Source organism: Protopterus annectens, chromosome 13.part0 (genome assembly GCF_019279795.1).
Source record: "Protopterus annectens isolate FY-2018-M chromosome 13.part0, PAN1.0, whole genome shotgun sequence".
Lineage (NCBI taxonomy): Eukaryota > Metazoa > Chordata > Ceratodontiformes > Protopteridae > Protopterus > Protopterus annectens.
In genome coordinates, this window is record NC_056747.1 from 1,313,111,724 (window position 1) to 1,313,255,902 (window position 144,179).

Sequence of the window (144,179 nt, forward strand, 5' to 3'; positions counted from 1 at the left end):
GTGCGTGTGTGATCCGCTCACAGTATAGTAAATGAATGCTGTTTCCCCCATGTTATATATACATGGCTCAAACCTGTTAACCCCGTAAAGTATGAAACCGGACAAAGCCATGCAAACTACTGGTACAAATAGGGACAATCCCCAGATATGTGCCAGAACAAACACAGAAAGTGAATAGAATAACGGGTGTGTCAGTAGCATGGATTCTCTGAAGGGTATGCAGTCGTAACCTGAACTGCTTGCCAGTATTTCCCAACGTAAGTCTTTAATGAAATGCCACTAAATTGCCAGATAGACACAAGGTTATGAAAAACACACCAAAGATAAAGAGGCAACCAGCTGTACATTCTGCGACAATCTGTACAGTGGAAAGGTATGGTATGGATATAGATATATGTGTATACATATAATCCACAGACGTAAACCAAAGCAAATTATGAAATGAGGACTGTACATGTATATATGTATAGACAACAAAAATATGTCCCGTAGATTTGACATATGTACATAAATAGGCCACGGCATAGCTATTATGGGTGGACAAACAGACATGCACGAAAGGTGAATAAACCGCTGCTTTCCAAACCATTGGCCAGAAAGTGACAGTCCGGCAAGTTCTACACTTTAAACATGAATATAGGTGTCCATTGCAGGACCCCAAAAATTGATCCGTACGTAGTGTCAACCATCATTGACTCAAAAGAAGTGACCTCAGCAAATACGATATAGCTGTACATGCAACAGTAGCAGGTGCAAGGGTAATAACACGTGTCAATAGAATGTATGACGTACGAACTGATATCCAGAGAGTGGGGAGTGCTTATAAGTGTCTCCACACTTTAGTACCGCTCACATTAAACATGTGTGATGGGTACTGTGGAGGGGTGTCAGGTATGGGAATCATGGGTATGCAGAAATGGGCCTAGGTGTTGTTTGGCACAGATTTATTAGGTCCGCCCCGTGGGAGTGATGTGGGTATAGCACACGCCTATATTCTCAATAATGGGGCAAACCATCCACCAGATATTGCGTAAACCATTGTGGGAATATGCAGGGACCTATATCAGTGTCATGTAGGTGATTATCATGGATGGACATGCGTACGACCAAGATGGTAACTATACCTGGCAAACTGTCAGAATAAGACAGCTGCACTAAGGCATAGTACATGAAATACAAATAGGGACTATATTAGATATACCCCAGACAAAGTCAGAACGTTGATAGAATACTAGCATAGTCAGGAATACGAATGTTATGAGTGTTACTAATCATGACATAGAAATGTCAGTCACTATTATCAAACCGCACAGTTCGTAATGCCTTGCCAGTAATTTACCAGAAAGGCACATTATTATGACAAATGTAACAAGAGCAAAGGTCAAACATCAGGACGTTTACCCATAATGTGTACAGGTGTGAGGTATGAAGGTAACCTGTCCAAAATACATGTACAGAACTAGTGATACTAGGTGGACAGGTGAGAAGAAAGACGCCAGGACAAATGACAAAACATGTACAAGTCACAAGCATGTACTTTGACAAATGTGAATGACAACGTATGCCCTGTGAAAGTCAATGTGGAAGGTTAATAGACTCAAAAGAAATGTGTCCCTGAGGGTGTCATGCAGTGTCACCGTTACAATGTCCAGTCCCCCATACTTGTATGTGAGCTCTGCCACTGACGGAAAGCGCAAATACCGGCGTACACATAAGGTACATGATAGAATAATTAGTGTGGATAAGCACCTGTTGGCCTTTGTGAGGAATACAACCCTCTGGGTGGGTGTGTCCTGCAATATAAATGTAATGGCATCTGGCCTGTGATGCCGCCATACAGTGTGTGTATTGGTGTCAGAAAATTGATATCTTGTATCAGACACATACTCCGCAACTGTACATATTTACGCAGAATGTGCAGAGTTTTTCCTCATATGTTTGGTGTGTTCCTCTTAAAATCAGTACCATTCTGGCAAATTCCTGAGAACTGAAGTCATTAAATAATGACAAACATGTGAGTTTAAGACAGCAAATCCGTCAGAAAAGTCATACTAATGCAAAACCTATTATTGTGTCAACTATCTACGTTTGTAAGAGCAATATTTAAATTCTGCCCCTATGTGTCCCACTATCAGTTAAGGCTTTGTCCAGATGTTTGCTCTAGGAGGTTGAGTGGTATGAACAGAAACAGATACATGTGTGCGGAAACAGCATTATCGACTGCAAGATAACTCAGAAGGTATGAAAAGCGCTGCAGTAGGACGTTCAGTACTGTCCGCAGGTATGTGCCAACATGTCAAATGACACAGCAGTCTACATGAAGTACCTATAGGGCTGTCACCTTTACAAATGATGATAGTGGGACATACCCACAGCCATGCACACAGCACAAATAGACATACACACAGCAAAACTAGGTCATGATACATGAAGCCTCCGGCGTGTACGAGTAGAGTGAGAGTACAGCAAGGATAGATGTCTGCCAAGCTATACAGCAAAAGCCTGTAAGGGTGTGTAACACCGCCCGTAACACGAATGTTGCACGGACAATGTTGGGATTTGCAACATACCCCATTGGTATGTGAAAGCTATGCAAATATGCGATACATGAAGCAGTCAGCTGTCCATGCAAGAACAGAGTTATGTGCAGAAATTATATATATATATATATATATATATATATATATATATATATATATATATAGATACAGACATACACACACAGACACACACACACACAGACACACACACACACACACACACACACACACACACACACACACACACACACGTGGCAGGGTTATGAGCAGAACACGGATGTAACCACTGTACCACACAACAGCATTACGCAGTGACAGAACGTGCAACCGTGATTAGTAGATCACAGCAATCACACAGACATACGTCTAGCCTGTAGACAGCGGCATCAAAGGCAAAGACGCTGCACAGATGTTATGGTGCGTGAATACTTTTGTCATGCAGCGGGAAACACACACACACACACTTGGCAGAGCTGGGAGTCGAACATACACCTAACTACCCTATCACACTACAGCATGACGTATTAACAGAATGCGCTACCGAGATTACTAAACACAGCAGTCCCACAGGCATTCTTCTAGGTGCGTGTCGACATCCGCAAAGGCAAAGACGTCAGCAGGATATATCTGTGGTGTGAAGCGTCTAAAAGCATAACCTGGGTCCCCAGGCAGACGGGAGCATGCGCACACACACACACACACACACACACACACACACACACACACACACACACACACACACACACACACACACTTGGCAGGGCTGGGAGTCGAACTTACACCTAACTATCCTATCAAACTACAGCATGACGCATTTACAGAACACGCTACCGAGATTACTAAACACAGCAGTCCCACAGGCATTCTTCTAGGCACGTGTTGACATCCGCAAAGGCAAAGACGTCAGCAGGATATATCTGTGGTGTGAAGCATCTAAAAGCATAACCTGAGTCCCCAGGTGGACGGGAGCATGCGCACACACACACACACACACACACACACACACACACACACACACACACACACACACACACACTTGGCAGGGCTGGGAGTCGAACATACACCTAACTACTCTATCACACTACAGCATGACGCATTTACAGAACACGCTACCGAGATTACTAAACACAGCAGTCCCACAGGCATTCTTCTAGGTGCGTGTCGACATCTGCAAAGGCAAAGACGTCAGCAGGATATATCTGTGGTGTGAAGCATCTAAAAGCATAACCTGAGTCCCCAGGCAGATGGGAGCATGCGCACACACACACACACACACACACACACACACACACACACACACACACACACACACACACACACACACACACACACACTTGGCAGGGCTGGGAGTCGAACATATACCTAACTACCCTATCACACTACAGCATGATGCATTTACAGAATGCGCTACCGAGATTACTAAACACAGCAGTCCTACAGGCATTCTTCTAGGCACGTGTTGACATCCGCAAAGGCAAAGATGTCAGCAGGCTATATCTGTGGTGTGAAGTGTTTAAAAGCATAACCTGAGTTCCCAGGTGGACGGGAGCATGCACACACACACACACACACACACACACACACACACACACACATACACACACACACACACACACACACACACACACACACACACACACTTGGCAGGGCTGGGAGTTGAACATACACCTAACTACCCTATCACACTACAGCATGACGCATTTACAGAACGCGCTACCGAGATTACTAAACACAGCAGTCCCACAGGCATTCTTCTAGGCGCGTGTCATCATCTGCAAATGCCAGGACGCCGGCAGGGATTGTATAAAGAGTGTACGATCAGGCATAGTACTGTCCCACGGTAGACATACACAAACACATGGCAGTGGTATACTCGGGGCAACTATACATGTATGGAGCACTACAACAACAATACATAGACACAGTATGCACCACAGACAGTACACCCTTCAAGATAGTCACCCAGTGTGTACTCAGTAGGCATCCATCCTGACGTTGAATATGGAAATATGTTGCCTGGATGACCACCATGGCAATACAGGATGTCAACGGCCATGCCCATGCACAGAGGGACATCACCGACACAAGGTGTCACTGGCCATGGGCGCACACCTGGTAATATACCTCAGTTCGGACTGTACTGTGTGTCGATCTACACAACGGCGTACTGGGCATGCTCACACACTTAGCTGTTGCAAAGGGCCGTCTTGCATGCAGATGGAGTGTAAACACGGAAGGTCTCAGTTTGGACTGTACCGTGTGTCCATCTACACAACTGCGTACATGGACTGTACTGTGTGTCCATCTACACAACAGCATACTGGGCATGCTCACACACTTAGCTGTTGCAAAGGGCTGTTGTGCATGCAGATGGAGTGTACACACAGAAGGGCACAGTACAGAAGGGCACAGTAAGGTATAACTGTCCTCACTCACAGGGCGGTCACACACATGCAGTAACCTGTACACACTCAGCTGCCATCACAGCTGTCACAGGTGCAAGTCACACACGTACACACTGCAGTGTACACTGTAGCTGTCAAGTCATCACCATGTCATCGGTGCAGCAATACACAGCCTTACAGTACCACAACACCATGTGACACATGACCACTGGGCTGTACAGAGGTGTACACCAGCTGTGCAGAGTACACATGTACCGACAGGGATCCAACAGGTGTTATGCATTGCAACGATACCAGTATACATGAACAGGTCAGCTCAAGACATACCACGGCCCTTATACAGCTGTGACACATGACTGTTGCTGTACACCAATGAACACACGTCTGGATATGTCATACATGTGATTGTGTGGATGTGTGCATGGACTGCACACACAACACATACATACATAGCATAGCCTTTGATGTACCCCGTGCATAACAGTGGCCTAAGCAATGCTACGCACGCAAATGGAAGGTGGGTCCATGTCTGTTGAATGCTCATACTACAGGGGGTAGCAATGTTGACCGGGACACATACCCTTGTACTGGTCGCCTGTGACACCCATATCATACCACAGTCCATGTGTTATGTATGTCAACACACATGTCCAACAATAGTAATGCATACAAACATGGCAACAGGAGACACATGTGACATCTGTACTGTGCATGCAGCAACCATGCATGTGCAGTGGCCAATGTCCGTAACATAGTTGCACCTAACTATGACATGCAGTCGCAATGCAGCCTCATCATTGTCACCTGTGTACGGTGACATACAAACAGCACGTATGGAGGGATGTGTGTACATAAAGTGGTGAATCACCTGTGTAGATGTATGTGTGCAGGGGGTGGCTCACAGTTGTGTCACACACCATCCAATCATGCCATGTGCAAACAGTACGTTATGTCACTGTTACGTGACAGTGCTGACATAATGCATACACAGCGGTCAGGTGTTACCAACTATATGTCACATGGCACCTGTAACACCTACAACCTCCTGTGTGCATATAGCAGCACAATTGCCAGACATAGCATTGGTACAAATAATGCAATCAATACCGCTGCATGTCTATCAAACGTGTCATCATATGGCAGGTGTATCATTCCCAGCACTGCCATGTGTGTCCGAATATGTGACCAGAGATGCCACATATCGTGGGGATTATGTCCCAGTTGTTACACATCCCTGTACACCATTGTAGAGATCTGTACATACGTCAGTGAGGGAAGCATGACGTCAGCCGGTGTCGTGCATCACACACGTCGGCTGTCCATATACACATGTGTGGTCACCACAGTGTGTGTGTGTATGTATGTATGTCTGGTGCTTGGTGTGAGGGTGTATGCTAATATACAGTGAGAAATGATCACTAACCCCACGTGGTGACTAACCCGTAATGGTGATGCAGTGCACTACCCTGTTGATGCCATAGGTCCCAGCCATACTGGCTACCTGTGCATGTTCCTTCTCTGTGACATGTCGTGTGGGTGCATAGTACTGTGAGGGTGATGACCACATAGGCAAGGGTCCCCACCTCAACACTATGGGGTGTGCATTATAGTGGTGTGCACCCCGTGAATGTGGCCATGTTCCCGTACTGTTACAGGGTCCTACTGCTACACAGTGTTGGCTCCAGCTAACAAGTGACACCTCACATCATCATCATTGGCCAGACCGCTGTGTACAACCCCTGCACCATGTCACCATACCTGTAATGTGTCCTGCTAAGTATGTCATGTCTCTGTCCACTGTAGACTGTGCCACTGACCACATGCGTCAGGTGCAGTATATGTGCAGACATCTGTGTCATGTTGGTGTTTCCAACAGTCAGGTTGAGGGTACATGTAGCATGCTGATATTGCCAGACGTGCCTGTGAGTAATCCACAGTTACACATGGGGGACTGCAAACACTGCTACCTGTAGGCACATGCAAGTGCACCATAGGAGGGAACCAGGGTATCACAACCAACATGGTGCTACAGATGTAACTGAGACACATACCATGAACACATCACAATGCATGCTGCACCTGAACTACATGGTATGACCGGTGCATGTCGACAGTACACAACCTATGTCACATACACGTCTCTCAGTATTCACACACAACCACTGCAACATACACATCCCTCACTATGCATACACAGGTAATATTACATACACCTCTCACTATTCTGTTCACCCTGTGCATCAGAATATTTGATCATATCCCTGCACCGATGGTGTGGATGACAGGGATGTGGCACAGGCTTCATCATATGCACAGGGTGATATGTTTGCCAGGGGCATAGGCTGCACCAATGGATGACATCATGTGTGTGTGTAAGGGCTGGTGATTTGATTGGACATGTCTGTTCAGAATGCATGTGGATGTTGTGGAGCCCTACAGTTGTGTTTGCTGTGTGCGTGTATGTGTGTACACAGTTCTGCCATTTGTGAGGCCTACATGGGGTATAATTGACAGCTCCAGATTGTACAGACCAGGTTGTACAGCTCACTGTGTCCGTCCATGGCCACGTGACCTGTGCCTGTCTGGGGTTGCACGGGCACTACCAGGTGGAGGTACAGATTGGCTACTGTCCGATGACACATGTCCGCTGGAACCGTGTCCCCGCTGAGAACATCCAGGGCCACATCCACATGGCCTGCTGTGTCCTGGTGTGGACAGCGCAGCACCAGTTGCACTGCTACTGCTACCGGCACTATGGGAGCGGGCATGTGAGGTGTCACGCTCATGTCGACCTACACTAGGTGGTGTTGCTGGCCTATGTCCACGTGGCCTACACCTCACTCCTACCAGATGTTCCAGCACAGACAGCTCACGCTCACGGATTGCCATGCCACGGTCAAGGATTCCGACCATGTCACCCAATCGCCTATCCAGAACATCAGCAATCTGCTGTTGAGCATTTGCCAATGCCTGGATGTTGTCATTTAGGGTACAGATAGCAGCCCTCTGCAGCCTCTGCCCTTCTCTGTTCTGCCATTCAGCACACGCCTGTGCTGACATTACAGTCTGGAACATGCGTCTGGTGATACCAGCTGCTGCGCTCTGTCCTGCAGGTGCATGTCTGCCAGAGGTCCTCCTACGAGCAGCACCGGCAACATGCGTGTGTGGCACATCTGCAGTCATTACACTGACACCATGGTGTGTAGACACACCTTCTGTAGCCACCACACGTTCCTGTTCCACGCTAACAGACACTGACTGTCCTTCCTCTATGGCCACTGGTGATGCGGTATGTGTTGGCAGCAGAACTGTGTGTGGGGAAGAGGGGGACATAGCTGGGATGGTAACCATTGGCACAGATTCAGCCCCTGACAACCCTGCCTGTACCTCATGCATATGTTCATCACCACTAGTATCTATGGGGACACTAACATCAGATGGACCGCAGGAGGGTAACTCACCTACATCACCTGTGAATGCAAAGAAATACTGTAAAGTACAATAGACACAGACACAGATACACACAGACACAGACACACACAGACGCAGACACACACACACACAGACACAGACACACACAGACACACACAGACACACAGACACACACACAGACATACACACACACACACACACACACACACACACACACACACACACACACACACACACACACACACACACACACACACACACACACACACACACACACAGACACACACACACACACAGACACACACACACACACACACACACACACACACACACACACACACACACACACACACACACACACACACACACACACACACACACACACACACACACACACACACACACACAGACACACCATGCATGTGATTTGACAGATGGCATGCAGCATGCCTGTGATACAGCAGAGGGCATGCAGCTCAGACATTAATAGTGTTAGTAAGCATACCTCCCTGGGGTGCACACTACAGCAAGCAGGTGTCATATCAGTAGCCATGCAGTTCACACAATCATGGTAGTATGCATGCATCCCCGTGATACACCATGTGGCCCAGAACAGGATAACAGTACACATGGCTGACATGACCTTGACATGTAATCTGCTGACATGTGTATTAACATGCATACATGTCTGACACAATGGTGTCCTGACACATGTACAGCATCATATTGGGCTTCACATTGCAGTGTTGTCTGTATGCCCTACAGATAGAATGCATGTTTAGCAAATGTGCATGAGCATGGGAGGATAGTGTGAGCCGTCTACATTGCTATACAGTGTGAGGTACAGACACTGTGCCATTGCATGGCATCATGAGGCATCTATATTGCTGTAGAATGCATAATATGTACACATTGCATAGCCATAACTGCATGCTATGACACAGTCGTGATGTTCAACAGATCGTATATGGTAGACTTCAGTGACACCTCCAGTAGCTGTACACAGGCTTTTAGGATGTCCAGTGTACCACATCAACTGTATAATCGGTCAACTAAGGCTATAATTGGACCATGTGTGGACAATGTGCAACAGGGTGTATACACATCCCATCTACTGTGTGGCTACATGTCTCTGGCCATCCCCTATGGCCATGCGTGCACATGTGTTGGCCAAATGTGTGTGATGGCCATCTATCTCACATGTCTGTGTTGTTCCATATGACATACACCCATAGATGTCAGATATGTCACAATCCACAGGGCTATGCAGACAATGGGTTGTATGTTTGGTATGTGGGGTATAGGTCATGCGATAGTGTGACAATATTGCAGACAGAACACTACGTGTCTGGGACATGTCAGGTGGCACATCACAATGTGTGCACCCAATGCAGGGGCATATGACACAATGGTGACACCTGTGGGCTGCCCATATCACAGATCACTGTGTGGTACTGTGTGTGTACCACACATGTTGTTCCAATGCATACTACATATGCCTCCATTGTAGAACACCTCCACTGTTGTATGCACAGCTGACCGCACATGTTGCAATGACAAGTACTGTGGTTTCAAGTCGGTGTATCATTTTGTTTGTATATATTGCACATGGGTGGCCTGTGTGAATGATGGGTGATGCAAGCTGTATATCATGACTGGAACAAACATCAAGTGTGCAAGTGTTAACTGGCCACATGGCAAATAGATCTACTATGTAACATGCCTGATACTGTTGACAGTCTCACCTGCAACGGACTCATGTCTGTGCAGCACACCAGAGGTACCTGTATAGGGATGACACAGCAGTATGAACATTATCCATGACTGTATGACAGCCACAGGGTGCACTGTGCATGTTAACACATTCACCTGTGTAATAGCATATAGTATGCGCATGTGCGCATACACAGAGTAGCATACTGTAGTATGCAGCATGTGTGTCCACATACCTTGCATATGTTGTTACTTTACATAATGTACAGTGACACATGCAACTAAATGGGATATAATAGCCATATGTGCAGTACTGACTTACCAGGCAACTCCAGGCTCATTGGTTGGGAGACACCCACCTCCACGATGGCAGCTAGTGTTTGTGGATGCTGTTCCCTGGGTGTCCCCAGACTGGCCAGTAGCTCCTCAGTGTGTGTGAGTGGGGGCTGGGTTGGTGGCCCACCACCTGTTCCACCTTGTTCCCTGGCGATTGCAGTGGCATGCTGTTTTGCATGTTGTATCAAGTCCGTGCAGTGTCTGCGCACCTGCTGGTAGGTGCGGTTATGGCCACCCACATCGTTCACCTGCATGCGTAGATCCTGCCACAGGTCATCCCACTGCTGGGCATGCTGTGGCACATGGCTGAACAACAAGTCATAGTTCTCATGGAACTGTGGGATGAGGACATCATCCTCCTGGCGGCTGTATGCTGGAAGGCGTGTACGGGGCATTATCTGTAAGACATAATGATGGTGACAGGTCACAGTTTCAGAGATGTACAGAGATACTGCTGCACATACATTTCTATGACATCTACTACATCTGCACAGTTATCTTTGCAAAGCATCATGACACTGACACGACTCACACACATGTCACACCCATTATGCATTGGATATCATCACCATATATGTGTGTCACCTCATTACAGTGTTCGTACTCCATGTGAATGCTATCTTGCTGTGGGCATGTCTATTTGCCTGCACTTGTGTTCTTACCTATCTGCACATGCCTGGATGTGTCCACGGTAATGCTGTTGACCTTGATGCTGTGTATATGTCACATATCAACACAGACACAGCCGTAATAGACTTGAGCAGTGACAATGCACACATACGCATGGACACCTGTACATGCATGTGTTTTGCCATATACATCTACACAGCACTGTACAACTGTTCAACATCCTGTCATGGATCACCTGTGTTGCACATGTGATAGACATGGGACAATGGCTAGTCAGACGTCATTCGCAGTGATGGTTATCAACCATAGCATGTGCGGGCAAGGTTTCCAAGCTGTAACAGACAGCCATTATGCCACTGCAAGGTGCATCAGTGCCACATTACTGATCCAGTCAGTTGATAGTACATTTACCATGCGGCCATCACACTATGTATGACTGGGATGACATGTGCAGCTTTGATGGACAGGGTTGCATGGTATGGTGGGAGTATGTCACATATATGGCACAGGGATCTGTCCAGCCTGTGGCGATCCTAGTATTAGGACGGTGGCTGTCCATGACATATGTCTTACAGATCAGGATATGGACATGTAGCATGTCCATCATCATGGTGTAGCAAATGTCTTTCTGCAAGGTCGACAGCATGCTGCATATTGTGAAGGCTGGTATCGCCCATCCACGCATGGCCATTACCCCTTAAAGGTGGTATGTGATCCAATATTGGTCACCACAGTGCTGTATATGCCTGTCCAGTGATCTCCGTGCTCATGGATGGCACCCTGACATGACATGGGTACCTCATATGACTACCTAAGGGGCCTGGAGACGTCACCAAGTCGGGGGGTGCACTGCACAGCACCATCCCTTACACAGTGTCCATAATGTTGACCACAGCCTAGGTAGTAGTTAATGGGTACAGGGATGTTCACCTAGCAGTGACAATGCTGGTATCATCCATCAGACTGTGCACATATGTCACACACCTCACCCACACAGCCCATTCTGTATGTTGTTCACAACACTGACACAGCTATACTCATAGGTCATGGTCATTCACAGCCTTACATACACAGATGCCTAACATTTGTCTGTGTGGTATGGGCTACAATGAGGGTGGAGTACAACACATTAACCCTGTTCTACTGTAGCTGGCACTGGTGTGATATGCACATGTCACTCTTGCACCTTTTGTAGTTGTGAGTCTGTCAACAGGCCACTGGTGGAACACTCCTGTGACATACAAAGGTATTTGTAATCAAACATCCGTGCTGTCTTGTACATCTGTACTGCTAACATCTACAGTGATAATGGTTCATGGACATGCACACCATATTCAGCAGGGTTATAGTGCGGTGCCACCCGTAATGATTGTCATCACCACTTGTGGGTTGATATTATCCAACACCCTATCTGTATTGTATGGTCATGCTAGGCACTTGTTCAGAACTTGTGAGCATGTCATGAGCTACTGATTAATATAGCACCCATTCCACACCATTTCCCACAGGTACACTGGCTGTCCTACACTTCCCAGCTTGCTTATTGTACAACAGCTGTTGTACACACGTAATGCACATATCCTGTGGGACATGGTTGTATATACAGGCATGTCCAACTGTCATGTACCAGTGCTACTGCCTGTCTATATGATGGATATGTCGTACATGTGGCAATAGAGCAATTGTCTCATGTACACATTCAATGCTCACCTCCCAACATACGACACTACAGCCTGTGGGGGATGCACTTCTGCAGCCGTGCTGGGGGCATAGCTCTCAAGTGTACATCATTACGAGGAACGTACCTCATTTGGGGTCTTAAAAAGTGCATGTTCCTCAAGGTTCCACATTGAAAGGGTCTGTCACACATTCATTGTTGGAAATTGTTTAACTGCTAGCCATGGCTAAATAGATGGGAATCATATTAATTCATTAGAATATCTTTTTTATACGTAAAACCAGCCTATTTTAGCCATCATATGCCCTTCCTAGTTGAAGCTGTTAGTAAGCCAGTAGTAAGTGTTCCACGTTTTGCCCATTTGTCACACATTATGAGGGCTAATGTTCCTCATTTTGGGGACAGGAGGTTGACAGCTATGGCTGGGGTAATGCTGTCACCAACCCTGACTGCACCTGACAGTCATGTGGGGATGTGTAACATTCGCAACACACCCCACCCATCACATAGTCTCACATGATCTCCACCACAGGCCACACCTACGAGGACAACTTGTGCAGTATGTCTCCATACTTTGTGTAGGCACCAGAGGTAGCCCCCATCATGGAAAACAACATCACCAACTTATAGCCCACAGACTCATGTGTGCCCATCACATACAGCCAATAGGGAGTTATAACATTCACAACACACCAGTCATAGGTGACTCTGTAGGGAGTCACACTGCAGTTCCACACAGCAGGCTACACAAGGCGATAGTCGCTTACATCTTGCTGTCGGGTAACTGGTTCTGCAACATAACCTATGCACCCATGCCACACCTCGCCAGGTACGATGTGACTGCCATTCTCCATGTTAGTGTGACTGCCCTGAGATGCCACTTCACAGACTACGTGTGCAGGGACATGCAATAGCTCACCAGTCTTATAGCCCTGAGGGTGTGGGCCAAGCCCAGGGGAGCATTATGCATTTGTCCGGACACGATACCACTGTACAATGACCGACTGTATCACTTCAAAAGTTGCCTATGCTCCTATTGTCATTCCACAGGCATCTGGTATCTGTCCGCTTTGACTGACCTGGTCAAACACAATGCTGTGGCACAGATGACTTGCACCTGTCAGCCCTGGGAGTACAGCTCACATGTAAGGCTCTTGCTGCTTCTATACTGCCTGTCTTGCACAGTTTCCAATAACAGTCACCGGCAGAACGGGAACTGGCAAGCACGACATGGGGTCATGTGACACAATGCTTGCATCTTCCTCTGTGACGCACGCAGGCAAGGCACACCTTATAATGCACCACTCCAATATCTCTGCAGTGACTGGGACCTGCCTCTAGGCTCTGCAGAGCACACCTGCAGTGACAGGTTATAGACAGACCATACCTTTCAGGCACATACCTGGACCGGCACACCCACAGCTGAGGGGTTCCCATATCCCACTATGTTGTGCACACATCCTGGCTAGTTACTTAGCACAATGCATCAGAGGTGCTCCACGTGCAACTAACTGTGTCCGGGACCATTATACACATTGTAACAAGCTACAGATTCAACATCATACCCCACGGTTAACATACCTCATTTGTTGGTATATTGGACAGTGGGGCTCAGACAGCTACTACTGATGTGTGACTGACACTACCCCACACTTAACTGGGATAGCCACTCATGTACCGACACATCCATGAGTCATAACCTCCACTCTGCTGGATCAACCCATACACACCACCTCCAAGACCAAAATTAACCTTGACATGAACACTACCACCATGTGACTGGTGTTACACACCTGGGGTTATCCCTTCATTGGTGGATTCCGAACATATGCTAATCAACCTTGTTAGCCACATCCCGGCACCACACCCATCACAGCATACACAGTACATGAGTACTACAACACCTACTATAGACATCTTCTGACAGCGGTTGTTAACGTCATGACACCCGTGCAGATGGACGATGCACATACAAATGCTGAAACATACCCCAGTGCACTTCATTAGCATGTACACAACTGCATGGATCATGCTATTCCACACAGAGCCATGATGGTACACACCAGATAACAGACGCCACTCTGGTGGTCATGTTCCATGGACATATGATGTACAACAACAGGTGTAGGCTGTTGCACAGTGGTGTACATTCCCATGGGTGGGGTAGCTCACTGGTCAGCCTTGGTAGGGCCACAGGATCCCTCATCGCATACTCCAAGACTAGCTACATAAACATTACTGCGACACATTCCGGGGTGTACCACCAGGCATTATGGTGGTATGTCAGTAGTCGATGGCAACACCCACATCTGCTGTCACATACAACAGTCACTCAGGAACATTACAGACCCAGGTGATGTTGGCAACATGCTGGAGGATGGATTCAATGCTAACATTACACCCTCTCACTCACTACAGGGCCACAATCCATACAGGAACATTGTGGTGCCCCTGTGGTCACACCTACACAGTACTAACCTGCACTCTATATGTCCTGGGACACTGGCCCCATGTCACCTTCCAACGTCCTAGGCTGTGATGTCCACAAACCTCTGAATGACATGTCTCCCCACTAGGCCACCATATTCAGCAATAGCCTTGTTTCAGACATTGTAGCCCCTGAATGGCACACAGCAGCATTTATCACACTACACACAGGTGGCACCACAATGCACGAATGGGACTATAGTCCTACACACCTGACTGGACTGTTCTGCATGGCTATGGGGCACATCATCAAGGACGTCATTCACAGAGACATTGTTGGACTCCCGTCCTTTGATGCCACCCGGGTTGGGCTTGTTAGGGCCAGAGCATGGCCCCTACACCTGGTGGACTCCTTTCATACAGTTACCAGGGCAGTTGCTGATGGTACAGGAGTCCACACATCCTACATTGTCCTCTCATTGCCTTTCAGCACCATTCTCCATTCTGGTATTGACAACATACACATCCACCTGCACATCGTACCCTATGTCTCAGGATGTTATGCAATGTGGCTCATGGACAGGGCACACACAGTGATGCCAGCATACCATAGTACCTACTGCATGTCAGTTACATTTGGCATACCACAGTCCTCAGTCATAGGGCCCCTCATGTTCAGTATATGCTTCCCTGCGGTACAGGCTAGCACAGGGGACTTTCATTGCCTAGCTTTACAAACCCCTGCATACAAAGCGCCATGATTGCTCCACCAGCTGATACTGACTCCATCCATACGGGTGTCACTGTGACAGATACCTGATATGACTATCATGGCGTCAAGCTGCATGACACAAGGTGCATGAACATCACCTTTGCATTACACCATTCACCCACTGACTATCACATGGGTGGTAGTCCCCTACATACATATCACATTGTACATGTTTGCAGTACACACATATGTCGCACCCACTCCTGTGGTTACCGTATTGTCACTGTGGCATGGATATCCTTCTACGTGGCCACACTTATCTGTACTGGGTGTGTAGCTGGTACATAGGCACCCATTGTACCTCTGAACTCAAGACTTCTACACACATTCAAGGGTACACCACCCCATTTAGGGTGTACCTTACACAACAGCTACAGCTTTACATACCACAACATTAACACGCCATGACGTTTACTGAGCTCCGACAGTTTAAGTATGCGGCTGCACTATGGACACCACATCTGTGCACATTTGCATACTACATACTCAGGGGTGACCTCTGCTGATCAGACAGGGCCCATGTCCACAACATTATTAATGGATATACTCCTCATACGCGACATAAGCAAAAGCCACTGTGAGCAACATGCTCTTGGATATGTGCACACACGCCACAATGAGTGGGATGTGCTTGAGGGTTACATTCCCAAACCGGACACTCACCATGCTTTGGGACATGAGTCCTATGTACATCACGCAGGGACACTCAGTAGCACTGTTCATGTGATACCTCCCTTGGTGGTTGGGAGACACATGTAGGCCTGGGATCACTGCAGTGGCTGTACTGTGCAGAGGTGCAGGTGACACATGGCTCTGCTGTTCACAGGACACTAGCCTAGAGAGGTGCCACTGGTGTGAACACTGTAGTTGTGCTTACACGTGGACTTGCCAGACTGCATAGTACCCCACTATGCACCTGTGAAGCTATTACATGTCCTTTGTGCATGGCTACTTGGTAGCCCTTCCATTTAGATTAGCTATCATGCTATTACAATGTCCCATGCCTACAAGCCATATGTATCCTGTTATTGTACATGCCAATAGACGATACCTTTGGTATGCATGATATGCCTGTTTTGCTGTGTAGAATATCTGTCATATATACCTACAATACTATACATTACACATATTTCACATAGTATCCCATAATGCAAAGCATACTTGCACAGCAGGACCACCTTAGATATGTCATTGACGTTATATGCCCATACACATGCGTGCTGTGACAGTATATCAACATATACTATCCCCTGCTATGGCACGTACTTGTTGGGCATACCCTACCACTGACGGCGGGTTGTATGAAATTGTTCTGTTTAAAGCCCTCATGTAGCATCCCTTGTGGTGTCTGTGATGTGTACCTTGTGGCCCACTGCTGGACGCACAGTTTCTACAAGCGTTAGTATGCTCAGCAAGACATCACTACATAAATACCTTTTCCCACTTTATGCATTGCGGACACGTTTAATTAATGCAAACCAGGCTATACATACAGTAAAACTAATTAATACAGATCATGCTATACATAACCTTACATATCGGGTGTTCTACATACCTTGTTATCGTTACGGAGTTTCATCTCTATCTCTTTCACAGTGTTTCAACTGGTATTCGGTATGAGCATATGGTTTGAATGTCTGGCAAGTCATCCTTCTATACGTCGATACCTGTAACATGTGGTTTCATCCCGCCAATTGGTGTTCCTGAGTGACTAATTACTTGCATATCAGCTGTGCAGCTACTCCATTCGCCAATTATGCAGCAACAGTGGGGTATAATTGAATTCTCCACTTGGGCATTGCCTATTTGCCCTACCTTCGGGGAGATGGCCTGTATTGTGTTTTGTTATGTGTAATTGCAACTGCTATGCATGGAGACAAGTATACTTTGGATTCATGTCCCCCGTGGATTGTGCGTGACAGCTAGAGTATGTGGTTCAACATGTGGATGTACCTGTCATCCCAACGTCTGATAATGGACTATTGCAAACAAAACCTGTAACATGGCTGTTTGTTCCATTATACAACGCCTGCAATTTTGCATGACGCCTTTAATTGTGTCTCTCATATGGTATGTTGAGGGTTCTGCAGATGTAATTGACTGACTAGATGTTTGTGCTGCTATTACAGTCTGTATTTCTTTAGTTTCTAGTGTGGGGGATGTCGGTGGGTGTACGTAGCATATACAGGTTTGTGGGGCTTGCATTTCTACATATTCCATATATATGTGTGTGTGGGCTCCATCCCTAATTAGAGAGCTAACAGTTAGTAGACTTATGTTACGGGATTGTACATTGGGCCGTTGTTAATTGGTTTCTATATCATCTGCATGTGAGGTTGATACTTATATACCTCCGGAATTGCAGCGATATATCAAGGGATATGTGTAAGTGACAGCTATCCTTTGTATTTCTGTCCCAGATATTTGCAGTCATTGCGGTTGTGTTGGTAAAAGAACCTGTTTGCCATGGGTTGCCACCTTTTCATATGGTCATTGTTGGACACTTGCGGGACACACAGTGGTGTTTACAGGCCAACACGTAGCCACGGTCAGTACACAGGTTAGCACATATTTTTATCCTCAATACATACCTATTGTTGTGGGACTTTGGCTACTTATCATATTGCATGTAACATTTACGTTTCTTACATACAGGCATAACTATTAAATACGACTATTACATTATATATGGGACATATTAATGTCCTAAAATCTCGGACATTTGCCCTTTGTACTGTTTTATGTCAGGACACACCTGCCCAGGGTGGGGCTGTCCCTCCTACTGTGGGACAGGTGGTAACCGTATGCCTACGGCTAGCTATACCCACACCTACTGTACTGATCTACCTCTGACTTGGCACTAACAGACACATGTTGCAGACACACACACACATTACAGTCACACGGAGATGCACACGGCACCCTCAACGCACACATACACAAACTACGGCACTCACAAACACAGTTGAACACAGTACCTACGTGGACCACAACACTGGCAGCAGTGACTAAATGTCCCTTCATATCATCATACTATTACTCGCGGCTGTACTGTTCCGGTACTGTGTTCTATCGGTCTTTCAGCCTCGTGGTTATGCATGTCGGTATGTTACACATTCCATAGTTAGCGGTATCCTATTTATTTGTACCTCCAAGGTGTTATGAATGTCGTTGACCTATCTATATATATTTGCAGATATCGCTGAATCCATATATATCAACATATATCACTCTATTGCCCTTTCTATCTGTATTATATATATGCATATATGTGTACATATATATATATATATATATATATATATATATATATATATATATATATATATATATATATATCTGGCGGGGAACATGACAGCCACACAGCACCACCATATGCTGATAGGCTCATGTACTGTTCAGGTGTTGACATTCCGTGTTCCACTAGCTGTTGTGTGTACAATGTTTGAGGGCTGCCTATGTAGGAGTCACACATTGGGCCACCTATACATTACAATTTACAGGTGGTTATGTTTGTGTGCCATCCATTTTACTGTGTGTGCAGGTGGAGAGGTGTCAGTCCGTAGGGGCCTACACTGTCAGAGTATGTGCTATACGTTCCCTGTTTGCAAAGGCGTAGGCATATTGGGCACACCTCCATCTGCCTACTGGGGCTGGCACAGTGTGTTCATGGTCTGAATCCCTCTGTGCCTGTAATGGCCTTGGCAATTGCGGTGGGCTATGAGGGACTTCACCATTTTGTCCCTGCTGCAGCTGCTTCCGCAGGATCATATTATGTAGCATGGCACATACTATGACGATGTGGGCACATGTGCCTGGAGAGTACTGCAAGGCTCCACCAGATGTATCCAAGCAACAGAACCGTGATTTCAGCATCCCGAACACAGGCTCTATGATGATTCTGGTTTGTGCGTGTGCCTCATTATGGCGTTCTTGCATGGGTGTGTGTGCACTTCTGATGGGAGTCATCATCCACGGCTCCAGTGCATAGACAGCATCCCCCACAAGATGGCCATGTGGGATGTCCCCCCTGACAAATACCTGATACAGCTGTGAGGCATGCCAGATATGGGAGTCATGGTAGCTTCCAGGGCTGCCAGCACACACATCCATGATAATGCCCTGGACATTGCACATGACCTGGCAGTTGATGGAGTGGAATCCCTTGTGGTTTATGTAGCGCCTACCATGCTCACCAGGTGGTGACTTGATTTGTATGTGCGTGCAGTCTATCGCACCCAGTACCTCCAGGTAGTGTGCCACACGGTGGAAGTGGCGCATATTGCTGGCCAACTCCTCCTGAGTTCAGGGGAAGTATATCTGCTCATTGGCATGTGGTAACATGGCATCCAGGAACTGGTGTAGTACCCTGGATGCTGATGCCTGTGAGATCCCCATTATATCTCCAGTTGGCCTTTGAAAGGTACCTGTGGCCAGTATTCGCAGGCTTACACATACCTTCATGTTCACTGGGATGGGTTCACCTCTGTTGTTTCTGGTTCTCAGGCGTGGCCAGCACAGCTCCACTATTTGCTGTAAGATGTCCCTGTCCACCCTGTAACGCTCTACTATCTCCAGGTCATGTAGCCCCTGGTAGGTTACCCTTGGTCTGAACACTCTCCTTCTCCTCCGTGGCCTGCGGTGGTTGTCGGCATCATCCTCCACAACACCGTCAGTCTCTAAAACATGCTGATGAATCACAGCTATGGCAGCTCCCAACATGTACATTTTAAAAGTTCCCCATGTGTTTACACCTATGGTGCAGTGTTTTGGAATACACAGGTGTGTGTAGGGTGCTTTCACACTTTATACTATTGTGCTGTGAACACCGATGATGTCATAGGGTGTGTATGTACGATCGTAGCTACAGGGTATCTTATGTGTTTTACTACCGGAACTACTATTGTGGTGTCTTTGGTGTTGAATTACATTTGGCTGCCGTGGATTACCTCTTGACCTTCCCTTTACATTTCTGCACGTTGCACCTACCATTTTCTGGCATGCATCCAGCAGCCTACTTTCATTTGTACTTTCCTGGACCTGGCGTATCTTGCATTATGTGTGCTACTGCCCGTCTACTGTCAGTTTGCTTTGCTCTGCTGTGTCAGGTCTCCTATCTTTGCAATTCAATGCCTCCCCTCCTTTCTTTGCATTCCAATGCCTCCCCTATCCTGTTTTCCAGGTTCCTGCAAGCAGACTTGTCAGCTGCCGTCGATTGGCCATCGTGAGTTGATTGGTGTTGATTGCTCATTAGTACTCCAATTACCCTACTTCAGCATTTCCTTCTTTTCTTCCCCTGACCTTCCTGTTTGTGCTATTGTTTGCGGCGCATGCATCCGATTACTGGGTTTCAGGCACGTTTTCATCCCCGTACAGATGCGCTTTTGGGCACCATGTGTGCTCTCAGCTAAACGATTCTATACCTTCCTCCCCACCCCTGTCCTGCAGCTTTGCTTAGCAACGTTCAGGCCAGATTTGCATTGCTCCAATGTGCTTACTGCTACGGTGGCACACCCCTCTGCTGATGTCATGTATCTCCCCTGAGCCACTCCTCGGTGTTATACCGCTGCGCCGTATGGTACAACCTTCATCCGGCGGGACATTTGCAATTCAGTATTATCTGCCTCATTTGCATGGCATTGACTACTAATTCATAGTTACCGTGCCGGACACTATCACAGGCCCTTAGCAACCCTTACACCTTGGTTGTGGTGTTCCATGCCTACCATTGTGTATTATGGTGTAAAGCTTATTTCTATTACGTTGCGATTTTATGACATTTTTATATTATTTCTTTATGTTACAGTTTCCGCACACATGCCCTGCGGTTGTGCTGTGCGTTACTGTGGACATGACATTAAATGTTGTTTTTTAGGTGTTGTGCATCTTTTCTTATGCCATTGGCTGTGTATTTCGCCATTGGCATATGTTAATTTTGTGATACATGGGTCTGGCCCGCTTCCATAGCTCCGATGCTCTGTTTGGGAAAATGTAAACCGTGTTTTTTGGTTTACATTTCCGTGGGCTTACGCTACGCCTGCACCACTTCATGAATTACTATATGCCTTCATTTGCATGGTGCGATACTGCGCATGAGGTGATTAGCATACCTAAGCCGAGGGCTGCGCAGTTCTGGTGTATGCCAGTAGTGCACGTGGAATTGGATCGTACCTGAATTGCTTGACGGCCATATTTGGCATTATACCACCTACGCTATGCCTGCGCCTGGCTCAAGCTTCATGAATCCCGGGGCATATTTATCTGATATGTGTATATTTAGATATAACAACATACGTGATTAAACAGTAATATCACTAACAAGTACTACTTCCGTGGTGGTGCAGCGGTAACATTGTTACCTCACAGCAAGAGGTTCTCCTGTTCGATTCTCGGCTGGAGTGCGGGGAGTGCCTTCTGTGTGGAGTCTGCATGTCCTCCCCGCGGTTGGGTGGGCATTCGAAAGACATGCCTAAATGGGTGTGCCTTCGTTGAAGGTTGAACATCGAGCTGGTACCTCAGCATTCCTGAACATTTACTGCCATTCATTAGCAGACCGGAGTTCCGCTGTGGCGACCCCTAACCAGGAAAAGCCGAAAGGCAACACACACACATCACTAACAAGTACTGCGCCATTGTAAAAGTCATAGCAGTTGTTCAATACTATTCAGCATGTGTACTGACAGATATATTAAAAAAAACAACTGTCTTCACATCTGTGATGGCTTAGTGGGTCACTGCTGTTACTGTAGTGTACAGGGTCCTGGGTTCAACACTTGCAAGGGCTGTTTGTTTTGTTGCTGGGCAGAACAAGGGCTGTTGTATACAGAGTGGTTAAAGCAGTTTTGAGCAGCTTTAAGTGGGTTTGCACAGTTTTGAGTGATGGTAAGCACTGCTAATGTACAGTTAAGTGTATAGGCACTTACACCCTTTAGGCTTCACTTACTAGTGCTCAAATCTGCTTAGCATTTATATCACAGCAATGCTGAAAGCTGCTAAGCATGGCTCAGCCCTGGTAACCAGTGCTCACATTCCAGTCTGATGAAAAAGTGTATTTAATGCCATGTACATAACATGCGTCTGTGTGCTGTCATTACATTAGCATGGGGTGTGAGTCTACTGTCTGGGACACCTGAGTATATATGGCTTGTGCAACACTCTTTTCTGTTTGAATGTGTTATGTACATGGGTAGTATCCCAGGTTATATGCAGTCACACTGGCATTTAGTTTAGCATTACATTACTACTGTTGACAATGCTTTCCCATGTAAGAGTAGATTGCAGACTATAACAATGGAACCTAACACCCCTGCATGCAAAGATGGACTCTGAGTCCTCACTATCATGTTCCTGGTGTGTGAGCTGTGTCGCATTAAATATGTCCTACTGGATAATGATCTGACATGTGGAAAATAACTGTAGACTACTGTGTGTACAGCACATGTCAGTGAGGGCTGCCATCATGTAGTAATGGCATACCTATCAATGTCAGACATCTGTCAACACATTCATCCTAATGCATAGCTTGTTGGCTAGCTGATGTCTGTCTGTCCTCTCTACAGATGTGCAGATGGCAGGTATACATCTTGGCTACTTACAGGCAATCTATGCTTGACTGACACTGACATGTTTGCCCAGCTGTGTTATGAATGCCACAGCTAGGAATCCACACCCTGTACGCACCCCATGCTATGGATACCTCAACTACACTACCACAGTCAACAGAACATTCTTGGGTACAGGTCTCCAAGACAGACACTGACCATGTTATGTAATACATGTTGCATACATGTCAACTGGAGCACCTCACTGGCCTTCTGCAAGAGGCAACCAGATGATTGGCTGATGCATATAACTCTCACCCTGAGGATCACCCCTGTGGTATATGTTGATAGATGGCCTGCTGGTACATGGCAGGTGGCATGATACCACTGTACACACATCCCCTACACTTCCCATCTCTCCATGGACAATAGCCTGGTACACACCTATAAACACCTGCGCCAATGGACCCCAGTACTGACAAATGTGTATGTGTGCATTACTGAGAATATCAATTTCTGTGTGTTTGTAGACCTGTAGATGAGAATACCCTGAGGCCCTTCACACCCACCACACCACCCATTGCCATAGTTAGAAGCCGCTGCTGCTGTACCAAACTTTACATGTACCTTGTTACACTCTTCTCCCTAAGGGCTACCTGGGGCTTGCAGTACCAGCACAACACTGCTGTACAAATGGGTTGTTAGGCATGGGATATCCACTGAGTTCTGGCAAGTGTGTGTATGTGTGCATGTGTGTTTATTTGTAGGGTACTATATTCTGAGGCCACATTCTCCTAATACAATATGCCTTGCCACACAGTATTAGGGATAGTGATGTTGCTGACTGTAGGAGAGTCATGACAATACATCACCCTACTTTGCCTGTGGCATGTGCATTAGATGCATATCCCTGTAGTAGCACTCTAGGGATAGACAAGGGGTTGTATTGCAGTCCTGGTCAATGTGTGATGGTGGGTATGTCAGAGTGTTATCATGGATTTCAGTGTGTACAATATCCAGTGTGGGGTGTGGGTACTGGGTATACTGTATTTACAACATGGTACCCCTAGTACATGTCCCATGTTCTACTGTATGGGGACCACTGTCACCATCAACTATACAGGTAACTGATAACACTATCCAGCTCAGTTATGCATGTGCTGTGTGCAACTTATCTGTAACAAAATGGACACACTTATAAGGTAGTTAGCACTGATAAGCCCAGGTCTCTTAGATGTGTGTCTGACTGTGATGTGATTGTCAATGTGTATATGACAGTATGTCACACTATGTACTGTCCATAAACAACCAGCACATCCCCCATTACCATATTGTACAGGCCTGGGGATGTTCTTCACGTAACATGCAACCTGGAACACACCTCATCCTAAAATATGTGTGGTGTGTGCAAGTAAGGCCATACACATCAGTAGCACTACATACTTAGCTAGGGGTTCTAACCCCAGTGTTGCCAAGTAAGAGTGTGTGTGTATGTGAAGGAATTTACATCTGTTTGCAGAATATACATGTCCCAGGAGGTCACCTGTCCAAGAACTGCCTGGCATATGCCAACATTTCACAGGTATCATCCTGTGTTGATACATTCCATCACAACTAGTGGTAGATGTGTAAATGCTCTCTTCCTCACTGTAAAGATGTACAGCGATGCTTGGGTTAGTATATATAGCTGGGTGTGGCTCTTGTGGACACAGTCACCATCAATGCAGTTACTGTTGAGTGCATCCCCCCACTTAGCTGGCTGTAATACTGTACATTTCATGTTAAAAGGATAAGTAGTTGTCTATCACACTATCTGTAGTTCTACAGCACCTCTCACCTTCCAAAGAGTAAGGCTTTGCCAGCCACACCAGCACACCTATGTTTACCAAATTCAAGATTGCACTACATTGGGGAAGGGTACATATACCCTGCCAGTACCATCGTCAATGACATTAAACTAGCGGACTGCTTATTTCCCAATGTGTTGTTGTGCATATTCTGTCTACATGGAATTACATAGACTACAATATGTTCCTTGCACAGGTACATGCATCCATGAGTACAGTATTCTCTGTGTATTGCATCAACACCAAAGCCTCTATGTGTGTTATACACAAACATGTGGTGTGTACCACCCAGTGCACTTACCATTGTCCACTGTAGAAGGGCTGCTGACATCAGTCACCATGCACTCACCTGTATACACCAACCATCAGACCTATCAGCCATGTGGTACATTCAGTATCTGTTATACATACCTATGACATGTGCACCTGTACCCAGCCAAGGTGTCAGCACAGTGCCATACCCCTTGTAGGATTCAACAGCAGACCATCCTCCTGCTGACACATAGACACCTACAACACAAATGGAATCCATTATGGAGACGACAATCATTCAGTGTTAATAACAGCTATAATGCATCATGGCTGGGCAGCAACACTTCCTGACATGCAAGTATTAAACTTTACTGCTGACAACATGTTACACACCATTACATTGGTACACCGTAGTACGGTCACCGTGTGCATCAGAACCATATTAGCCTGTCCCTGCATCAATGTTATGGATGACAGGGATGTGGCACAGGTATCATCATATGCACAGGGTGTGTTGTTGGTTTGCCAGAAACCTAGGCTGAGCCATACATTTGACACCATGTGTGTGAGTGAGGGGGTTTAATTATTAATGTGGCCGTGGTGATGTGGTGTGTGTAGGTATGGGGTTGCCTTAGCTGTGTTTGTATTGTGTGTGAGTATTCATGCACACAGTTCTGCCATGTGGCTGCCCTATACAGGTGTTTGCTGGACAGCTGAAGACCGTACCTGGCAGGATGTGCAATTCACCATCTCCAGCCACGGACATGAGAACTGTGCCTGCCAGGGGTTCCACGGGCACCACCAGATACAAGCCATAATATGCTACTCTCCCCTGATGATGACATATGTCCGCTGGATCCGGGTCTCTCCTGGGACTGGCCAGGGCCACATGCACATGGCCTGCTGTGGTGTGGTGTGGTGTGGTGTGGACAGCGCCTCCCCTGCAGTGCTAGGGCTGGTACTGCCACCATGGGAGTGGCTCTGTGTTCTGGCACATTCACACTGACCTCCAGCTGTTGGTGTTGCTGGCCTACGTCCACATGGCCGATGCACCACTCCCACCACATGCTCGAGCAAGGACATTCCATGGTCTAGGATTCCCACCAGTTCACCCAACCATCTATCCATGACCTCTGAAAAATAACGCAGAACACCTGCAAGATCACAAATGTTGTCAGTAACAGCTGAATGAGTAGCCCTCTGCAGCCTCAGATCCTGTCTGGTGTACTGTTCCATACATGCCTGCGCCTCCATGATGGCCTGAAGCATGGATCTGGTGGTACCAGATGTGGCACTTCTGCCAGAGGCACGATGACCAGCAGCCCTCCAACGAGCGCCCCTGTACATCTGCCTATGTGGTACCCTGCCGGACATATGGCTATGGCTGCTGTGTCCAGACACACATGTCATAGATACCACACTGATAACCTTCAAACCTTACCATGGCTATGGGAGTGTACACACCCTTATTGATATGGCGCCCTCTACCTTGATATGCCATGGGGCCACATTACTGCATATGTTAACATTACACGAACCAGATATGTGACACATGACCTGCGCAATCAAATACTGTGTCAAACAAATGTGTTAGTTGTGCAGATGTTGATTGAGATGCATGCAATTTGTGGGTGCATATGTGTGCACACCCTTATCATGATGGTTTGTTGTACCTACTGTTATGTGTACTACAGCAGTTACTATTCCTGGCAGGGGTATACTAGCATGGGCCATCTGCATTTACCAGTATTTGGTCAGTCTGCCCTACAAATGTCCCCGACTCTGCATGATTGCAAGGTCAACTCATGTGCATATCCCTTGGAGGTCACACAGTGCCATCACTATTGCTGTGGAGCCAGGGTTATGTCTGCCACAGTTCCTGACCTTGACTGTGTGCAGATACAGCCATTCATAACATCCTTTGGATCTCTGCTTCAGTGCACTGTTGTGTTTCATGATGACACCCCCTCCCCACCCTCAGCCTTTTTGCAGATGCTTGACAACTATGGCCTACACATGTGTGCAAACCACAAACAAAACGAACAAAACTGTTGAATATAAATCCAATGAACCAGGAATCCAGGACATCGAATAGAAGATTTAAAACAACCATCCGTTTATTATAACAATTAGTGTGACAGTTTAAGCGCTTTCATCTCATGATAGAGACTTCTTCAGAAACAATTATCTTTGTTTAATTATGTTTATATAACCCTTCAATTAATGACATCATACCTTCACAATTAACATTTAAACAAACATCAACCTAAAATTAATGACCAACAATAGTAAATGTATTTGATGCAAAAAACTTGTTATATTTGATGTAAGAATAGACATAAAAATATATAAAACTTTGTAAATAAGTAAATACTGGCACAAAAGTATGAAGTTGATAAATAGTATATATGAATATGTTACCATAAGAACTTACAAAAATACATAATAATACTGTTTTAGTTTTTAAAATATTTCGAAAAATATGTATATATATAATATGAATATATCTATACTGGTAATTTTAAAATATCATTCATTATAATTCTAAAAATTCTTGATACACAATGAAATATGGTTAACTATTGTGTGTATGTTAAAAACATAAAATTAATACTTCAAATGTTATTAGCCCTCTCTATAAGTAATGGTGTTAAAGACACCGTTTCGTTTAATCCTGGAGGAAACATAGAAGCTAACCTGTACTGCCATTGACTTTCCTTCCTTTTTAATAGGTTTTTCCAATCACCACCCCTGGCATCTATTGTGACAGTGTCCAAAATACCAAAAACGAATTTTTTGAATTCCAAACAAGATGTACTATGTTTATATAGAGAGTTGGTATTCTTGTGGTTTTTAATGTCATTTAGGTGTTCATATATCCTGTTTTTGAATAGTCGTTCAGTCTTGCCAACATAAAAATGTTGACAAGTAGAACATAGTGCAAGGTATACCACTCCCTTGGTGTTACAGTTACCATCTTGTAAAAACACTCTACTATTCATAATGTTGTGTAGCCTTATAGTAGGTTCTGTACAAATGTAAGAACAATAGTTACACATGCCACATCTTCTTGTGCCCCGTTTATTTTGGAAAATGTGAGGTCTTTTGTATTCCAAAAGTTGTTTCATGTTGAAACCTACTTTGTTGACAAATCTGGGAGTGTTTCCCAACTTTTTGTGTATGCCGTCATTGGTTCTCAGAATGTTCCAGTTTCTTTGTAGAATGTTTTTAATGGCAGGGGTTCTTGTGTTGTGTGTTAAAACACAAGTAGTGTGGAAATCGTGTGTGTTCGCCCTGTTGTTGTTACTACTTTCAGAAGTCCCTAACAGGGGAATATATTTTTTACCCCATTGTTGCTGTACGTTATATAAAGTAGAATTGATTAAATCAGAGGGGTACCCCCTTTCCAAAAACATTTCTTTTAACACAAAAAATTCCGCTTCTAAATCTAATATGTCAGAAGTCATCCTGGCAATTCGAATAGCTTGCCCTTTGATTATACTGATTTTTTGTGATGTAGGGTGACAACTGTCAAAATGTAGATAAGCGGTGCAGAATGTTTTCTTCCTAAATATTTTCGATTTAAATTGTCTGTTTGGTGTGTCTTTGTAAATACAAGTATCAAGGTAGTTAATTTCCATATTGTTGTATTGGGAAGTGAAGGAAAGAAAGGAAGTACTGTTGTTAATGTAATTTATAAAATTGGTGATTTCCTCTTCACTCCCCCCCCATAAAATAAAGATATCGTCCAGGTATCGAAGATATAACTTAATATAAGGCCAAAATTGGCTATTGAATACAACCTGTGTTTCCCAACCCAGTAGGACCAAGTTTGAATATACTGGTGAACAGGTAGCACCCATAGGGACGCCAGTAACTTGTTTGTAAAATTTCCCTTCAAAACATAAAAAGTTGTTATCAAGGACTAGGTTCATCAATTCACAAATTAATAGAATTTTATCGTTCCCAAGGTCAGAATGTTTGAAAAGTACCTCCTCGAACAGAGCCATCCCCTCATCTTTGGGAATACATGTAAACAAATCTCTAACGTCAATAGTTAGAAATAAGACGTCATCTTGAAATAAATCCTGTTTAATACTTTTTAAAAATTCCCAGGAATCCTTTAGTAGGTGGGAAGTCTTTTTAGCCACATGTTGTATGTGAGAATCAATAAATACTGATAGTGAATTTGTTTTTGAACCTTTTGCTGCCACTATGGGTCTGAAAGGAGGTTTGAAAATGTCCTTATGTATTTTTGGTATTCCAAAAAATATAGGGATTCTAGGAAAATTAATAAGTAAAAAATCATATTCACTAGGACTGATTCTCCCTTCTATTAAATATTCCTCCAAGTAACTGTTGATTCTAGAATGTGAAATATTTATTTGATTTTTAGAAATTTCACAATATGTATTTTCATCCATCAAAAGTTTTTTCATGACAGCAGAATAATCTTCACTTTTAAAGATGGCAATTCCACCACCTTTGTGGTGATTGGAAAAACCTATTAAAAAAGAAGGAAAGTCAATGGCAGTACAGGTTAGCTTCTATGTTTCCTCCAGGATTAAACGAAACGGTGTCTTTAACACCATTACTTATAGAGAGGGCTAATAACATTTGAAGTATTAATTTTATGTTTTTAACATACACACAATAGTTAACCATATTTCATTGTGTATCAAGAATTTTTAGAATTATAATGAATGATATTTTAAAATTACCAGTATAGATATATTCATATTATATATATACATATTTTTCGAAATATTTTAAAAATGAAAACAGTATTATTATGTATTTTTGTAAGTTCTTATGGTAACATATTCATATATACTATTTATCAACTTCATACTTTTGTGCCAGTATTTACTTATTTACAAAGTTTTATATATTTTTATGTCTATTCTTACATCAAATATAACAAGTTTTTTGCATCAAATACATTTACTATTGTTGGTCATTAATTTTAGGTTGATGTTTGTTTAAATGTTAATTGTGAAGGTATGATGTCATTAATTGGAGGGTTATATAAACATAATTAAACAAAGATAATTGTTTCTGAAGAAGTCTCTATCATGAGATGAAAGCGCTTAAACTGTCACACTAATTGTTATAATAAACGGATGGTTGTTTTAAATCTTCTATTCGATGTCCTGGATTCCTGCCTACACATGTGTGTCATTTTGCAGTGTCCCAAACACTGAACACCATGTGTACCAGCCTAGTCCCTGCTAATGAATGGCAAATATACAGGTGTACACTGGCACCGACAAGGTACAGATGGGGATAGTGGGCCTGAGGTGGGGTGAGGTGTTGGTTGTGCAGCAAATGTATCTTAATTGATACAGTCTGTAGGTTTCCAGCGTGATCTTGGTACAACTGTACACATTGCATTGCATGCCTTTTGGGACCTTTGCTGTTGTGCATATGCTACCTGTAGAGAGGACTGGCTGATGTTTCCTGTGGTACAACTGTCTCATCTGATTACCTTAACCAATGGGCCACAGTTATGCAGAGTTCAGGCAATTGCTGACACAGGTACTGCACAGCCAGTACTTGCTAGACATTTCTGCAACTCTCTCAATGTTGTGGCATGTTACTAGGCAGCCTGCTAATTCATAGTTACCGCAACATGTGTCGTCATCTGTCTTGGATGGCTGTCTGTTTATTTTCTACATTAATCCTGTCCCATACATCCTCGCCACATACTTGACTGTCTGCAGTGTTTTCCATGGTATATGCAATGGTGAGGTATGGCTACATGTCCAACTCCTGGGTGCTACCTGTTGGATATGCAATCCATTCCATGGCTTGTAAGATGTGTGCAAGCCACGGCTGCCTCTATTGCAGGTACCTGGGCACATTTGATGACCAAATGTCTTGGACAGCAGACCATTTATTGGTGTGACATTGAGGACCTGTACTTGCTGGAAGGTCCATACTCATGAAGAATGCATGCTGTCAGTACCTCAAAAGCTGCTTCCACTATATGTTATCTGGAGTGTATGCACACATATGCTTCCAGTGTTTGTAAAGGTATGTATTCCCCATATTTGCTGTCCTAACATAGGATTCCATACTATACATTCATTGCTCATGTTAGGACCACATTGCAGATTGTGAGGGTTGTGGAATGCAGTATTGTGATATGCTGTAGTGTAGATTTGTAACAGTTGCCATTGTAATAGTGGTATAGGCACTGTTGTAGCACTGTATAAGGGTGATGTTTCAAACATGTCCCTACTGTAGGCCATTTGCCCCACCATTATTTTCATCTCTTTGTACACATCTTGCAATGACAGGATGTTAGTTATATTGCAGGAGTCTTACAACACTTCAGATACACCATCATGGTGACCACTGTAATGCAGTGCAGTTAACAACAACAATACGGGAACATGTACAGCATGCATTATGGGTAGGTGTGTTAAATGTGTGCATGGACTATACCATGGCCATAACATGACCGGTATATTGGCAAACCTGAACAAACACCATACTCACCAGCTACAGGTTGCTGCCTCAGAGGTATACCAGAGGGACCTACATAATTGTGTGAGATATGTGATGTCAGTAACCACACCTGTGGCATTGGTACAGGGTGGGTGCAGCATTACAGTACATCAACAGTACAAACCCACAATACTGCAGATTATGGCCATCTGTTTATTACTAAAATGCAGCAACAGACTATATATATTTCATCTCACATGTGCATGATCTAACTCTACAGATATAGATGGATAAGCAACAGTGGTCTACTGATGTGCCCTGTGGCCTTACCTGCACCCTACTCTGCCATTGTGTGGGTAGCACCCACCTCCACTATGCTGTCTGCCAGGTGTTGTGTTTGCAGGCTGGCAGATGTCCCGAGGCTGGCGAGGAGCTCCTCAAAATGTGTCGGGGGTCTGCATGTTATACACAAACATGTTGAAAGCTTGTCCCCACTAACTGCAGCAGCACGCCGATGGGCATGGTGGAGTAGATCAGTGAATTGATGTCAGACCTGCTCATAACTGCGGTTATGCAGGCTGACATCGTTTACCCTGTGGACAAGATCATTTCACAGAGTGGTCCTCTCCTGCAGATCATAAGCTGTATGCCTGAACAGAGTGTTGTAGTGCTGCACCAGGTATGTGATGATGACATCATCATCTCCGCTGTTTACATAGGCAGCCTTTCTCTGGACATATTGCCTGAAAGACATAAAGAGGGAAACAGGTCTGAAGACCTCATACTGCAAGGTTATTATAGTTGTTAATATACATCTGTGTCTCCTCCCCACCATATCTGCAACAACAATCTGATCACACCACTCAATGGGTATGTCTACAGAAGACCTACCATTGGGACATATATTGTATTATACAACAATTTGTGCTATGTGTTTGTAGTCATGCTCCATGTTGAAACACTATCATTGGTGGCCTGTTAAGAACAATGAAACCTGCATGCCATTGTAAGGGCCACTATGTATTCTGTTTGCTATGTGACTGCTGCATATCTGTTGTTTTGTGTTATTGGGGATATCTATGCATGCTGTTAGATATAATCCCGGAATGTGTGGACTATTACTACCCATATATGTCCTATAACAGTGACAGAGTAGCATGTTTGGGAAACAGTTGCCAGCAGAACCACCTCTCCCACCTCATCTGGCCATGTGACCAGGCCATACCACATCTGGGACCCACCCTGGGACCTTCTCATCTACTGGTCCTGCACTACCTTCAGGTGGAACAACCTTAGGGGATGGTGTTCACCCCCTCGGGAGCACACACAGGCAGGATCCTGTCACCCAAAGTCAGGTCCAGGGTCTGGTGCATAGGGAGTGCCACAGAGACTTGGGGGATGTGCTACATCACCTTGAGGCACTCAGTACACACTCACATGGTCCGCATGCTCCTCCTGCTCAGCCCCCAGCCCACGCACTTTCAGGGTGGTGAAGATGATGTTGTGACTGCCTATGGGTGGGGACCTTGGCCCCATTGTTTCCATATGGGGGCTCATGGGCTTCCACATCCCAGAAAACACTCCCCATCCAGGGTGTTTACCCATGACATGTATCATATATCGCCCCTGTATGCTGTCTTGTCTATCTTCCAACCCAACCTACCTCCCCCAAATATACTTACTATCCTTCCCCAAATTACCAATCCCACCTTCACAAACAAGGGCAATGTGTTCCCAACATGGGGTTCACACCTGACATAGCTGTCCATTTTGCACCCACTTACTGCTGTATATATATGTGTGTATTGATATGTGTGATGTTCCCTCACACATATCGTGCAGCACTGTCATTCAACAGTAGGGGACATGTATTTATATAAATATGTGTGTATGTGTATATGCCGACATGCATGTGTGTATATATATATATATATATATATATATATATATATATATATATATATATATATATATATATATATATATATAATGTATATATATATATATATATATATGTGTGTGTGTGTGTGTGTGTGTGTGTGTGTAGATATATATTATGAGTTTTTATATATATATATATATATATATATATATATATATATATATATATATATTTATATATATATATATATATATATATATATATATATATATATATATATATATATATATATACACAAACTTAGAGAACGAATCAGGGACCATGCCTATTGTCTTGCCAGAAAAGAAGAATATAGTGCCCTGGCCAGACATACTTTACAAAGGGGAGTAGACCATATATTTGTATTTCAAATATTACATGTCCAAGCAGAGGATATTCGGCTGGGTGATATTGTGAATCAGACTGAACAAGCAGAACTTGGGTGGATTTTTAGACTAGCTGCACATAGGGGCAGGGGCCTCAATGACAGTGTTTCTTTGAAGCCTCATCTTAAGGCTAGAAAACTAAGATAGTTTTTAATATGTTGTTTTAAATAAATATGTATGGCGTGTGGTCAGTATACATGCCTTATTTTAGGATGTTATGTTTTACATTTATCTGTGAGTTTTTATGAGTTAGTACTGCAGCATTTATGTTTGCTATGCATTTTGTTTTAGATATTTTCAGCTTTGAATTGCTGTTAGATTTAATTAATTGATTAATTAGTTAATTGATTTTGAGTGTTTGTTAGAGTATTTAATGCAACTTTGAATTCAGTATGGTTATGTCTGATGAAGCGGATATAGCATCCGCGAAAGCGCTCACATTTTATTGTTAATAAATACCATTTCTACATTTGGAATTACTTGTTTCGTGTGGTGGAGTTTTACCAATCTATCAACAGACTGCATTCCTTCCTTCTTGGGTTTGTTCTTTATAAATATATATATATATATATATATATATATATATATATATATATATATATATATATATATATAGGGTGGATTCAAACATCAGGTCCACACTCTCTAACTTTCCTTACTGCACAGCTGCATTGTCCTGCCTTGCTACAACACAGACAGGTGTCACATGGGGGCACAGCCTAACACTGGGGGGGGGGGGGTGGTATATACAGGGACAGATTGGCGGTAAGCCTGTTACACACCTGTTGCAGTTGTGCATGCTACATTACACATTAACATGACTGTCTTGCAAGTGTTGGTCTCTGAAACTCACATGTCCATCATAACGGCATTACTTACACCACCAGCTTTTGGCCACACTAATATACATGTCTTGCATTGCACAACACACACTATGATGGTTTACATCTTGTCAGTCAGTGCTGATCTGCACAGTTGACAGGTATGGCCCACTGCCCATAGGGACAGACACTATTGTCCATAACAGTTGTTCACCTGGACATCATTACTACAACACCTGATGGCACATATAAATCATTCCACATCTTCTATCCCATTATTATGGACCAAGTACTACATTCAATTACATGCATATATGCTTCACATAACTGTTGTGGGAATGTCGTCTCTTCTGGATACAGTTTGCTGTGTGGATGGATGGATGTGTGTTTGTTTGTTTGTTTTTTTCATTCTCTCTCTCTCTCTCTCCAGTACATGGATTGAGCTGCTTTGAATAGATTGCAGCATGGACTTTGTAGGTGATGCACATGATCAGGGGATGGCCTCTGCTCCAATCAGTGTCCACCACTTGCTACCTGTATGCAGCCTGCTGTGTAGTACTTCCAATTACCACTGTCATGGTGACCCACTACTATAAATTCCTAAATCATGTGGGCGTGGTCCCTTTATCTTTCCTGTATGGAGGACATCCTTCCTGTGTGTGGCCAGCAGTGTTACAGACAGCAGGTAGCTATACCTCTTACAACAGGACTTGCAGACACAGGTCAACTACATATTTGTATAAGGTTCCAGACCTACAGACAGTGTGAGTAGTGTTTTTATATGCATTGTATACCACTAGTGTTACAGGGTTTGTGTGTACATACTAGTTTAGCATGGGATGCAGTCTGTCTGCATAGCTCTCAACTGTGGGCCTATCCACATGATGGCCAGAGGATTGCCTGTTCACCACACAGGTCTTGTCTCAGAAATATCACTGGCATTCTGTCTGTTGAGTGCTATCAGTACATGGCTACATCCATTTGTGTTTTTGACTTCATATTCCTGACTAAGGGTATGTTGCAAACAATCCTGTTACACCAGCAACTTTCTCAGTGTATACCAGCAATATTGCAAATATGCCCCTGTGTTCCAGCCTCTGTCCTCCACCTATATACCAGGCTTTGTCCATATGTCATGCAGTAAGAGGTTGTTAAGTAGTTGCCTGTGATTATGTCGTGCTGCAAATCCTGCCATCATCCCAGTGATGTTGTGGTCCCCACACATATTGTGGGGTAGGGTCCTTATATACATGGGCTACAGTTGGACAAACTGTGTCTGCCTTTGTGCAGTCCAGAGGTCAGTGTATGTAACACTGTTATATGCCCCTGTAAGTCATTCTATGGGGGTGGGGTATGCACTGTATATAACCTAGGCTGTTACAACATGTGAGGGATATCGGTAGTAAGACACCTTAAGGCATATGGCTGTACATTTTCAAACATTTCACCTTGGGAACATTGGTGGCCTAGTGATTACTGTCATTTGTCAGTATGATAGTGATGTTTTAAGTTAAGCATTGTTATGTAACAGATACATCTTCATTGTGACATCTTAATTCTTTTCCCCCTAGGGGTTGAGTACAGAGTGTAATTGGAGGCTGCTGAGCTACATCTGCATTACTTACTGTTGATTGATTATCTTCTGGCCCAGGGTTTCTTTACTGTTGTACTACTTGAAGACCTTGGCCTGGACAGCAACATATGTTATGCTTTCTGATTACTGTATAAAAAGATTTGCTTGAATGTTGCATTACTCATTTAGTATGTATTTCAAACACCTAACAGCTATATGACATGGCATATACAACTGTAATAGTACACAAATAAACATTTCTTATGTATGAAAACCTGTGTGTGGTGTCATATCCTCTGACTTTTCTGTGGGTATATGTTTCATGTAATAATTGTCTTTTGTATGAGTGAATCATACACTATCCATTTTAAAAGGCAACTGTAGAAATACTGGCTGTTCAATATGCTGTGCACCCTCTAAATATGTATCTTCATAGACATGTCTGTATGTAATAATATATGTATGTGTATGTCTATATACATATATATGTATATATATATATATATATATATATATATATATATATATATATATATATATATATATATGCATATATGTGTGTATATGTATCATTGGTATGTTTATTGCTTCCACATTGTACATTCCCTATGGTAGCCAGACTATACTGCATGATATGTTATTGATACCATCCTGACATCGTACAGGTGGGATGGGTTACTGTAAACTTCTTGTGGCTATGTTGTGTAGGGTCCTGGGTATGGGACTTGCAAGTGTTGGTATTGTGTTGGAAGGCAGATCTGTTTGGCTGTGGGGAAGGGGATGATATCAATAATTACAAGAGGTACTTAGTTTGGCCCCCCTCACCCCCATTAATGGCGCCTTTGGTTATATATGTATTTGTTGTGCTCATATATATATATATATATATATATATATATATATATATATATATATATATATATATATATATATATATATATATATATATATATATATATATATATATATACATATATATATCTGTTTAGACATATATATATATATATATATATATATATATATATATATATATATATATATATATATATATATATATATATATATATATATATATATAGTATATATATATATATATACATATATTGCTCTCTCTCTCTCTGTATATATATGTATGTGTATATATATATATATATATATATATATATATATATATATATATAAGTATACACACATACATCTACATATATAAATACATTTCCTGTACTGCTGAATGACTGTGCTGGATGATATGTTTGTGAAAACATTAGAGTTATGTATACCTGGTATGGCTTAGTGGTAAATCACTTTGGCTAAGGTGTGCAGGGTCCTTGGTTCAAGACTTGCAAAGGCTGTTTGTTTTGCTGCTGGGCAGAACAAGGGCCATTGGATACAGAGTGATTGAGACACTTTTAAGCAGTTGCAAGCAGGTTTGCATGACGGTAAGCAATGCTAACTACCGGTTGCAGTTTCTTATACTCAGTTAGCTTCTAAATTGCTTAACCTCTGTAGGCATTGCTTACCCCCATGCAAACAGGATTAAACCCGCTTACTACTGCTTAAAAGTGTTTACTCCAGCTTACCTCCATGCTAATTTCTTTAAAAGAATAGAAAAAGGGTTGATAGGAAAGTGGTGTAAAAAGAGGGAAAGACAGTAGGGAAAATAGCTAGAGATGTGCAGGACGGGTGTAGGTTCATAGCTGCCCATTTCTTCTACAGCAACATCTTTGCATATACACTCATTTAGAGGTAGATCTGGACACTCATACCCCTGAGAGAGAGGTGAGGACAACAATAATATGTTGTGAAGTCAATTAGACCAGATTACATGTGTCCAGTGGACATGTGTGTGAAATTGACAGCTATGTATGGGGAAAAAATTTTTGGGGGGGAACAGATTGTCCTTTTTTTATGGTTAGAGTGGAAAGGTGGGGAGAGATAGTAGGTATATTTGGGGAGGTAGTTTGTGTAGGATGACAGACAAGACAGCATACAGGGGCAGTATATGATACATGGGGGTAAACACCTTGGATGGGGAGGGGTGTTTGGAAGTCAGAAGCCTATGAGCCCCCAAATGGAAGCAGTGGGACTGAGTTCCCCACCCATGGGCAGTCACCACTGCACCTTCACGGCCCAAAAGGTGGCTGTGCTGAGGGCTGGGTAGGGGCAGGCTGACCCTCTAGATGCATCATGTGGCCCTCAAGCTGGCATAGCTGATCTCCGAACACCCTGCAGAGCTTGCTACGCACCAGACCCCCAGACCTGATGATGGGTGACAGTTTCCTGTCTGCACCTGCTCCCATGGAGGAGAGCCCCATTCCCTGAGGGGGTTCCACACAAAGGGGATGCAGGACCAGTGGACAAGGAATTCCCAGGGTGGGCCCCAGACATGCTGGTGCCCGGTGCCACAGCCAGATGAGGTGGGAGAGATGGGTCCGCTGGGACCGGCCTTCCCAATTGTGCTATGGTGTTTCAATTTTAAAACATATGTGGGTTAGTAATAGTCAACACATTCCAGGATTAGGTATAACAGCATGCATATATATTCCCATTAACCCAAAACACCAGATATGGAACAGTTGCATAGCAAACAGAACACATGCATATATGGAACCACAGTGGCCATTACAACAGCATGCAGTTACATTGATGGCAGCATGCCACCAATGTGGGAGTATTTCAACATGGCACATGCATAGCAACAAATTTCAATATTTATCAAACAATAGGTCATATGTCCCAACAGTAGATTTAATTGTACACATACCCACTGAGTTGTGTATTTAGATTATTGTTGCAGATATAATGGAGCAAGAGAAAAATGTCAATTAACAACTTGTATATCCCTGTAGTTCTCAATACTTTCTTAGTCAGTGTTGTAATCTGTACCTTACAGGTATTATTACACTACCCTAAGGCCTTAGTTTGGACAGGGTTATGGTTGTAGACAACTATATATGTGAACTGTCTTTTACCTGCAGTATACACCTCTTATCTGGTACACCTGTTGAGGTATTGTTTGTTAACACTACCTGATTGTTTCTACGCATATTCCCAGATTTCAGGTTGATGTTATGCACATACCTCTCAATCTCTTATTGCACACACTCTGGGCAAGTCTTGACAACATGCAGGTGAAACTGGGACATATTTTGACTATTGCCCTCATAAACGTTTGGTGAGTTGCTACAGTGACAGGTTTGTTTTCATATACATTTTCTGAATATTTGCAGATCTGACAGTCAGTTATATGTCATTAAATGCTGCCTAAATGTCAGAGATCATCACACTGATTTGCCAGGGGGACAGGGTAACAAGCAATGGATATGGGCCAATTATCTGGACATTCTGGTCAACTCTGTACAGTTGAGGAGTATCATTCTACATACAGCTTACAACCACTCCCATGATTTGAACCATGGCTGTGTCTGCTAAAAATAAAACAGTGTACATCACAGTTGAGTGTGCTGTATAGATATTGCTGTGTATCTCTTCTCTGATTTCTGTCTATAGGTCTCTCATGGTTTTACAATCTGACCTTGTAATTACAACACTATACAGGGTTTCCTACACAGTTTTATTATGTAGCACAGTGTGGATGACAGTGATGAGTAATACATTATTATTCAGAGAAACTGCAATACTAACAATGCTATAGGATATCAGATTAAACAGTACCAGTCCAGCATTTCAATCTTTTATTTCTAGGCACAGTTTTCATATCTGACAGACCTGTGGAGGGAATGTTTGTTAAAACTACCTGAATGTTGCTACACATATTACCGGATTCCACATTATTATTATGCACATATGTCTCACTCTGTTACTGCACACCCTCTGGTCATAGCTCCACAACATGGGGGTGGAGATGGGACATACTTTGCATATTGCTCTCATAACATTTTGGTGAGTTGCTAGAGTGACAGGTTTGTTCTTATATTTGACAGTTATGATGTCTGACAATCAGTTGTATGTCATTATTTGCCGCCTAAACTTCTGGGATCATCCCACTGATTTGCCAGGGGGACAGGCTGACAGGCAGGAAACCTAAGCCAATTATCTGAACTTTCTGACAAAATATCTGTACAGTTGAGTGGTATGATTCTGCATACAGCTTACTACCACTCCCAGGATTCGAACCATGGCTGTTTGAGTGCTAATAATACAACAATTTACATCTTAGTTGAGTTTATTTGGATTATGTTGTCTGTCTTTTCACTGTTTTCTTTCTAAGTCTCTCTCAGTTGTACAATATGGCCTTGTGATTACAACAGTCATATACAGACATTCCTACACATTCTATTTATGTAGCACATTGTGGGTAACAGTGCTTAATACAACAGTACTATTAAGAGAATGCAACACTACATTACCATATGATACCAGAGTAAACACAAGCAGTCAAGGAGTTAGACCTTTATTGCCAGGCTGTTACCTTTTTATTCACATACAACCTATGTGAACATCTTCCTGCCATATTGTCTGGTTTATTCAGTACATCCAGTACACAATACAGGTTTTAGACTGGCAATTACCTTTCTGCTACTTTTTGATTTAGTTCTTATGACAGTACATGCAAGCTTATTACTAACTTGCCTCACAATGCAGCCTCTGGAACCTACAGGCATGGGCCTACTGATTCACAGCTCACTCTGCTGCCACTGTCACAGACATAAGAGGAATATCTAGCCATACCTATCCGTAATATACATGAGGTGGCAATTATTAAACAGGTAGTAGAATGATACTTACATATGGCTGAGACATCACCCGTCTGCCTAGCTTCTTGGATACACTGATCCAAGAGCTCCCTCTTCCTCTGTTTCAGGTCATCATAGTGATGCCTGACCCGCTCACTAGTTTGAGAGATGCCAGTGGCACTGGTGAGGTCATGGGCGAGATGGTCCAAGGTTTTCGCTTTACACTGGGAACCCTGGTACTGGCCCTGCAGCAGTCTTTCTTCATGGTCTTTTACTAGGAGTCCTACTATGACTTTGGACTCCTGTATGCCCCAGCACTGTGCTCAGAAGCGCAATCCTTCTCCAACACCAGCCATAGTGCCTACAGGAGGAAGCTGCAACCAGTTATGAGATGTATTCCTGCCTGTGGGGTTTAAATAGGGCCGATTTCCCGCACTTTGCTGTGATTGGACGGTTTTGAAAATGCTAACCTATGGGCAAACCTGATTACTTAAGACTGACATTGCTTAAAGGGGCATACCAATGGGCAAATCTATTTAGATGGGCTATGCAGTGCTTACACCTAGTAAGCAGAGATGTGAAATGCTTAGTGTTGCTTATTTTTAAATTTGCCCACTATTTGCTGTTTGGCATTGATTTATCATTCATTACATGTTATATATTTGTTTGGTATCCATGACTCATGTGTACGTACACTGTATGGGGTAATTGTGTTTATTGTAGGATTTCACAACTTTATTACAATGACACCTCATATCTGGACTTAATGCAGTACTCCAGTTCACATATATATGTTATGTAGTAGGTTATACAACATAAAACTGTTTATAGATTCATTTCACATGTAAATTGTGGTTTTGCTATAGTGAGGATATATTTGGGTATACCTCAGTTTTTTGTACAGCTGTGATGGCTTAGTGGTTAACTGCTGTGACTATAGTGTATAGCGTCCTGGGTTTAAGGGCTGTTTAATTTTGTTGCTGGGCAGAACAGGGGCTGTTGGATACAGAGTGATTAAGGCACTTTTAAGCAGTTGTAAGCGGGTTTGCATGATGGTAAGCAATGCTAACTTCTGGTTAAATATGCTTACAGAGAGTTAGCTTCAATATTGCTTAACCTGTGTGTGCATTGCTTACCCCCATGTAAACAGGCTTAAACCCACTTCCTACTGCTTAATAGTGCTTACTTCCGCTTACCCCCACACTAATTTAGAAAGAAATGAAACATGGGGTTTTGGGAAACTGATAGATTTGGACACTATTCATTTATCATTCATTACACATTATAACTTCATTTAGTATCCCTGATTCATGTGTACGTATACTGTATGGAGCACTTGTGTTTACCTGTGGATTTTACCACATTATTACAATGACAGCTCAGATCTACCCTTAATGCAGTACTCCACTTCACAAATATGTGTTATTTAGTAGGTTATAAAGCAAAAAAAAAATATGCATAAATTGCTTTCACATTGAAAATGGAATGTACTACAGTGAGGATTGAACTGAGAATGACTGCTCACAAAGCAAACGCTCTGACCATTACACTACTGCAGTACTGCTTCAACTGAATGTATCTTGCTATTTATCTTCTTGTGCTATTTAAGCTATAGTATGCATAGCTAAGCAATGGGCAAACCCAGGCACTTACGGTTAAATTTAATCTGTCTGATAAAAAAAAAAATTCTCTACTGTTATTTTCTCTAGGAAGCGACATATTACACTTATTGCTGTGGATTCCTACGTGCATCTGCACATTTGGCAGACATCCTAGCAACCCCCCATACCTCTCAACTTCTTCATGCAAAATATCTGGACAAAGCTTGACAAATTGAGGTACAACTAGGGACATAGTTTAAATATTGCTCTTATAAATTAGGTAAGTTGCTAGAGTAACAGGATTTGTTTTAAAATAACACATTTCTGATGGATTTGGTGTCTGAGATGCAAATGTATTCCATTATTTAACAGCTTCAATCCTGACATCATCACAGTGATTTCCAAGGACAAATGGGGTACAGGCCAACTGTATGGGCAACAAATCTGGACATTCTGTGAAGATTTGTACAGTTGGGAGTATGCAACCTCCTATGAGCATTCTCACTCGTAATTGCCGAATGGCACTTCTTGAGTGCAGGGGAGTGTGTATTGTAAGAGCTCTGCTCTCAGACACACCCCCTGCACTCGTCCACGTCCCATGTCCATTTAGGAGCAGAGGCAGTGTGCCTTCATTACTATGCATGGCACGCTGCTGTGCTGCTCTTAAACAGTCATTTCCATGCAGGAATAACTTATTCCTGCACGGAAGATTAGTGAATCCCAGAGATAGTTTAATCTGTTATTCTTGTGGTATCAATATGAGATGCTGTAGTTTTTCTTCATATAGTTTTTATTTATGTAGTGTAGGAATTTATACTATTTATACAGTATTTATTTTGCCACTCTGCATGTGTTTTTTAGGCCATGCAGGTAAGTGATATAGAAATTATGTTTACATTTTTTATGGTGATCGTGATACAGTGGGGTTAGGAAATTAACTTTTTCCCACTGTGGTGCAATCTCAAAGTTGTTATATTTAATTTATTGGGGGGGGGCTGTGGGAGGCAGAGCCCCCCCACATGGGGGTTGCAGAGGGGCTTGCCCCCCTGCAGAAATGTAGTAAAAAGTGTGTTTATTAGTTTAGTGTTGTTATAGGTGGAGAGGATGTTATTTCCATGGGATTTGTAGTGTTCAATGTTGTGATGCCAAGTCTCCATGTTATGGGATTTAGATGTTCTGGGTTTTAGATGTTGTGGTCTCGATGTTTTGAATTTAGATGTTATGAATTTTAGATGTTTTGAATGGTACATATAAATCTATATGAGTCTCTCTGTCTCTCCCCTGGATTCAGCAAGCAGCCATGCAGGAATAACTTATTCTTGCATGGCAGGGACCATTCCTGTGCAACACTGCAACACGCCATGCATATTTATGAAGGTGTGCTGCCGTCCTGAAAAATGGACATGGTTCTGTGTACAAGTGCAGGGAGTGTGTTCGAGAGCAGAGTTCTCACATTACACATGCCCCCTGCACTCCAGAATTGCCGTTCAGCAATCTAAAATGAGCGAGAATGCTCATAACACCCCCAACCCATTAGGGTAAGAAATCTGAACAAAGTCATAAGGGACAATCATCCCTATCAAGCCATAAAGTTGATAGAATAACAGGTGTAACATAGGCACATAGCGCACACCTCCCAACCCATCAGAGTAAGGATCTGGACAAAGCCATAAGGGAAAATCATCCCTACAAAGCCAGAAAGTTGATAGAATAACAGGTTCAGCATTAGCATGGATATTATGAAGGGTACAAATTAAAAAAACACAACAGACAAATTACATTTTTTTTAATATGCAATGAAGTTTAAGCATAGCTGCGTGGGTGTGCCCATTGCTTACCTACGCTTAGCCTAGCTGAAAAGTCAGGATAAGTTAATAAGCAATAGACATCCAGCATAAGCATAAGTGCAATAGTGTAGTGATTAGAGCATACACCTTGCCTGTAATCATTCATGGCTCGACCTTCACGAAAGCCATTTCCATTTTGTATGTAAGAAGTAACTTATTTTTCTCAACCAGAGTAGTGTATTAGGCCCAAATGTGAGGTGTCAGTGTAATAAAGTAGTAAAACCCCCATGTAAACACAAGTGCTCCATACAGTATAGTCAAACAAGAATGAATTAATTACAGCACATTGGGGGATGTCAGGGAAGGTAAATAAATCTATATTATGTAATGAATGATAAATCAATCCCATACAGGTGTTAGACCAATATAACAAAACATAAGCAATGTTAAGCATTGCACAGCTATGCTGACCGGGTGTAAGCATTGTGTACATATGAATATTATGCAATGAAAACCCGCGCTAAGTGAACTTGCCCATTGGTAAGCAATGCTGAACCTGCCCCTTTAAGCACTGACAACCTTAGCTAAGTAGGTTTGCCCATAGCTTAGCTTAGCTTAGCATTTTCAAAACCATCCAATCATGGCAAAGGGTGGAAAATCAGCTGTATTTAAACCCTGTAGGTGGGAATACAGCTCATAATTGGTTGTAGCTCTCCACTGTAGGCAGTATGGCAGGTGTTGGAGAGGGCATGCACTTTCGGGGGCAGCGCTGGGACATACAGGAGTCCAAGGTCATGGTAGGACTCCTGGTAAAACAACATGACATGAGACTGCTGCAGGACTAATACTAAGGCTTCCAATATAAAGTGGAAGCCTGGTAAAGTCTCGCTCATGATCACACCAGTGCCACTGGTATCCCTCAGACTGGTGAGCAGGTCCGGCTCCACTATGCCGACTTGAAACGAAGGACTAGGGAGCTCTTGGAACAGTGGGTCCAAGAAGCAAGACAGAGGGGAGATGTCCCAGCAGTGTGTAAGTATTCATAGCAATAACTGTTTACCAAAGTCCAGCCTGTGTATGTGATGGATAGGTATGCATAAATGGTTCTCTATTTTCATTTCAGCTGCAGCTGGGTGGGCTGCGAACCAGGATGCCCATGCCAGCAGGTTGCAAAGGCTGTGTCGCGAGGCTGGTGAGTAACAATCCTGCTTATAGTAGTAATACTAAATAAATATAAAGGAGTAAAATGTCACCTGGCAGTATAACAAATGTGTAGGTTTCTACTGAATAAACCAGACATTATGACAGTAATAGTCCCATATAGATCATATTTAAATAAAAGTGTAACTACCTGGCAATAAAGTTCTAAATCCTGGACTGGTTGTGTTTACTCTGGTATCGTATGGCCTCACATGTGGCATTCACCAAGGTCTAATATCCGAATAGTACTGTCGTGTCAACCACTGCTTCTCACACTGTGCTACAATAAAAAATATGTCCAGGAATGTCTGTATAAGAATGTTGTAATTACAAGGTTAGATTGTACAACCATGAGAGACTTAGACAAAAAGCACTGAAGGAAAGGACAGCAGTTTCTAAATAGCTCACTCCGATGAAACACAAATTGTTGCTTTTTAAGCAGACAAAGCTATGGTTCAAATCCTAGGAGTGGTAGTAAGCTGTATCCATAATCATACCTTTCAACTGTGAAGATTTTCACAGACTGTCCAGATTTTTGGCTCATATTTTTGGCCTGTTCCTATTTTTTTTCCTGGCAAATTACTGGGATGATCTCAAGATTGTAGTCACTAAATAATGACATACATTTGAGTTTCAGACATCAAATCCTGCAGAAAATGTATATTAAAACAAATTCTGTTACCCTAGCAACTTTGTAAAAGTTTATAAGAGCAATGTTTAAAATATGTCCCTATTTGTACCCCCATTTTGTCAAGATTTGACCATATTTTTTGCATTAAGAAGTTGAGAGATATGTGCATAATTTTAACTAGGAAGCTGGGAATACGTGTAGAAACAGTCAGGTAGTGTTAACAAACATTCCCCCACAGATTTACCAGGTAAGAGAAGTAGAATGCAGCTATAAGATGGTCGAAGTATACACTGTGTACAAATATACCACTGCCCAAACCAAGGCTATAGGGTATTGTAATAATACCTGTAGAGTAATGATTAGAGCAATGATCATTAAAGATGTGAGTCATGCAAGGATATATAAGTTGTTAATTAACATCCCCCCACCATATCTGCAACCATAATCTAAACGCACAAATCAATGGGTATGTTTTACGCCAAACCTACTGTTGGGACATATGTCCTATTGTTCAACAAATATTGAAATGTGTTTCTGTTAATGTTCCATGTTGAAATACTATCATTGGTGACCTGTTGCTATCAATGTAACCTGCATGCCGTTGTAATGCCCACTGTGGTTCCATATATGTATGTGTTCTGTTTGCTATGCAACTGTTCCAAATCTGTTATTTTGGGTTAATGGGAATATCTATGCATGCTGTTATAACTAACCCTGGATTGTGCTGACTGTTACTAACCTACATATGTTCTAAAACTGCAACACCATAGCTCATATGGGAAGGCCGGTCGCAGCGGACCCACCTCATCTGGCCATGGCACCGGGCCCCAGCATGTCTGGGACCCACCCCGGGACCTCCTCATCTGCTGGTCCTGCACCACCTTTGGGTGGAACCGCTTCAGGGGATGGGGCTCGTCCCCCCCCCCCGGGAGTGGACACGGACAGGATACTGTCACCTGAAGCCAGATCTGGGGATTGGTGTGTAGTGAGCTCCAAAAGGAATATGGAGATCTGCTATGCCAGCTTGAGGGCCCTGTGGTGCAATTAGAGGGTCAGCCTGCCCCTCTTACTCAGCCCCCAGCACAGCCATCTTTGGGAATGAGAAGGTGCAGTGGTGACTGCCCATGGGAGGGACCTCAGTCCCACTGTTTCCATTTGAGGGTTCATGGGCTTCCGATTTCCAAACACCCTTCCCCGTCCAAGGTGTTCACCCCCACATGTGTCATATACTGCCCCTATATGCTGTCTCGTCTGTCTTCCTACCCAACTTACCTCTCCAAATATACCTACTATCCTTCCCCAACATCCTACTCTCACCTTAAAAAAACAAAAAAAGGGCAATCTGTTCCCAAAAAAGATTTTGCCTCGTACATAGCTGTCCACTTCGCACACCTGTCCACTGGACACATGTAATCTGGTCTAACTGGCTTCACAACACATTATTGTTGCCCTCACCCCTCTCTCAGGGGTTTGAGTGTCCAAATATAACTTCAAATTCAGTATATATGGACACCTGTTGCTGTAGAAGAAATGGACAGCTATGGACCTTCCCTGCACCCGTCCTGCACATTTGTAGCTGTTTCCCTATTATCTTTCCCTCTGTGTGCCCCTTTCCTATCATCCCTTTATTTCTTTTCTTTTAATGAAATTAGTGTAGGGGTAAGCGGGAGTAAGCTCTTTTAAGCAGTAGTAAGTGGGATTAAGCCTGTTCGCATGGTGCTAAGCAATGCCTACACAGATTAAGCACTTTTAATGCTAACTGTCTGCAAGCATATTTAACCTGAAGTTAGCATTGCAGACAGCAGTCCTACAACCCATTTATTATAGCAACATGAGACTGGGCATTAAAAAGCTGGGTAACAGTCCTATAGCCCCTTCATTCCAGGAGCATAAAACTGGGTATTCCATGGTTGGGCAACAGTCTTATAGCCCATTCATTCTAGGGACATAGGACAATGCATTCCAAGACTGGGCAAGAATCTCACAGCCCACTTGTTCCAGGGGTACATGAGCTCGGTATTTCTAGGCTGGGCAAGAGTCCTACAGTAATTTTATTCCAAGGGTAAAATAGCCAGACACTCCAAGGCTGGGCAAGATTCCCATAACCCACTTGTTCCAAGGGTACATGAGCTAGGCATTCCCAGGCTGGGCGAGATTCCCATAGCCCACTTGTTCCAAGTGTATGTGAGCTGGGCATTCCCAAACCAGCCAAGAGTCCTACTGCCAAATTGTTCCAAGGGTAAAATAGCCAGGCATTCTAAGGTTGGGCAAGAGTCCCACAGCCTGCTTATTCCAAGGGTATATGAGCTGAGCATTTACAGGCTGGGCAAGGGTCCTACTGCCCAGTTGTTCCAAGTGTTAAATAGCCAGGCATTCCAAGGTTGGGAAAGAGTACCACAACCTATTTTCCAGGGGTATGTGAGCTGGGCATTCCCAGGCTGTGCAGCAGTCCTACACCCATTCGTTCTAAGGGTATGGGATCCAGGCATTCCAAGGCTGGGTAAGAGCCTTACAGCTAGTTTGTTCCTATCCAGGAATCTCCTTTGGTTTTTCATTCTCCAATGAATATCAGGTGGCAAGGAGTAGACCAGTTTGTTGATCCTAGGGGTCACCTTCCATCTTCTCCTTTTAGCATCCCATCAGCGGTGCCTCTGATCTCTACCTCTGCTGTTTCCCAAGGGAAAGCATGTCTCCACTCACTCAGTTTCCCTTGACTGCCAGTGTGAGAGGAGGTGTGGCAGTACAGCCTCAGCAGACTCAGACTTCACTAGATGATACCTACTGTCCTAATTAGGGGTAACCCTTGTGGTGAACTACAGCAGCCTCCCTGTCCCAAGGATGGACGAACCAGTAGCTACTGCTCACACCACTCCTCTTCAGCCAGCCAAGTCCTGCAGGTGCCCAATTAGTTATTTGAAGTCAAGTTATCTTCAACACAGTCAGGCTTTATATGTCTATATTACAGAGCTGGCTGAGGAGAAAATCTGGTGTGAATATGTTGAGAATTAGTGAAGTTATTGGTGTTTATTCAACTTAAAAGTGTAGTCCAAAACATTAAAAACTCCATTCCATTTTCAGCAGTAAATTAAATAAAGCTCTTGGCTTTATTATTTCCTAATATTTTCATACCAAGTTTTCAAAGTAACATCTGTGGGTTCTCATCTCATAAATCATGCAAATATGGTTTTGCAACTCTTTCTCTAAATATTAATTTCCAGACATAATTATAAAATGTCAGTGGCTTGGTTTATTTGGTGAAAATTCCCTTCTCAGCATGATGAAAATTTGGTGTGAAAATGTTAAAAAAGGTTAAAACCAAAGGTATTTTGTCAGGTTAAAAATGTAATTTAAAACACCAAAAAATGTAACTTTTTTTGGTAGTAATTTAAAAAAATATCATAACTTCACAATTTCTTAATTTTTTTTTCACACCAGATATTTAACATAAATTATGCAGTTTCTTACCTTATGAACAAAGCCTTAGACAACTCATTTTGTATACATTGGTTCACAGTTGGTTTCTAAAACAATATTTTCACACAGATTTGCTCAGTGAAAATGTCGCAATTTGAGATGTGGGGACTAGCATGGTATGCTGAAAATCTGTTATGAAAATGTTGAGAAATGATTATGTTATCAGTGTTTATAATTTTGCTATATCAAATCCATGCTTGCTTGTTTTCTATGCCTTCTGTTCTCATATGCCTTATGCCTAGTAATGCTCATTGTCTGAGATCCTCTTTCCTATTGTCTAACATTACAGTGATACCTGTCCCAGGACAACATTTTTACCTCTTCCCATATCCACTATATTGGTGCTTTAGTCGAGGGAGCCCTCTTTCTTGATAATTTTTCACTTAACCAGTGACCCACTGTATCCCTTTGCAGAGAGCTGTTGGTATCATATTAAATTGCTCTAGTACATCATGCTTAAATGTGATATATCAGAATGCTTCACTTTGGAGCTCTTTTTGCACCTCCTAAACATGTAGTCTGTTTGCCATTATGTCACTATATCATGCCTGGTATATCCCAATGGTATGTGAAGCATCCTGGATGCTTAACTGCTATTAGGTAGGGTCTGGGAGCTGTGGAAGCTCCCTACATTACGGCCGCACTCCCATTCCTTGAATGATAAAAAAAAAAAATATATATATATATATATATATATATATATATATATATATATATATATATACTGCATTGGACAGGCATCTTTGAACCACAACATACAAATATCACGCTCTATATAACAGAATAACAGAGAAAAAGTTGATAATGCAACATTTTCAATTTTAGTGACACATATTAAGCCTGTGTGAACCTATCACAACCCTACTTCTCTTAATATACTAATTTAAAGTCCTCTAACGGCTGGGCAGATTCAATAAACCATACAGAGTCATTTTCTACTGTGTGCACATTGCTCCACTATGCCCACAAGGTAGCAATGAGTTTTAGATTCAGTAAGTGCCGTGTAGAGGCACACACCACTTCACAAACAAGGTAAACACTGTGTCATGCTAATTATAGCATAAGCAGCCGAGTTGTATACTAATCAACAAATCCAACATGGTGAAACTATTCAACAAGCTATAAAGCAACCTTGTAGACTCCATGCTGTTTTTTCCTGTGAATTCCAAAATGTTTTGAAATACAGCCATGGAAAGGAGTCTACATGGAAAGAATGTTAGGGCTGCAGCTGCTTTAATTCATTTGTAAGTGCTACAGGCTGAAACCAACACTGCTGCTGCCAATAGGCCTCGGCCAAGAAGGAGAAGAGTTTTCAGGCCATGTTTAACTTTTAACAACCTGCATGATGTGGAAATTGTAGAATGCTTCAGTCTGGATAGGGACACACTATAGGAACTTTGTGACCTCTGCAGTCCTCACCTCAGAGCCAGGGCCTACCAAGGGGAGCCCATCCTAGTGGAGATAAATGTATGTGTAGCACTTAGAATCCTAGTTATAGGCATCTTTCAGAAACCAACAGGGGGACATGTTGTGGGTGTCACAGGTATCAGCATCCAGGATCCTCCTTCAATTTCTGAATGCTATACTCCTACATGAGAGTGACCACATATATTTTTCCCATAGTCCTGAGGAGAGGATCAGATATATGCAGGAGTTCTATCATGTAGCACACTACCCTGAAGTACTGGGTGCCATAGATTGCAAACATATAGAAATGAAGGCCCTACCTGGGGAACAGGGTAGGCCTGACATAAACAGAAAGGGCTATCACTCTATCAACTGCCAAGTTGTGTGTATTGCCAAGGGAATCATCTTGAATGTGTGTTCTGGCAACCATGGCAGTTACCAGGACTCACATATCTGGCACACCTCCCAACTGTACCAGATGACTGCTAGGGGGGATAGGGGATATCCCACAGGGTCATTTACTGGAGGGGGTGCAGTCTATGTACCTGAACCATGGCTTATGATGCCCATCAGAATTGCACACACACTCATGGAATAACCTTATAATAAGGCACACGCTCAAACCAGAAATAATATAGAGTCATGGTTCCAGTGTCCAGATACATCTGGGGAAGCCCTGCATTACAATCCATTGACATGTACAGAAATATTCATAGTATGTGCCATGCTGCACAACATTATCCTGTGAAAACAGCTTCAGCAGGATCAGCAAGGAGAAGGGCCACACATCTCACCACCAATGCCAAAATCACCACAGGCAGATGAGAGTCAGAGGGGGAACCACCAGCTGCAGTGGCTGTAGCCAGACATAGCTGTGCTCAGTATGCCCTTGCATTGGCTAACGTACAATGTATAGCACACTCACCCACTACCTAGGGACCTAAAACCTTTCTCCTATGCACATACATATAGTAACATTGATGCCAGGCAACTCACACAACTTGTATCTTCCCATACATTGGAAGTGTACTGCTTGCATCAGACAGTCACCCCTGAACTACAACCATGTCAACTGTTGCATTTACAAGGTAATTGTTGAACCTGGAGTGTATTGTGTAATAATTTGAATGAGTGGCATATCCTTGCATTTCACTAATTGGTACTGTAAGCAAGTAAAAAGGTGGGAAATTGTTACAGAAATTATCTTAACATGTGACAGCATAGACTTATGTGACTTATATGTGTCCATTATTAAGTAGTAGGCCCCAGGCATCAAAGATTCACACAGTCGTACCTCGCAAAAGTACTGATGATCACGGCATGCCCTCAGTTTAGCACCATACATTTGTACTGGGAAATCATTAAAGAGAGAAGTCAGAATGTAATGATACACATTGCAGTTTCTGACTTCACAACCCTCACAAGATCATTCACAATAAAGTTAGGAAATTCTGATGCTATCAACTGTCTAACTTTCCAAGGCCAATATAAGTCAAAGGTAAAATTACCAGTTCACCCCAAATGTAGCTATACTAAGCACTAAGTCAGCTATGCACTCTAAGTATCAGACACAAAGCTTATGTATCCCTGAATCCAAAAGACAGAAAACAGGGATATGGCACAGTTATCATCACTTGCACAGGGTGTTTTGTGTGTGTGTGTGTGTGTGTGTGTGTGTGTGTGTGTGTGTGTGTGTGTGTGTGTGTGTGTGTGTGTGTGTGTGTGTGTGTGTGTGTGTGTGTGTGTGTGTGTGTGTGTGTGTGTGTGTGTGTGTGTGTGTGTGTGTATGTAGGGGGTAGTGCAGGAGGCCACGGCTGACACAAAAGGTAGTAAGTATGTGTGAGTAAGAAAGAGAAACAAGCAGACATTTGGATAAACCAACAAATAGCCAGTGAGACAAAATGAGTTTTAAGTTGCTTGGCTGAACCATGTGACTGTTGTGTGCATCTGTAGGGGTCCCCCAGTTGAAATTGGTGTGTGAGTGTCTGCATGAACACAGCCAAGCTCTGTGTTGGCTCTACATCTTGGTATGTTTGACAAATGTGAGCCATGCATGGTAGAGGTGGCAGTTCATCATTGTCATCCCTGACCATGAGAACTGGCTCTGCCAGGTGTTTCACTGGCATATCCACGCCCATGGTCAGATGCACATCTGCTACCTGAATATGACTGATGTCTCCTGGGAGAGCTCTCTTCACAGGAATGCCCAAGATCACAACCCCATGGCCTGCCATGTCTGGGTGTGGACAGCACACACACTGATGGAGCAGTGGAAGTACTGCCACTATTGGAGTGTGATCAGGTATGGCCACATTGGCTAACAGCAGATGATGTGGCTGACTTACCTCCACAAGGATGCCATTCCCCTCCCAGCAGATGTTCCATAACAGACAATGCTCATTCCATGACAGACACCCCTTGTTCCATCACATGCATCATTTGTTCCAACGTGTCATTCATCCTATCCATTGAACTGGCAACACTGTGGAGGCAGTCATGCATGTCAGCCTGTGCCACATCTACAACCTTGAGCATTTGTCTGGAGCACCTATGGGAATATGCCTGTACCTCCATGATGGCCAGAAACATATGTTGAGTAGCACAAGAAGAGACACCTGTGCCAGGTGGTGGAAGGACAGCAGGCTTCCTCTGAGCACTCCTATCAACCCTCCTGCATAGCACCTTGCCCAAACTTTAGCTACGGCTGAACTCAACAGGCACTGAAGCCACAGTAACCACACTTCCCTGATCAATGGTCTAACCCTCCACCAGTCCAATATCTGTGGGGTCACTGAAAAGGGTAGGCATAGGTCTACTAGCTGTGTCCAATGGAATTGTAGGGGATGGCTATATGTCAACCTCAGTGTCAGATTCACCCACTGCACCTCCCTGACTGTGCCTCTGTTTGGCCACCATCATCAACAGAGTCTGCTGATACACTGATATCAGGTGGCAGAGGCCCCACACTCCCACTGTCGTGATCATCTCTGATGAAAAAAGCAAACAGACACAGGAAAAATTACCTACATTACTGTAGTCCAGTATAGATGGGCGGCCACGGTGGTGGAGCAGTTAGCATTGCCACCTCACAGCAAGAGGTTCTCCGGTTCGATTCTTAGCTGGGGTGCCTTCTGTGTGTGTGGAGTCTGCATGTCCTCCCTGTGGTCACGTGGGTTTCCATCGGGTGCTCTGGTTTCCTCCCACATCCCAAAGACATGCTGTAGGTGGATTGGACACTCTAAATTGGCCCTAGGTGTGTGTGTGTGTGTGTGTGTGTGTGTGTGTGTGTGTGTGTGTGTGTGTGTGTGTGTGTGTGTGTGTGTGTGTGTGTGTGCCTTCTGTGGAAAGTTGGGTGCCGGGCTGGCAACTCAACACCATAAAAACTCCACTGCCAATCATGAGCAGACAGGTGATCCGCTGTGGCAACCCCTAACTGGGAAAAGCTGAAAGAAGAAGACTGTAGTCCAGTATATGCTAACAAACAGTGGTGCCACTATTACAGACAATATAGCAATACACACGGCAGGCCTGACATCAACAGCACACAATAAAATATTTCTTTAAATTGCTCAGTAGTACTGACATAAAAATGTTTGAATTATCATCTGCAGGTGAGATTCTTCTCTGCAACCCAGATGGTCCTGGAAGAAGTTAAGCAAAAGGTAAGGGCAACATCATCATAATTAACAGTAACACAGGGGGTAATACCTTTACTCTTTTATATGTTCATTAACTGTACCTGCAACAAGAACGTGGCTGACCACTCCAACCTAAGCTAATAACTGTAGCAAACTTCAATCCTCCACCCCAAAAAGAATTCATGTGATGCAAAAGTAACATATTGATTTCAGTTGTTTTACTATACAACAGTATTCAGCTGTTGAGATACCAGAGCCTACCTGGAAGCTCCACCTGGGATGTGCTGGCTGTTCCTGAAGCTGTTGCCCCAACATCCAGGACATGCTGTACTAGACTTTCCTGGGAGCTGTCTGGATCTCTAATATTGATCATGAACTCTTCATTAAGTGATAGTGGTGGCTCCAGAGCAGGCCTTCCCCCCATAAACATCTGGTCATGGCCCACTACAGCTGCTGTCCTCCATGCAGATGTGATAATGTCAGTGGCCCTGTGATGCTCCTGCTCATATGTCCTGTCATAGCCACCCACAGCACTCACATCATCCACAGTTTGGTACCAAATTTGCATTCTGCTTGCCATATCTCCCCATCTCCTTTCAAGCAGGAATACACCATGTTGCCTAATGGCATCAACTATGACCTGATTCTCAGCATCAGTGAAGGGGGGTCTCAGAAGATTGACACACCTGGGTGGCATACTCCCAGAAGTCCTAAAAGACAACAGAAGGATAATCTATATAAGTATCACATAACTACAAAACAACTGTTCCCAGATAAAACAGAAAAGCTAGCCATTCAGTATTATCCACTGGAGAAACATAAAACAGTCTAGAGATGTGAAATACTAACAACAGACAGAATACAAGAAAAGGAGAGTAACAACAACATATCCTTGTTTGAGCCAGAACAGTAACTCAGCCTTATTCCCCCCAAAAAAGAACAGGCAACTGACACATTTTGCTAACAAACCTATCACTATGGATGGACAATTTCCCACAGTTTCTTCAGCCAGCTTGGTACCTGCCTCATGTTCACCAACAACCTTTTACTCCTAGTCCACAGAAACACAATGGGTGAGAGATGCAACTATTTTAAGAACCTTGAATCCATGCTCTCTCATGCACCAGTCAGTACATATGGCAATGAGCAGGTTGTCAGCATGCACACCTTACCTCCTACTCCACCCAAACCAACATCACACACGCCTACATATGCGGAGGTCCTCACCAGAAACATACCTAAACACCAGAGACTTCACAAACACAAACATGTTACTTATAATACTTCCTCTGCAAAACACATTACACATAATAGCTTATGCAGCAGTGTCTCCCTAGTCAAACTCTTAAGGCGAAACACAAAACTAAACTTATTAGTCATAGGTGATTGCATTGTGAGACACACTGATGTTCTTCTCACCAGTATGGATATGGAAAAGGTCATGGTCAGCTGTCTGTCAAGTGCCAGGATACACCATGTCAAACATGCACTCAAGTCTGTCAACAACAGGTACTGTTATGTTTGCTTGTGTCTTTTTCCGGTTAGGGGTCGCCACAGCAGAACTCCAATCCGCTAATGATTGGCAGTTGATTTTTAAGTACCAGCTTGCCAGGCCTGATGCACAACCTTCAACGAAGGTACAACCATTCACGCATGTCTCCACGCAGAAGATGCTCTAGCTGAGAATCGAACCGGACAGCGTCTTACTGTGAGGTGACAACGCTACCGCAGCACCACCACCGCAGTAACAACAGGTACTGTTATGACTCTGCCATAATCCATCTTGGTGTGAACGATTTATGGTGTACCTCCCTGGACTATATGAAGAGAGACATGACTGAGCTCTTGGACTATGTGTCTCAGGCAGGTATGTCCCTAGTCTTAAGCAGCATTTTACCTTCACCTAGGATGATGCCTCAATACAAACAGAAAATGATTTACTTCAATAATTGGCTTAGCTTCTGGTGTCATTCTAAGGGGATCCACTATCTGTCAGCCTGGGATTACATGATTGACAGACCTTGATGTTTTGCCAGAGATGGTCTTCATGTGTCACCCCTAGGATTTCAGCTACTGGCTAAGACTCTTGCCACCCCCGTAGTGCCTTTTTTAGGCAGTGCATCAAGGACAAAATTCCCAATGTAAAAACTCCATTTAAAAACAACCTCAAGGTTATGCTGCTAAACGCTAGGAGTTTCAACATGAAACTGCACTCACTAGAAGCTGTTCTCACCTTGGAAGACGCAGACATTTTTGCATTCATAAAGACCTGGTTCAAGACTGTGGAGAGCACCCTAGCCATACTGTGTTTCACCTCCTTCCACAAATTCAGACCTCAAACTGAAGGTGTGAAAACTAAAGGAGGCGGTGTATCAGTATTCATTAAAGATAACTACATCTTCAGACTGGTTAAACAGTATGATTCCCTGGAGACACTTCAGGTGCAAATAACTGTTGGTAGGACACCTATTCAAGTCATTGCCAGCTACAGGACCCCCTCCATGAATCGGGACATCCACTCTGCCTATTTGGATCTATTTGGGTGTTGCATGGCTGTTAACTCAGAGACCTTAAGAATGATTAGCAAATTAGGGAATGTCATGTAACTAGTCCTGTGGCAGCAGATATAAGTGCAGGACTGGAGTAAAGATGGTTCTAGGTTCTAGTACAGGGTCTGCAAACTTTTTTTGCTGTTGTGACATTGCAGTTTATAGCAATGAAATGAAACACAAACAAATACTATTTCAACTGTCTTGTAGCAACAGGCATAAGGGTAGGGATTAAGCAGTTCTAATGACATGGTCATGGGCCCTAATACAGGATATTCCATGAACTTTTACTATTGTTCCACTTCCCATTATACTCATTCTTACTTATAACACTTTAGATAATGCAGCTGATATTAATTATATGTATGAGGGATGACAAACTATTATTGTGTTTTTTTTAATTTATTCAATTATTTATGTTTTATCAGATTTATTATCAGATATATGACTAAGGGTATACTGTGTACTATATTTCTGTAAGTATAATTCTGCTATGTGGAATTACATGGCCTTCACATTTGCCTAAGGTGCATACAGAACTGCCTCTATATCCAATAACTTTGTCAGGTCACAAACATGCCTGTGTAACAGCTCATACTGTCACCTGTATTTATGTATGATGCCTAACTATGTCTGAGCAGCACTTCTGTGGCGAAGATGGAAATTAAATACTGTGGAAGTAAATGCTTTTTTCCTTATGCCTAGTTTTGAATTCCACAGTGTTAAAAACAATTTTCTCATTCTTCACTGCTTGGCACTTCTGCTCTCCGTGCACCATCGCGCAGATGTGTAGCATGGTTGTGCGCACTAGAGTAAATGTAATAATTGGAATTGGTGGGAAAACATCAGTCTTCATTGCTGTAGATCCACTGGTAGCTAGACATGGCAGGCGTCAGTGGGGAAAGTGCCAAGTTTAGGGCACAGAAGTGGGGTGTCCAGGAGTCCAGGATATTCATCGGACTCCTAGTAAAACAGCACAGCCACAGGCTTCTGCAGTTAGAGTATTCTGACTCCAAGTACAAGTCTGAGGCATGGGATAGTTTAGCACAGACTGTATCCAGTGCCACTGGTATCCCATGCATTGGAGAGCAATGTAGGCATCATTTTAATGACCTACAGAGGAGGAAGAGGGGATACTCTTTCTTGACCTTTGGATTGAGAAAATTAGGACTGAGGACATCCCACACATGTGAAGTATCAACTCTAGAGAGTACTTGTAAGACTTAGAAAGTTGAATATACACAAGACTGGTCTTCTGTTCTGTTTTTCCCCAGCTGCTAGTGATTGGGAGTGCAATGTCCAAGCCCACAGGGATAGATTGGTGAGGAAGAGGGAAGCATGTGGTATGTATGCAGCAGAAGAGTAGTGTTATTGTAGCATTAAAAGTTAAAGATAGCTTTTTTTTGGTATTTTACAGAGTTGTATCAAACTGAGCATGCATATCTCAACTGAAAAAAACAAGTATGCATGCATTAGTCTGTAGAACAAACCAATTGTAAGAGAACAATATTAGACATTAGTCAGAGGTTCTGGGTTCAAATACCACATTTCATGACTATACAATACTGTTATTTCTTCAAGAATATTTACATTAAATTAAAACCGGATTCCTTTCCCTATATTTTCTTCAAATATCTTTGGTGATGCTCTTTCTGTATTGGTTAGTTTTGCTGTCTCCTTTGCATAAATATTACTCCATATTAAATCTCTTTTCATTTCCCTGTCCATGTTTCTTCTTCACATGTCTCCCGATCTTCTTGCTTTTCTTTATTTTGGGGACTCACTCCATCATGCTGTGATGTAGTCTGTTTTAGACCTTCTACACTAAACCCTTCACTTCGCAGGCACTCCATAATATCAACTTCTATTTCTTTAACTACTGCTTTACTAATCGTCTTTTCTACATTACATCTTTGTGCTATTAATCTTTTTATTGTGAAATTTTCCATATCTGGATGCCTTTGCCTGTATTTCTCTTCGAATATCTTTTGAGACTGCCTTCTCTATATTAGTTAACTTGATTTTCTCCTTTGCATAAATATTGCACCATATCAGATCTCTCTTTCTTTCCCATGTCCATATTTCTTTTTTTATATTTTTTCAGATATCTCTAGGTTTTGTTATCTATATTTTCTCACTTCCTCAGATGCTTCTTTTTCCAAATAGATCAAAGCTGCTTGATCTATATACTGTTTTTCAAAAGTCTGTTGTATTAATGAACACAAATTTTTATTTGAAGCTTGTGACAGTTTTTCCTGCGGAAATATTTTTCTTTCATCTAATTTCTCTCTTAATCATTTTGTATATCTTGTATCTGGAAATTCTAAACTTTTTGCATAATAGTAACAATACATAAATTATTTCTTATCCTCAATAGTCCACTCTATCATCTTTATGGCTCTTCTTTGGCCAATCAGTTTTTGTCATTTTTCTAAACTGCTACTTCCTTCTACAACAGGGGGGGCCATCCTCCCCCTGAGACTGGCATGGCCCCATTGTAGGAATGTTTCCGTACTTAGGATTCTACGCTTGTTATTTTTTCCAGGCCTGGCACCAGTGTGCCTACCAGGATTGGGCACTTTTTTATCCTGTGTCTTGTGAAATCCAGCAATCTTTTTTTTTTTATTTTTGACTTCTGTCCATGATATATGCTATATAAATGCAGTCTATCTATCAGTGTCACCTTGGTGAGATTTTGTGAATAACAGGGTCCACTTCGTGAAGATACTCACCAAGACTTGAGGATGAATTCAATTTCAGCACTACTACTCTCCTTTGCTTGCTAACTTTTCATCTCTCCATCAGGACCTCGATAGCTGCATTGATGATTGATGATTGCATTGTGGTCACCCCTCTGTCTGGAGATGACAATCCAGATTTCGTTAATATTTTGCACATATATTCAGTTTACACTGGTAAAGAAATGGATATCTATGGTTCTTTCCTACCTCCCTCCTGCACATTCCTGTCCTGCTTTCCCTTTGTTCTTCCCCCTGCTTACTCCCCATTTCACCGCTTTCCTATCTACCCCATTTCACCACTTTAATCTGGTCAAAAATAAAATCATGCACAACACACATAGGTTGCTGGAAAAGCAATGGATTCCTTCACTTTTTGGGCTCCATGTTTGCGCGGAGGTGCACATTGTGCATCAATGTATAGCAATGGTGAGTGGCAGCAAATGGCTACAGTTTCCGCCCTGCAATGCTGCTTAACCCCACTGCAGTATGCCAACACACAGTAACACATGTACTATAAAACACTCATGCCAGCGCATTATCACTCTGTAATTTAAAGTATGCAAGAGTCATCCTTGTGTCTCAGTACTTTTTCCACACATATGTCAACTACGATACAAAATGTAATATCAAATGTTGTGTGATATTCAATGCACATCAAACTGGTTACATGCAGACCAACAACTATTGTCTCACACCTAAAAACCCTAATCAACAAAACTAAGGAAGGAATCAGCATGGACCTTATCCACAGGGACATAGCTGACCTTCACCACACTTGACCTGACCCATTCTCTTTTTGTCAAGGGTAGATCTTGCTTATTGAACCTTGTGGACTTCTATAATACTGACCCCAAAGACCTGAATGAGGGATAACAGGACATACCATCTATGTGGAGTTATCAAAGACATTTGACACTATCCCCCATTCATGCCTCATAGTGAAGATCTGTCATGTGGGAATTAAGCCATACAGTAGTAGATGGATAGCCTACTAGCTCACTGATAGAACACACACACTCAAAGTTGGGAACTGCACCTCCACCACTAGCCACTTACTGTTAGAATACCAAAACAGTCTCTGCTGGGTCCTCAACTGATTTCAAACTACTTCCCTGAAGCACAAACAATGGTTGACAGCTTGTGATTTACCAAGATTGCAGATGACTGTTAACTGGATGCACTCATACAGAGTCCCCAGTGATGGTAACATATGACAGAAGGGGCTGACAAACACAAATGATTGCAGCCAAAGTCATGGGACTGAACCTTAAAGCATACAATGCCTCATTGTCCCCTTTGGCAATGAAATACCCCTGCTAACTATGATATACATAGCACTCCTCTAAGCTCAGACACATTGTTGTGAGACTTGGGAACACATGTTGATAGCAATCTACACTTTCATCACTGTGTCCATAGCGGTAACACACACATTCTGCTTTGTGCATCTCATACATATGGACATCACATCCAAGACCAGGGCGGACATACCTCTGCTGTACTCAGTCCTTATCAGACACTAATTGAGTACAATGCTCCCTTCTGTCTGTACTTCACCAGACACCTTCACCAATTGAAGACAAGACAGGTTTGTGCCTGGGAGAATCCATGACCTTCAAACATGACATACATGGAAAGACCTGTCAGTGTAGTCAGTATCATGCAGGCTGCTGAGAGGTGACCTATGCTTGGTCTACAGAGTGGTCTCAGAAAATTTCCTACTGCAAATTCTGGACATATGCAAACCAAATGGGACAAGAATAACTTTCCCCAGGGTTCTCAACCTATCCTGTGACATACACAGAACATGCTGGGGAGACAGATATATTGCCCAATGATTCACTCTTCTCTGTAATAGGCTTCCACTGCATGTGAAGTGGTGGTCCCCAATGACCCTTTTCAAGTGCAACCTTGACTACTGATTAGGTGATTGTAAAGTCACCTCCTGGGTGGCAACTATCTCCCTCATGGACAAGGCCATTTGGTGCTGCTCACAAAATTGCTCTGCTAACAATAACCATCTAACTATGCTCAATAGGGGGTACTTGTGTTTTTATACAGCTAGGTTTCTAAGCACTCTAGGGCCATTAGGTTAGTAGCCTCATATGAACATATGAAGCTATGAACCTATACAGGACCCCCAGCATCTTGTCTCCCACATGCCCTGCTGATGCCATCTACTATAAGTTCATCTGCACGCTTGTAAAAGTCAGACTTGTGTGGTGGTCCTTGAGTAAAGTACTGTGTTCTGTAGTCTGTGTACTTAGGTAGGGATTCTGTTCTCACTGCAGTCAACTGGGTGGGTGTGTATCTAAACAGAAGAGCAGAAGTGTGTATCTGACAGACACCACTCCAATGCCATGGATTGACAGTATATTGATTCTTGCAGATGCCTACACATCCATTTCATGCAGCCCACCCAATATATTGTCTCTCACATGGGCTGCTGATGTCATCTACTATAATTTCATCTGCACTCTTGTGAAAGTCAAACTTGTGCCATGGTGCTTGCATAAAGTACTGTGTTCTGTAGTCAGTATACTTAAATATGTAGGGGTTCTTTTCTCACTGCAGTCAAGTGTGTGTGTGTGTGTGTCTGCCTGTGTGTGTGTGTGTGTGTGTGTGTGTGTGTGTGTGTGTGTGTGTGTGTGTGTGTGTGTGTGTGTGTGTGTGTGTCTAGACAAAAGAGCAGAAGTGTGTATCCCACAGTTACTATTCCATCACCATGGATTGACAGTATTTTGTTCTTGCAGATGCCTACACATCTATTTCATGAAGCTCACCCAATATCTTATCTCCAACATGGCCTGCTGATGTTATCTGCTATTAAGTTCACCTGCACCCTTGAAAAAGCCTGACTTGTGCTGTGGCACTTGCATAAAGTAGTGTGTTCTGTAGTCTGTGTACTTAGATAGCTAGGGGTTCTATTCTCATTGCAGTCAACTATGTGTGTGTGTGTGTGTGTGTGTGTGTGTGAGCTCTTGCTTGACATTGCAGAGAGCATTTTACAGCAACATGTGGGACACTGTTCTTACCATATTCTCCTCAACAGACACTGCTGATGTCATCAGCTATATCAGATTTTTGGATATGCAGTACTTCCACCAGGTCAGGGTCAGACACTGGCCTGGAAGCCAGGCAGAAGTCACCTCATCCTATACAAGAATGATTACAGTGACATGGCTTTTAATCTATCTACATACATCATGGCATGGTGTGTAGGCCCTGTGCTACCTTGCCAAGAAAGCCCTGTGGTCTGCTCAGCTGCTGCATGTGTCTGCAGAGGTACATGCAAAAGAGAGCATTATACTCTATTAGTGTTTTGATGAGAATTGACTACATTGCTGTCATAAAATCCTAAGATCTGAATATGATGGAGTGATGTATGATGTGCACAACATAGGCTTTCAATATCATTGTGGACATTTGGTGGTTGATGCTCAGATTGCTATCTACATGTGTTTCTAATGTTTGCATCACTGGGTTTCAGCATAGCAGGACTGTTGTCAATGCTATGATTAACATGGAATTCCACATAAAAAGATACATTTCTGAATTTATTTGTAGATCATGTGGCTTTGTCACCAATCATTAGTCTGTGTTAGCCCCTCCTGTAGTATGTTATCATCATTGGTGGACTCAATGATTGCACCCAATATGGATGTGTTAGCCCCTCCTGTAGTTTGTTATCATCATTGGTGGACTCAATGATTGCACCCAATATGCATGTGTTAGCCCCTCCTGTAGTATGTTATCATCATTGGTGGACTCAATGATTGCACCCAATATGCATGTGTTAGCCTCTCCTGTAGTATGTTATCATCATTGTCGGACTCAGTGATTGCACCCAATATGCAAGAATCACCAAACTTGGTAAACCAAAAGCCATATACTTTAGCCTGAACTATCGAGAAATAGAATCCAAACAATGAAGGGCCAAGCACAGATTTCTGGGGTTTGCCAATGGTGACAGTTCTACTGGTACAGGTTGATTCATCAACTTGCACAGTATGTGTTCTGTCTGTGAGCCAATTGATTACCCATCTAGTGATGTAAGGGTTAATCCCCAGCTGGGAGGGCTTCTCAATGATACCTGCATGGGTGATTGTGTCAAAACCCTAGGACAGTTCACAATAGGCAGTATGCACTGTCTTACCTTCATCCAGGCTTATCACATGGAATCAATGAGCTGTGACAACATCACAAATCATCTATGGCATGACTCAGCACATACATCTTCCTGATACGGTTGACTACACAATTCAACACACCCTCCACATGGGCTATGATCTCATACAAGGGTGTACAGCAGCATGCATCCATCTGAGTTGGGGGAACAGTACCTGATGCATGCATGTATGCACACATACTCATTCACCTCGACTGCGAGGTTGACTGACATGTCATCATGGACTTCATCTACATCTACACTAGTAATATTCTGGCTGTGTGGAATAGACCTGTGTGAGTTGTTAATCATGTCTGTTACATCTGATAGATGTCTTCAAAGAAGTAATTGAGAGCATGCATGATGGCAGCAGTATCTTCTTGTGAAACTTGACCAGGTCAAGGCATTTGACAAAAATCCACATTGAGGTATTCAATCAGCACTGTCATATGTAGCCATAAACAGCTATATCGCCAAATGTTAGACCAGTCTATCACATACGTGGCATCTCACTATGTTGAAATGTGTGACATGACCTATATCTCAGGTCCAATGATCAGGTCGATACATCAGGGCTGCCTGCTAGACCCTGTCCTGTCCATTAGCTAAGGGATGGACATCACAGATGACATACACATCCTGGGTTTAAACAGCTGCCTGAAGGACTGCAGATTGTGGGGAATCATTGACTCCAACTGTGAGAGCAGTAGAATACAGACAATATCAACATATACCAGAAAATGCTGCCACAGCCATGACAACACATGCATTGACAAGAAACATGGGGGGGGGCTGATAAGTCATGAAACAACACACCTCCCAAGTATAATGTGGACATCACACCCTATAATCAGACCAACAGTCATGTGACCCATGTCCTGGGGTAGATAGTAAGTGGTGTATCCACCAGCATGTGATCATGTTGCTGACTATTCCCTTGAATATAACACAAGTACTGGGTATGTGAAGGACATCCACATCCAGGCCATAATACCTTCATGGTTACCAGCCGTCATCACACCAATAACTGTGTATAATGCACCCTTGTTCATGTAACTCCCTACATATCTTCTAGTGATGTGTAACTGAAGTGCACCATTTTTTTCACAGTGAGCTGTCACACAGCTTATTGGCCATACCTAGGAATTTTTTATGTGGAATATTTATGACTAAGGCCAAGACTGAAACCAATATCAAACAAATGAGGCCAAGACCGAAACCATTTATGCCTGTCTAATGGCGCGGAACACCAATCAAGTTGATACACCAGATGCACATGTGGTACCTGTAATGATTATGCTCACACTACAAACATAGATCTTTGACAACATTAATGGCAAGTATACCATTTGTGACAGTGTGGATTGTGCCATAAATAAATAAATATATAATACATCTATATATATATATATATATATATATATATATATATATATATATATATATATGTAGACATGGCATGCGGCATTAATATGCAGTGCACAATGCTGCATGCTGCCGCTCACCACGCATCACCGCACACAAATGTAAACTCTGTGTAGGCTTTGAGCAGAGCCTACATGAAGTTTATTGAATCCCAAGGCTCCAGTATATGAGAATGCTTTCAAACACTAATTGTACAGTGACCTTGAACTTAATATGCTTAAGACATGGGAACACAGGAGACTCAGTATGATAACGCTGAAAATATGGCAGTAAATAAATGCAAATGCTGAATTGCCAGGATCTCAGCCACTTGAGACACATTCGTTAGCTGATCACCATACAAGATTTCACATGCTCTAAGTGAGAATTTTTTAAAGAAACATGCCCTTAGACAAACATGAAAAATCATACTAGCAAGCCTTACAATGGGATGGATTTCACTTTCTTGACAAAATAAATACCAGCAGTTGCAGGATTTTATTTGTTTTGACTGCTTCATAGGATAGAAAGATGCTTCACGTTCTTGATCATAATTTTCTGCAACAAGGGGACTAACATTGGAAAATAATTATTTTCTTAAAATTACAGGATATTTATCATTTAACCTTTTTTTTTGGGCACACCTGTCTACACACAGAGTACCTTGTGAAAAATGGGATAGGTGATAACTTGGAACCATACACTTATGGCATGCAACAAGCTCCATCATTTCTTTTAAGAAATCAGCAGAAGTTCGTTAGAGGAAAGTGTGCAGACTTATCAGCATTATGTTATAATGCTATATCACAAACCAGCATTAATCCCTTAGTATTACAAGCAAGAAAGCAGAGTACAGATACGTTACTTTGTATGGCACAATATAGCAACAGCAGAGGCATGTTAACCATTGTTTTAGACAGCAGAGGCTTATAATAATTTTCCTTTCCTTGATACATATTTAAATTACTGCATAGATACATATATTTATCTACATTCATACACACACACACACACACACACACACACACACACACACACACACACACACACACACACACAGACACACACTTGTTCTGTAGTGATTTCTGGAGAAATTACACAGCATGGATAGTGAGAGGAGTGATATGAATGAACAGGATAACATTTGTCTACCAAGAAATCTGATATATCTCTTGGTTTGAAATGAGTTTTATTGTGGATAATTCTATACATTTCTATGTGTCATTTCTTAGTTTCCTAAGAGATGAAGAGAAAATTATACTTCTTTTAGTGTCTGTGGCTACTTTAAGTTCATACTTGGCTTTACTGTTCTTTTGTTGGTCTGTTTTTATACATTTCTGAGGGTCTGAAGGAATATTTATATATATATATATATATATATATATATATATATATATATATATATATATATATTTATACAGCAACAGCTACTAAACTACTATGTGTGTGTATATTTCAGTTATGTGTGATAACATGTTTAGCCAAAAAGATGACAGTGGTTTATGGTGGACATCTATGGTAATATACTTGATGTAATTTCCTGTTTCTTATGCAGTCTGTTTCATGACATTAAAAATGAAAAAATAAACATACCTTGGTTTAGATTCCAATCAGGCTTTAAGCATCTATTTGCTGTGTCCAGAAAAAGTTTTTCTAGCAGGTTATGTGTCCAGACACCTAGACACCCTGGCACCCAGATATAACGAGTTACAGCATATAAGTGCAAGATACAGTGGCAGATAAAGTAAGGAGAATATGATAAAGATGGCTACTGACACCTCTTCAACAAAACTTTCAGTAGCGAATGTGTTGAACCAGAACTACCAGTCTTGGAAATTCAAGATGAAGATGCTTCTAATAAGAGAAGGTACATGGAAATATGTAAATAAGTCAGACCAGCCGAACCCATGGATGAGTGGATAGAAAAGGATCAAAAATCACAGAGCATGATCTATCTTTGCATAGATGATGATCAAATTATACAGACATGCAACTGTGAAACCACTAAAGAAATGTGGGACGAACTGCAAAAGGTACATGAAGAGCTAATCTCAGCAATAAACTCTATTTCTTCTTCTTCTTTCTGCTTTTTCCCAGTTAGGGGTCACCACAGCAGATCACATGTCCACTCATGAATGGCAGTGGAGTTTTACGGTGTTGAGTTGCCAGCCCGGTGCCCAACCTTCCACGGAAGGCACACACACATGCACTTATGCCTAGGGCCAATTTATAGTATCCATGTCTTTGGGATGTGGGAGGAAACCAGAGCACCCAGAGGAAACCCACGTGAACACAGGGAGGACATGCAGACTCCACACAGAAGGCACCCCAGCCAAGAATCGAACCAGAGAAAGCAATAAACCCTATTTGATTAGAAAAATATATCAGACCAAGCTGATAAAAGACCAGGATATGCAGTATTATATAAGGTATACCTTAGAAATGGGTGAAAGACTGAGAGGTATGGGTAGGGTATAAAAACTTTCAGATTTCAGCACTTTTACTTAGTGGTCTAACTGAAAGTTATGAGACATTTGTTGCAGCACTTTATGTGCATTCAGATGACAAAATGACATTAGAGTAGGTTAAAGGCAAGTTTGTGGGTGAATACAAGTGCGAGACAGAAAGCATAAACAGTGAAAGTATGTGAAGTACTGAGGCTGCTTCAAAGATAAAAAACAGAAATAAAAACAGCAATATGCAGCTAGAAACATGTAAATGTTTTGTGGGTAAAAAAAAAAACGGGACACTTAAAGGCAGATTGCAAAATCTGGAAAGCTAGAATGCAAAGGCAAGCTAAACCACAACAAGCTAAGTATGTCAAGGAAGAAACAGATGTCACTTCAGACACTGAGTATGCATTTGAGTCCAAATGTGGTGCTTTATCTGTGCAGGCATGGTGTGTTGACTCAGGAACTACAAGTCACATGACCAATGACAAAAATTTCTTCACTCAACTCGATCAAAGCAAAACAGAAAAAAAAGCACCACAGCTAATGGGCAGGTAATAAAGTCAGAAGGAATCAGAGAAGGTTTTATTTATTGTTCTATCTCTCAGAATATCACAACTTTCAGGTAGACCACTAAGTAAAAGTGCTGAAATGTGAAAGTTTTTATACCCTCGCCAATACTACAGTGTCATCCTCCTTGGTAAGATCGGACCATAAAGCAATCACTTTCGAAGTCACCATCTTCCCTGACCCACCCCCTTGCAAGGGTTGAACAAAAAAACTTTTCCAAAGCTGACTACAGCCTCCTGAGAACAGGTATAAGCAGCATCACAATCCCCATCCCTTCAGTTGGAACTAGCACTAATGTCCAAGCCTACACCAAAAAACCATATGAGCATCTATATACCTGACAGGACCAAATCATCTTCCTCAAGGCAGAGTAAACCTGTCTGGTGGACAGCAGCAATAAACAGACTCTATAATAAAAGGAAAAAAAAATGCTGTCCATGACCAAGAAAGAGCAGGTGCCAAGTTGGAAGCAATCTCTCCTTTGTCTGAACAAGCAAATAAGGTCACTGGTAAAATTGTCTAAGGCTAACTTTGAGTCCAAATTAGCCACATCCACTAGGGGCAATCACAAAGCCTTTTTTGCATATGTCTGCAATTTCAAAGGTAACTCACAAATCTGCTCTGAATTGGTGGTCAAGAATACTAGAAACACAAACACAATAGATATAGCCAACCTGCTGGCAGACAAGTTAAGTCGAAAACTTCATCCCCCTGTCCTCCCCATCAGTAAACCAGGACATCCTCAGCACCTGACTCCCTCCCCTCATCACCAGGGAGAAGGTCATTAATGCCCTCTCAAAGGGAAAAAATACAGCCCCCACGGGACCTGACAACATCCCTGGCTGTGTCCTACATGAACTCAGGCAAGAGCTCTCAGCACCAGTGGGAACCCTATTCAACCAAAACCTGTGCACCAGCTTCATCCCAGGAGAATGGAGGACAGCCACTGTCATCCCTCTATACAAAGGTGGAGTGTCCACCAACTCAGGTAATTATAGGCCCATCAGCCTTACTAGCCTGATTTGCAAGGTCATGGAACACATTGTCATGGACCTTATAAACAAGGACATTGGCAACCTCTAAATGATTGATCCCACACAGTTTGGTTTTGTCAAAGGGAGATCATGCCTGTTAAACTTGCTCACCTTCTTTGAAACAGTCACCAAAGCCATGGATGAAGGGAGGACAGCACATACTGCCTACCTTGACCTAGCCAAAGCCTTTGATACTATTCCCCACCCAGGCATAATAGATAAACTCTCCCAGCTAGGCATCAATCTGTATGCTACCAGATGGGTAGCTAACTGGCTCACTGATAGAACCCACTCAGTCAAAATAGAGGTAGTCATCTCTAGTAGTAGACCCATAACAAGCAGCATACCCCAAGGATTGGTCTTGGGGCCTCTACTGTTTGGGATACACTTTTCTGAGGTGCAAGCCAAAACCAGTGGTCTGTGGTTGACCAAGTTTGTAGATGACTGCAAGCTGGGCACTGTCATAAATTCCCCTAGTGAGGTGAACATCTTCTAAGTGGGCCTTACCTAAACTAATGACTGGTGCCAGAAGCATGGCCTCAGACTGAATGCCAAGAAATGCATCATTATCCCCTTTGGAGTAAAGGGCATCCCCACTAATTATCACATTAATAACAATGTACTAAGGATGCAATCAGTCACGAGGGACTTGGGCACCTAGGTTGATAGCAACCTGACTTTTGACCACCACATTGCCTCCGTTGTATGGAAGACTTTCTACATTGCCCACCTGATAAGTAAGGGTATTTCATCCAGGAACAAGGAGGTCATAACATCCCTGTACTCCTCCCTTATCAGAACAATTATCAAGCACAATGCCCCCTTTGGCATGTACCTTGCCAAGCACATGCAGCAGTTGGAGAGACCACAGAGGTTCCTGACCAGGAAAATCTAGGGTCTCAAACATCTATCCTATACAGATAGGCTAAAAGCCCTGTCCCTTTACAAAGTCTCATAAAGACTGCTCAGAAGTGAACTATGTCTGGCATACAAGGCCACCTCAAACTCAGTCTTGATGAAGTTGCTGCATATCTGTAAGTCAAACTCCACTCACGCAACCTGCATGCAAGGCCTCAACCTGGTCTGTGACATTAATAGAACTTGTTGGCAGGATAGATTTGTGTTTCAATGACTCCCCCATCTGTGGAATAGAACCCTCTCCATGTCAAGCAAAGTACCTCATTAGCCCTCTTTAAGGGGAACATGGATGACTGGATGGAAAACAGAAAATATACCCCTGGGATCGCACCTGTGTCCTTGCTAGACAAGGAAGACAGGTGCTGACTTTGTGGGAACATGGGTAAAATTCATGGCTAGGCTTATTATGGCCTCTGGGCTAGTAGCCTAGTATTGTCCTATGAACCTATAAACCTAAGAAAGATGCATGTGAGAAATGTTCTGTATGTACCTAATCTTGAAAGTAACCTATTGTCAGTGAAGAAGCTTGCAAACCAAGGCAATGTAGTGACTGTCCAAGGTGACAGTTGTGTCATCATAGAAGGGGATAGTTTACTCGTAAATGCCAAAATCACAGATGAACTGTATTAGCTGAACTGCAGTGAAATGGTTAATACAGCCAAAGAGGAAAAACATTCAAACTGGATTCACACTTGGCACAGATGTCCAGAGCACAGAAGTCCTGACACAGTAAAGAAAACAGTTGAGAATAACTATGCAAGTCATGTAAAAATTTGCCAGTGTGATCAAATAATGAAATGTTCCAGCTGCATTAAGGGAAAAACTGACAAAGGCTTTTCCAAAGCAGAGCAACAGCAGACCTGAAAATTTTCTGGACTTTATTCAGATCTTTGCAGTCCAATGAAAAACATGACTCCAGGAAAGAAGAGGTATTTTCTTAGCTTCATTGATGATTACTCCTGATATACCACACTGTACCTGTTGCACAACAAGGATGAAGTGCCAGTGAAGTTAGAATAGTATCTAGCTCAAGTAAGTAATATGTTTGGAAGAATGTCCACAGTGCTATGTACAAAGAATGGGTCTGAATATACAAGTGCCACAGCACAAGCCATTCTTAGAAAACATAGTATCATAGGATCATAGGAGTTTAATAGGCTGTTGACCCAGAGGTTATTTTAAGCCTAGCTGTTTCAACCCAATGTAATACCATAGTGTTACCAGTCCATACCTAAGATTACATTTAGTGATGACTGCCCTTGTCCAAGAGGGTTGTGGGAGCTATCTCCAGTAAGAATTTATGGTGCCCCATCCACTCATCCAGGTTCTTCTTGAACAGTGTCATACAGGTGCTGTGTTTCACATGAATTGGTAGCTTGTTCCAAAGATGTAGCAATTGCTGGGAGATAAATCTGTCCCTCCAGCATGTCCTATTTAAGTTGCAGGCCATATTTAAGTCCTTAGAACAGGTAGCCATAGACCCATTTGATTTATGGACATGCAGCAAGTTCATTAGGTTTAGGTCTTGGATTGCTCTGTAGGCCAGGGATAAGTCTCCCCTAAGAAGTCTATATGATACAGAGTATAGTGACAGATTTTAGTCTGTCTGTGTAAGGCACATGCTGGAGGCCCTTGATCTTCTTTGTTAGAAACCTCTAATGTATCTCTAATTGCTGTAGGTGCTTAGTATGGTACATACCGAATGGGGTGTTATACTCAATTATGGGCCAGATAAGTGCTGAGTATAGGTAGATTATAACTTATTTTGCTCTGGAGGCAATGCCTTTACTAATAAAGTGAGCTATGTGGAAAGCTTTCCTTACAATGGTAGACATGTGGTGGTTACAGTTAAGGTTGCGGTCAACCTGTAATGCCAGGTTCCTTACCACTTCATGCGTACTTAGGGTATTGTTATTGATTTAATAGTGTGAATGGGCATTGTTTGTGCTGAAGGGAATGATGATGTATTTCTTTGCGTTCACTTTGAGACCATGACTGATACACCAGTCGTTGGTCTGTGTGAGACCATCCTGGAGTATATTGACATCATCTGGGGATTCACCTAGTTTACAGTAGTCTGCAAATTTGTTCAGCCACAAGTTACCCTTTGACCTGAACTTCTGAGAATTATATACCAAACAGTAGGGAGCCTAGCACTGATCCCTGTTGCACCTCACTGCTAACAGGTCTGCTGGTTGATTTGGAGTCACCCACTTTGATATTGTATGTCCAATTTGTGAGCCAGTTGGCAACCCATATTACAACGAAGGGGTTTACAATCAGTTTGCTAAGTTTATTGGTAATGCCTGAATGTGGGATTATGTCAAGTCTTTGCCAAGTCAAAGTATGCTCTGTGCACAGATTTGCACTCATCAATGGCCTTGGTCACACTTTAAAGAAATCTACCACATTTAACAGGCAGGATCTGCCCTTTATGAAGCCAAATTGGGTAGGATTCAGGGTTTGCAGGTAAACTATGACTTTATTTATAATTAATGGTATGTTCCATGCCCTTACAGATGAGGCTGGTCAGACTTATGGGTCTGTAATTCACCGGGTCTGTTGCTAGGCCACCTTTGTGGAGGGGAATAACTGTAGCTGTTCTCCATTCTACAGGAACAAAGCATGTGGTTAGACTATGATTGAAAAGGGTACTTAGTGGTGATGCTAGTTCATGTTTTAGCCTGTTTAGAAGACAGCCTGGGATGTCATCTGGTCCCATAGAGGCCATGTTATTTGCCTTGGACAGGGCTTTGAGGACCTGTTCTTCAGATATGTAAGGTGGGGGGAGTTTATGGGAGGGTTTGTTGTAAGTTAGGAGGGGATAAGGGAGTGAAATTTTCACCAAACCTATCTGCTAGCAGGTTCACTATCTCTGTGGGGGTCAGTGTGTGTGATACCGTTGGCCACCAGTTCTGCATATGCTTGGTTCCTACCTTTTAGGTTACGTACATAACTGTAAAAGGTCTTATGGTTATCCTTGGCAGTACTTGCTAGGTTTCTCTCAAAGGAGCTCTTGGACGATTTGACAAGTTGTCTTATTTGCCTGTTAAGGCTGAGGAGGGTGCTTTTCTATTGTTGGGTCCTTGTCTTTTTTTTTTTCTTAAATAGCAATTTTTTGTGTTTATTGTAGAGTTTGTTGATGCTGGGAGTTCATCATGGCAGCTTGATTTTACTTGGGGCTCTGGCTTTGATTCTATCTGGTACAGCTGAGTTTATACAGTTATACAAGTGATTGTACAGGGTTTTAGTGTAAGCTTTGGCGTAGTAACCATCTTCAGATGGAGATTGGAATGCATTTATACCTTCACATATAAGGGTATAGCTTGCCTTGGTGAGGTTTTTTCATCTGATTTCACCCTTTGTGAGTTCTGGTGATAGTATCAGTTCGAAGGTGACTGATTTGTGGTCAGTTTTAACTAATGAGGGTCCAACAGTTGCAGAAGTGCACCTATTTGATATGTTAGTGAAGACCAGATCTAGAATGTTTGTTCCTCCTTTTGGGGTAGGGAAAATTTGCTCCAGGGCATTTGAATTCGCAAAGTCAAGGAACTTTTGTGCTAGTGATTTTGGGCTAGAGCAGGTTTCCCGGCTGATGGTGGGATAATTAAAATCTCCCCTAACCGGTGTGTTTGGTAATATTTGGATTGTCTTCAGTTTGGTTTAGTAGGCTTTGTGAGTGTTGGGATTCATGGAGGGGGGATCTATAACTGGCTATAATTTGAATGGGGGTTTTACCCAGCATAACTTGGACCTGGAGTAACTCCATGGAGTTGTCCAGTCTAACTAGACGTGAGGTGACTTTATCTCTAACATAGATTGAAACACTGCTTCCTTTGGTTTTCACATGTTCATTCTGGAGTCTAAAAGTGTGGAAGGCATTGTACCTTTGCAGGGCTGGGGTAATCTCTGAGGCTTTAAACCAAGTTTCTGTGACTGCACAGACATTTACATCTTCTAGTGATAGAAGTGCTTCCAGGGAGTGCAGTTTTTGGTTTAAGAACCTAGCATTTAGCAGCATGACCCTTATTTTGTTCTGAATTATGTTCCAGACAACTGTACCATATAATCCACAACAAAACGGAGTTGCAGAGAGAATGAATTGGTCTCTCTGTGAGAGTGAAAGAAGCATGCTTTTTGATGCTGATATGCCAGCCACATACTGGGGACAGGCTATTATCAGTGCATACTATCTCCAAAATCACCTGCCAGAAAAACAACAGAGAAACCTCCATATGAACTGTGGAACAGAAAGAAACCAAATTTGAGACACATCAAAATTTTTGGAAGTAAAACCTATGTGCACGTTCCAAATGAAAAATGTACAAAATGGGATCCATGTGCAAATGACAGTGTACTTTTAAGTTTCAGTGAGTCTCAAAAAGCGTACACAATTCTACATCCAGACACAAACATGGTAATAGTCATCAGAAGTGTGATTGTTGATGAAATTTCTGTGTATTCATAGTTTCAATAACTGACACAAACTGTTCAGTCTGAGGAACAATCCGCATCCATGTCACAAGAAAAACAAGAACAAAGCTACACAGAAATAGAAATTCTTTCAGACAATTCAAAAAGTAATAAATGAGATGCTGAACCACAAATGACTTCAGTCAGGAAATCAACAAGAAACAATAAAAGTATCCATCTAAACACTTGTCTTATATGGCTCGCGCAGCAGTTCAGGCTGAGCCGGGTTCATGGGAAGAGATGCAAAAACTACCACCACATGAGAAGCAAATGTGGATTAGAGCTGATGAAGAGATGACATCACTCAGTGAAATCCAGACATGGACACTTTCAGAGCTATGTCAAGGTAAACATATAATCAGATGTAAATGTTTTTTTAAAGTGACAGGTTACTGTGAAGGGAAAATTTGTAGGTTCAAGGCAAGGTTAGTTGCAAAAGGATACTCACAACAATTTGGTGAAGACTATGATGCTACTTTTGATCCAGTTGCCAGACAAAGTACTTTCAGAATACTGATGACAGTGGTGGGTTTACAAAAAATGATTGTGAAACATCTAGACAGCTTTTCTTGATAGAGATATAGAAGAGGAAATATACATGTGACAGCCAGAAGGATATCTGAAAAGTGGAGAAGAGCATTTTGTTTACAAACTGCAAAAATCCCTTTGTGGACTTAAGTGACTCGAGCATAGAACTCAAAAGTAAATAAGCATCTGCTAGATGAAGGCTTCATGCAAATCAAAGCCAATCCATGCCTATACTCTAAATGAATATATACTGAATGGCTGTATCTGTTAGTCTACGTAGATGATTTGATTATTGCTTATAAAAGGAATGACAAATTTGCAAAGTTAATAACAGTACTCAATCAGCACTTTTAGACTAAAGATCTTGGTGAAGTGACATGCTACCTAGGAATTAACATATGGTGTGATGAGGACGGCAGTTTTCTGTGGAAACAGAGTGCAAAAATTGATTCAGTTCCTCAACAGTTCAACATGACTGAGACTAAAGGCACAAGCATGCCCATGGGCATAGCTTATCCAAAGTTGGAAGGAAAGGAAATGACACCCCGACCCCATGTGCAAAAATGGGAAAAGGGGTTGAGGATGGATGGATGAACTACTACTATGTGTGTGTGTGTGTGTGTGTGTGTGTGTGTGTGTGTGTGTGTGTGTGTGTGTGTGTGTGTGCGCATGTGTGCACACGTGTGTGTGTGTGTGTGTGTGTGTGTGTGTGTGTGTGTGTATTTCAGTGTGTGTGCGTGTGTATATATTTCGGTTGTGTGAAATAATATATTTAACCACAAGATGGCAGTGGTTTCTGGCGGACACATGGTATTTGCTTGATGTAATTTCATGTTCCTTTTGCAGTGTGTTTCTTGACATTAAAAAGGAAAAAAATAAACGTACCTCCGTTTAGAATGCAATCAGGCTGTCATCATCTATTTGTTGTGCACAGAAGAAGTTTTTCTAACAGAAATTGGATTATTTTATCTATTCAAGATTTTCTTCTTTTGCTAAAAGATGATGGACTTCTAAACAAAGAGGGGGTGTAGCTTTAATCTATCGCAACTCTCTAACCATTTCAATTTACCCCATAACCATCCTAACCTTTGATAACATAGAAATCTTACTAGCATCTCTACACATTAATAATAGTAAACACCTGTGTATAGCAGTACTACATATTCCACCAGGCCAAAACACCCCTCTCCTTGAAAACTTTCAATCTTGGACCACTCATAATATGGGTCTATATTAAATTGGCGTAACAGCATTACAGCAAATGCAGTTTCGCTGACACATATAGTCCAAAGTCTGAAAATAGTGAAGGCTCAGGCCAGAGATTTTTTTCTCCGGGAAAAAAAAATTGCTTGGCCTGAGCCGTAGCATTGCCCTTTACCCCACTAGTGCTTTCTCGGAGTTGGTATATTTAGTTAGAGGGGTGTGGGGGGCACAGCCCCCGCATTGGAGGGTGTCGGAGGTGAACCCCCCCACTTAGTTACTTTTTAAATTGTGTGTTTGTTTGGTGCTAGCGATTTCTTTCCCAGGGAAAGAAATCACTGTTTTGACCATTTGTGGTTTAGTGCATTCGGTCTTTATGTGTCGCTGAAGAGGCGTACGATGTAACGCCTCTTTGCAATTTTAATATAGACCCCATACTATATCCTGAGAAACTATCATTTTAGGCTTTACTAACATTAACTGTCAAAATTTAGTCTTAAAATCCCCAGGTAACTGTATTAATCTCCACAGGTATACACAACTTGTGTTTGGCCCCACACAAATCCGAAATAAACAACCAGAGACCACCCTAGTCTGGATTCTTGTATTAGACCCAGACAAATACTCTTATACTGGTAGTCTCCCTGATGTCCTAAGTCACCGTTTACCAGCCTATACACTTAGAACCCATACTCAAATACCTAGACCCCACACATATAGATTAGCTAGAAATCTAACTAACTTCAACCAAATAACTTTCAACTACTCCCTACAAGCTCAGAATTGGACCCCAGTAAAAATGTTACCATTAGAAGAAGCTGTATTCTATTTTAATAAGCTCTTACTTAACACACTAAATACTTTAACCCATATTGGTTCAAAAGAATAAAACTCAATCATGCTCCTTGGCTCACAAAACCTGCAAAACAAATTCTTCTCTCCAGAGACTGGGCCTGGAAACAATGGTGTAAAGACTAAAACCAAATAAATGAAATTTATTTCAAACAACTACTCAATAAAGCTAAGGCATTAGTACAAAATGACAAATGAAATTATTTTTCACAACAACTATCTAATCAGAAAAGCAACCCAAAAATGTTTTGGAAATCCGTCAACTCAATCCTTAATCCTGGAACTATACAAAACCCATCACCATATCCTTATAAAGACCCAGAACAATAGACAATATTTTTAATACCCAAACGGAACTAGACCAGCATGTCTTTAATTACAATGATCTGGTACATCGGCAATTCGCCTTCATGGATCCATGAGGTACCAGATCATTGTAATTAAAGACATGCTGGTCTAGTTCCATTTTGTTTGTGTATCTACTAGTTTCTGCACTTCTTTTGTGTATTTTGAATATTTTTAATATCCACTTTATAGACACCATTCTCAAACTTGTCAACAGCCCCCCACCAATAACAAGCAATTCCCCTAACAATTTGACAAGTAATTCAAGGTCTATTGGTGAGAATTCCAACTTACATCCCTGACTTCACAAAGAAAACACTAGCAATTCTCAAGAAATTCTAAAGGTCTCATTAAAACTGGTACCTACCTTTCTAATATTTAAACTGCTATCTAAACTTAGACCATGCTCACTGTATGCTGACAGCCTTCCCTCTGAATACCTAAAACATGGTGCAAATGCGTTAGCCTATCCCATCAGTATTCTAATCAATAAATCCATCTCTGACTCCACAGTCCCTCAAATTTGGAAGAAATCCATCACAACCCCATTACGTAAGGGTGGAAATACTAATGATTTAACCAACTACTGGCCCATTTCCATTCTCTCACCATTATCTAAAATACTAGAAAAGTGTATACATACCAAACTATTGAAACACCTCTTAGCCCAAATCCAACATTGTTTTCGCCCTGCACATAGTACTACTTTCTTTCACCAATATCCTGGACAAAGCTTTGAACTCTGGTCTACTGACATCAGTAGTTTTATTAGATCTATCCAAAGCTTTTGACACTGTATCACATATCAAACTAATCAAGCAGTTAGAAACATTAGGATGTACTGAACGTACCATTACCTGGTTTACTAGCTATCTGAAAGATAGACAACAATCTGTCGGATGGCAAAACAATCAATCTGGTTAATAAAGTAGGTGTCCTGCAGGGATCCATTCTTGGACTGTTACTTTTTAATGTATTTATAAATAATCTCCATACTGTCTCCCTACATAGTTCTCTCATGCAGTATGCTGATGGTCCTTGGACAGCAACTTCCCAGATCTCCTCAAAATAACACAAAACACTTTCTCAAACATAGAAACATGGCTAAACAAAGCTCAATTGCTACTTAAGCCCAAAAAAAATCCAAACTACTAATATTCTCTTCCAAACCACCCCCACAAGAGTTCAAAATCTACTCCCTAAATAATATGGAAATTGAAGTAGTGAAAACTGCTAAACGTCTGGGCATTACTATGAATGACAAACTATCATTCGAACAAGAAATTCTTAACACAATCAAAAAACACACACTCAAAACTAGTAAACGATATAGACACAAACTGTATATGGATAAGCCCACAAGAATAAAACTGGCACATTCACTCCTACTTCCCTCACTCCTCTATGGTTCCCCCATCTTTATCAACCTTCACACATCCTTAAACAATAAACTATAATCATGCTATTAGAAAATTGCCAAATTTACTTTTGAACTGCAAAACCACACTCACTACTGTCAGGCCATTAAAGAATTAAAATGGTTGGAGTTCCCACATTACCGCCAATGCACTCAACTAACTCTTGCTCATAAATTAATATAAATCCAAATAACTACCTATCACTACATTCTATTGTACAATCCTACATCCCAACCTGAAATCTTTGTTCTACTAATAAACAGCTTCTTACCATATACAAACCAATAAGAGAGCTGGGCAAAGCTTATACTCTTACTCAATACAAAGCTATGGAATGCCCTATCCCCCTCCATAACACAAACTGTGTCTATGAAAAGCTTCAGTCACCCTAAAAAAATCACTGTCTTAATAATCACGTGACTTTTTGATCAGAACTTCATACTACCATAAACCAACACCAATGAGTTTACTGACTACAACATCCCTTTTTTAGATCAACTGAAACACTAATAAACCAACTGTACCTTTGTGACTTTCTTTTAAATAAAGTATGCTAATCAATATTTAGTCCTTAAGAAACTTCCACAAGGCAAAAGTATAATCTCCTTCATATTGCACAGAATATACTGTGTGTCATGATTGTTTATATTGAATGTTCTCAACAAGTTATCCATTTATATTCTGTGCAAGTTCTACTGTCATTTATTTTCACTGCATAATGACATTTTACTCTGCATATTTCTATCACTAAGAAATGCTATTTATATTTGTATGGTTTCTTATTACTGTACATCTAATCCTGTTGTAGAATACATTGGTTTAGTTGTCTGCTGTAGTAATGTTTAATTTGTTACTGGAGCTTTTCTCCCCAGGTCTCCACTGAAAATGGGTTATTCTGACCCAGTGGATTTTCCCGGTCAACAAATGCCAATAAATAAATAAATACATTGTTATTCAGTTTATTGATATGAGTGTTCCTCCACTGTGTGTTTTGTGTGTGAGAGAAGGGCTATGGGTGAGGATGTCTCTGCTTCCAAGATGAGTCTGTCAGCACAGTTATCTACAGCAGGAAGTGTTGATCTGCACTTTGTGTTAGGTATTGTGATTCAGAGACATGCAAATTAGCCCATGATGAGGTATTGCCTCACTGTGGCTAATTTGTCTCTGAAATGTAATGTACCATATTATGCTAGCAGGGCCTTTCAGGATAAAACCCAAACAGCCAAAGGTTACTGCAGCAGGGAGGAATTCAAACATCTACTGTTATAGCAAGTGCAACATACACAGCCGTATTTTTCCTTACAATTTTACTTGTACGCTTAAATTAATAGATGGACATAAGCTGATTCTTCTGCTCACATTGCTATAATGCAAACAGTACTCAAGGAATTATGCAGATTATACCAGAATGTTTAGTCATTTGTGGTCCAAACATTATAGGTGGCCATGGGCAGTAATAATTATTACTGCACTCATGTTCACAAAATGTCACATACTAGATTGATATTATGCATAGTATTTCAATTAATTCTGAATAAAAATGAAAGTAATGTCAATATGAGTTTAAAAGTACAGCAGAAGTAAGTATTAAACCAACAGTCACATTACTTTTTAATTTAAAGGTCAGATACTTTACTTATTGAGCTACATTTGCAGTTTGACTCTTTCAATCCTCTTTCATATTGTGTTAGAGTACTATATACGATGCGACTCTTTCACACACCTGTTGTGTTCATAGGATCATAGGAGATTACTAGGCTTATGGCTCTGGGGCCCTTACAAGCCTAGCCAAGAGTTTATGCCCAAAAAAGAAACCTCAATCAGCACCTGTCACTCCTGTCAGTGAGGGACATAGGTGGAACCCCTGGGACAAATGTGTGGTCTCCCACCCACTCATCATGGTTGCATTTGAAGAGGGTCAGTGATGTACTTTGTTTGACGTGTATGGGGAGTCTATTTGAGAGATGGGGCAGCCTCTGGAAGACAAATCTGTCTCTCCAGCAGGTTATGTTGATGTCACATATTAGATTTAAGCCTTTCACTTGGGTAATGCATGAGGAGTTAGACTTATGGATATGGAGCATCTCTAGTAGAGCAGGGTCTGTGATTGCCTTGTAAGCAAGACACAGATCACCTCTGAACAATCTGTATGATACCAAGTAGAGTGATAGTGATTTGAGCCTGTCCACATATCACAGGTGTTGGAGGCCATGGTTTCTCTTTGTGAGGTATTTCTGTGGCCTTTCCAGTTGGTGTAGGTGTTTGGAGAGGTACATACCAAACGGGGCATTGTACTAAATTATTGGCCCAATGATGGAAGAGTACAGAGATAATAACCTCCTTTTTTCTGGATGCAATCCATTTACTTATCAGATGAATCAAGTCAAAGGCTTTTCTGACCACTGCCTCTACATGACTGTCAAATGTGTTGTCAACCTGTGTACCCAGGTCTCTCCCCACAGGCTGTGTGCTTAGGGTTGCCGTTGATGTCATAATCAGTAGGGGCCATGTTTTTGACAATTGTATGATAATGCATATTTTTGCATTTAACTTAAGACCATGGCTCTGGCACCAGTCATTTGTTGCTCTGAGACCCTCTTGAAATATGTTAACTTCATCTGGGGAGTCAATGACAGCACCCAACTTACAATCATCCTCAAACTTGGTCAACCACAGGCCTTTTGTCTTTGCCTGGACCTCTAAGAAGTAAATGCCAAACAATAGGGGTCCCAGGACAGATCCCTGGGGGACACCATTAGTGACCTGTCTGTTGTCAGAGGTGGTGGCACCTATTTTGACCTTGTGGGTCCTATCGGTGAGCCAGTTGGCCACTCACCTGATGAGATAGGGATTTATGCCAAGTTGTGTTAGCTTTCGATGATGCCCAAGTGGGGACTGTGTCAAAAGCTTTGGCCAAGTCAAGGTAAGCTGTATGTGCTGACTTTTTCTCATCCAGTGCCTTGGTGACAGTCTCAAAAAGTCAATCAGGTTCAACAGGCAAGAATTGCACTTGATGAAAGCACATTGAGTGGGGTCAAGTGCTTGGAGATTGCCTATGTCCTTGTTTATGAGGTCCATAATAATATGCTCCATGGCCTTACAGATCAAACTTTTCAAGCTAATGGGGAGATAGTTTCCAGGGTCAGTAGTGGCACCACCTTTGTACAAAGAGATGGCAATGGCAGTTCCACTCTGCTGGAATGAAGGTTGTACTTAGGCTATGGTTGAATAGGGTGCTCAATGGTGAAGCTAGTTCTTGCTGGAGATGTTGCAGAATACAGCCTGGGATACTATCAGGTCCCATGGAAGCTGTGTTCATTGCCTTGAATAGGGTCTTTAACACTTGAACTATGGAGATGTGAGGTGCGGGGCAAGTACTGGGGATGTTGAATGGGCCTTTGAGGGGGGACAGGTGGGTGAAGTTTGCACTGAACCTATCTGCTAGCAGGTTGGTTAAATCAACAGAATCAGTGTACGTGGTACAGTTAAGAACTAATTTGGAACAAACCTGGGCTTTGCCATGAAGGTTTCTGATGTAACTGAAAAAAAGCCTTGTGGTTAGCCTTTCTTTCAGAGGCTAGTTTTGATTCATAACTGGCTTTGGATGTTTTCACTTGTGATCTAATTTGCTTGTTGAGGCTAAGGAGGGAGTTTTTCCAGAAGGGAATTTGTGCCTTTTTACCCTTGGACAACAATTTCTTCCTTTTGTTGTAAAGTCTGTTGATAGAGCATGCCGATCAGATAGGTTTGTGGTTCCTTGAGGAGAAAGTTTTAGTTCTGTTGGGTATGGCTGAGTCCATTCAGTTGTGTAGGTGCTTGTATACTGCACTGGCATACTGTTCAGCATATTTATCTCCATCGTCTGAGGGGGACAGTGGTGTGAAGTTACTGATACCCTCCCTTAGAATGTTGTAGTCAGGTTTTGAGAAGTTTTTTAACCTGGTTATGGCTAGGGGGGTTGGATGGGAGAGAGACTTCGAATGAGGCTGACCGATCTGATTTCACCAGGGAAGAACTTACTATGGGGGTGGTGCAGTGGTCACCCATGTTTGTGAGAATCAAGTCTAGAATGCTATCTCCTCTTGTGTTAGAGTACTATGTACAATATCAGATACATATTGTGTTACAGTACTATGTGCAATATGACTCTTTCACACACATATTGTGTTATACTATGTACAATATGACTCATTCACACACATATTGTGTTATAATACTATGTACAATATGACAGTTTCACACATATTTTATTAAATACTATATACAATATGACTCTTTCACACACCTATTGTGTTATAATACTATGTACAATACGACTCTTTTACACACATATTGCATTAAATACTATGTGCAATATGACTCTTTCACATTGTGTTATGATACTATGTACAATATGACTCTTTCACACATATTGTGTTATGATGCTATGTACAATATGATTCTTTCACACACATATTATGTTATGATGCTATGTACAATATGACTCTTTCACACCCATATTGTGTTATAATTCTATGTACAATATGAATTATTTACACACATATTGTGTTACAGTGCTATGTACAACATGACTCTTTCACACACATATTGTCTTATAATACTATGTATAATATGACTCCTAAAGAAACACAGCTATATTAGATATGAAAGTGCAAGAAGTCTCATGCAAACATATTATTGTTAGACGGCTGTGCACTAGCTGACATTTGTAATAGCCTCAAAAAGAGCCAGAGGTATAATAGCCAAGGAATTACAGCTAAACATACTCATGACTTTTGACCACAATCCACATTGCCCTATCAAAATATAAATGTATTTCTACATACATACTTTTCTTGGTATACATGCGTGCATGTATGTATTTGTGGGTCTGCTTCTAAATACAGATCGCTCAAAATCCTGTAGACCACAAGCCTGAGACTGAAAGACCGATCTCCCAGAATATCATAAATCCAAAATCCTGAGTCTAGGAAGCTTGAAATTGTGGTTCCTGCATATGGAAAGGGCAATAGTTAACCACTGACAACAGAAACCTGTATAAAAGCATGTCTACCCCTTTAAAACACTGTACAACATACCTCATCATCACAATGGCTGACGAGTGCTATGATGCTCCCGGAACTGTTGGACAATTGTATGGCAGAGTGCAATCACAAAAGTGCAAACAGGTTCTGCTCATAGATGGGTATGTTTACCATTTGGAAAGGAAAACAGAGTGTAGAAGATATTGGTGCTGTAAACTGAAGTGTGCAGGCAGATGTAGAGGCAGGACTGTCATGCTGTCATTATCTGAAGGAGAGCAACTTCTGAAAACTGTAGCCCATAACCATGCAGGGGACCCTATAAAGGTGCAGAAATACACTATATGTGGCAGTCTGAAACACAAATAGGCTAACTCCAGGGATACACCTTGTATCCTAGTTGATGATGCCATCACTTCCATATCATTAGCATGTGTTCCTAGCCTACCAACAAGAAATAGGTAGAGTATACAGCAAACATTTTGAAGAGACACATATTCCTGATTTGACATTGGAGACATTTGATATGAGTCTGTTCCCATTTCAAATGGGTGTGTTTGTAGAGAAGTGAATGGTAGATGATAGTACCGGTAATATTGTTATTGTGTTTAGTACTTTGAGCAACCTACATGATTTAAGTTGTGCTACCATCTGGATAATGGATGGTACATACTTTTGCAAGGGTGTACTATGCCATCAACTCTACAATATACACAGGCTGGTTAAATGGGTCTAGGACTAATGCTTGATGACACATTTCCACGAATCGGAAACAGCAAAACACAGTTTTGCAAAAGTGCTTTTTCACCGAAAAAAGCACTTTTGCGAAACTGTACTAGAAAAAAAAGACATGAGGAAATGCCGGCTGCTGTGATCGTGGCACAGTGGAGATAAGTAAATATTCCATTTTCCCCACTGTAGTGCAATCTTGGAATGAGAATCTAAAAGTAGGGGGCACATCCCCCCACATGGGGGGGGGTACAGGGGGGCTTGCCCACTGTGTAAACATGATTATTGTTTTTTTTTTTTTTTTTTTTTTTTTTTTTGTTAGGTGTTGTTTTTACTTGAGTTTTACAAAAGTGCATTTTCTGTGAAAAAGCACTTTCGTGAAACTGCTCGGGCATTTCCGATTTGTGGAAATGTGTCATCGAGCATTAGTCCTAGATCCAGTTAAGTATAATGGTTACTGCAAGTCTATGCCTTTGCTGTACTGTCTTATGTCTAAGAAGTCTTTACGGGCATATAATATGATGTGGCAATGTGTTTTCTACCTGCTCTCTGTTAATGATTTCCAAACAAGTTTGCCATTTGTCCTGTGCGATTTTGAGGTGGCAGCTATCAAAAGTATAAGGTTAAACATTAATGGGGCTGTCTCAAAAGGATGTTTATTCTATTTTGGGCCGAATATATGGTGAAAGGCTCAACAACTGGGTTTAGCTTCACTTTACAATTCTTCCTACACATTTCAGCTATCTGTCAAGTGTTTGATAGTGTTGGCTTTCCTCCCTGAGGAGGAAGTACTGCCTACATTACATGCTTTAAAAGAGACTTTCCCAGATGAAGGCAGAGAGCTACTTAAATACTTCTTAGACTGGTATGTACTGGGGAGAGTGAGGAAATTTGCAACGTGTACTACTGCATTTTTCAGATTTCCTCCACTGTTCCACATATCTTTTTGGAACATATCAGATTTAAATGCTCTATTCCTGCCACGCACCCAGAACTCAGCAGAAGGGCAGCATCACTGCCTTAAGGGTGTTCTTGGTGCACAAACACCTGACCTCTTTGTGCTTAGCTCCAGCTAGACAGCAAAATTATGTAGAGAAATTGCAGGCACGGCTTGCTGCAGGTTGTCCCCCTTCAACTAAGAAGAAGAAATTGTTACTGAGGCATGCACAGTTCCAGCGAGTCCTAGGTAACAAGGACAATTATTCACCTATTGAATTTGTGCAGGTTATTGCTCAGCTACTAAAAATGTGATGTTGATGTTGTATCATTCTATGGATCTTGGCAATCTGAGAAAGGAAAGGTGTCACAGTGTGTTTAAATTGTTTACATTTTTGAAGTTGGCGTAGTTTAAGATCCATTTTATGCACATTGGAGCACACTGAAATATGGGACATGTCTACACTATAAGGCTTTTTGTTGTGTGCAAGTACTTCTTTTATGGGTTTTTTGTTTGGGTTGTGGAAAACTGTTTCTACAGCATTACATCACATTTTGATACACAGATGGACCTACTCTCATGGCAGCACACATCACCATAGGCGTTTTTGAGATTATGGGCTATTGGTATTGTAGTTGTCAGCCTTGTGGGGTTTTGGTATTGTGTATTTACGATATTTCAGTCTTGGGCTTGTGGTCTACAGGACTTTGAATGATCGGTATTTTAGACTCATATTTGTACATGGGTAGTGTAATGTAAAGATTTTTGAAAAATTGTACAGGTGTGTGTGTGTGTGTGTGTGTGTGTGTGTGTGTGTGTGTGTGTGTGTGTGTCTGTGTGTGTGTGTGCTGTACTCAGTAGGAAAGAGGTGCATACTACTTCAACAGATGTAATAAGGACACCTGAAGAATAGTGAATCATTTGCTGCCTTCTACAATATTACAGAAGTTTACAACAAACAATAGAACAATACCAACTGTGATGTAAATGGGCACAAACTTCCTAACTTCGTATCAAACTGAGAAGAGTACTGTTTGTAAGAATCAAGACTGAATGCCATAATTATTAAGCTAAATGGTAAAAGTAAAGGTTCAAAGGTACATAAGTAACTGATGTCATAGATATACAGTACATAACAAACCTTCTCACTCCTTTCCCCTGCCCTAAAGGCAGCCACTTGTATACTTGCCTGATATGTAATTGTGAGAAAAGTGAACAATGATCACAGTAATGTATTCCAACTTGCTGCTGCTGACAGTACATTGTCCTTTCATAAGCCATAGTAACCATCTTTGCTCACATCTGAAGTATGTGAGAAAAGTAAAACAAACAATAACTACACTTTGTCCAGCCACAACACAAATTATAATGATCTTCTGTGCACAGTTCTGAGATTTGATTATGAGGAAAAGTAAAGAAGTAATGATCACATTCTCAACCCCACACATAAGCTACATCAGCCTTCTGTACATAGTTTTGATTAGGGCTGGTTTTAGAATGGGTGCAATGGTTGAGGGCAGAAGCCACCACTAAGTTCATGTCAAAATACATTTATACAGTCTGGGTGTAGAGGGCCACCCAATCCCTAGAAGCTCTAAATGTATGAATGTTCTGTGATGACTTATTTTGAAAGATATTTACTTGTTAACTGCATTTGTTCTACAGTTACCCAGAGGAGTTATACATGTGTCCAGCATTAATGTGTGCGCACAGATTAAAATTAGTGATATTTTCTGCACGTATGCACACACACACACACACACACACACACACACACACACACACACTACATATTCACCTTCAGGGAAGCAGGAAGAATGCCAAGTCACATACTGCATTACTTTGAAGTGCTGGAGGAAACCAGAGACAGGGAGGGCATACATACTCCACATAGAAAAAGCCACAGCCAAGAAGTAAACCACTGAAATAGCACTGCGACACAGTGTTACTGTGGTAATGAGCAGGTGTTTTCACACACCTCCTCTTCCTGCAAAACCACCAAAGACAGCCACCTATCATTGCAATTTTTATGTTTGTGATGGCAAGTGAAAGAAATTATAGCCAACTTGTTACTCTTAAATACAGTGTAACAACACCCATTGTACACAGCATAATGGTAGTGCCAGTAATGTTTATGCTAGAAAGTAACATAAATTATAGCCATCTTGTTGCTCTTATACTACAGCCCCCCAACACACACACTGACATGCAATCATAAGCCAAAGCAATATGAGTTTTACACTGAATTCAGCAAGTAGCAATAACTTGTGTGACATTAGTACCGCCACACCATATCAATGACTGTTGTTTATCAGTGATCAGGAGTAATACATACCTGTCCTGTCCTGTCCTTGACTTCACAGATTAGTCCTGATTTTGCCTCATATTTTTGTTCTGCCCTTTGTAAACAAATGATTTGCTAGAAAATCATTCAGGATTGCAGTCAATAATGCCAGACATTTGCGTTTTATGCTTTCTATTGTCAAAAAAATATATACCCCAGATTTAATAAACTCCATGTAGGAATAGTGTAAGTGCTCCACAGAGGGTACATTGTCCATGTCTGTGGCTCCCCCTCAGCAGCACGCCTTGCATATTAATGAAGGCACGCTACTCAGAGAGCCATGTAACACGGTTACAGAATCAGTGTAGGGGTGTGTTACAGTGTCCGCAGATGAGTAATGCACCTCCTTCACTGTTAAAGTGCCAGATGGCACTGAAATATTAAAGTTAATTATGCTTTTTTCGTGTGTTTGTGCAGAGTGGGACTTAGCAATGGATACATGCCAGACATCTAAAAATAGAAACCAGATATTTTCAATTTTAATGTAAAAGGTCATGTTTGAGCATAGCTGAGTGGGTTTGTGTGAAGCAGTACTCAGCAGTGCTTAAACATAACTGAGAGCTATATAGTAATATGTAGGTGTAATCACCATAATCCTGGTAGCTGAATGGTTAGAATCACGGCCTTATATGTAGTAGTGCAGGGTTCGAATACATAGACAAGCCATTCAGCTTTTACGTGCGATAGCAAAATGTTATAAAAATATATATTTTTAATTATGTATACATTGACATTTGTTACCCGGGTTAGTCCAGCTGGACCAGAAGCCCATTTTCAGTGGAGACCCAAAGAGAAAAGCCCCAGTTACACACAAGTGTCCAATACATTAAAGTCACACTCCAAGATAACTGTAATTAGAATACATAAGGTTAGGAGATATAAGTAAAATAGATACACCTAATAAAGTATCATTAATGAGAAATTAATATCAATATATATTTTTTTATTATTTTTAATGAACTATGGTTTGCACTCAGCTAAGTCTACTAACCACTGCTAAGCCATGCCAAACAATGTTTAAGCAGTACCTATTTTAGCAGTACTTAGCAACAAGCAGCTCTGTATAGCTGGTTTGGGCATTGCTAAGCATTGTCAGTTTAAGCACTGCTTGGCTGAGCTCAGCAAGTTTGCGTGGTGCTGAGCTTCACTTAGCATTTTTAAAAATGGCCCAATGGTGGCAAAGTGTGGGGAAACAACCTTATTTAAGCTGAACAGGTTGGAATACAGCCATAACCTGTTGGATTTTGACCTGTGCAGGAACTATGGCAGGAGTTGGAGAAGGTGCAGTGGTGGGGCATGTTGGAGTCCAGGGTCATGGTTGGACTCCTTGTGAAAGCCCACAACATCCGGTTGCTGCAGGGCCAGTACAAGAGGTCTGAATATAAATCAGGGACCTCCCCACTGGTGAGCAGGTTCATCACCACTATGACAACTTGAAGCATAGGAAGGAAGAACTCTTGGCCCAGTGGATCCAATATGCTCAGGATGACAATGCCCCACAAGTTTGTAAGCATAGGAAGCACTGATTTACCAAAGTCTAGTATGAATATCTAATAGACAGGTATGCAAAATGGTGTGTTTCTCTCCCCACAGCTGCAGAGGAGAGAGCTCGCAACCTGGAGGCCCATGCAGGGCACCTGGCCAGGTTGTGCCAAGAATGTGGTGAGTACAGATATATCCTGCAATATATACTAACATAATTAAGAAAGAGTACAGTAGTAATTGCCAGTAGGTATATTATGTTTTGACTGTACTGCAATGAATGTGTTCATAGACCTGGACTGATATAAGTGAGTAATGCCAAGTACATTTCAATATAGATGAACGCATGCAACCTGCTAATGTGAAGGAAAGAAAGTCACTACTGCTTTAATAATGGTTAGGAATAACAAGTGTATACTGTATTATTAATAATGTTCTGGTAATAATGTACAACTGCATTCGTAATGTAAAGGGAATACATCAACTGCATTCATAATTTTCAGGAAATAAGGTACAACTGCAGTCAGAAATGTTAAGGAAATAAAGTTAGTATTGCATACATTGTGAAATGACAGCTGCCTTTCAATGCCTACATTATTTACAGTGTTCAACAATAACGACTGTTAGATGTATGTCAATCACTGTTTCATGTAACCCCTAATAAAGCTTTTTTGTGCCAAATGTTGTGTTTATCTTGGGCTGTTGGTCAAGAAATTGATTATTCCAAGTGCTGTGAAGTAAGCACGGGTATAATACTATGAAGGGACTGAAGGTTGACCAATAAAGAACAGTTTTGTTAAAGTGTAGATGTGGAGCTGTACTACAAGATATAATGCATTGTGATATTTGTTCTGCACTAAGATCTGAACCTAGAATAGTAATGGTTAAGGTATTATAGTGTGTTTCTCTCAGGATTGTTTCTTGTTAACCATTGCATTTCAGCTATATACATTCTTGAATGTGCAACTGTAATAGCTGTAGACTGCAAATATACAATCTGCAACTGTATATGGGTCAGGTAGGCAACCCAGCACCCCGATATGGTCTGTACATATAACACATATTCCCATCCACTAGGGGTTAAATGTGTACACCTGCATTCTATGTATTAATGCACAGTTCACCTACTATCTCTGTCATGCATGAATCTCATGCATGTGTTTTCAACTGTCACTGCAGTCTTGTGTGACACTCTACCTATATTATCAGGTCAGACTTTGTTAACAGGTGAGTTCTAGCACATATCAGTCAATTAACACACAGCAGCAATGCAGTAGCTTAATTTGATAAACGATATGTATGTTGTTCATTTTGCCACACACAGACTGGGGTTCGAATCCAGGGACTAGTACTACTATATCTTAATAGAAACAGAGAAGTACTACTGAATATGTATAGAAGCAGTTATGTATTGTTAACAGACCTTCTCCACACAGGACTTACAGGTAAATAAATGTCTGTAGTAGCTGTATGAATGGTATAGTAATTTCTGTGTCCAGATATACTAGTGTGTAAACAGCATTCCTCAGCAAGGTGATAAGACTTAATTAAATTAACCATCAACAAGTACACTACTATTCCTAGTTAATAAGACAAATAAAATGGTTTCTTGTTAGTATGGCTGTATGCCTGGTGCGTCTGTGAATGTTTGCTGATAGTCTAACCCCACGCCTGCCAAAGACAGCAGGATAAGTGTAAACTGTCTGTACTGTGCACGAAACATGTCTCTCAAGTGTCACTCTGTTATGGATAGTGATCACTGTTGCCAAAACCCTTGGACACAGATATAACATCCAGTCAAAGTATGTCAGTAGCAGACACACACAACATCAGTGCAAAATACACCTTGGTAGTCATATATGTTTCCCTGACATGTAATAGTCTCCTGTAGTTTTGTACCTGTAGATGTTACAGCTTGGTCCATATTGTCCCATGCGGATACCTTGACAGGTATGTGCATGCTGCAGAAGCTATAGGGCACTTGTATACATCAAGCAAGGGCAGACCTGTAGAGTATAGAATGGTACTGTTGCAAACAATATAGCCTATACTGTTGTTAATGGAATGTCTCTCTCTCTCTCCCATCACCCCTTATCTGCATCACAAATAATTATTGTTATACTATTAGTATGGTTTCCTTTTCACATATGTTGTTCTCATAACCTAATGTTGGGCCTTGTGTTTTATTATTGCTATATATTGCAATGGTTGCATACTAACATACCTTGTAGAAATACCAATGCTGTTGGCCTTATGCCGTAACTATTACTGGCATGCTGTTATAATACTGACTGTTATTCCATTTATTCTTGTGTTCTGTATGCTATGCAATATTATCATTCTGAGTTAATTGGAACACCCTTGCATGCTGTTATAACTAATGGTTAAATGTGCTGTACATGACTAACCAATACACTTTGAAAAAACCTCATCACCATGGCATGAGTGGGTAGGCCAGTTCCTCCAGATCCACCTACCCCACCTCAACTGGCAGTGGCACCACTGGGACCAGCACATCTGGAACCTAACCTGGAGCTGCCCCCTCAACTGGTCCTGCACCACCCATGAGTGGAACCACCTCAAGGGATGGGCGTCGCTCCCCCTGGGTGTGGGCATGTAGAGGGAGTGGTCAACCAGCAACAGCTCCCAGGGATGGTGGGCAGGATTGTCCAGCATGATATGGGTGATCGACTGTGCCAGATTGAGGGAAGACTGGTGCTCCTGGAGGGGCAGGCAGGCCCCAGCATCTAGCTCTTAGCACAGCCACCTTTCATATACCCATGGGTGAGGAGCTCAGTCCCACTGCTGCCACCTGGGGCACTTGGTTCTCAGATTCCACAACACTCTCCCCATCCAAGGTGTTTACCCCAGCTCATGTGTCATACACTCCCCGTCTGCTGCCTTGTCTGTTTACAAATGTTGCCTCTCCTACCCAGCTTAGCTCCCCACACATACCTATATCCCTTTCCCAACATTCCACTCTCTCCTTAAAAAAAATGGGCATCTGTCCCGCAAAAAAAAATTGCCGCATACATAGCTCTCTATTTTGCCCACAGCTACACTGCCATCAATCAATCATTACAGTGATTAATCAGCAAAATTATGTTGCCCACACTCCTCCCTCTGGGACGTGAGGCTCCAAATTCCAAATTGTCCACAACCTGCACAGCTGTTGCTGTACAAGAAATGGAGAGCTATGGTCCTTTCCTACACCCATCCTGCACATCCCTATCTGCCTTTCATATTGTTTTTCCCCCTGCTTGCCCCCATTTCACTACTTTCCTATCACCCCTTTTTTTTCTTTTTTTGGAAACAGTGTGGGTTTAAGGGAGACTAAGTGCTACTTAGCATTGCAGCACATCACTCAAACAAGCACAAGACTGCTTTAATCAATGTATCTGATTCTGGCACTATTATGCACATCAATGAAATAATCACCCCTGCCAAGTCTCAAACTCAAGACCCACTGAACTATAGCATAGTGCATTAGCCCACTAGGCCAACTCAGCAGTGGAAAACAATTGATGTTTCTATAAGTATATCATGCATTACACTGATGTCATAGCAGCAAAAATACACACTCCTGCCTGGTTAACTACAGGAGAGAGTATTAGCTCACTAGGCCACTCAGCTGTGAAGAAAAACTGCTGTTTTTACAAACATATCCTGATTGCCAGTGATGCACTACTTCTATATATAATGGGATAAATTACAGCATATTTGGGCCTGTGATGCAGACACTTAACCAGTACACAACCAAATACATGTTGATGGATGTACGTGAGGCTTATGATATCAGGTAGAGCTGATAACTGCACAGACTTTTTCAGAATGTCCACAGTTGTGCCACTTACATATGGCATGGTTGTGATAAACCTATTCTGTGTGATGAACTACTGGCAAGTCAGTGCAGACTGAGGTTACAAAATCAGGACAGACAGGTCAGTGTCACACGTCATACCTATCCAAACACACATATTCATGCGAATCCTGTGTAACACATTGTATGCATGCACATATGTCTTGCAACTACACCTGCCATAATAATGACTCAGTAGCTCTATCTGTGACATACCTAGCATGTGTGACATCTGGACACCCACAGTCCTAGCCCACAGTCCAGTCTATTGCATGGCAACTACATGCTTGTCAATACAACATAGAAATAACTGAGCCCTGCAATGTCCAGCAGAACTGGTTGCTGCTACCGCAGTGACTGCCACCCACAGTAGCATGTCAAAGGTCTGTAGGGTGGGACTACTGTCACAAATATGAATACATGTCCTAAATGCCACCTACCACTCTCTGGATGGCACTAATACATAACATATCTACCAGAGGCACATGCCCACCTGGACTGTTATGGGTACCCTCACCTTGGCTCTACTGTCACAACAGATCTGACACTGCTCCCTCACTCACATATACAGCTTGCTGTCCACTAATGTGTTCACCATCCTCACTATGACTCCTGGCCAGAATGCAGCAGCTGCAGCCTGCTATACATGCAGCAGTATGTTCAGTTACTTGCCACAGACCTAACATACCTCCCAAACACCTAGAACAGGCCATTCACACAACACCCATACATAAAGGGTTTGGGGGGAAATGGACAGGTGACAGGGACATGAGTCACAGTCTCCCCCTACAAACATACATAGCTGATAGACCAGCATCAACTACAACAGCATAAACATTCAGATAAAAATGATGTATGACACTCACATCTGCCTGTCGCCTTACTGACCCCAACACACATTGTTAAACAGTAAACTGCCACTGAATCAAAAAGTCTGTTAACAATGGGCAAACATAGCATGCAAAACTGTGGACATACCACATCAGTCCAAACAGTAGGCAGAATATTTTACCTATCTTCTGTGATGCTGTAGCTCCCACACCTTGATAATGCCCTCCTCACAGGCCTGGAAAAGGGCCAAGGCCTATATGAAGGCCTTAATTATAGCACTGTGTTGCCATGCCATTGGCTAATCAAAATGCAACCCAGCATGGATGCTATTAGCAAGTGAGAGTCATAGATTGGCACACAGACAATCACCTGTTCATGAGCATTACCTACAAAAGGCAAGCTGCTGCCTATGATAAACAGGTCTATGACTTTCTTCATGAAGACAGAATGTGCTTTCCTAGGAAAACTAACACTGGATTTCTGCTCACAAAGGACTACATCACCATACCAGGTATGTCACAGAATTCCCCATGTAATGGAATGCAGGTGGGGGTTTGCAGTCATGGGAGATAGGAATTCCAACAGTAGGTCTCAACAACATATCTTGGAATGACATGTTGCTGTTAGTCAGTTGTCAAGCACCTACAGTCTTCCCTTTTGGCTCTATCTGCAGTGACACAGATCACAGCTTTGGTCACTGAGGGCCCCAGCAATGGTCAGCTCACATACAAATGCTACTAGAACATCTGTTGTACAATGCTGACAGTAACTACTAGGGGATACAGCTGGCATATCACATCATGCACTGTCAGTGAGCCCCTCTCAGTCTGACTATGTCATACAGGCATAGTTCAACCATGGTCCAGGTGTCCCTGACTGTTCCTGACATACTCTGGCTAGGTCACTGTGTAGTGCACACCTGTATCTCATTGCCTGACAGCTATAGCTAGCATACCTTGGACCCTTGCAGCAGGACAACAGGTTATAGGCAGCAGTAGTTAGGGGACACAGGCTCCGCCTCAGCAGCAGTGTGTACATATTGAGCATACAATGTAAGGGAATGACTACAGTATCAGATATTAATGTACTATTACTGTGTTCTGAGGGGTCTGCCATGTCACAGACACATTCCCCACAGTCTGGGTACAACCATTACATATTGTCCAACTGGTTTCCAGACATCCACATTTGTCTGGCACGGTGTCTACATATATCATGCACATGTACACATTCCACAAACATCTGTGTACTGCAGATGTCGGACATCTATGAGGAGGAAACCATATACCACATTTGCACTGCTCTCAGGTATTGTGTAGCACACATGTTGCCGGAATGTCCACATACACTTGTAGCACCAGTCACGTATTTGTTGGATGGTGGCTGTGTGACATGGTACTGTAATGTTGCCCATAGAGGACACACCACAGTAGATGGCAGCGATGTGTGTGGACACATAACAACACAGTCTGTCACAGCACACAGGCCATAACTGGTATACCTAGGATCATACAAGGTTACTAGGATATGGGCCCTGAGCCCTCATAAGCCTATCCCAGATGTTAGTCCATGTATATACAAAGCAGCACTTGATGCCACTGTACAACAGGGAAACAGGCAGTATCCCCAGGTGTATGTGCTGTTAACCATCCAGTTACCCAGGTTCCACTTGCAAAGGTGCGAATAGCTACCCTGCCTGATGTGGAAAGGGTGTCCATTCCACAGCAGGGTGAGTGTGTGTGACACACATCTGAGCTGCAAACAAGCCCAGTTGATGTCACACACCAGGTTGAGGGTGTGTGTGTCGGTTAATAGAGTGGAGCTTCAGTTGCACTTGTGCAGCAGTCCCAACAAAGTGGAGTTCAATGATTGCCTTGTATGTAAGGCAGAGATCACCTCTGAGGAGTATGTATGAAATGGGTAGAGGGATGGGCTTATAGCCCATATGTGTATGGTACATGTATGAGGCCCTAGTATTCTTTGGTGGGGAACCTCTGCGATGTCCCCAGCTGCTGCATGTGCTGTGTGAGGTGAATGATGAACAGGGCATTATACTCAATAATGGCCTTATCGGTGGATTACAGGGATGTTATGACCCCATATCCCTGGATGACATACCCTTATGTATGAGGTGGGCCATATAGAAGGTTTACCTTACAACGGAATCAACATGGTGGTGAATTGTCATGTTGCCATCAACCTGTGTGCACAGATCCCTCAGTACTGATTGTGTGCCTAGGATGTTGTTAGTACTGTGATAATATGTGGGGGTGTCAGTCTCCCCAAAGGGGTTGACACTGAATTTCCTGGTATGCAGCCTGAAGCCATGTTTCTGGCATTCATCATGTGTCTGCATGAGACCCCCCTAGGCAGGTGTCCAGATCATTAGGGAATCAGCAGCATGCAGTCATCTGCAAACATGGTTGCCCTAGCCCAATGGCTGTGCCCTGCAAATCATAAATGTACATCACACATAACAGAGGCCCAAACACAAATCACCAGGTTGTCCCACTAGTTATAGGTCAACTGCTTGAGGTGGATTCCACCATGTGGATTAGGTGAATCATGTCAGCATGCCAGTGTGCTACCCCACTGGTAACATATAGTGTGGTGCATACTTGGGAGCATATATCGGTTATGACCAAGTGGGTTATACTGTCAAAGTGATGCGAAAAACCAAAATACTGTTGAAATCCAAAAGCGTACCACAGAGACCTTGTACCAGCAACAACAAAAGTATGGTCTTAACGAATTTTATTTTTCACAAACGTTTTCGCCACACAAAGGTGCAGCTTCCTCAGAGAAAACAAATTAACAATGAGGTAAAATGCACGCCCCTTTTATACAGGTCAAAAGGGAAATGACAACATGGTAAGCAAAACTCATTGTGAACTTGAAAAACAAATGTAAGACATCACAAAATCAACATATTCTACAAGGAGAATATACAAGCCATAATTCATGTTGATAATATCCATTTAGAAATGTGAAATGTTACCAAAGGGATAAACATAAAATTGGAATAAAATGTTTAAAAAAAAATATATGAAATCATAGCAATAAAAGTGGAAAAGTTCAACATGAAAATCAATCTAATAATAGTGCATAAAAAATAAGTAATACTGAGCAACAATGAATTAAAAACTGGGTGGAAAATGCTTGTCACCCATTATGAAAATAAGGCGTAGTAGACGCCTGTATAACATGTAGCTGTGTATTTAACAAACAACTATGACTACTGAGACCCAAACTGTAACTTGCCAAGGATGGTGCCTCAATCAAAACACACCACATGAAGGCAAGAGAAAAAGACATAGGAAGAAACCTTATGTATGCATAAATTAGTAAAGTAAACCTGCAAGGAAAGGTACTACCTTAGGTAACTCCTCAACTTGAGTACTGCTGAGATGTTGCAATTTTCATTTACAGTTTGGGTCTCAGTAGTCATAGTTGTTTGTTAAATACACAGCTACATGTTATACAGGCGTCTACTACGCCTTATTTTCATAATGGGTGACAAGCATTTTCCACCCAGTTTTTAATTCATTGTTGCTCAGTATTACTTATTTTTTATGCGCTATTATTAGATTGATTTTCATGTTGAACTTTTCCACTTTTATTGCTATGATTTCATATATTTTTTTTAAACATTTTATTCCAATTTTATGTTTATCCCTTTGGTAACATTTCACATTTCTAAATGGATATTATCAACATGAATTATGGCTTGTATATTCTCCTTGTAGAATATGTTGATTTTGTGATATCTTACATTTGTTTTTCAAGTTCACAATGAGTTTTGCTTACCATGTTGTCATTTCCCTTTTGACCTGTATAAAAGGGGCGCATTTTACCTCATTGTTAATTTGTTTTCTCTGAGGAAGCTGCACCTTTGTGTGGCGAAAACGTTTGTGAAAAATAAAATTCGTTAAGACCATACTTTTGTTGTTGCGGTTATACTGTCAAAGTCTTTGTCCAGGTCAAGGTAGGCAGTATGCACTCTAAATACCCCTGCATAGCTTTGGTGACTGTGTAAAAGAGATCAACTGAGTGTAACAGACATGATCCCTTCCTTGACAAAGCCTAATTGTACATGATGGAGTGTATGGAAGTCACCAATGTCCTTGTTAATGACGTTTACTATAAACTGTGCTATGGCCTTGCAGATCAGCCTAGTTAGGCTGATGGGTGTATAATGTGACACATTGGCTGGGACAAAGGCAGTAGTCAGGCCTTCTTTGAATACAGTACCTTAAGCTGTTGCAAGGTCATGTTTGGGGTCACGTAGGATGCATCCTGTGATGTGATGATGTGATAGGCTTCCATGGTGGCTGTATACCATGACTTTCACATGGAGTGGTGACCTGTTCCCTACATATAGGAGAAGGGGGTAGGTACTGGGAACATCCTGATGTACTGATGGGGAGACAGGGGGAAAAGCCTACACTGACTCTGTCAGGCATCAAGTATGCTATACCTACAGCACTGGTATAGGTGGTGTCCTTGTCCACCACAAGTGAGCAGATTCAAGTGCTTCCTCTGAGGTTGCAGACATATATGCAGAAGAGGAGATGATTGTCTGTAGTGGATGTCAACAATGTGGGCTCTGTGTTTGCTGGGCAGGTTTCCAAGAGTGATCCCATTCATTTGTTCACACTAAGGATACATTACTCCAAAATGTGCACCTGCTCCTACTTTGTCTTAGATGGCGGTATGTCATCTCTGTTATAGACACTATTTCATGCAGATGTCCTCCAGACAGGTGTACCTATCCTTGCAGAGGATAATGTAGTCCTGTTGGGTATACCTGACTCCATGCATCTATACAAATGCATGTATAGCACTTGTGTGTATGTGTGGCTATTGGTGCCATTTCCTACAAAGGGGTTGGGGTGTGAAGCTGTGTATACCACCCCACATGAGGCTGTATTTCAAGTTGAAGGTGTATATATGTCTGACCCTAGCTAGATGAGTATTGTTGGAGATGGGGGCTGCAAACATGGTGCTTGATAGTTGCTTTGCCAAGGAGGATGACACTGTATGGATGCAGCAGTGATAACCCGTTTTTTTGTCATTTTAACTCCAACACACCTTCACCTTGTGTGGGGGTAGCTCCTAGCTGCACCAAGGTGTTTATAATTCCAGTGTTGCTGGCTCTCTGGCCATTTGTGTGTTGGCATGGGTACATCTTCCAATGTATATTTGAGTAATTCAAGTAACCCGGGATCAGGGTACAGACCCAAATCCTAATACAGCTGGTGAGGTCCAGATAGGCAGAATGGGCATCCTGGTAAGATGTGCTGGCTGGTAGCTAGCTATGGTTTGAATAGGTGTGTTGGCAATTGTGAACTGCCCCTAGAGTCTCCCTATGTGCATCTTACTGCCTGTACAGCATGGAGGTGTGTATGTGTCTCATATATACTGAAACCCCATGTCCCATGGCATTACCACCCATACTTTGGGGTCTGACTGTATGATAGGATGGTTGATCAGGTAAGGCTGGGGTGCTTTCTGCAGCTTTGAACCATGTGTCTCTGACTGCACAGATGTCAGAATTTCCCAGGGTTAAGAATGCTTGCACGCAGGCCAGAGTTATGTGTAGACTCCTAGCGTTTGGCACCATGACCTTCAATGTCTGCTGCTCTGACAGTTGTATGTTGGTAGTGATAATCTTACCACACTTTCTAATTAAGGCACTATGAGGTTGGCAAGAACCATTGCCAGACGCATGAAGGCCAGTTGAGACAGATGGACGCCATCTCTGGGAAAGCATCATGGTCTGTTGACCATATCATCCCAGGCTCTCAGGTACTGGAACCCACTGGAATATCGCAAGATAACAAGCAATATGTTAAGGTCAGTCATCTCCTGACTGTATTGTGGCATCAGTCTGGGTGACAGCAAAATGCTGCATAAGGCTAGGGGCATACCTGCCTGGGACACATAATCAATGTGCTCACTCATCTCTCACTGCATATAGTCCAGGGAGGTACATCTCAAGTCAGGCACACCAACATGGACTGTGACAGACTCATGACAGTGCCTGTTGGTGAGAGACAGCAGTGTGTATGTGATATGGTGGATTCTGTCACCTGACACACAAGTAACTGTGACCATCCACATATGCAGCCTGGTGAGAGGCACATTAGTGTGTCTCACAATTAAGTCTCCTATGTCTAATATGTTTGATATGTGGTGACATCTTTGTGGCTGTGGGGCACAGGTGTGTGGCTATGTGTGGTATGTGCTGTGTTGGGCTGTGGCTTTCACATGTGGCTTTGCCTTGGAGGTTTTTTTGTTTGTGGATGTGTATGTTGAGGATCTCTGCATATGTATGTGTGCACTGTGTAGATGTGAGTGGTGTGTGAGGTGTACTGATTGTGTTGACAGTCTGTTCAGGGACAGATATGTGAGCTTGACAGGGACAGAGCATGGAATGTAGGTTCCTAATATCATTGCATCTCTTACACAATGTGTTCCTTGGTGGTGTTTGTAGATGGTTGTCTGTCCCTGTACATGAGGCAGATGCTGCACTATACCAGGATGCCCATATCAACTGGACTGGCAGAGGAAACTGTAGGATATTGTCCAGCCATATATTCCAGAATCTGAGGGAAGAAGGCCAGGGAGACCTAAGGGGTTGGCCTACAGCACAGGTGCTTACTACAACAGTAGGAGACTAACACCACGCATACAATGTAGACAGGTTATATATAATGGTGAGCAATGTATGTGGTCTTGTGATGTGTTCCCCTCTTCATATCTTTCAGGAAGGATGTTCCACCGTAGGAATCCACCTTTCTCAGAAGCAGAGACTGACACCATAATTGATGCTCTAAGACTGCATCACCAGGTCCTGTTGTCAAGGAGTCACCATAACCAACAAGAATGTGCTGCACTGCAGGCAGATCTCACGGCATCATTTAATCATGTGGGCCACAATGACAGGGGCTATGAGCAGGTCCGAAACCATGCCACTGATATGATACATAATGCATGGTGAAGGGCTGCAGCTCTGGCCAGGGACCATGCTGGCACTGGTGGAGGTCATGCTACACAACAACCACTCTCAGCCACAGAGGGGTTCCTGGCAAACTTGGGTTCAGCCACTAGCTCACAAGAATCGATCACACCATACGTCGTGGCGATGGGTGGCACAGCTTCCACAGCCAAGGACCATCCAGGTAAGCCTCCAGTTATCATCACATTAATACTGCAGCATTCATAGTGGTAGCCTCTGCATACCTGTACACATACAGTATGTCAGGTCAATTTGCACATATATTGTTCCTCAAAATTTTTATTTTTCAAATACATTTGAATGAATTCCTTAGTATTTATACATAACTTCTTAAATAACTATGGACACTATTTATATTAGCCTGACACTATAACAGATCTTAATGTATACAGTTACTTTATAAGTATGTCTAATCCATTACCAGAGTGTCTGATCAATTATTGTATAGTGTCAATCAATGATAAGACTTTTTCCCAAGGGTTGTTGATAAATGGCTTTGGATAAATTCTAAGTTCTTTAATTTTAATTTTCAATAATGCTGTGGTCTTCAGTAGGCTGTAGAAGTCTTCCAAAGTTGGTATTGTGTTTGTATTCCATCTTCTTGTTATACACTTCCTTGAAATTGCAAGTATAGTCCATACTAGATACATGTTTGACCTATTAAGATGAGGACCTTCATTCACATTTAATAATACAAGAACTTTAGTTAAATAAAATGATTCATTAAATAAAACTTATAGAAAGTTATTAATACCATTCCAAAATGGCTTAATTTTAACACAATCAAAGAAAATGTGGTTCCAATCTGCATTATGTACTTGCTCACATCTCCAACATATTCCTTTTATGGAAGAACTAATTTTACTGATTCTGTCTGGGGTTAAGAATGCTCTGTGCAAGCATTTCCAATTAAAAAATGTTCCAGTGTTGTGTAAGGGATGGATATTTTATTGATAATAAGATATTTGTTTTAATATCTTCAGTTAACTTTATTGAGTGCCCTTTTGTTATATATTTCCAATATGAGGTTTTGGGTGTTATTTTATAGTTTATCAGTATTTTGTAAAATTTTGAAATACTGTTTCCCATGTCAAAGTCATTATATATATGATTTCATATATGCATTTAATAAATGAAGGTATTTCTTTAAATGAAGAATTGTTAATTATTCTACTTAAATCTTGCAAATATGACAAAATACTCTGTAAAGTTAGTCAGTCCTGTTGTGGAATTGTGTATGTTGTTTTTATTACTTGCATATCTAAAACCTTTAGTTCTTTGATACATTGGAGCCAACAAACAAATCATTTCTGTTCCTAGGAATTAATAATTTCTCTCTATATTTTATGTGGAAAGTTCTATGTGACTATAAATGGTGTTAAAAGATCAAACCAGATTTTTAAATCTATATTTGCATTAATAATTTTCCTAAATGAGTCAATCTAATAATTCATTATAGAAGTTTAGTTATGCTATATTGAATACTAATACATAATATGTGCCATAGCACATTGTTTTTATCTATTTGAAAATTTTTTTATAAATCAAATTCATTTATTGATATTACAGTTAGTAATTCTTTCCAATTTGTAGAGTAATTTGGACTTATCCAATCTGAGATTGCTTTAGATATTGATGCTTTTATATATGTTTCTATATCAGGAATGTTTAACCCTCCCTGTTTCCATTGCCTGATATGATGTATTAAAGCTATTCTGTTTCTTTTGGGAAACCATAAAAAGTTTATTAGGCATGAATGTATTTCTTTAAGTATATTCCTTTCTGGTAACAGTTGTATTGCCAAGGCTATATATATATATGATCTTGGGCAGCAAAACTATTTTTATTAAGTGTAGTCTAGCTTCAAATGTTAATATTATTTTGTTCCATTTTTCCACAGAGATTTTAATTATATTGATGATATTATTGTAGTTTTTGAGACTAATTCATTATTATCCTTGCATAACCCAATTCCTAGATATTTTAAGGTAGATTCTTGTTTCCCTATGATGTGATCCTCCTTAATCTCCATTTTTTTATTTAAAAATAAAAAATTTGATTTTGATTTATTGAAATTGAGTCATGAAGTCATGTGAAATTTGTCAATTAATATATCTAATTCTTCTAATGTCTTTTTTGTATTAGATAATGTGAGTAATATGTTATCAGCAAATAGCATTACTGTAGAACTGTATTGTTCATAAACATCTATTCCTTTGATTTTTATATTGCTATGAAGTGAATCTGCCAATATTTCAATAGCCAAAGCAAATAAATTCATGTTATATGTATAGTTTCAGAGGTAAAAGGACCTAACTTATATATATATATATATATATATATATATATATATATATATATATATATATATATATATATATATTCTTTAGGAGATGAACAAAGGATGTAGGAAATTCAAATAGCATTAGAATTTTGGATAAATAGTCCCAATTTAGGGAATTGATGGCTTTCTCTATATCTAAGCCAATTATGAGTGCTTATTTTCTTTATTAACATAATCTATAAGAGAAATTATCCTTTTAATATTGTCATGTGTGTCTATGATATATAGATCCAGTTTGATCATTATTTATTGTTTTGGATAGTGGCATTTTCATTCTTTTAGTTAATAGTGTCATAAATATCTTATAGTCATTATTTAATAATGATATAGGTCTATGTGAGGTTCAGAGGTTTGGGGATTTGTTTTCCTTTAGGATTGGTGTGATTAAGGAATATCTCCAAGTGAGTGGTATTAAAGCTTGTGACTGAATTTCTAATATAGTTTTATGGAAGAGGGATAATATCTTTGAAGGAAAAAGTTTATATATTTCCATAATTATGCCATCTATACCTGGAGCTTTATTATTTTTGCCATCTTTTATTGTATCTGTAATTTCTTTGTAGGATATGGGTGCTTGCAGATCTAGTTTTAATTTTTCTGTTTTTTTATATTAGAACATTTTTCATCTAGTTTTAATTGATCAATATGCATATTTTCATTTAAGAAATGTTCCATATAATTATTTCTATAGGTATCATGAATGTCACCTATATCAGATACTTTTTCCTTTTCTTTTCATGGAAGATTCTTTTAATGTTATTAGCTTTTGATTGTATTTTGTTTCTTGTGGATACATTATGTAGATATTTGGGAGAAGTGGCCAAGGTATTAATTTTTAGTTTTTCTAAAGCTAAACTAGTTTTATGTGTTAGAATTTCATTGTATTTATTGTTTAATACTTTTTTTTCATCTCCAAATGATTTTGATTTTTTTCAGCTTGTACTGACAAAAGTTTGGATTGTAGATCTAATAATTCAAAATCCCATTCTCTGATTTTTTATACCAAGTTAGGGTTTTACCATATATGTAAGATTTTAATGAGTCCCATATCATTATTTTATTTATCTCTGTTGTATAATTAATATCTAAGAAAAACTGTAATTCAGATAATAACTAGGGTTTGAACTCTTTAATTTTAGTTATATATGCTGGAATTCTGGAGTTAAAGATTAATGGTTTGAACCCATTTTGAAGTTTTAGTATCAATGAACTGTGGTCTGAAAAGGGGCAGGGAGTGATTGAGAAATTAATGATTTTAGAGTGTAAGTCATGGGCAGCAAATATTTTATCTATTCTAGTTTGGGTACCAAATCTGTGATCTTGATGGGAAAACAACAAAGATTTATCTTCTTTAAATTTGAAAAGTATCTACAAGATGAAATGATTCTACCCACTTGTTTAAAGCTTTTGATACAGCAGATGTATGCAGCAGTCTTTTATTTGCAGTTTCAGAATATCAAACATACAGTTAAAATCTCCTCCTAATATTAAGTTGCCTTTATAATTATTGGAAATGAAACCCAAGTGTTTTTTAACGGTTTACCTTTATATCATCGATCACACTTTGTCGAATGGCCACTTAATCGACACAGTTTATGTGAACCGAAACTGCAAAAAATTTTAAACATCGAAAAACATTTGACATTAGATATTTCCGGCCGCACACCTCCACACCATTGCTACCATGGGTCAAAAAGAGGCGAGGTTTTGTTGTTCGCATATTCAGAATTCAACTTTGGAGATGTTCGCATTTTGGCATTCGTGGAAGTCATGTCACCCATATCGAGCTCGACGATATAAAGGTAAACCTTTTTTAACAGTTCCTGTTCCAAAGCCTGGGAAACAGTATAGAGTGGCTGGAGTCCATATTCTGTTATTATTGTTAACTATTACTAATGCCATAAGGCCTGCATTATCTTCATACTTATAAATGATTTCTGGGTTAATCACATTTGTTTTCCATAAAATTGTTACCCTTTTTGTCTTTGTCTTATAAGTGGATTGCTCCAATATCATATATTCCTTAGGATTCCATTTGTAATTGTCATTTGTTTTGAAATGAGTTTATTGAAGGAAGACAATTTGTGCTTTGTTCAATTTTAAATATTTCAGTAGATTTGCTCTCTTGCTAGGATTGTTTAAGACATTGGTATTTAATGATAATAAAGTTACATCCATCTGAGGTTATTTAGACTATATATTTTTTGTTTTATTGTGACTATTAAACGTTTTTCTCTGATAAATGTAAAGTATATGTTTGAGCTTTTAAAGGAAATTATCAGTTTTATACTTTGAGTGTTTACCAATAAAGTAATGTTTTGGTCAGGCATACTAAAATGTTTTTGTGAAATAAAAAAAATTAAATTAAAAAATGTTAACAAAACTAACATTCACACTAGCCATTGAATGAAAATCATTCCTAATCTGATGGATAAACCTAAGTCCATGAGATTATCACTCATACCTTGACAATCCATAACATCTGAGCTCCATAAATTGAATTATCATATGTAGAATATTTGTAATAGGAATAAGAAATATTTATATTATTTTGAACAGATATAGTACTATTGTAGATTAGACAGAATTCTAATACGATATAAATGTCTACTTGTTGCATAAGCAATTCATATTTACATGAAAGATAGATGACAAGCAATTTAATCATAGTAAAGTAGGATGTATCATATATAAAACCTCAGTGAAAGATTATAGCACACAGTTATTTAACATATTCACCCTTATTGATGAAGTCTTTCAAAACTTATTACTTAATATAAATAGATGGTAATATTTATACCTAATGTGTATAATACTATGTATTTTACTGGATATATCAGAAGTTATATTTCATTGTTTGCCAGCATTTAAGTAATTACTTTGTTTGTTGCTACCTTACTTAAAGCATCAAGTTTGATTTATGTGAACATTGATGAAAGTTAGTGCATTTTAATTATCAGTACATCCCTCTTTCCCCCATTTCCTACACATAAGGATTTTCATATCTGTCATTTCATATTATAAAATGAATGAAATTATAGGTTAAAAACAACACATTCACTTATTGTGATTAATGATTACAAGTTCTCTTTCCATATTCATAAATTGCCATTTTATGGCATATACTGAAAGTTTTTAGATTTCAAGGGTAGCATTCTATTTTGTATAATCACCAAAGGTTAAACTGAGTGATTATTGTCAATTTAATACTATTTGTTCAGAATATGATTGTTACATTCTGTGACATTCCAAGTTCAGGCTTCTATTGTTTCCCTTGAACAACTTTGTCACTTTGATATCATGTATACAACATTAGTTACCTTGATAACAGCTTAAGTATTATGTATGGGCAGGATGGGTTACAAAACCACAATTCAAGTTAAAGCAATTATATGACTTGTACTGCACATTTGGTTATATGAGAAAATCATCATGCTTCCCCTTGATGTTCAATATAGTTTATGTCATTTATGACAATTTAAAACAGTAGTGTTATTATACACAACCCATGTTATTAAATTTAGTGTCTATTGTCAATTTAATAATATTTGTTCAGAATATGATTGTTACATTTTGTGACATTTCAAGTTCAGGCTTCTATTCTTTCTCTTGAACAACTTTGTCAGTTTGATGTCATGTATAAAACATTAGTTACCTTGGTAACCACTTAAGTATTATATAGGGTCAAGAATGGTTACAAAAACTACAACTCAAGTTAAAGCAATTACATGACTTGTTATGCATATTTACTTGTATTATAAAATCATCATGCTTCCCCTTGATGTTCAATGTAGTGTATGTCATTTATGACAAGTTAAGACAGTAGTGTTGTTATACACAGGCCCACATTATTAAATCCTGTCTTTAATATCTAAATTCAGCATACTGCTTCATCTTATATAATAATTATATTTTTTATGTCCAGCTTTACTAAAATCATACATTACATAACTATTGTGTTTTTTTTTCTTTGGCTGTTGCTTAGTTATTTGAGAGACCACAAGCTGTAATGCTTATTCTTATTATTAGCTCCTTCCAAGCATATTTATGCAGTCCATAGACTTTAAATTATGAGACCCTTCTAGTTTCTTATTTGTTATAAGTATATTTCCATCCCTACATACACACACATATCAGTACTTCAAGCACGGGCAACAATGCCCATCCAGTTTTGCCAGAATACCATTCACTAGTTCATGTGGTGTGTTTATATGCTTAAAGTATCCAAACCAATATTTGTCCTGTTCCACTTTACCAGCCTATTCCATGCAGTGGCTATTCTGCTAGTGAACCACTCAACACACCTTCCATTCCCACAGATATTGCTACGAAGGAAATCTGATGACTCAATAGCACTTCCTGGCAAACCCAAACACCCCTAGAATCAGCTACCCCCATATGACCAACACATCCGAGCAAGCTCACCACCCACACCACTGCAAAAGGTACTGCACAAGACCATGTGCTCTTAGTCGTTCACAATATCTCAGACTTCCACTCTTATGTAAGTCCTTAATGTATTTGGACCAAAATACATTTTAAATATAAAATTGCACTTATTATTATTTTTTTTATCAAGAATCAACTTAATGAGCTAAACGAAGTGTTGGGAGACCATCAATATGTGTACATGTTGTTTACAACAGCTCTTTTATTATATATATTTTTTAAAACCAAAAACTTCATTGCCGAGAATCATCTCGGTGGCTCCTTAGAGCCATTAAGCACTATCGTCACTCTGTCTCCGTTACTATAGCAACCTGGGGCATCTGTTTCAGTTAGTGTGTCTGTGTACTGCATACCAGAGTCTCCCGATGTACCTGAAGCAAAGCTTCACTTCATTACATCTGCAAGCCTAAATTCCTTCCCTTTCAGTGAGGCAGCAGCCAGGAAAAGAACGACAAGCAAACAGATAAAAAAAAAAAACCCCTCCCAACAAGCCACCACAACAAGAGATAACACATTTTTACAGCCTTCCCACCTCTCCCTCAGCAGATGTATAAACAAACTATTCTCTGCCACAATATCCCAAATCACAGTTTTATCCACCCCTTCCCTTGGATTCAGGCTAAAACATCAAATGTCTCTTCCTAATACACAAGTATCAGTCAACCTCGATCACAAGCCACAACCCACAGCTTCCCGGAGATGAAAACGGCAACATACAACAGCTGCCAGACACAGCTGCATCCACACACACCATGTCAGGCTTAATCAAACAGCACTTGAAGCTATGATACCTGCCATAATTGATATTAACTATGTTTAGACAGAATAATAATGGCATTTGTACTAGCTGCCAGATACAACTTCATCCACGCACAGCATATCGGGATTGATCAAACTGTACTCGTAGCTGTGAAATCTGCCAGAATTAATATTAACTATGTTTAGACAGAAAAATAATGACATTTGTACTAGCTGCCAAACACAGCTGCATCCTTGCACACCATTTCAGGATTGATCAAACAGTACTTGTAGCTGTGATACCTGCCATAATTAATATTAACTATGTTTAGACAGAATAATAATGACATTTGTACTAGCTGCCAGATACGACTTCATCCATGCACACCATATCAGGATTGATCAAACTGTACTCATAGCTGTGATACCTGCCAGAATTAATATTAACTATGTTTAGACAGAAAAATAATGGCATTTTTACTAGCTGCCAAACACAGCTGCATCCTTGCACACCATTTCAGGATTGATCAATCAGTACTCGTAGCTGTGATACCTGCCATAATTAATATTAACTATGGTTAGACAGAATAATAATGACATTTGTGCTAAAAGCTTGCTACTATTATTTAACCAGGATATACGTGACATTTCTAAATCATACTTTAACTGAAGAAGGCATTAATCTCCATGACAGCATTTTTTTTAAAACACTCTACTGTTACTGCTATTATATATGATGTTGATTTGTTAAATTTGAGTCTGAACTCTGAAGAATGGTATCTTGTTGAATTAATTAATTAATTAATTAATTAATTATTTAAATTATTATACGTAAAATCAATGAAAAATTAACAAGATAAGTATTCACTGAGTTCAAGTAGGGGAATAGAAACTTATATGTTTATATTATATGTTGCATTGTTTGACTTATATATAATATAAATAGTAGCCCATCTTGATCTGCCTTTGTGAAGAATTATTGGACTCTTTGAATATTCTGAAAAAATCATTACTGTTTCTCAGTTGTTTAAAAAACCCTCCTTTTTTAAATAAAAACAGATGACAAGTGATGTACCATATCAGTTGATACTTTGAGAGATATAGTTGTAAGAATTATTTGTTTGGGGCAGCTATCTTGGAATCAGTTTTTTGTTTCTTCTTTCTAGCATCAGTCCAAGGATTTGTTTATTTTATTCTTTTAAGAGTGGGGGCATCCATTCCATTTCTTCTGGGATAGACACTATGTTGTTTTTTTTTTGATGAATATAGTAGCTTCTTCTAAGTCATTAAAGGTTCTCATCTCATTGGCAAAAAGTATTTTTATCTTGGCTGGAAAGGCCCAGCTGTGCTTTAATGTTGTATTGTTTCAACAGTTTTATTATTGGCCAGACTTTTTTCCTTTGTTCTAGTATTCTGGAAGAATCATCATTGTCAAACCTTATCAGGCTTTGAATGTATTTTAAGGGTGATTTTCTCCAAAAAGATTTTAATATTAGTTCCTTATCCAGAAATGAAAGAAATTTTATAACTATGGATCTAGGTGGAGTATTTGTTGAGTTAGAAGCAGGTTTCCTCAGTGCTCTATGCGCCCTTTCAATTCCAAATGAAAGTCTCTCTTTCAAGTCTAAAAATTCAGGAATTCAGGTTGTTAAGAATGAAATAATGTCTTCTCCTTCTGTGTTTTCAGGCAGACCAAAGATCCTTATGTTGTTTCTCCTTTCCCTGTTTTCTAAGTCATCTATTTTGTTAAGCAGCCATGTATTCTGTTTAAGCAAAAATTCTTTTTGGAATTCTTCCTCTTTGAGTCTCCCTTCAATGTCATTTAGAGAAGTCTCTATATTTGTTATTTTTGTATGGTGTTGCTGTAATAGTTCCTTAAGAGTATCAGTCTGTTTTTGAGAATTTAATTTGAGGTTTTCTAAGTCATTTGTAAAGCCATCTGTCTTCAATGATAGTTCCTGTAAGGTAGATGTCATCAATTGCAGTTATTATTTCAAAGCAGCATCTGGATGAGAATTCCTTAAGGTGTTCACATTCAGTGACTCAATATATCTCCAAGTTACTTGACATGAACATTTTTGTATATCTCCACCAAAATTTATATTTATGTAGTTTGATAGTTTAGCTATAGATTTCTGATGTTTTAAACTTGAAAATAACATTTTCCTATATTATTATACTAGTTTATGCTGCTCTCAAAATTCACTGCTCTCAGTTGGCCATCTAAGCTCCGCCCCCTGTGCACACATATTGTGAATGTCAGCAATGTGGGTAGTATCACAGTTTGTAATGTACATGTTGATATATGCACATATTATATTGTACCAATGCCACATTTGTGTCTGCTGAAAATACCTCTCCCCCACAAATATATTGGTACTTCTGGTGTGGCTGAGGTCCATCATCTTGTTGCCGGTGAGTGTGGTAGTGTTTTGTTATGGCTCAGCTATACCCTCTCCATGTTAAGGGCTGCCAGTTTGCTGTGGACACAACTGTTAATTTAGCCATATTGCAAGTGAATGTTCACTTGTGGAGGGGTGCACTGCAGTGCATTACATTGGTAATCACAGTAGCATATTTGCAGGTGCTGTAACATATTAGCACATATTTTTGTGTAGGTGTAGGTAGTCTGCTATAAAGAGGTGCATTACTATTGTGGAAACAGGTGCACTGTGTTGTAGGTGAAGGTCCGTCACATACACTGATATGTCACTTATCTCACAGATGTATAGTACTAGCAACATTAACTGGATGTAGCTGCACTGCGTGTTGTTATTGGCCTGTCTTTTGTGTGTCTGTTGTGGTCTGCTTGTGTGTTGTGCATGGCATCAGTCATAAGGTGTGGTCTGTCTAATGCATTTGTGACACCTCACCTGTGTGTGTGTGTGTGTGTGTGTGTGTGTGTGTGTGTGTGTGTGTGTGTGTGTGTGTGTGTGTGTGTGTGTATCAGCAGACATTATAGTGAAGAAATTAATGTAGTCATGTTGTCTTCCCCTCACAGGTGACCATGGGGATTGGAGTGTGTCCCCCTCACAACTTGATGTCAGTGTCTCATCGGACTCTGATAATGATGGTGGCCATAGTGAGGCACAGGAGGGGTTGTTGTGGGCTGAATCTGTACTATTGGTTGACATTCCACTTCCTCCCCCAATGTTGCCACCCACAGTCAGTGTGCCCACACATACCCAGTCCGTAGTTGCCACAGATATTGGACTGTCAGAGGGTGGTGGCATTGAACAGGAAGTGGCATCTATGACTGTAGACACTAGCCATAGCCTGAGAGCTGGCGAGGTCCCATACAGGCAGATTGACAGGGGTGCTCGAAGGAGGACTGCTGCCCATCCAGCACCTGTCAGAGGTGTCACAGCACGTGTCATGTGAAGCATGTTTTGGTCCATCATGGAGGCACAGGCATGTTGTGAATGGTACACCAGATGGATGCTCAGGGTCATGGATGCCACACTGCCTGGCATGCATATCTCCATCCATGGAATTGGTGATGCCTTATGTCATTTTGCTGATGTAGTGGATAAATGGTGGGGTGTGATCTTGTCAGTCCTTAACTGTGCAATGTCTGTGCTTGAAAATGTGGTGGGAGTAGGGTGTCGGACATGTGGATGTAGGTCAGCAACAACATCAGCTGAGAGCCCACGTGGCTGTGCACAGTCATACTCCCGTAGTGGCAGTATCACCAGCACTACCAAAGGGAGGGTGCTATTCACACCACAGCATGGCAGGCCATGGGCATGTGATACTGGGTGACCTGTGAGGGACACAGAACCAGCAGACACTGGTCACCATCAGCAAGTAGTACCACATCTGGCTGTGGGCATGGTGGTGCCAGTGTCACTCTTGGCAGAACCAGTTCCCGTGTTCGTGGCTGGAGACAGTGAACTGTACATTCTGCCATATAGGGTCCACAGCTGTCCAACATACCCTTGTGTAGGGCTGGCACATGGCTTGCCTGTGAACATGCACACACTCACACATCACTGTCACATGCAGGTTACCACTAGATGCACACAACTCCTCTCCATGGCCCGGCTGAACATGCAGATCACCACCAGACACACACACACACACACACACACACACACACACACACACACACACACACACACACACACACACACACACTCACACACACACACACTGTCAACTGTGGGCACAGCCTAGGACTTTGGCAACCCCCTCACCACACCCTGTGCATGCGATGATACCTGTGCCACATCCCTGTCATCTATGCCATTGATGCAGGGACATGCTAATATTTGTCTGATGCACAGGGTGAATATAGTGTACTTAATGGCAGTTTGTAGTGCAGTAGTGTTATGCCCTGTAAGGTGCTGTCTGCTGGCAATTGTCATGCGTACAAATCAAAGTGTATGTATCTTTGTGCCATGATGCTGTATTGTTGTTAGTATTGCTGACTGACTGTTGTCTCTTAGACCTTATTCTGTTTCTCTTCCAGGTGTCTGTGTGTCTATGTTGTGGGGACCTGCTGCCAATACAGCGGAAATGTGACATCACCAAGGTATGGCTGTATATGTGCATGATTACCTAGGTGCATATGTGTAGAACAGTGTGTGAGGAACAGTTGTGGTGGACAGCATAATCTTGCATGCATACCCCTTCAGACAGCATGCTACTCCTAATATATGTCAACTGGGATTTCCGTAGGATCACAGGTTCATAGGATCATACAAGGTTAGTAGGGTAATGGTCCTGGCTCCCTTACAAGCCTAGCCATTACATTATCCCTGACACAATCATCGATCAACATCTGTTGCCCCTGTCATTGATGGGCACAGGTGCAACCCCTGGGACAGATTTGTGGTTTCCCATCCACTCATCATGGCTGCACTTGCTGAGGGTCTGCATTGTACTCTGACATGCCTGGGAAGTGCATTCCGGAGACAGGGCTGCCACTGGGAGACAAACTTGTTTCTCCAGCAGGATTGTTGATGTCGCATATCAGATTCAGGCCTGTTGTGCTAGTAATGCATGAAGAGTTAGACTCACATATATGGGCCAGCTGTGGAAAGGCTGGGCACAACATTGCCATCTAGGTGTGCCACAGCCCACCTGTGGACAACCTGTCCAATACCGAATGGGGCACTACTGAGTCAAGGCTGTCTGCATGGAACAGATGTTGGACATCATGAATTACTTTTGTGGGTATTACTATGGCCTTTTCAGTTGCTGTAGATGTCTGTATAGGTACATACCAAAATGGGCCTTGGTACTACATTATTGTTGTACTGAATAAAGACTGTACAGAGGTAATGTCAACTCACAAAGCTCCCTGTTTTGGGAATAGAACCCCTACCTATTTAGGAATACACACTATAGTAGTACATACATATCGCGTGTGCCACAGAGCTTATGTGCCTGGACAGTGTCTAACAGTGCATCTAAGGTGAATGACAGCAGCAGTGGGCCCTGTAAACTAATCCAATGGGGGGATTAACAGGGTGGAACAGGCCCTCAAAATGGTATAACGATCGCATACGCAAGGCAGCCACACTGCTACATGGGATATGCCTCACACACACGCACACACACACACACACACACACACACACACACACACACACACACACGCACACACACACATGCACACACACAGTACTTCTTCAAAACATCTAATTCCCATAAAAGTGAATCTCAAAACATTGCGACCATAACATTGAAAACCCAAAACCCTGAAAACTCACAACATCGAAAACTCAGAACACTGAAACTTTGCATCACAACATCAAAAACTACAAAGCACATGTAAATAACATCTCCTCCACCTATAACAACACAAAACTAACAAACACACTTTTTACCATGTTTTTGCAGGGTGGAAAGCCCCCTCTGCACCCCCATCACCCATAAATTTAATATACCAACTCCAAGATCACACTACAGTAGGAAAAAAGTTAGTTTCCTAACCCCACTGAATAGTGATCACCATACAGAATGTACACATAATGTCTAAATCACTTATCTGTATGGTCTAAAAACATATACAGATTGGCAAAAGAAACACTATATAAATAGTATTAATTCCTACACTATGTAAATAATAACTATATAAATTAAAACTACATCTTATAGTGATACCACAAGATTAAAAGATTAAACTATAACATTTACATGCTTGATGATACACTACTCAATGTTATGTATTTTCAGTGTTATGAAATTCGATGTTATGAGTTTTTGATGCTATGTTCTCAGTGTTTTGAGTTTCGATGTTATGAGAATTAAATGTTTTGAATGGGAACCACATGCATATACTCACACAGCTGCCAGTTGTTAGTTGAGAACATCTGCCCATCTAGTTGTATATACTGTGGAGATACATACTTATCACAAGTGCCATGGAGATTATGTACCTGGAGTATGTCTAATAGTGCATCTAAGGTGAATGACAGCAACAGGCCCTGTAAAGTAATCCACTGGGGGATTAGCAGGGTGGAATGGCCCTCAAAATAGTATAACCATCGCACACACAAGGCAGCCATACTGCTACAGGGGATATGCCTCACACACACTCACAGAGTTGCTAGTTGTGAGATTAGATCCCCAACGTATCTAGTTGCCTATATGTGACATAGTCAGAAGACACTGGAGAGTACTCATGTCAGATAGGAAGTGTAAAGAGGTATTAGGTAGTATACCCTCCTACTGCTGTAAGAATCGTCCATCTCTCAAGAGAATGTTATGTTATAAAATATTGTCATCAGCAACTACTTGTCAGAATGTGCATAGAGTAGGCACATATCCCTGTCATCATTGCAATGCCTGTAGATTTATCAGAATGGACGATCATTTAGTTCATCCTGATACTGAACATGTTTTTAACATTAACCTTTATGCCAACTGTGGTACTTGTAATATAGTTTACTATGCTTCCTGTGAGATCTGTAAAGCCTTCTACATTGGTAAGACCAACAGATGCCTTAGAGACTGTGTTAGGGAGCACCTGTATAGTATCAGCAAAGGTGATGATAGGAATGCCTTGTTTAAGCATGTCAACTTTGTAAGCAAGAATTACTGGTTCAGATTTATGGTCTTGGAAATTTGTAAATCTGGTGTAAGAGGGGGCAATACTAGAACTCGCACTGAATGCCTTGAGATAAAGTGGATGACTATCCTGCAAGCTACTAATGGGAGATGGTTACATTATTTTATACCAATTAAACCCTTATTGAGGTCATGTGACCTCAAGCACTGATGTATATAAGGCCGTTTGTAATGTCTGTTATACTAGATATGAAGTACCTAGTTTGTTATGAAAGCTCTCATCTTGTTGTCTTGTTGTTTTTATTATAGTTTTGAATTTTACGCTTTTGTTGCCTACCAGTTATTTCCTTTTTTGTTTTTACAGTTTTTGTTTTTTTAACTGGCTGCTCTATTCTTGCTACATCCTTTTTTCTATGTATGTCAGTTGGAATGTGGTGTCAGTCCCTAGGTCCCTAGGTTTTCAGTGTATGTGCTATGTGTTGCCTCTTTGCCAAGGCCAGTGGATACTGGGCACACCTACATCTGCCTACAGGGATAGACTCAGAGGGTTCCTCCTTTGAGGTCCCCTGTGGCTGTGGGGACTATGGCACTGATGGGGGGCTGTGTGCCCCTTCCCTGTGATGTTCCTGCTGCAGCTCTTTCTGCAGGATCATAATGTGTAGCATGCACATTCTGTGAACATGTGCGCACATATGGCTGGAGAGTACTGCAGGGCTACACCAGATATATCAAGGCAGTGGAACCGTGACTTCAGCAGCCAAAACACATGCTCTATGATGTTCCTAGTTTGTGTGTGTGACTCATTATGGCGTTCTTCAGTAGGTGTGTGTGTATTTCTGATGGGTGTCATCATCCATGGTTCTAGTGCATAGCCAGCATCCCCCACTAGATGGCTGTATGGGATGTCCCCACTGGCAAATGTCTGGTACAGCTGTGAGGTGTGCCAGATGTGGGAGTCATGATAGTTGCCAAGGCTGTCAGCACACACATTCATGATAATGCCCTCGACATTGCACACAAGCACACAACGTGGCAGTTCATGGAGTGATCACCCTTGTGGTTGATGTAGACCCTACCGAGTGGTGCTTTAATGTGCACATAAGTGCAGTCTATGGCACCCAGTACCTCAGAGTAGTGTGCTGCATGGTGGAAGAGGTGCATATTGTAGACCCTCTCCTCAGGGGTGTGGGCTAAATAAATATGCTCACTGCCATGTGCTTGTACCCTGGATGCAGATGCCTGTGAGATCCCCATTATATTCCCAGTTGGTCTTTGAAAAGTACCTGTAGCTAATATTTTAAGGGCTACACATACCTTTGTTTCCACTGGGATGGGTTCCCATATGTTGGCTCTGAGTCTCAGTTGAGGGCGGCAGAGCTTGGTGAGTTCTTGTAGTATGTCCCTGTCCACCCTGTAGCGCTCTGCAATCTCCATCTCATGTAGACCCTGGAAGATCACTGTGGGCCTGAACACCCTTTTCCTTCTCAGTCTGGGCCTATTGTCAGCATCATCATCTTCACTGACCTCAGCCTCAAGCACATACAGATGTAGCAGAGCAGCAGCAGCAGCCCATAGCATTTTGTCAGTTAAAATTCCCAAGTGTGTACTTCAATGGTGCAGAGTATGTGGGAAAATCAGATTGTAGGGTGTATGCATACTTTATAGTGGTGTGCTGCAGTTGCAGCCTGTGTGATTGGCTCTTTATGCTGCATTCCACCTGATTGGTATAACATTGGGGGGTTGAATGGGGCCAGTGTCTGTTGAACAGAGCTTATCAGTCATTTCTACCTGATTTTCTTTGCCAGGCAATTTTTTTCCTATTTCTTTCACTGCTAAGCAGTGCGGCATGCCATGCAAACCCATGGCGCTAGTGTAAATAATGCTCAGCAGTTTTGACCCTTCCACAACCATGGTCACACTTAACTTTTCTTAAACTAGCTAAAACACACTCAGCAGCATTAACTGCACCCCCCCCCCCCGCTTAGCTCTGCTTAGATGAGCACAAACAGGTGCTGCTAAGCTCCAATACATTTTAACATACTGTAACACATCCCCTTGTGATATCAGCTACCTGTTCTGCCTACACCAACATGGTTCTAGCCCTACCATGGTTTGTACCTGCGGACACGGTGATCCTTTTTTCCATTCAATATTTATTTTTATTTTTTATTTATTTGTTATTTGACATTTGTTGACCGGGATAGTCTGACTGGAACAGAGCCCTTTTTAAGCAGAGGCCTGGGGAGAAAAGCTTCAGTGTACAAAAAATAGATGATTACAAAGTTCAGTAAATATGCAGTATAATGAGAATCGATTGTCAGATGCATTTACAGTAGTGGAGGCAAGCAAGAGTTAATCACAAATAAAGCTAGTCATATTCTTATGAAAGTGAACATACACTCAAAGCAAAGATAATGTTATAAGATTATCACATTCTAGATAGGTAGCAGTAGGTGATAGGACGAGCTACATGGGTTTTGGGGAGGGAGGTAGAAGGAGTTATTGTTGAGAGATGATGTGAGATGTTAGGATATATAGTTAGCATAATGTGGGTCCAAATATGGATAGTTGGGCAGCCTGTAGAGAGACAGGAAAGATTATTAGCTTACTGACAGGAGGTAGGTAGGAGAGAGGAGGCCTGAGGTATTAAGGCAGGAGATGGGTGGCTGGAGTAAGGTGAGAGGAAGAGAGATGAAAGGGGGAAAGGGTTGAAAAAGGGAGGGTGAGGGAGGTGTAGTGAACCAAATTTATACAAGGTTTAAGGGGGGGGGGGTTACAGGGGCATATAGTGAGATGGGTTAAGTAATGTTTGAGAGAGATCTTGAATGTGTGGGTCTGGGGTATGCTTCTTAAAGTCAAGGGAAGCTTGTTCCAGAGGATGGCTGGAGAGTAGCTGTATAAGTTCTGTCCAGGAGATTTGTTTGGTTTGTAAATTTGCAGCAGGCATTGATCAGAGCCCCTAAGAGATCGGGTGGGGGCATAGAGTGAGATTAATGAGAAAAGACTTGGACAGGAGGAAGGTTTATTGAGAATGGAATGGATTATGAGGAGTTGAGTAAGTTTGAGGTGGTTTGGAAACTCTAGCCAATGAAGCGACTTGAGGGTCAGACATGTTAGCAACAAATCTGGCCATTTCGTTATAGGTAGATTCAAGTGTGGAGAGTAGTGTACACTGGAGGTTAGTAAAGATTTGTGAGCTATAGAAGAGGTTGGGAAGGAGGTAAGCATTGGCTAGTGTTATTCTGGATTCAGGGGTGAGGAATATTTTGCTTCTGTAAAGGAGACCAAGTTTTTGGTGGGTTTTCTTAATGCAGTGGTGAATGTGAAATAAAATTTCAGCTGGACATCTATGATTACTCCAAGGATCTTTGTATGGGTTTCTGGAGCTATAAAGTGTTGTTGGGTGAGGAGATGGAGAAAGAGGATTTAAGATGACAGTGGTATTTCGGGAGAAAGAGTAAGAGTTTTGCTTTTTGGGGTTGAGTATGAGCTGATGTTTTGTTAGCCAGGTTTCAGTGAGGTTAAATGATGTTTGTGCGAGGGTTAATAGTTCAGTTGGGTTGTCAGCTATAGATATAATGGTAGACTCATCAGCTTACTGTATGAGGGATGACTGGGGACAGGATTTGTGGAGTTCACTGGTAAGGTCTAAGGATGGATCACTGTGGGACACCTGTTTTGATGGGGAGGAAGGGGAGAGAGCAGAGAGCCATTTGACAGATTGGTGCCGATCTGAGAGGTAGGTGTTAATCCAGGATATAGTTGCTGTGGAGAGGTTAAGTTGAGAGAGTTTTGAGAGAAGGATTGGATGAGAGACAGTGTCAAAGGTTTGGACAAATCTAAGAATAGGCATGAAATGAGTTTGCTGTTCTCTCTGGCTAGGGAGATTGTACTGGTGAAGAAGATGAAAGCAGTGGAGGTGCTGTGGTGTAAGCGAAAGCCATGTTGGGTAGGGGTGATCAGGTGTTCTTGTAGGAGGTGGGCCATGATTTGTTTGTGTACACAGTGTTCAAGAATTTTGGAGAGGGGAGAAAGTATGGCAATAGGTCGAACGTTTGAGAGTTCCAAGGAATTGCCACAGTAGATTCTGTGATGGAGCAGTTGATTAGGATGGAAATTGGGAATTTTATGGATGGTACAGCGAGTTTTAGGAAGAGAGATGGCAGGTTGTCTGCAGAGGAGGAGCAGGATTTGAGCTTGAGGAGTAGTTTTTAATGTAGCTTGTAGGGACAGTTTTTAGAGATAGGAGGGTGTTATGTAGAGGGGGTGTTGTAGAGTGTGTTTGTTGGGGTGGGAGAGAAGTTTGCATTAGTTGACTTATGGTACACATGAAATAGGAATTAAAGGTAGTGGCAAATTCAAGGGGTGAGTTGTTGGGGCAAGGGTTGGGAGTAGATGGATTTCCTGGGTGGAGAATTTGGTTGATGTTGTCCCAGAAGTTTTTAGGGTTTCTGGATTGTGTGGACTGAGGTTGGTGTTAGAAATTCTTTTTATCATGATTAATATGTGAGATTTCGGAGTTCTCTGTAGGTTTTGAAATGGGAGTGAAATTTGGTCTTAAACCATAGTTTCCAGGCAGAGTCTCTTATTTGAATAAGAGTCCGGGTTGAGTTTGTGAGCCAGGAGGAGTTGTGGGCTTTGACACTTATGGTACGTGGATGGGCAAGAGAGTTGATTATGTTAAGGAAGGTGGAATTAAAGAATGAGATAGCATCGTCAGGAGGTAATGTAAGGAGGGTGGTCCAGTTTATTTTAGAAAGAGTGTCATGGAATATGTCAGTGTTGAATGTGGACAGTTTCCGGCATTGTATGTATTTTTGGGGTTTGAGGATGTGGGGATAGAGATGGAGGGTATGTATTGGGCAATGATCCCTGATGGAGTCGGGTAGTGTTTCAATTTGAAGATAGAGGCTGGGATTGGTTACAAGGATCCAGTCAATTATGGAGCAAGAGTTGGTGGATTTGTTGTGGTATGTGGGAGAGGAAATGAAATGGGTGAAACCATATAGGTTGATGTTGGTGGTAGGGGTGTCACTGGTTAGATTAAGCCAATTGTTATTAATGTCACCCAGTATGATGGTTTCATTGGGGATGTGGTCAGATAGCCAGTTGAGGATCTGTTCTAGTATGGGTATGTTGTCACCTGGTGGTATGTAGAGCCAATAACCCTGGCTCATTTACATACACTTAATTACGTATACCCTGGATACTTCACTACACTAGGGCCTGTCTCCTTAGCAACCACTGTAACCTGCCATTGTATGACTCTACCTGCTAGATGCTATAATGCAATACTTTTGCATGTGTCTAATTTTCATTTTATAAACTTTTTATTTATTTATTTTTTTGCATAACAGCATGTTTGCACATCATTGCGCACTGCTGACGTGATATATATTTAAAAAATTATATTTTTATTATATTGCATTGTTTTTGGAATTATTGGCCATAGTTTTGGCTATTTGCATGCTTACTGCACACTGTCCACCCTTTTTTTGGTCTTTTACAGCCCACGTTTAAATTTTACAGTGCAGTACACAATTTCTAACTGCGTACATTTCCTACTCTGACATGGCACCTACATGGGTCCCTTTCTGCTTGATGAATCACAAATCAACCTCATTTGCATGGTTTCCACCAGCTTATGAGATGACTTGCATTCCACGGACACCTCCGTGTCCGCATGCTCGTGCACACCCCACAGCCCAGTTTCCAGGATTGCTCAGCAGCTATGTTCCATGTTTGGGCTGCAACACTATTCCTACACAGAGAATCGCTCTGTGTAGGGTTTATTGAATTCCACCCATTAAGTATTATTGATCAGGACTGACAATTCACTTTTCATTTTCATCAGGTGCTGCTGTGTTCATTGACAAAACTACCAGATAATTCAAGTTGAAAGACAGATATGAATGTCATACGGATTTCTTTGAGTAGGACATGGACAGGCTACTTAGTTTTCCTTCATCTCACATAATAAATACTGCTTTATGCTAAGGCTAAACACAAAGAAATAATAAATGAATAAATAGCTTCTCTAATGCATTTTTTACTTCTTTCTTACATTATTTGTTGAATTTATAAGTTTTAAGCAGCTCTTCACTTGCCAGACATCTCAATATTGAAGGTGACAGCACACTCCACTGATTGTGGCTAAGCTGTAGGAACACAAAAGCAATATTATTTGAATTATTTAACTGTCAGATGAATGGTAATGACATTTGTTGGTGCTTTTGTTAACAGTAGGAATAATTTTGTAGGTAACAGTGAAGATGCACAGCATGCAGTCAAGTTGAGTCATGGATTAGAATACATGAATGATAACGTTGACGCTCCGTGTTTATATATCACTTTCAATTAATTTTAATGTTGAAAGGAATTCATTCAGTAGAGCTCATTGATATTATTATTAAGTAGCTGGCTGTAAACAAACAATAGTTATTAAAACTGGTAAGATGTAATACTGCATGCACAAAATAATTCAAACTCGTATGACAAGAATAAACAAGTGAAGAATATTCAGATAATGCCATTCTTTGTGGCATAAGAGCAGTGGAAAACTGATGTATTTTTTGTCGCAGTTGTTGATAAATACTACCCACTCACTACAGCTGAGACAGCACATCCTGCACATTTTGTGAATATTGCTGAGATGTACAATACATTAGTTCAGCCATCCACTTTCTAAAGTGTTGGTTCTGTTGAGGGTTGTTGCAATAATATATAAAGTTTTAGTTAAAATTTTACTTATTTTCTTATGCACTAACAGGTATACTTATTTTCATTTTAATTCCAATTGAAAATAATTTTAATGACAACATTTTCACTATATCTATCTTTTTGTTGTTACCTGAATATAACATAGAATATTATGATTGGGACCCTGATCATAACCAACTTTTGAGATATGTATATCAAGAAATTCACCTCAAGAGCAGAGCACAACAAGACTCGAGATGTAAATCTTGACATCAGTTATAAAAATACATAACAAGAGTTATGATCAGAGGACACTATCATAATTTGTTGTAATCCATTAATCTTTATCTGCTACATGTACTGACAGCTACAAAAAAGGTATGGACAGTAAAACATGTGACCCTTTACACAGACAGTGGACAATAATGAATTGTCTCTCTCAGAACTAACAGTTTTAGAAGCTGTTAGATACATTTCAGTCTGCCACACTTGTTTAGTGAAGTATCTTAGCAACTTTTTAAAAGTTGTCTGAGTTTCTGTTGCTTTTTGTTTTGGTTAGTACTTGCCACTATTATGCTCTATCTTGACATTGGATCTTAACAGTGCTTAGAAGTGCTTAACAAAAGCTTGTTAAGCACATTTCTGATATAAAAAATACTTAGCAAGCTTGTGTTTTTCCTGATTGTAGACCATAATCATTGTGCTGTATGCACTGCATTGATATTTGACCCACACATTACTCTTAACTTTACCATTACCATTTGATTCTTAAAACTGACAATTCTGCAAGCTTGTTATATAACACAAAGTATTGCCATGTTTTGTTGGAGACCTGCATCACATTACTCATAGGTTCTAACCCTTACCTTACCCCAGCCACTTACCCAAACCCTGCACCTTGCCTTCCAAAAATTCCTTTTCCTAACTGTACCACTATACAAGACACCCAGACACAGTTCCCATACACAGAGATACCTGAACAACAATAAAAATATGCCTTTATCTTGACTTTAGTATAATCATATGTTACAAACACTCACACACATGCTTACCTCCTATTTATCTGTGTCAACAAAATGAACATTCATAAAACACATGTTCAGTGAAATATACATTCTGTAAAAAGCACTGCAGTTCACTTTATCAAGAAAATAAACATCTTTTAAAGTGAATGGCCTCCAAATATCTATCTATCTATCTATCTATCTATCTATCTATCTATCTATCTATCTATCTATCTATCTATCTATCTATCTATCTATCCTGTGTGTGTGTGTGTGTGTGTGTGTGTGTGTGTGTGTGTGTGTATGTGTGTATGTATGTATGATTATATGGGTCTACTTTACATATCAACTTTTCACAAAGTCGACTTTCATATGGCCGAGACCATATGATCAACTTTTGGAAATGCAAGAACCACAACAAACACTTACCTTAAGACTGTTAGCAGGGCGGAAAGCCCCCCCTGCACCCCCCCCCCGTAACTTAAATATACCAACTCTGAGATCGTACTACAGTGTGGAAGAGGGAAATTTTCCCATTCTGCACTGTACAGAGATAGCGGTACCCCATGGTTGGCTTTTCAGAAGTCGATCATATGGTCTTGGCCATATGAAAGTCGACTTTGTGAAAAGTCAACCATGTGAAGGGGACCCGATTATATCCACTAATACTGAAAGCACAAAAGGAAAAAAATAAACTTCATAACAACAAACACAAAAGCCCAAAAACAAATAAAAGTGAATGTTTATAAAAATTAACTGCAAAACATTGAATCAATAAACAACCCCCAACAAGCAACAAAATAATAACAAAAAAAAGTTTTTGTGGTGGGGGCAAGCTCCCCTGAGCTGTCTCAAAGAAAAGAAAGGCTTCTTTGTAACAGGAATCACTTCTGGCACACACAACAGGAATCATCTCGGAGCACAATATGATCCCAAGTAGCGTGATCAAAATTAGTATACAATATGATCACTAGTAGTATGGTTAGAAATGCTGCAGGCAATATATAACATTCTACTTCACAGCACAATGAGATCACAAGTATTGTTATCAGAAATGCTACAGGCAAAGGATAGCAGTCTGTCTCTGTGCACAGTGTGATCACAAGCAGTGTGATTAGAAATGCTACAGGCAAAGGATAACATACTGCCTCACATCACAATATGATTACAAGCAGTGAGATCAGAAACATTACCAGAAAATTATAGCATTCTACCTGACAGCACAATGTGATCCCAAGTAGTGCATTTTTTTAATCCAAAGTATTGCTAACAGAAATGCTATAGGCAAAGGATAAGATTCTGCCTTGGAGCACAATGCGATCATAAACAGTGTGATCAGAAATGGTGCAGACAAAGGATAAGATTCTGCCTCAGAACACAATGTGATCGCAAGCAGAGTGATCAGGAATGGTACAGGTAAATGATAACATTCTGACTCAGAGTATAATGTGATCACAAGTAGTGTGATCAGGAATGGTACAGGCAAATGATAACATTCTGACTCAGAGCACAATGTGATCACAAATAGTGTGGTCAGGAATGGTACAGACAAAGATTAACATTGTATTAGCCTAATGAGTTGGCAGATTTTAAAAATCCCCTGTAGTGTACTTTATCAAAAATGTTGAGGGAGCATACAACAAAGAAAATTATTATTTTAAACTGGGATATAGTATCTGATTTGCTTTGCTGGAAAAGCTCGCCCAGACTCTGCCACAGCTTGCTGTGAGGGAAAGGTTTGTTTGCTTTTGATTTCTTGTACTTTGTATTACTTTATTGCCTTTCTCTATTTTGTATACTCTGATTTGTTTCTTTACACTGTGTTTTACTTGTATTCTGATTTTAATTGCATATTAAAACTTGAAAAGAGACCACAGCTGTGTCTCTTTTGAGTCAGACAGAATTTTTCCCACCGTCCACCCAGTTACTATTGTGTTTTTAAATACCACTGTATTTCTAGTTGCCTGCCCCTTATGTTAATTTGACCATATATCTCCTTCCCTCTCTCCTTCACAGGCTGCTGTGTGTAATCACCAAACTATCAGTTTTTGAAATCACTCCCCTTCAGCTGTTTAAATTGATTGGCCACCCCACTGTATTCCATAGTACTAGCATACAAGAGTGCCCACCCCCTTTCAATCTATCTTGTTCTTTTAAAAATAGCGACTCTCCATTTAGCTAAAACTTGTTACCCACTTTCATATCTAACTGCTTAGCATACACTGCAGTGTTTAGGATAAGCCATTTTTTTCATCTTACCTTTAAACATCTATTGCGAGATCACCAGTTATTGGAGAGCCCACATTCTGCCTCTCAGTAGTCATATTGGATTTAGTGCTTCTTTTTTCTCCTGGTGACAGAAGGAGTACAGGGACATTATTTTCTGGAGACTGCTGATCACCAGAAAGTCTAATAACTGCTTTATATGTGACAGCTTGGAATCCATGCTTATATTCTGGTCCTGGTGAGAGAAGGAGCAGAGTGCAGTGATTCCTGACTGCTTCTGGTTTGAGAGTGAGCATCTGTACTTAAGATTCCAGATTGGTCTGGTTGCTATTCAAGGCATCTACTAGGAAAAAGCTACAAACCTACAGAACCTTGCATCATCTGGGACAAGACTGTGGATCACTAAACAGGCTGTGGCCTGCTTCTCGTCTTGAGATTAGTCATAACATTTTGCTTCTGGTGAGAGAAGAAGCAGAGGAGCATTGTATCCCAACAGAGTGAAGCTGTGGTGTGACCAGTATTAGTAGAAGCCAGGCAGTAGCCATTCATGCATCTCCTCTCTTTTAATCATTCTTGAAAAGCTATTTTTTTTGTTTTGAGTAAATACTGCTTGATTTGTTTCTAACTTCAGAATACCTGAATAAATACTTCATCCTTAAATTTTCAGGGTCTATGTATTAGTTTCTCCTCAAGTGTCTGCAAGTGCTCTGTATAGACTCAGACACCTTGAGTGACTTTTTTCCTATAAAAGCACAATTGAAATTTCTCCAATACCTAGTTGCACACAGGGCAACTAGTTTGCAATGACAAGCACTGTCCACATAGCTGACAACTGGATACTCTTGACACTGATTGATATTCTCACTCCAACTGTCTAATCAATAAAAAAGGGTCTGTTGCCATGGATATGGACTTTCTTACTGGCTTGGTGGATATGGGCATCCTGAGGCAATGTAGAATTTGCCTCATGTTTACTGACAACCAGTTAATTCTCAAAAAAACTGATATGGTATGTGAGAGATGCATTTACACAATGTCAATGGAGGCAAAGCTCTCACATAAAAGTACTCCTAATTCAATAAGGTTGTCAGTAATAAACACGCTGCACCCATCGGGTCTATATTATATCCTCGAACGCTTAAAAAAGCGAACGCTGACTGATCGAACTTATTTTCGCGAAACTGCAAAATATCGAAGCAGCAGAAACTCAAATTTTTTCCTAGGGAAAGAATTTGGTTGTCTGTTTCTGTTGCTTCGGTATTTTCAGTGTTATAGTGAAAAGTTACCAGTCGGATTCAGGTAAGTGTGCGATTGTGTGGATGTGAGTGTTAGGGTAATTTAGGTGAGTTAAGGTTAGGGCTCGGGTTAGGTGTGTGTGCAATTGAGTGGACATGAGGGTTAGGGCGGATTTAAGTGAGTTAGGGTTAGGGAGTGGGTGAGGTGAGTGTGCGATGATAGTGACGGACCTTAGGGTTAGGGTTTGGGTTAAGGTAAGTGGGTAGTTAGTGGTGTGTGTATAGTTTAGTGTAGGGTTAGGTATCAGATTTTAGGTGTATGTGTGTGGATTTCTGTTTGTTTGGTGTGCTTGTGTTGTGTGTATGTGTTTTGGATCAGCAGTTTTTTTCCCTGGGAAAAAAATCGCTGATCTGACAGTTTGAGATTGTAAGCTTTCACGTAAATTAAGTCGATCAATCAGCGTTCGCTTTTTTAAGCGTTCGATGATATAATATAGACCCGCACCCATCACTCACAATTCAAAGCAGATATATTGACCCACATATGCTGAGGCACTTAATTGGAAACTTCCTAAACCACAAAAACCTCCTAGATGACAGATACCCTCAGCAGCCTCTACTTCTAAGCCCATAATGCAAGCCACCACGCAATCCACCATTCTAGTCATTGGAGACTCCATTGTGAGACACACTGATGTCCCTCTCACCAAGCTGAGTAAGGAGAAAGTCACAGTTAGTTGCTTATCAGGGGCTAGGATCCACCATATTATGCAGGCACTCAGGTCATTGGACCACAATTACCAATGTGACTCAGTCATAGTCCATGTGGGAGTAAATGACCTGAGATGTACCTCCCTAGAGTATATGAAGAGAGACATCATGGAGCTCTCTGAATATGTGTCTCAGGCTGGTATGAGCCTAGCATTAAGCAGCATTTTAACTTCTCCAAGGATGATGCCACAATATGAACAAAAGATGATTGACTTTAATAATTGGCTTAGTTTTGGTGCCATTCTAAGGGGGGTGCAATATTTGTCAGCATAGAAGGAGATGGTCAACAGGCCACGCTGCTTTGCCATGGATGGTCTGGACCTCTCTTTTGAATATTACCTAAAACATTTTTTCCCATAGTGCCTTTTTAGGCAATGCTAAACTGAAAGTAATTCCGACATAGAAAATCAAAACCAAGAAAATCTAAAGGTATTACTGCTCTGTGCTAGGAGTCTAAACAAAAAACCTCCACTCCCTAGAAGGTCTCTTTACCCTAGAGAATTCTAATGTCTGTGCGGTCACTGAGACATGGTTTAAAGCCGTGGAGTGCACACCAACAGTGCTAAGATATAATGCCTTCCACACATTTAGGACAGCTACTTCACAGGCAGGGACTAAAGTTGGAGTTGTCTCTATTTACATCAAAGATAAATGAACTTCAAGGCTGGTCAAACAGGACAATGCACTTGAGCTGCTCCATGCTCAAGTCACCATAGCCAAAATCCAATACCACTTCCTTGCAAGCTATAGGTCCCGCCTCTATGACCCAGGAAACACACATCCTGTATTTAAACTTATTAGAAACACTAACCATCCAACCCAATACCATATTCATGGGTGACTTTAATTACAAAAACAAATCCAATGAGCCAGCAAACTGTGACCTAGCAACTTGGTTTATTGTAGAAACATGAAAAACAACAAATAACCAGACCGGTTTCAGCTGGACACAAGCACAGCCTTCCTCAGTGTAAAAGAACGTGATCAATTGTTGTTATTTAAATACACCCATCTGAAAAGTGATTGGTTCATTCTAAAATTGTTCATTTAAACCAGGTGAAAACAATCCACCCAGTTTGACAATCCACTTCTTTTCTTTGGAATGTAAAATAGAATGCCAACCTGTTTTGTTGGATCTGTTACCTTTTATCACATCAATAACCATAAATGAAAATTTAGCTGTTTTATGTACCAGATGATGTTTATACAGGGCATTGTTCACTTTTTTATTTTTAATATTACTTACGTGTTCAGATATTCGTAGTCTGAGGGGACGTGAAGTTTGTCCTATGTAAAAGGATCCACAAGTGCAGGTAGCCAGATAAACCAGCCAGTCAGTACTACAATTAGCAAAGAAGTTAAGATCATAGACCGTGGCACAATTCTTACTGGAAAATTGTTTAGATTTACTTACTTTGTCACAATTGGTGCAGTGGCCACATGGAAAACAACCGATCAATGGTTCACCCGTCAAGGTGGTCTGTAGGTGCTGTCCCAAACTGTTGTCATGAGAATGTTTGTAATGATTAAAACAGGAACATAGGTTTTTCCCTTTGCAAAATGAAAAGAGACATCTGTCTGGTATGATGCTTGTCAGTTCTTGGTCACATTGTAGTATGTTCCAATGTCTGTGTACACTATGGATTAGAGTATCCGAATTCCTGGCATAGGTGGTTACAAACCTAATGGGTTGTGGGTCGGTAGTATTGTGCTCTGTATAACTTAATAAATCATCCCTGTTGAATGTATTAACCCAATTACTGGCTTGCAGAACATGCCCCATCCTGTATCTCCTGGATCTGAACCTGTTGGTAAGGTCCTTTCTCTGTTCCTGAAAAGAAGTATCCTGGGAACAAATACGCTTGAGTCTAATAAATTGAGATTTGGGAATGTTCCTAGCAATATCTGGTGGGTGAAAGCTGGAAGCATGGAGGACGGTGTTGTATTCGGGGTACTTCCTGAATACTTCAGTACTTAATGTATGATCAGGTAACCTGTGGATCAATACATCCAAAAAAGTAATAGTACAGCATGATAATGTATTGTAAACTGGAGACCCCATTTATTATCATTCAGATAAGATAAGAAATCAAATAGTTGATAAACCTCTCTCCTCCATACCATCCAGCAATCGTCCAAATAACGTCTCCAGATATCAATGTACTCAAGAAAAATATTGTTCTGACTATTGTAGATGATATATCTTTCAACATAGGCCATGAATAGATCAGCATAAATCGGGGCAAATGATGCTCCCATCGCTGTGCCTTTTGTTTGCCAATAGCAAGTATCTTGATAAAAGAAGACGTTATTGGTGAGGACATGTTCTGCAAGACCAACCAGAAATGTGTTAAACTCAGACTGGTATAAGTCAGCCACCTCCAACCAATAGGCCAGGGCCTCCAAACCTGCTTGATGAGGGATGTTAGTGTATAGAACACTTACATCAAGTGTGCACATTAACCAACCTGGTTCAAGCTGTGTGTCCGAGATGATTTGTAAAAAATTGGTAGTGTCCTGTAGTCGTGAACGTACTAGGGATAACAAGGGCTTAAGATGTTTTGTAAGATATAATGACAGTGGTTCAGTGATGTAACCCTTGCCTGATACAATGGGTCTATCAGGTGGTTTTAATGGGTCCTTATGTATCTTGGGTAGAAAATAAATGTATTGGTTTGCTGAGTCTTGGATTATGAGCTGATGCATTACATCGGTGGTAATAATGCCTTCATCTCTGGCCATGGATAGAAAGTCATCAATTTGTTTTTTGAACCTAAAAGTGGGGTTGATAAACATTTCAGAATAGTATCGCTTATCAGAAAGTTGTCTTTTGGCCTCATTTTCATAATCAGACCAATTTAGGACTACTACTTCCCCACCTTTATCAGCAGAAATGATGACTATATCACTATTGTTCTGTAGTTTCATAATAGCTTGTTTTTCCGCCGATGTGATGTTATTGGATTTGAAACATAGATCAGATCCTGAAAAGTGAAGATCTTTGAGAATGCTACTCTGGAATTGATGTACAATAGGATGCATGGGAGGGAGAAAGCGTGATTTATGATACATAAATTTATCATGACTGTAAGTATTATCCATATCACCAAAATGCAATTTCAGATTCAAGATTCTGCAAAAGGACATAACATCTTGTGCCAATACATCCTCAGGTACCATAAAACCCGGTATGAATGTAAGACCTTTATTGAGAACAGACAAGTGGATAGGTGACAATACAAAGTCTGATAAATTTAAAACATTCACGTTAGAGTTAACATTCACTTCTGCATTGCTATTTTCAACAAACTTTGTATATTGCTTATTTTTCTTGTGTTTTCATCCCCCCCGCTGGTATCTAGGCGTAAAGGGATAGATGCTGGTGTTCTTTTGGGAGACGGTGAACCTGATACTGCCTGTAGATCACTGTCAGTACAGGAAGAAAGGTCATCAGTGGATGAATCAGTATCCGGAGTGCGGTCTCTTCCTTTTGGGGGTTCTGGTTGAATGTGATGCAAATCTGACATGTCTGTTGGAATTAATGAAAGGATTGGCACTTTGGTAATCAGATTGATCTTTTTGGAATTTCTTGATTTTCCTAATCTTAAGTTGTTCTTCTAAATTATTTAAATCTGTTGCCACTTTGTTCAGCTGTTTGTTGAAAAAGGTTTCCCCTTCAAATGGTTGTACTTCACTAACTAGTTTTGTGACTGCACTGATTTCCCGATCGATCACATGATCGTGAAACTTGGCCAGAGCCTCAACAAAAGACATAGTAGCCTGTTGTTGTATAGCGGCCCATTGGTTGTTGAACTGCTCATCAGCTTCTCCCACATGGGGTTGTATTCACACTCTGAGTCCTCTTGGTGTGATACCTTTGGCCATATAAGTCTTGAACAATTTGGAGTGCCAAACAGTGGATCTCAAAGATCTTAGATGTTTGTGTAGCTGTTCAAAGGCTATTCCACAAATAGACTCAGGACCCAAAGGCTCACCAATATTGGTATTGGGTACACAAGAGCCCAAACCAAAGGCTCCAAGGTCCTCTCTATCTGCTGACAGACCAGAAACCAGGCTAAGAAGATCTATCACTATATGAGAATCAGGTGTGAACTTAAGAAATTCAATCCAACGATCTTTGTAACTGATGGTTCAGTGGAACTGACAATAATAGCCCCAATTCAAATTGCTACGCCAGTAAAAGTGAACCATAAAAGTCAGTTATGAGATAAAGAGACAATAATAGCCATAAAGGCGAAATGTAAAAACCAACTTGTTACAAAAAAATCCACCAGGCTACGTCCCTTTAATAAATCTAGGATGGAAAAAGCTGTATAGTGTATTAGACTACCTGAGCCATTTATATACTGAGCCCAGTTGCTGTGCTGAGTCTATCTTGAATCATTAACAATCAATATAGAGGCCCCAAGTGCTATATGTCATGTAGGAGAATAATCAATGGGAAAATAGGTTGAATAGAAAACCTATAATGGAATAATCCTGGGATAATCAATGCAGTCAGAGACACCAGTATAGTGCTACATATACTGATACAATGCAACAGAAAAAATATATAGAAGGCAAACAAAATCCCTAGACATTATAAGAGATACTGAGTACCAAGTGTGTATATATTATTACGTGTGCACATATAAAATTGTAGACAAGACTTACATGATATATGTTGTAATGTCCAATGTGAATAGATGTAACAAGCAACTTATAGTATGCTTAGCCCTTAGTACTGATGCACTGAGCCTGCTAAGCCCTCCAAAAACAGAATTCTTCTGACAAGGAGTAACCGCATTGATGATACTAATAAGACCTATTCCACAGAAAAAGTATATATAAAGATGTCCCCATCTCTTGTAGTACTGGATAAAAAGTATAGTTATGGCCCAGTATCCTCTAGTAGTTGAAAAATCCAGTTGCAAACAAAAAATGTGATTAAATGTAACACATATTGCTTGTGTTCATCTATTACTGTAAAACAAATGATAATAAATATGTACCATAAGACCTATATACAATGGAAACAAAATTGGTCCTGAAAATGGGAACACCACTGATAAATACTATGTCATACCACAAAATCAAAACAAACAGTGAATAATGTCCTGCTATTGGTGAATCAGCATGAAATGCAATGAGAAAATACCAAATGTCCAGATTGTCCCTGTATACTCCAATATCGGAGAAATACAGATGTGATTTTGATTGGAAAAATGTCAGCAAAAACTGGTCGCAAACAAGATGTAGGTTCCCCTGTGGCACCTAAGTAAGATGTGACCTATTGTAGTCCAAAGCAGAACCTGCAAACTGCTGGAATATATATGTTTTTAGCTTGGAAAGTACATCAATAAGTCAATGTTGGCAGCCGGTTGTTTATAACATCAAAATAGACTGTTTCCATGGCGAGCAGCTTCCAATTACCCCACTATTAACTGGGAAGCCTATATGACACCAAACACACATGCACAGAGATTCCTGGATTTTGTAAACACAAACTCTCTGGACCAGATTGTGAATACATCAACCAGGGGTGCAACCATACTGGATCTGGTCCTCACTAATATGGGAGAGTGCAGCATACCCTTTACTGCAATGCCTTCCCTGGTGAGGTCAGACCATGAAATGGTCTCCTTTGACATAAAAATAAAACCTGGACCCCCAGCTAAACCTGGAATATTCAGGAACTACACAAATTAAAAACCAAAACAAACAACCATAAGGCAGCAACCACCGACCAGGAGAAGAATATCCAAACACCAACAAACTGGAACCACTTGTGTAAAGGTACCAAACCAATTTTATTCCACAAACAGAAGTTGACCTAGGTTTCATCTCAATGTAAAGACTTCCTCAGAACAATATACACAAATACAACACTCCCTTATATATCCACCCTCCCCCAATTAATCCATTAATTGGATAATCCCATATACACAATTCATTACAAACACAATATATGACTAGTCTAAAAATGCTGTAAAATTTTTTAAAAAATACTGGATACTATATAAATATAGTATAATATATTACATTTTATATGTCTGATTATTTAAAAATATTTATGAATGTTTATTAAAAAGATTTATCAACATCTGTTTAAAAACACCAACTAATAAGCCATTCTTGCGACTTCATCCTAAAATATGCTTCAACTTTAATATTGGAGCTATGCTAATACTGTCGTTAATGCCAGGAAAATTCATGGCATGTAATATTAACTGCCACTTCATTTCACAAATACCAAATGCACATCAAGAATGTTTCCTTGATTGTCCTTATTAATCTTGCACAGAACTTGAAATCATGTCCCGGATGTTGCCCTATATGTCTAACCAATGCATTGGTGGTTTTCATGTGTTTAATATCCAAAATATGTTCGCTTACCCTTTCTCTAAGGCATCTACAAGTTTTCCCAATATAAACTGCGGGACATTGACCGCATTTCGCCAAATATACCACGTTCCTGCTATAACAATTAAAATGTCCTCTAATACCTATATAGGTTCCCACAACATTAATTTTACACCCAGTAGTCATGATTTACTTGCACAAACTGCATCTACCACATTTAAAATTACCCAATTGTCGACTAATACTGTGAGTATTGTCATAGGCTCCCCTTTCCAACAAATCCTTAAATGATTTGTCTTTCCTAAATACATTTTTCGGGGCCATCTCCATCTTCATCTCAACATTACTGTCCAACTTTAATAAACCCCAGTTTTTCTGAATAATATTTGTAATTGCTTCCGTATCATAATTAAATGTGGTTATAAAATATAATTGCTCATTTCTTTCCTTCCTGAAATTTTTCCCATTACCCAGTTGTAACCTACCTTCTTGTGTCTCCATTGAATTCCACTTTAAAATAGCTTCATAAATACCACTTTCTCTTTTACAAATAATCTCGTCCTTGATGGACATACATAATGCAACTGGGTAACCCCTTCTAATGAACATATTCATTATGAAATCTAATTCTTAATGAATTCCTGATGTTCATTAACCATTCTGGCAGCCCTCACCATTTGACCTTTAACAATCAACTTTTTCTGATAGTTTTTTGGCCGGGCTCCTTGTTCCACATATAATTCGTTCTCTTCCATTCTCATTTGCTGACTATTCTGTCCATTGCTGTGTAACCTCTCGGAATGCCTGGGTCCTCCTTCTAAAGGGTGTACCGCTTGCCTTTGGTTATAATTGTTTCGCTATGATGTCACTTCCTGTTCATGTCGCTCACCATAGTTGGTTGACTCCATATGGTTACTATGGTTACCTCCCGATAAGGGATACACTTTATTACTACCATACTCTTCAGTATCCCTTGTTATTTTATGTAATTTCCTTTGAAAAATGGTGTGACAACTGTTGTCAATGCTGTCCAACATATTTGTGTAATTAGTTTGATAATGTCCAAAATTTAAATCATTCAATATCACCTCATTTTCACGTTCTAATTCATTCATCTGCTGTGCTATCACTTGATCATTATATTTCATCATGATTCTCATTAAGTCTATACCTGTGCGATCAAACAACTGATGTACTTCATTCAACATTTTGCTATTTCCCTCTATTCTGTTAGGGTACCTCCATAGCCGCAAACCTCGTGGCACCACCCCTAACTCTATGTTTCTCTGTAAATAGCCGTTTTCCAATTGTAATTTTTTCATACCAAACAACTTTCTTTCAAACACTTTTATACACTCTGTTAGTGTCATATTGACTCTAACATTAATAGTCTCTTTGTTGCTCGTATCAATGTGGAAGTTAAAATTGTTATTTTTCCATTGCACTTTATCAAGTCTATAACCTTGTCCATGGTGGACTTACCCCTGGGCGTGCATTCCAGCATTAATGTTAGATTCACCCAAAACAGTACTGAGGGTATTCGTGTATATTGTTCTGAGGAAGTCTTTACATTGAGACGAAACCTAGGTCAAATTCTGTTTGTGGAATAAAATTGGTTTGTTACCTTGACACAAGTGGTTCCAGTTTGTTGGTGTTTGAATATTCTTCTCCTGGTTGGTGGTTGCTGCTTTATGAATATTCAGGAACTATTTTAAGGCAAACCTCTTGCTATTAAATGAGAACCTGGCAAAATTTCAAGCACCCATAAAACCTGAGAACACTGATGCCTATGCAGAACTGTTCAAAGAAACCCTGTGCAAGCATGTTAATAGCTGCATAGAGGCAGCTGTTCCCACCAGGAAGAAGTACAGAACTAACTCAAGAAACAAGCCATCCTGGTGGAATCACAAAATCAGTAGGCTGTATAACAGAAGGATGAAAGCACTCTCATCAAACTAAACAAACAGCTCAGAGGAGTCTTTCAAAGTCAAATTTGAGGTAAGTTTGGCCTCCCAGGCCAAGGACAACCATAAGGCATTCTTTAGCTACGTCCACAACCACAAAGGCAATACACAATTGTGTGCAGAGCTCTTTATAAATGTAGTCACCTATACTGAGCCAGAAGATATAGCAAACCTCCTGGCTAATAAATTCAGCTCCAACTTTACCCCTTTCTCCCCCTCATCCTTCCCTCAGGAAATATCATCAACTATAACTCCCCTACTATCACTAGGGAACAGATCCTTAATGCTGTCTCTAAGACCAAGAACACTGGTCCCAGACAGTATCCCAGGATGCCTTCTAAATAGCATGAAACATGACCTATCAAGGCCTCTGGAATTGCTATTTAACTGTAGCCTCCAAACAGGTTTCATGCCTCATGAATGGAGAAAGGCAACAGTCATCCCTCTGCACAAAGGTGGACCATCTACAGACCCTGGAAACCTACAGACCCATAAGGCTCACTAGTCTTATATGTAAAGCCATGCAGAGAATTATTATGGAGATGATCAATAGAGATATAGTAAACCTCCAGACACTGGACCCAACCCAGTTTAGTTTCATCAGGGGCAGATCATGCCTACTCAACCTGTTGGACTTCTTGAGAAGGTCAACAAAGCAATGGATGAGGGCAAAATTGTTCACACTGCCTACCTTGACCTGGCCAAGGCATTTGACACAATACCCCACTCGGGCATTGTTGACAAATTCAAGAGGTTAGGTACAAACCCATATGTCACCCAGTAGTTATCCAACTGGCTCACAGACAGGATCCAGGAAGTTAGAATTGGAGAGTCCACCTCTACAGAGAGGCCAGTCACAAGTGGAGTCCCTCAGGGATCAGTCCTTGGCCCGCTCCTTTTTGGCATTTCCTTCTCAGAAGTCAAGGCTAATGTCAGTGATCTCTGACTGACTAAATTTGCAGATGATTGCAAATTACGGGAAACCAGAAATTCATGCCTGGATTGGCACGTATGTCTCTAATGGACACAGGTAACCTGTAAATAGTTAATCTCCTAAACTCTTGCTTATACTTATCAAGGCTATCAGAACTTGTCAGAGATTTTGGATGCATGGCTAGGATTAAAAAGGCTCTTGTGGTTGTTACACTGACACAAATGTTCTCCAGGAGGGGTTGACACAGACAAACAACTGGTGTCAGAGCCATGGACTAAAACTAAATGCCAAGAAATGCATAATAATATCCTTTGGTAAGTCATCCATCCCTGGTAATTATCATATTGACAACACACCCCTTAGAGTTGACCCAGTAAAGGAACAGACATAGATAGTAATCTAGCCTTTGACCATCATGTGTCTGCAGTGGTGAGGAAATCATTCTATATTGCACAACTTATAAACAAAGGTATGGCATCTATGTCCAAGGAAGTCATTGTTCTACTGTATTCGACATTCATCAGCCCTACCATGGAGTATAATGCCCCCTTTGATATGTACCTAACCAGGCATATCTAACAATTGGAACGTCTGGAGAGGTTTCTCACTAAAAGAATACAATGTGTAAGTAAAATGTCCTGTGCATACCGCCTTAAGGCCCTATTCCTGTATTCTGTCTCCTACAGGCTTTTGAGGGGAGATCTATGCCTACCATATAGGGCATTGACAAACCTCACTCTGATGGTCCTCCTGCATAGCCACAAAACAAACAGCACCAGAATTGCCCATTCTAAAGACTTAAACCTTGCTTCTGATATAAATAGGTCCTGCTGGATAGATAGGTATGTATCCCAGAGATTACCACGTCTATGGAACAGGCTCCCCATCCATGTGAAGCAGAGTTCCTCCCTAACCCAATTCAAGCGCAACTTAGATAATTGGACGGGAAACCAGAAATTCATGCCTGCATTGGCACCTATGTCTCTAATGGACACAGGTAACCTGTAAATAGTTAATCTCCTAAACTCTTGCTTATACTTATCAAGGCTATCATAACTTGTCAGAGATTTTGGATGCATGGCTAGGATTAAAAAGGCTCTTGTGGTTGTTACCCTAGTAAACACCTATGAATCTATATACTAAGACCTTTCCAAGACTTATGTAATAGACTACCAAAAAATCAAATAGAAAATGTTAAAAGAAAACTGTAATTGAAATATTGACTATTGTATAGGAGATAAATGAACTGGAGGTGTGATCTTTAGAAACAGAAAGGAGCAAATAGCAATAATAAATAGAATTTGTGGGAACAATACATGCATAATAATGTTCAAGAGAAGGAGAAGGAGTGAAATTTAGGGGATGGTGGGAATTGATCATTTTATGCAGTACTGAAGAGAATGAACATTTTAAAAAAGAAAACATATTTATATTATATTATATGAAAATAAGAATGGGAATGTCACTAAAGCTTGATTTTGTTTCTACGAATGTACTTGTACTTATATCATTCTTTTAAAAAGATGATTTAATAATGATGTAAAAAACTCTACTAGCTAATGGACCAGAAGCTGATAGGCTAGTATCAAGCTGATGGGGATATTGTACAGGTACCAGATGACTTGCAATGGCAGCTAGTGTAGTACTTGCTGAATATCTGTAGCCCACAACAGAGAGACCCAAGAGCGACTTTTCCAGATTTAAGTATTTTTTTCTCTGTTTTTTTACTCCGACTGCCTTTTCCCACCTAAAAAGTGAATTTCTAACTGATCTCTGCTTTAAAAAGTTTAAATTGCATTTGCCTTCTGCTTTTTACAGTTTTTGCACTTGTTTTATATCAATTTAAGTCATTTTTGTATTGTATAACTGTTGTAGGCTACACACTAAAGTGCGCTAGCCTGTTTATAGCATTTACAGTGTTTTCTGTATGTTTTTCTGCTGTTTCCTGAAAAAAACAAACAAAAAAATATATATATTCTCTTTTCCTGCCTTTGCTAAAATAGATTAGTCCAGATTTCAGGTTTTGCTGAATTCCGGACTGTGGTATAGTTTCCTGTGTTGCCCATAACCTTACTTGGATAGGTGAAGCTTCTCTGTTCACCAGTGAGAGTGGGGAGCTTTGAGCAGCCTATCTGTCTCCGGAGGAGTGGTCCCAGCCCTGAAACTAGTAGCTTATTGGCTGTTTTGGGTCAATTCCTATCTCTTTCAGTTTCCCTGCTTTAAAACCCACATTTGTGCGTTTTGCGCCAGTATACAACTCCGTACAGCTCCTCGTGGTGTCCTGCAGAGTGATACAGGCAACAGAGAGACCCAAGAGTGACTTTTCCAGATTTAAGTAATCTTTTCTCTGTTTTTTTGCTTCGACTGCCTTTTCCCACCTAAAAAGAGAATTTCTAACTGATCTGTGCTTTAAAAAGTTTAAATTGCATTTGCCTTCTGCTTTTTACAGTTTTTGCACTTGTTTTATATCAATTTAAGCCGTTTTTGTATTGTATAACTATTGTAGGCTACACACTAAAGTGCACTAGCCTGTTCATAGCATTTACAGTGTTTTCTGTGTGTTTTTCTGCTGTTTCCTGAAAAAAAAACAAATAAAAAAAAAACCTAAAAAAGTATTGGGCCAGATTCAGGAAGGCTTACACGGAGTTTAAGAGTAGTGTAAGCCTCCGTGTAAGCCTCCTGATTCAGCAACAGCCCAAATCTCCGTGTAAGAGACAGCTAACATGTCTCTTACACGGAGTGGGCGTGGAAATGCTCAATACCTCATTTGCAGCTGACAGATATGCAAATGAGGTATGTGAGCGATCCACGAAGCCCAAACCAGTCCATGTAACGGACGTGTTAGCTGCAGAAATGTACTCAGCTGACAACTGAGTACATTTCTGCAAAATTAAAAACGGAGCTATGTCAGCTCCAAATAAAGGGTGCATTTGTTACAGTAAGCATGCCAATGGCCAAATATGTGGCCATTGGCATGAAAATGTTGCAAAAATAAATTATATAACTTCTTTTTTTTCACGGGATTTTTGTGTTTAACTGCAGCGCACACCAGCAAAGCGGGTGCGCTACCTAAAACAAAACCGAAGCTTATAAGCCCACAATTGTGGAATTTATGTATTACATGGAATGTCAATGGAGGGACTTGCAGACTAAAAACAATATGGCCTCCGTTTAGTGGTTGTCAAGGGGGGGAAGCTCCGTGTAAGATATGTAACTAAGCATTACTAGGCAATCCTATGTAAATGAGGGTTACAATACTGAATCACACTGCCACATAGGTAATGAGCACTTTCTGAGTAGTGTAAGAGTTAGAGAAGGGGGAGGAACAGAGTAAGAGGTAGGTGACATCACGGGGGGGAAGGATAGAAAGAAATGTACCAGATTGGAGGGCAATGTAAGGTAACAGATGACAGACAGACATCAGGGAGGGAGGTGTGTCCCAACAGAACACTAGGAAAGTCAAGAAATTGAGGGCATACGCTATCCCTACACTCTAAGTTTCTTGATATACGTGCATGCGTGCGTGTGCGCGCGTGTAAGGCAGGTTCTACATGTGGGAGCGTGTTGCAAACTGTTTACAACGGTTTGCGCGGGCGTGTGTAAGGCAGTGTACGCGCGTTTTAGCATGAATCAGCCTAGCTAACACCGTGTAACAATGTGTGCGCGCGTGTAACACCGTGTAGGGATGTGTACGCGCGTTTAAGTGACTGTGAGCGTGTTCAAGCTGGTGTGCACAATGCTCCCCTTCAGGAAACAGAGAGGAAACAGGAAACAACCAAAATACACGGAAACTGCCAGGGAATACTGCTGGGGTTAATTGGTGGAAACAATTACAAGCAGGCAATGACACAGGCAGACTAGAAGCCCAACCCAGCACTTAAAACACAACAAAGAGCAGTGCAGGCTGTTTCTCACGAGAGATACTGCCAGAAACTAAGTTCTCAGAATTGAAAACTGAAAATAAGCTGAACTCAGAGCAGAAATGCTAGGGGCTGCCATGGCTATTATAATCAGGCATAGGCGAATTGCTGAGGGTGGTGATAATGCAGATGCTGACAGACAACCCAGAGTGAGGAGAAGGAGAAGAGTATACAGGCCTAGGGTCACCTACCATGGGTTACATGAGCTGGAGATAGTAGAGCGCTATAGAGTGGACAGAGAGCTCCTGCAGCAGATTGTTGAGCTGTGCAGGCCACACCTCACACACAGAACCAACAGAGGGAACCCATCCCAGTGGAAACCAAGGTATGTGTTGGCCTAAGAATACTAGCAACAGGTACCTTCCAGAGACCAACTGGCGATATGATGGGGATATCACAGGCATCAGCCTCCAGGGTACTGCACCAGATCCTGGATGCCATGTCACCACATGTCAGTGATCATATATATGTCCCTAATGACCGTGAGGTTGTGGCCAGCAATATGCGTCTCTTCCAGCAAATAGAGGGATACCCTGAGGTGCTGGGTGCAATAGACTGCACGCACATACGCATCAAAGCATCAGCCGGTGAGCGGGGTAGAGTCTACATTAACCGCAAGGGATACCCCTCCATCAACTGCCAGGTCGTGTGTGATGCCCAGGGCATAATAATGAATGTGTGTGCTGGCTGCCCTGGGAGCTACCACGATTCCCACATCTGGCATCTGACGCAGCTGTACCAATCATTTGCCAATGGGGACTTCCCACACGGACACCTAGTGGGGGATGCTGGTTATGCACTTGAGCCGTGGCTGATGACACCCATCAGAAATGCACACACACCTGAACAGGAACGCCATAATGAGGCACACGCACAAACACGTAATATCATAGAGCGTGTGTTTGGGCTGCTCAAGTCATGGTTCTGGTGTCTGGACACATCTGGTGGAGCTTTGCAGTACACACCAACTACATGTACCCAAATGATCATGATATGTGCTATGCTACATAATATGATCCTGTGGAAACAGCTGCAGCAGGACCAGCACAGGGCTGGGCCAAACATCCCCCCACCATTGCCAAGGCCACCACAGGCAGGGGGTGACTCGGAGGAGGAACAACCTGACCTTGTCCCAGTAGGCAGAAGGAGGCGTGCCCAGTATGCCCTGGCCTTGGCAAAGAGGCAACACATAGCACATATGCTTGGTCAGTAGGAACACTGGGACTGATACCCGCTCTGACTCACTCATACAGTAACAGGGATGCCTAACATGACACAACCTGCTTCCAAACGTACAGGGAGTGTAGTATGTGCATCCGACAGAGGCAGCCCTGCAGCACCACCCGAGGCATGAATGCCATGTGTTAAGTAATGTAACACCATGTATCATATGCACACCTGAGGACCATGACTAACATCCACCCTCACCAATCATAAACCACAAAAACACAAACCCACCTCATAGCTATCACAAGGGATAGGAACCTAGATGTAATGCTACCCAATGCCAAAGGTATAAACAGCAAGATGTGTGCAGTGTAAATGCACACAGTATAGGGAATGCACATATCAGTGCTGTAATAGAAAACAGGGTCAAAGCCCACATCAGCACCCTGACACTACCAGGGTCACACCTCATACAGTGATGTACATGTGCAAAAACATGGAACAAGATACAAAATGAGGGTGACTACCAATAAATGGCATGGATAACCACACACCCCTGTTGTTACCACAACAAGAAGCAACATGGATTAGCCATGGTCAAACACCAATGGCTAAAACTGACTACTACTATATAGCTTGCTGCAGACCACTGTCCTAATAGCAGGAACTGCCCCAGGCCTATGTTCACAGGTTCATACTAGGCTATCTGCCCTAGGGCATTTATAAGCCTAGACCAGAGTTCCGTGGAGTCTGCCACCCCTTCACTCTGACGGATAATTTGCCCATTATATTGCTGTGCCTCTGACAAGCAGTGATACTGAGGTTATCCTGGGGCATACCTGCAATCTCCCATCCATTGATTAAGATCTCACTTGAACAAAGCCAGTGAGGTACTCAGCCTCACATGTACCAGGATGTTGTTCCACAGCATAGGGACTCTCTGGGTGAAGAATCTGTACCTCCAGCACATCCTATTAATATCTGTGTTGAGGTTTAAATCTCCTGCCCCTGTAGTTCTGATGGATGTAGAGGTCTTGAGGTGAAGCGTGTACATTAACTCAGGTTTGGACATGGTCTTGGATGTCAGGCACAGGTCACCTCTGAGCAGACGGTAAGTCACGGAATCAAGCTGGAATTCCTTCAGTCGGGCAGCATAAGAAATATGTTTGAGACCCTTTCTCCTCCTGTCGAGGAATTTGTGGGCCCATCCAATTGCCATAGGTGTCGGGTCATATACATGCTGAATGGGGCATTGCACTCAATCAATGGTCCGATGAGTGAAGAGTACAGGGGAACAATGACCTCCCTGGAT